The sequence below is a fragment of the Podarcis melisellensis genome (assembly GCF_964234715.1).
Source record: "Podarcis melisellensis genome assembly, chromosome: 13".
Taxonomy (NCBI): domain Eukaryota; kingdom Metazoa; phylum Chordata; class Lepidosauria; order Squamata; family Lacertidae; genus Podarcis; species Podarcis melisellensis.
In genome coordinates this window covers 9,743,843-9,888,021 of record NC_138545.1, presented here as the reverse complement: position 1 = coordinate 9,888,021, position 144,179 = coordinate 9,743,843, and the positions used below count along the sequence as shown (strand labels likewise).

Sequence of the window (144,179 nt, the reverse complement as noted above, 5' to 3'; positions counted from 1 at the left end):
TAATGCTAGTGGAATAATCCAGATGTTCAATTATTTCAGTCGTCGTACATAAAGTACTGACATTTGTAATCACTGGGCCTTTTCTTTGCAAATTGCTTGCCAATGGGGATTCCTTGGGTGTATTTCCTATCTCCTTCTCTTCTAAATATCTCATCTTTGTCCAATACTCCAGTGGTTCTATAGTTATCATTCTGTTGTGGCCATTGGGTCTATTATCAGTCTCTGCCTCCGGTTCTTTAATCTCTTTCAATGTCTGGCTCATAAGATCAAGCCTCTTGATAACTGTTTGTTGCTCTTCCTGAGGGAGATTCCTAAAGGAGCTGAGAAAATCCTCTTCCAAAGGATTTACAGAGTGCTCAGATTCCTGAAGATGATTGTCTAGAGGAATCGGCTGTTCCTTTTTGCTCACCTGGTTATTTTGATGTTGGGCATGATCCTGCGAATTCAACTCAGGCATGTCTGTTTCCTCCCCACCTGTCAAGTTTTTGGGATGTCATTACTTCCATTGGGGATCCAGGCTTTGGTTTTGTGGGCCCCTCTGAAGCACCAGTCCTCATCTTACATAAGGGTGCAACAGTAGAATTGCGAAATACCCGGGTTGGAAAAACTCCTCTGCTTGACAATCTGAATTTCAGCTTGTGAATCAGTGAGGGCAGTCTAGTAGAGGAAAAAGTTAACATAATTTTTTTGGATTTGATTTGTGGTATTCAAGAGTTCAGTCCTAACGAGGTCGATCTCTGTAAGTCCAATGCCAAGTAAGTCTGATAGATGTCGTTTGGAACGCTGGGCATCTTTACAGCTAGGAATGTGATCTGGCCTTCCACAAATTGTCATGCAAATCTTTTTTGGTTGGAAGATTAAATAAGAAGAGTTTGTTTTAAGAGCCTCTGCACGTTCTATGTTGAGCTTAGGGGTCTGCTCTTGTTGTCGCCAATTCCCTTTGGTACTATGGTGTTCTGTTGATGCCTGCTTGTTATTAACTCATAAACCGTGGACCTCTTTGGATAACTGGGTTATTTGAGAGGCAATACCTCTAATTTGTTGGAAGATATGCTCAACCGTTCTTGCAATTGGAGTTAATTGGGTGCTCTCCCTACTTGTTATTCCTTCCTCTCCGATTGGCAGAGGATCAACTTGCCCCACTGCAGGGTCCAGTTCCATGCTCTCACCTTGAATACTCTCCCCACACTCACAATCATCTTCAAGAGAAGATCATCATCATAGTTTTTTGTTGGAACTATAAAAGCAGATTTGTTAAAAAAAGTCCTCTATTTTAGATTGTTTGGGAACTGGTGAGAGAGCTACATCCTCTGGGTCCCTGTGGCGTTTACTAGCAGGCATAGCGTCGCCGTAGGGAGTAAACAAGGAGAGGTTTCCCCAACCAAAAAAGAGAGAAAAAATAGAAAGTGCTCAGTTTGTTCAATTTAAGAGCTTCTCTGTGTGGAGACTGCCAGGAGTTTCAGGAACAAAGTATAGAAGGGAGTTGGCGGTTAATAGCTAGCACCTGGTGGCCTGCCCAGAATGCGTCACAGAACTTGCCCAAGATGTTTCTCATTGCATAGACAAGAAGGTGCTGTTAGAATCTCAGTAGGTTGGTAAGTTTAAAAGTAGAGAAGTAAAAAAGGAAAAATTACTTCCCTGGGTGGCAGTCAATTCTAATTACAGTCCTGTTATCTGCGGAGCTCTGAAGCCTGCTTGCTAAGCCGTCGCCATCTTGGGTTCCTCCAATGGTGCATATGCTAGGCCAGGGGTCAGCAACGTTTTTCAGCCATGGGCCAGTCCACCATCCCTCAGACCATGTGGTGGGCCAGACTATATTTTTTAGGGGGGGGGGAATGAATGAATTCCTATGCCCCACAAATAACCCAGAGATGCATTTTAAATAAAAGCATACATTCTACTCATGTAAAAACACACTGATTCCCGGACCGTCCACGGGCCGGATTTAGAAGGCAATAGGGCCGCATCCGGCCCGCGGACCTTAGGTTGCCTACCCCTGTGCTAGGCTAATGCACAAGTCACTGAAACTAATATACACGGTTTAATTATATCAAGGGAAATTTCTGGCAGAAATACTTATCACTGGGTGAAATTTACACTAAAATGCGAATGAATTTTCATGAGGGCTTTTTTATATAAAAAAATCAATGCATAAATTGAGCTGAAAATGCATGGAAGTGAATGTAAAATTCAGAAAATGAGAAACTTAAAGAAATAAAAATTGATAGATGAAGTTATATATGTGTGTTTGTATTTGTGGTGCTACCACCAACAACTACTCAGGGCTCCCTCAGCCTTGCCACAGCAGCCTCAGCCCATCTCCATCCTGATGAGCAATGTGCCACTGATGCTCCTAGGATACCGCTGCCTTCTACTTCCTCATGAACCACCTCTAGAAAACTATACATGTCATGAAAGTGAAGAAATATTCATTTTATGTAACTAAACATAACACCTAGTGATAAATTCATGCGCTGTTTGCTAAAATGCATATCAGTATACATATGTTTCCTTGTGTACTTATGAGAAGTTGTGCTGAAACTTTATTTTTTATTTTTTTAAGGAGGAAAACAAGGAAATGGAGGCAGCCAATGCAACATTGATCACGGAGTTCATTCTATTGGGATTCCCTGAATTTCATGGAATGAGGACGCCATTTGTTGGGATTGTCCTTCTGCTGTACCTGCTGTCCATTTCAGGCAACTGTCTCATCATCTCAGTGGTCTTCATGGAACCCAAACTCCACACACCCATGTATTTCTTCCTCAGCAACTTCTCCTTGACTGAGCTCTGTAGCACCACAGCAGTAATACCCAAGATGCTGACTAATATCCTTTTGAACCAAAATACCATCTGCTTCGCGTGTTGCCTGATACAAGTTTTAGTTAGCTTCTCACTTGGAGCTATACAGTTAATCAACCTTGCCACCATGTCTTTTGATCGCTACACAGCCATATGCAAACCCTTTCTTTACAATGCAATGATGACTAATAGACTGTGTTTCCACCTGTCGTTAATGGCTTGGGTTGTAGGGTTTATAGCTAATTTTTCTCAATCCATAGTTTTGTGGACTTACCCGTTCTGTGGACAGAATGTCATTGATCATTGTTTCTGTGATATCGGACCTGTTTTGAAATTGGCTTGTGCTGACACAACTGTGATGGAGCTTGTAGGTCTCTTTTATGCTGCCATTATTATGTGGGGTTCCTTTTTCTTTTCACTTATCTCTTATGCCAGCATTATAAACACCATATTGCGGATTCCATCTGTTACTGGACGTTCAAAGGCATTTTCCACATGTTCCTCTCATCTCAGTATTGTTTGCCTATTCTATGGAGCAATGTTTTTCATGTACCTGCGGCCTTCGACCCAAAGTGACACCCAAATCAACAAAGTTGTGTTCCTTGTGACCATTGTTGCTTTGCCTCCCCTAAGCGCTTTCATCTTCACAATCCGGAACAGTGAATTCAAAACTGCTGCAAAAAGAGCAATGCTCAGAAGTTGCCACCTACCCTCTTCTGCTGTCATGAAATTAATCAAGATGGGGTCCGTGAAAAAATGTCCTCAACAACTTATTTAATGACTTTAGACTACTACTGAGAAGAATGGCATATTGTTAGGTGTTTCCATGGATAGTTCCAAAAAGCAGGTTTATCTACATATGGAAAGCCTGAAAATTGAGGACAAAGGCATCAATTACTGCACAGAAGAAAGTGAATTGGAACATTTACAAAAACCTGCAGTGAAACCAACAGGGGAGAGGTGTCTCTCGGTTTCAGTCAGAAAGAGAAGCTTGCAGACTCTTGACACTAAGCACAAACAAAACAAGTTTTTTTGTATATGGCATGTAAACTCCTGTGGAATAACCGATGGTATTCTTTGATAAAGTCTGGGCCTTTTGCACTCTAAACAGGTAGCAGTGGTCTCTCTGAACAACAGCACACATTCTGTGGCAATAAACCCAAATTATGCACCCAAATCCACACTAGAAAGGGTGCTGCCAGGTTTGATTTTAACGGTACTCTATTGTGCAAACACACTACTCAAACTAATATATGAAGCAAAACAGTCATACTTCAAAATTCGCATTTCTCTGAATTTTGCGATGTGGTTCTCCAATCAGTGTGAACTGAAATGCATATGTGAGGGTGAAGTGAGCATAAAAATTCATAAATTAGTGGATGGGAGGAGCCTTAAAATGGCATTCTGTTAAGGGACACTTTTTTTGGGGAAATGATATATTGGTCAAAACTGCATAGAAACATGAATCTATTAGGGAAAAGTCAGAGTAAAATACTGTTGAATTTGCATTAAAATGCTGCTGAAGTTACATTAGACTTTTTAAACAAAAGAAAAACCAGAAATTGCTACAGAAATGTGAGGAACTGAATTTAACATTAAAAAGAAGAAGAAGAAGAAGAAGAAGAAGAAGAAGAAGAAGAAGAAAGTATCTTCTTGTGAGACTTTTATGGGTGACCTGAGAGTTAGGTGAGAACGCAGAGGCTGAGAGGTAGCACATGTCAGAAGGAAAAAGAAATGGTGTTTATTTATATTTTAGTAACTTTCCATTAATGTAGCATTTTTATATGTAATTCTGTACTTTTGAAATATTTTGTTAAACTTGCAAGTTGTTGCTTAGAGAGATTTTAAATATATTATATTGTATAGAAATAAATAATCAAGTCACAATCAATCAAAGAAGCAGAGAGATTCTTGGCTGCAGCTAATATTGGCCGTCTGCTCAATATACCTTTGGGATCCATGTCTCTCCAAACATGTGACAGTGGCACAAACACATTACATTCTCAGCTGGGTATTACTGTGCTATAAACTCATCTGAGCAGCCCCCTACAATGTAAGCACAGAGAGAGAAAATGCTGTTGGTGGTGATCACGCTCCATGGTGTTGGGCAAAAGAGAAAATAGAGAGAGAAATATAATTTTGCCACAGCAAGAAGCTGAGAAGAGAGTTTCCTTTGCTGATATGTTAGGCCAGTCTATAATTTTGGTATGTGATTTTGTAAATGGAATCAAATGAAATGAGTATCATTATGTCAGACATTCCATGCTGCATCTATATTGTGTCCTCCCTGCAATCTGCAAGGTGCTGTTTCCCCTCTCCCAATCTTCTCTGTCTTTAAATTGGCCTTTGAAATTGGAGGGAGATGTGGGGCTGCTGTTCTTGTCATGATAACCCCACCTCCTGCATGTGTGCCTCTGGTTGCCGCTTATAATAACAACACTGATGGCTCCATGCAAATTACATCCTGGGGGGCTTTCATTAAAAAGAAGTTCACGGCAGAGAATGCAGAATTCAAGGTCTTTCATATAATTCAGGTCTTCTTCAGGTCCTGGGAGACGATTGATCATGGAACTGCAACCCTTGATGATTTTCCTTATGTTCTTCCCAACATGTAATGAAAAATCCTCTCCACACTCTTGTAGACAATCCATTGCTTTGCTGTGTCATTCCATGTCATTTCATGTTTCATTTTTCTTCTCCATATACAGACATTTCCTCACATATTACCCTTACTGAGTCTGGAGGTGGCGTGAAAAGACCAGGAGAGACATTGAGACTGACCTGTACGGTGTCTGGTTTTTCTTTAACAAGCTATGGAGTACAGTGGATCCGTCAACCTCCAGGAAAGGGACTGAAATGGGCTGGTGGTATCTGGAGTGGTGGAGGCACTTAGTATAGCAGTGCCCTCCAAAACCGGATCACCATCACAAGAGACACATCAAAAAACCAGGTGTTCCTACAACTGACTAGCGTGAAGCCTGAAGACTCTGCAATGTATTACTGTTCAAGATATACACTGTGAGCAAAATCTTCTCAGAGGCAGCACAAGAACTCTGTTTCCTGAAAGCAATATATAAGTTAATCATGGGTTTGTGGACAGCAACTGGAAGCAAGGCCATATTTCACCCTGTGTTTTCCCTCAACCACAAAAGCATAATATGATGCAACACAAATTCTCAGTTGGGTATTAATGTGCAATAAACTTATCTGAACAGCCTCCTACAATGGAAACATAGATAAAAAATGCTGTTGGTGGTGCTCACGTTCCATGACAATGGGCAATGGAGTACAAAGGCCTAATACCACCTGCAAGAGAAAATAGAGAGAGAAATCTAATTGTGCCACAGAAAGAAGCTGTCTAGAATATCCCTTTTAGATGGAGGTGACATTTTTAATGGATGAAGAAGACAACCTTTAAAATAATCTTATTTCTTTATATATTTTCCTGAATGCTTCCATTTTACTCCCACTTTTATATGATTTTGTTTATAAAAAAGTTTAAAAGAAATTATATTTCTTTTATTATGTATCTGTTTGTGTGTATTTAACCTTTGTCTCAAAATATGTATTTATATGTATGTTTTTACACATTTAAACCACTGAAGGAGATGAAATTATTGCATACCAAATTTGTGAAATGCACATTAAGTGAAAGTTGCTGATTAAAGATTGATTTCCTCAGGCACTGCTACTTAAATTCTCCTGGTTTTCTAGATCTGCAAATGGCGAGGGCTAGTATTTCTTTTGAAAGGCCTCATCATAGCTGCTTTCACTTTCTTTGCTTTTTTATTATTCAGCTGATTCAGCTGATCAAAGTGTTGCATACAGTAAAGCTACTGACAGGAGAAATGTGCAACCCTATAAATGTTTACAGTCACATATAACATATGAAAATATAGCTTCCTTTCCTGATTTGTTATACCCGTCTTTAATTTTGGAATGTGGTTTTGTAAATGGAATCAAAGGAAATGAGTATCATTCTGCAAGCGATTCCATACTGTGTCTATATTGTGTCCTCCCTGCAATCTGCAAGGTGCTGTTTCCCCTCTCCCAATCTTCTCTGTCTTTAAATTGGCTTTTGAAATTGCAGGGAGATGTGGGGCTGCTGTTCTTAGCATGATAACCACACCTACTGCATGTGTGCCTGTACTTGCCGCTTATAATAACAGCACTGATGCAACACCATGCAAATTACATCCTGGGGGGCCTTCAATAAAAAGAAGTCCTGTGCAGAGGATGCAGAGCTCAGGTCTTCTTCAGGTCCTGGGAGATCATGCCATTGATCATGGAACTGCAACCCTTGATGATTTTCCTAATGTTCTTCCCAGCATGTAAGAGAAAAATCCTCTCCCCACTCCTGTAGACAATCCATCACTTTGTTGTGTCATTCCATGTCATTTCATGTTTCATTTTGCTTCTCCATATACAGACATTTCCTCACAGATTACCCTTACTGAGTCTGGAGGTGGCGTGAAAAGACCAGGAGAGACAGTGCGACTGACCTGTACGGTGTCTGGTTTTTCTTTAACAAGCTATGGAGTACACTGGAGCCGTCAGCCACTCGGAAAGGGACTGGACTGGGCTGGAGCTATCGGGAGTGGTGGAAGCACTTACTATAGCAGTGCCCTCCAAAACCGGATCACCATCTCAAGAGACACCTCAAAAAACCAGGTGTTTCTGCAACTGACTAGCCTGAAACCTGAAGACTCTGCCATGTATTACTGTTCAAGGGACACAGTGAGCAAAGCATTCGCAGAGGGAGTACAAAAACTCTGCTTCCTGAAAGCAAGCTATAAGTCAATCATGGGTGGTGGGTAGCAGCTGGAAGCAAGGCCATGTTTCATCCTGTGTTTCCCCTCAACCACAAAACACAATAAGATGTGGCACAAATATTTAACAAAATTAATTCTCTACAAATACTGAAGTATCAGAAACATATTGGTCGGCAGAAATCTTCAAAGTATTTTCAAAATACGTCAAGAGTGAAAAAGAATCACAGCTAATCTTTGCCATCTGATCCATATACCTTTGGGATTCATTTCTCCCCAAACATGTGACAGTTGCACTGACACATTACACTCTCAGCTGGGTATTACAGTGGTATAAAGTCATCTGAACAGCCTCCTACAATGTAAGCACAGAGAAAAGATTACTGTTGGTGGGGCTCACGCTCCATGACTTTGGGCAATGGAGTCCAAAGGCCCAATACCACCTGCAAGAGAAAATAGAGAGAGAAATCTAATTTTGCCAAAGAAAGAAACCGTCTAGGATATCCCTTTTAGATGGAGGTGACATTTTTAATGGATAAAGAAAACAGCCCTTAAAATAACCTTATTTCTTTATATATTTTCCTGAATGCTTCCATTTCATTCCCACATTTATATGATTTTGTTTATAAAAAAGTTTAAAATTAATTATATTTCTTTTATTATGTATGTGTTTGCGTGTATTCAACCTTTGTCTCAAAATATATATTGAAATGTATGTTTTTACACATTTAAACCGTGGAAGCAGATGGAATTATTGCATAGCAAATTTGTGGAAAGGGTATTAAGCAAAAGTTGCTGATTAAAGATTGATTTCCTTAGGAACTGCTACTTATGTCCTCCTGGTTTTCTAGATCTTCAAATGGTTAGTGCTAGTATTTCTTTTTAAAGGTCTCATCATAGCTGATTTCAGTTGGTTTTTTTTATGCAACTAATGCAACTGATCAAAATGTTGCATACAGAAAAGCTACTGACAGGACAAATGAGCAACCCAATAAATGTTTGCAGTCACATATCACATGTGAAAAGACGGTTTCCTTTGCTGATGATACGTCTTTAATTTTGGATTGTGATTTTGTAGATGGAATCAAGGGAAATGAGTATCATTCTGCAGGCCATTCCATATTGCTCCTATATTGTGTGCTCCCTGCAATCTGTAAGGTGCCGTTTCCCCTCTCCCAATCTTCTCTGTTCTTAAATGGGCCTTTGAAATTGCAGGTAGATGTGGGGCTGCAGTTCTTGGCATGATAATCACACCTCCTGCATGTGTCCCTCTGCTTTCCGCCTATAATAACACCTGCTCAATATACCTTTGGGATTCATTTCTCTCCAAACATGTGATAGTTGCACTGACACATTACATTCTCAGCTGGGTATCACTGTGTGATAAGCTCGTCTGAACAGCCTCCTAATATGTAAACACAGATAAAAAATTGCTGTTGGTGGTGCTCAAACTGCATGATGCTGGCAGTAGAGAAAACCGAGAGAGAAATCTAATTCTGCCACAGAAAGAAGCTGTCTAGGATACCCCTATTAGATGGAGGTGATATTTCTTGTGGATGAAAAAGACAACCATTGAGAAAAATTTGTTTCTTTATATATTTTCCTGAATGCTTCCATTCCATCCCCACATTTATATGCATTTTTTGAAGAAAACCTAAAAATAAATTATATTTCTTTTATTGTATTGTGTGTGTCTACCTTTGTCTTAAAATATGTATGCTATTACATATTTAAACCACAGAAACAGTTGGAATTTGTTGCACAACAATTATGTGGAATGCAAAGTAACCAAAAGTTACTGATTGAAGAATGATTTCCACAGGCACTGCAACTTAAATTTTTGCTACCAATGTTCTCCTGGTTTTTGAGATCTGCAAATGGCAAGGGCTAGTATTTCTTTTGAAAACCCTCATCATAGCTGCTTTCAGTTTCCTTTGCTTTGTAAAAAAAAATTTCATTTTTTATATTATTATTCAACTAATGCTGCTAATCAATGTGTCGCATACAGTAAAGCTACCAAAAGGACAAAGGTGCAACCCTGCAAATGTTTACATTTCCTTAGGCACTGCTACTAAAATTCCCCAGGTTTTCTAGATCTGCAAATGGCGAGGGCTAGTGTTTCTTTTGAAAGGCCTCATCATAGTGAAGGGCCATTAGGATACCCCACCCCAACAGCCTTTTTGAGAAAGAAAAGGTCTACAAGGATAACAGGAATCGGGAGGCCTCTCAAACAGAGGGAGAGGCACAGAGGCCTCTCTAAGAAAGGGAGAGGCCAAGTATGCATGGTAGAGATAAAGAAGACCCAAAGGAAGGTCTGAGCCCACCGTTGCTATGGTAAGGGGCGATTCATGCTCGAGTATAATCAGGATATGCCCATATAAGGAAACAGAAACTTACGATTTCCCAGAAATCAGGTGTTTTACAAGAAATCAGGCGGTATTGTTGGATCAAGTGTATAAAAGGCTGGCGCACCTAGGACTGCGAGCTTATTGCGCTGCACCTTTGCTACACATATGTATTTCAAATAAAACCTGTTGTACCCTGCCTGGTCGTTTGCCTCTTTGTGTGACTCAGTGCTCCAGGAACCCAAAAGGTAGAAAGGGAAGAAGGCCCTTCAGTAGCTGCTTTCAGTTTCCTTGCTTTGTTAGAAATCATTTTTTTTATTATTATTCAACTAATGCAGCTAATCAAGATGTTGCATATAGTAAAGCTTCCAAAAGGACAAAGGTGCAACCCAGCAAATGTTTACAGTCACATATCACATGTGAAAAGACAGTTTCCTTTGTGGATATGTTATACCACTCTTTGATTTAGGAGTGTGGTTTTGTAAATGGAATCAAGGTAAAATGAGTATCATACTGCAAGCCATTCCATACCTCCTCTATATTGTGAGCTCCCTGCAATCTGCAAGGTGCTGTTTCCCCTCTCCCAATCCTCTCTGTCTTTAAATAGGCCTTTGAAATTGCATGGAAGATGTGGGGCGTCCGTTCTTGGCATGATAACCACACCTACTGCTTACTAATTACAATAACAGCACTGATGGCCCCATGCAAATTACATCCTGGGGGACCTTCATTAAAAAGCAGTCCTGTGCAAAGGATGCAGAATTCAAGGCCCTTCAAATAATCCAGGTCTTCTTCAGGTCCTGGGAGATGATGCCATTGATCATGGAATTGCAACGCTTCATGATTTTCCTGATGTTCTTCCCAGCATGTAAGTGTGAAATCCTCTCCCCACTCCTGTAGACAATCCACCGCTTTTCTGTGTCATTCCATGTCATTCCATGTTTCGTTTTGTCTCCTCATATACAGACATTTCCTCACAGATTACCCTTACTGAGTCTGGAGGTGGCGTGAAAAGACCAGGAGAGACATTGCGACTGACCTGTACGGTGTCTGGTTTTTCTTTAACAAGTGATGCAGTTCCATGGTCCCGTCAGTCAGCAGGAAAGGGACTGGAGTGGGCTGGAGTTATCTGGAGTGATGGAAGCACAAACTATAACAGTGCCCTCCAAAACCGGATCACCATCACTAGAGACACCTCAAAGAACCAGGTGTTCCTGCAACTGACTAGCCTGAAGCCTGAAGACTCTGCCATGTATTACTGTTCAAGATACACAGTGAGCAAAAAGTTCTCAGAAGCAGTACAAAAACTCAGCTTCCTGAAAGCAAGTTATAAGTCAATCATGGGTTTGTGGGCAGCAGCTGAATGCAAGGCCATATTTCATCCTGTGTTTTCCCTCAACCACAAAAGTACAATATAATGCCCCACACCAATTGTTCCTTAACAGAATCAACTCTCTACAAATGTTGAAGTTCAAACATGCAATCGTCAGCATGACTCTTCAGACAATATAACCAATATACCTTTGGGATTCATTTCTCTCCAAACATGTGACTGTTGCACAAAGACATTACATTCTCTTCTGGCTATTATTGTACTATAAACTCGTCTGAACAGCCTCCTAATATGTAAACACAGATAAAAATTTGCTGTTGGTGCTCACACTGCATGATGCTGGCAGTAGAGAAAACCGAGAGAGAAATCTAATTCTGCCACTGAAAGAAGCTGTCTAGGATACCCCTATTAGATGGAGGTGATATTTCTTGTGGATGAAAAAGACAACTGTTGAAAAAAACTTGTTCCTTTATATGTTTCCCTGAATGCTTCCATTGCATTCCCACATTTATATGCATTTTTTAAAGAAAACTTAAAAATAAATCATATTTCTTTTATTGTGTTGTGTGTGTGTGTATTCAACCTTTGTCTTAAAATATGTATGCTTTTACATATTTAAACTTCTGAAACAGATGGAATTTGTTGCACAGCAAATATGTGAAATGCACATTCACCAGAAGTTACCGATTAAAGAATAATTTCCGCAGGCACTGCAACTTAAGTTTTTGCTACTGCTACTGATTTTTCCCTGGTTTTTGAGATCTGCATATGGCGAGGGCTACTATTTCTTTTGAAAGGCCTCATCATAGCTGCTTTCAGTTTCTATGCTTTGTAAGAAATCTTTATTATTATTATTATTATTATTATTATTCACAAATGCAGGTAATCAAGGTGTTGCATACAGTAAAGCTACCAAAAGGACAAAGGTGCAACCCAGCAAATGTTTACTGTCACATATCACATGTGAAAAGACAGATTCTTTGTGGCTATGTTATACCAGTCTTTGATTTGGGAATGTGGTTTTGTAAATGGAATCAAAGGAAATGAGTATCTTTCTAGATGCCATTCCATACTGCATCTATATTGTCTGCTCCCTGCAATTGCAAGGTGCTGTTTCCCCTCCCCCAATTTTCTCTGTTCTTAAATGGGCCTTTATCCTGTATACCTGAAGGAGCGTCTGTACCCCCATTGTTCAGCCCGGATACTGATATCCAGCGCCGAGGACCTTCTGACGGTTTCCTCATTGTGAGTACAGTGGTACCTCGCAATACGAATGCCTCACAAGACTAAAAACTCGCTAGATGAAAGGGTTTTTTGTTTTTTGAGTTGCTTCGCAAGACGATTTTCCCTATGGGCTTGCTTCACAAGACGGAAACGTCTTGCAAGTTTGTTTCTTTTTTCTTAACACCGTTAATACAGTTGCGACTTGACTTCGAGGAGCAACTCATAGAACGCGGTGTGGTAGCCTTTTTTGAGGTTTTTAAAGACTTTGGTGATTTTTGAAGCTTTTCCAAAACTTTCCCGACACCGTGCTTCGCAAGACGAAAAGAATCGCAATACGACAAAACACGTGGAACGAATTAATTTCGTCTTGCGAGGCACCACTGTAGTGAGGTTACAGGGAACCAGACAGAGGGCCTTCTCGGTAGGGGCGCCCGCCCTGTGGAATGCCCTCCCTTCAGATGTGAAGGAAATAAGCAGCTATCCTATCTTTAAAAGACATCTGAAGGAAGCCCTGTTTAGGGAAGTTTTAAATATTTAATGCTGTATTGTTTTTAATCACTCTATTGGGAGCCCCTAATCCAGTAGTGATGTATGGAAGTGAAAGTTAGACCATAAAGAAGGCTGATCGCCGAAGAATTGATGCTTTTGAATTATGGTGCTGGAGGAGACTCTTGAGAGTCCCATGGACTGCAAGAAGATCAAACCTATCCATTCTTAAGGAAATCAGCCCTGAGTGCTCACTGGAAAGACAGATCGTGAAGCTGAGGCTCCAATACTTTGGCCACCTCATGAGAAGAGAAGATTCCCTGGAAAAGACCCTGATGTTGGGAAAGATGGAGGGCACAAGGAGAAGGGGATGGCAGAGATGGTTGGATAGTGTTCTCAAAGCTACCAGCATGAGTTTGACCAAACTGCAGGAGGCAGTGGAAGACAGAAGTGCCTGGCGTGCTCTTGTCCATGGGGTCACGAAGAGTTGGACATGACTAAAGGACTAAACAACGACAACATTGGGAGCCCCTCAGAGTAGCTGGGGAAACTCAGCCAGATGGGTGGGGTATAAATAAATTATTATTAGTAGTAGTAGTAGTAGTAGTATTAGCAGCAGAATTATGGTGCTGGAGGAGACTCTTGAGAGTCCTATGGACTGCAAGAAGATCAAACCTATCCATTCTTAAGGAAATCAGCCCTGAGTGCTCACTGGAAGGACAGATCGTGAAGCTGAGGCTCCAGTACTTTGGCCACCTCATGAGAAGAGAAGACTCCCTGGAGAAGACCCTGATGTTGGGAAAGATGGAAGGCACAAGGAGAAGGGGGCGACAGAGGACGAGATGGTTGGATAGTGTTTTCGAGGTTACCAGCATGAGTTTGACCAAACTGCGGGAGGCAGTGGAGGACAGAGGTGCTTGGCGTGCTCTGGTCCATGGGGTCTGGTGCATGGTAACCCCACCTACTGCATGTGTGCCTCTGCTTGCCACTTATAATAACAGCACTGATGGCACCATGCAAATTACATCCTGGGGCCTTCATTAAAAAGAGGTCCTCTGTAGACAATGCAGAATTCAAGGTCGTTCATATAAGTCAGGTCTTCTTCAGGTCCTAGGAGATGATGCCATTGAACATGGAATTGCAACGCTTCATGATTTTCCTGATGTTCTTCCCAGTATGTAAGTGAAAAATCCTCTCCCCACTCTTGGAGACAATCCATTGCTTTGCTGGATTTCATGTTTCATGTTTCATTTTGTCTCTCCATATACAGACATTTCCTCACAGATTACCCTTACTGAGTCTGGAGGTGGCGTGAAAAGACCAGGAGAGACATTGCGACTGACCTGTGCGGTGTCTGGATTTTCTGTATCAAGCTATGGAGTACACTGGATCCGTCAGCCACTCGGAAAGGGACTGGAATGGGCTGGAGTTATTTGGAGTGGTGGAAGCACTAACTATAACAGTGGCCTCCAAAATCGGATCACCATCACAAGAGACACCTCAAAGAACCAGGTGTTCCTGCAACTGAGTGGCCTGAAGCCTGAAGACTCTGCCATGTATTACTGTTCAAGGCACACAGTGAGCAAAGCATTCGCAGAGGCAGTACAAAAACTCAGTTTCCTGAAAGCAAGATAAAAGTCAATCATGGGTTTGTGGGCAGCAGCTGTGAGCAATGCCATGCTCCATCCTGTGTTGCCCCTCAACCACAATACACAGTATGATGTCACACAAATGGTTCTCTAACAAATTAATTCTCTACAAATGTCGAAGTTCAAACATATTGGTCACCACAGCTCTTCAAAGTGTTTTCAAACTATGTCAAGAGTGAAAAGGAAACACAGCTAGAACTAATCTTGTCCATCTGCTCAATACACCTTTGGGATTCATTTCTCTCCAAACATGTGACAGTTACACAGGCACATTACATTCCCAGCTGGGTATGACAGTGCTATAAAGTCATCTGAACAGCCTCCTACAATGTAAGCACAGAGAAAAGATTACTGTTGGTGGTGCTCATGCTCCATGACTTTGGGCAATGGAGTCCAAAGGCCTAATACCGCCTGCAAGAGAAAATAGAGAGAGAAATTTAATTTTGCCAAAGAAAGAAACTGTCTAGGATATCCCTTTTAGATGGAGGTGACACTTTTAAAGGATGAAGAACACAACCTTTAAAATAACCTTATTTCCTTATATATTTTCCTGAATGCTTCCATTTTATTTCCACATTTATATGACTTTGATTATAAAAATGTTTAAAATTAATTATATTTCTTTTATTATGTGTGTGTTTGTGTGTATTCAACCTTTGTCTCAAAATACGTATTTAAATGTATGTTTTTGCACATTTAAACTGCTGAAGCAGATGGAGTTATTGCATGGCAAATTCTGAAATGCACATTAACTGAAAGTTGCCGTTTAAAGATTGATTTCCTCAGGCACTGCTACTTATGTTCTCCTGGTTTTCTACATCTGCAAATGGTGTGGGCTAGCATTTCTTTGTAAAAGTCTCATTATAGCTGATTTCAGTTTCCTTTGTTGTTGTTTTTATTATTCAACTAATGCAATGTTGAACCCTAACCCTAACCGTAATAAAAGTTTTGCGTACAGTAAAGCTACCAAAAGGACAAAGCTGCAACCCAGAATTGTTTATAGTCACATATCACATGTGAAAGAACAGTTTTTTTGCTGATTTGTTTTAATTTTGGAATGTGGTTTTGTAAATGGAATAAAAGGAAATGAGTATCATTCTGCAAGCCATTCCATATTAAATCTATATTGTTTGCTCTGTGAATTGTGCAAGGTGCTGTTTCCCCTCTCCCAATCCTCCCTGTCTTTAAATGGGTCTTTGAAATTGGAGGGAGATGTGGGGCTGCTGTTCTTAGCATGATAACCTCACCTACTGCATGTATGCCTCTGCTTTCCACTTATAATAAGTGATGGTCCCATGCAAATTACACCCTGGGGGGCCTTCATTAAAACGAAGTCCTCTGCGGGGGATGCAGAATTCAAGGTCCTTCATGTAACTCAGGTCTTCTTCAGGTCCTGGGAGATGATGTCATTCATCATGGAAATGCAACCCTTGATGATTTTCCTGATGTTCTTCCCAGCATGTAAGAGAAAAATCCTCTCCCCACTCCTGTAGACAATCCATTGCTTTGCTGTGTCATTCCATTCCATTTTATGTTTCATTTTATCTCTCCATATACAGACATTTCCTCACAGATTACCCTTACTGAGTCTGGAGGTGGTGTGAAAAGACCAGGAGACACATTGCGACTTACCTGTATGGTGTCTGGGTTTTCTTTAACAAGTGATGGAGTACACTGGATCCGTGAGCCTCCAGGAAAGTTATTATTTTGGGTTGGAGGTATCTGGAGTGGTGGAAACACTTACTATAGCAGTGCCCTCCAAAACCGGATCACCATCACTAGAGACACCTCAAAAAACCAGGTGTTCCTGCAACTGACTAGCCTGAAACCTGAAGACTCTGCAATGTATTCCTGTTCAAGGACCACAGTGAGCAAAACGTTTTCAAAAACTCTGTTTCCTGAAAGCAAGATATAATTCAATCTTTTGGTTTGTGGGCTGCAGCTGGAAGCAAGGCCATATTTCACCCTGTGTTTCCCCTTAACCACAAAAGCACAATATGATGCCACACACCAATTGTTCCAAAACAGAAACAATTTTCTACAAATGTTGAATTTCAAACACAGAATGGTCAGCACAACTCTTCAAAGTGTTTTCAAACTATGTCAACAGTGGAAAGGAATCAGAGCTAGAGCTAATCTTGGCCAACTGATCAATATACCTTTGGGATTCATTTCTCTCCAAACTTGAGATAGTTGCACTGACACATTACATTCTCAGCTGGGTATCACTGTGTGATAAGCTCATCTGAACAGCCTCCTAATATGTAAACAGAGAGAAAAATTTGCTGTTGGTGGTGCTCACACTGCATGATGCTGGCAGTAGAGAAAACCGAGAGAGAAATCTAATTCTGCCACAGGAAGAAGCTGTCTAGGATATCCCGTTTAGATGGGGGTGATATTTCTTCTGGATGAAAAATACAATCATTGGAGAAAAAAAACTAGTTTCTTTATATATTTCCCTGAAAGCTTCCATTTCATTCCCACATTTTATACATTTTTAAAGAAAACTTAAAAATAAATTATATTTTGTGTGTGTGTGTGTGTGTGTGTGTGTATTCAACCTTTGTCTTAAAATATGTATGCTTTTACATATTTAAACCACTGAAACAGATGGAATTTGTTGCACAGCAAATATCTCAAATGCACATTAACCAAAAGTTACTGATTAAAGAATGATTTCCACAGGCACTGGAACTTAAGTTTTTGTTACAAATGTTCTCCTGATTTTCGAGATATGCAAATGGTGAGGGCCAGTATTTATTTTCAAAAGCCTCATCATAGCTGCTTTTAGTTTCGTTTGCTTTGTAAGAAATCATTTTTTATTATTATTAATCAACTAATGCGGCCAAGCAAGGTGTTGCATACAGTAAAGCTACCAAAAGGACAAAATGCAACCCAGCAAATGTTTACAGTCACATATCACATGTGAAAGAACAGTTTTCTTTGCTCATGATATGTCTTTAATTTTGGAATATGGTTTTGTTAATGGAATCAAAGGAAATGAGTATCATTCTGCAAGACTTTCCATATTGCATTTATATTGTGTACTCCATGAAATCTGCAAAGTGCTGCTTCCCCTCTCCCAATCTTCTCTGTCTTTAAAGGGGCCTGTGAAATTGCTAGGAAGATGTGGGGCTGCTGTTCTTGGCATCACAACCACACCTCCTGCATGTGTGCATCTGCTTGCCACTTATAATAACAACACTGATGGCCCCATGCAAATCAGGTCCTGGGGGACCTTCATTAAAAAGAACTCCTGTGCAGAGGATGCAGAATTCAAGGTCCTTCATGTAATTCAGGTCTTCTTCAGGCCCTGGGAGATGATGCCATTGAACATGGAACTGCAACCCCTGATGATTTTCCTGATGTTCTTCCCAGCATGTAAGAGAAAAATCATCTCCCCACTCTTGTAGACAATCCATTGCTTTGCTGTGTCATTCCATTCCATTTCATGTTTCATTTTGTCTCTCCATATACAGATATTTCCTCACAGGCTACCCTTACTCAGTCTGGAGGTGGCGTGAAAAGACCAGGAGAGACATTGCAACTGACCTGTACGGTGTCTGGGTTTTCGTTAACAAGCTATGGAGTACACTGTATCCGTCAGCCTCCAGGAAAGGGATTGTTGTGGGTTGGAGGTATCTGGGGTGGTGGAAGCACTTACTATAGCAGTGCCCTCCAAAACCGGATCACCATCACAAGAGACACCTCAAAAAACCAGGTGTTCATGCAACTGACTAGCCTGAAGCCTGAAGACTCTGCCATGTATTACTGTTCAAGATATACACTGTGAGCAAAACGTTCTTAGAGGCAGTACAAAAACTTTACTTCCTGAAAGCAAGATATAAGTCAATCATGGGTTTGCTGGCTGCAGCTGGAAGCAAGGCCATATTACACCCTGTGTTTCCCCTCAACCACAAAGCACAATATGATGCCCCACACCAAATGTTCCTTAACAGAATTAATTCTCTACAAATGTTGAACTTCAAACATAGACTGGTCAGCCCAACTTTTTAAAGGGTTTTCAAACTATGTCAAGCATGAAAAGCAATGGCAGCTAGGTCCTAATCTTTTGTTTTATTTTGTTCAACCAAGCTACATGCTTACTCTGTACAGTGGTACCTTGGGTTACAAACACTTTGAGTTACAGACTCCGCTAACCCAGAAGTAGTACCTCAGGTTAAGAACTTTACCTCAGGATGAGAACAGAAATTGTGTGCGAGCAGCACGTTGTCACTGGGAGGCCCCATTAGCTTAAGTGGTACCTCAAGTTAAGAACGGTTTCAGGTTAAGAACAGACCTCGGGAACGTATTAAGTTCATAACCAGAGGTACAACTGTACCACCACCTCAAGCACACAAATTTGGATGGGGCAAATAGACATGTTAGGTCAGCCGCAGATTTCTCCGGGTCAGATTGCAACATCTCCAATGAACTGGACCAGGTCCCTAATCAGATAAGGGGGGCATTGCATGGCCAGACCCTCAAGCCGGGCCCCCCATTAGGATAAATAAATTCACACAGACATGGATATATTTTTTAAAGGTTTTTGGGCAAAATGTGGGACACAACTTTATTGATTACAGGAATGAGAGTGGTATTGGCTTAGGAATTGGCAAGACTATATCTGACTCCTGTCCCCTTTGCAGGAAATCTGTAAGGGTAAACCACCCAAAGGGAAATTGCTTTGGGGGAACCTGCCTGCATCTCCCCTGGTGTTCCCAGAGGCCTGGCATGGCCCTCACCCTTCAAGCGGACTTTGGAAAGGAACCAGGCCCTGGATTCCTTTAACGGAATACCCTTGAAACTGGAGGAGCAGGTGATGGCCGACCTCACCTCCCCCATTCACAATAAGCCAATGCCTAATCGCCAAACCTTACAAAGTTATGACTATTGATAAGAGGTAGGCAAAAACCAAGTGTCCTATGCCAATTTGCCAATTTTTCAGTTTACTCTCACATATCACGTAGGAAAAGACAGATTCTTTGTGGATATGTTATACCAGTCTTTGATTTTGGAATGTGGTTTTGTAAATGGAATCAAGGTAAATGAGCATCATTCTAGAAGCCATTCCATAATGCTTCTATATTGTGCGCTCCATGAAATCTGCAAGATGCTGCTTTGCCTCTCCCAATATTCTCTGTCTTTAAACGGGCCTTTGAAATTGGAGGGAGATGTGGGGCTGGTGTTCTTGGCATGATAACCCCACCTCCTGCATGTGTGCCTCTGGTTGCCGCTTATAATAACAGCACTGATGGTCCCATGCAAATTACATCCTGGGGGGCCTTCATTAAAAAGAAGTCCTCTGCAGACAATGCAGAATTCAAGGTCCTTCATATGATTCAGTTCTTCTTCAGGGCCTGGGAGATGATGCCATTGAACATGGAACTGCAACCCTTGATGATTTTCCTAATGTTATTCCCAGCATGTAAGAGACAAATCCTCTCCCCACTCTTCCATTGCTTTGCTGTGTCATTCCATGTCATTCCATGTTTCATTTTGTCTTTTCATATACAGACATTTCCTCACAGATTACCCTTACTGAGTCTGGAGGTGGCGTGAAAAGACCAGGAGACACATTGCAACTGACCTGTACAGTGTCTGGGTTTTCGTTAACAAGCTACGTAGTACACTGGATCTGTCAGCCTCCAGGAAAGGGATTGTTGTGGGTTGGAGGTATCTGGGGTGATGGAAGCACTAACTATAACTATAACAGTGGCCTCCAAAACCGGATCACCATCACAAGAGACACCTCAAAAAACCAGGTGTTCCTGCGACTAACTAGCCTGAAGCCTGAAGATTCTGCAATGTATTACTGTTCAAGGGACACAGTGAGCAAAATGTTCTAAGGGGCAATACAAAAACTCAGCTTCCTGAAAACAAAATACAAGTCATTCAGTATGTTTGCTTGCAGCAGCTGGGTGCAATGCCGTCTATAATCTGCTCTGTCAAAAGCAAATACATGATGTTATTCCAGGCAGCATTCTGTGCTCAAAAGATATCTTTGTTTACAAATGTTGAACTGCAAAAATAGAATTGCCAGCACACCTCTTCCATGTGTTTTCAAAATCCATCTGTTGAAGAGTTACAACTGCTGCTGCTTAGTAAAGAAAAATGTCAATGTCGATAATGTCAAATCCTTTCCTGTCTGGGATTGGCAGGACACTGACAAGTGTGCACCAGGGGTTGGGGATCTGATTCAGGAAAGGAGGGCAGTAGTTTGTGGGAACCTGTACCAGCCAGAAGGAAAAAGTCTTAGGCAGAGGAAGCTTCAGAGCTTTAGGATGGAGCACAGGATTGGTTGGAAGAAGAAGGGGAAGGTGGGGTCAGGAAAGTGAAGGGCCAGGTGCCAGAAGCATAATGTGGGGAGGGGGGGCAGGGGTCCATTGCGTTGGGCCACACATTCGTGGCAGAGTTCCCTGTTCTGCCCTGCCTAGCTCCAGCAGTGAAAGTGAATCTGAAAAGCGAAGAGCACCAATATTTTAATGGTTACGATTCAGTGGACCCCATTCATAACTTACCAAACGTTAGGTCTCGTTTATGCTTAGGGAAGAGTGAAGGTTTGGAACTCACTTTAAAGGGCATATTTTAAATGTCTAACAGCTTATATTTACATACTTTGTAAATATGTTTTGTGACTCTAAATCTTTGTTGGTGTACTTGCCCCAAACTTGTATCCTGGCATCCAGTCATTCTCCTTTTTATATACCTATTTTTCCTTGCACCAACATGTTTTTCCCCCTTAATAAATGATACAGAAAATGAAAATAAAACAAACAAACAAATACTGATACAAAATCAAACAAAAGAAAAACATATACATTGCAGATATAAACCCTACATACCCCCGTGACTTCCCTCCACCATGACTCGACTTCCTTTAGTTCAAATTTAAATACAGTCATTTTATTCTTTGGATAATACATCTCTTATAACCATTTCTAATTATTATTCTCGCTTATGCTTTACATACTTAGTCCATGCATATCAACATATTATTTTTAGAGCAATGTTTTTCCATATACTCCTTGAAACATTGCCTTTCGAGTCTTAATTTTTTATTTTTCTGGTGCCTTACGGGTGCTGATAAATTAGTCAATTCCATAAATTCGCTTAATTTACATATCCAGTTTTCTTTTCTGGGTATTGTCTCACCTTTCCATTTACTGGTGAGAACTATTCTGGCGGGTGCAGTGGCGTATAGAAATATTGTTTTCTTTTTCTGTGGGATAGGTAAAGGTAAAGGGACCCCTTCACTCTGGGTTTAACCACACTTACGGTTTGCCCCGCTTTTTCCATACACAGGTCTGCACTTTAAAGGTAAAGGTAAAGGGACCCCTGACCATTAGGTCCAGTCGTGGCCGACTCTGGGGTTGTGGCGCTCATCTTGCTTTACTGACCAAGGGAGCCGGTGTATAGCTTCCTAGCTTCCGGGTCATGTGGCCAGCATGACTAAGCCGCTTCTGGCGAACCAGAGCAGCGCACAGAAACACTGTTTTCCTTCCCGCCGGAGCGGTACCTATTTATCTACTTGCATTTGATGTGCTTTTGAACTGCTAGGGTGGCAGGAGCTGGGACTGAGCAACGGGAGCTCACCCTGTCACGGGGATTCGAACCACCGACCTTCTGATCGGCAAGCCCTAGGCTCTGTGGTTTAACCTACAGCGCCACCCGTGTCTCTTTTTCTGTGGGATATCCTTCCCTAATAAACCTAGTAAATACGCCTCTGCTTTCTTTTCTATGGTGATTTTAAGCATCTCATTTAACTCTTCCTGTATAATACCCCATAAATTCTTGATCTTCTCACAGTTCAGCCAAACATGAATCATTGTCCCTTCCACTTTATCGCAGTTCCAACACAGATTGGACTTTAATTTATAAATCTTTGCAAGTTTTGATGGTGTCATATACTACCTAAAGAAAATTTTCATAAAGTTCTCTTTAATGGTATAGCAGGTGGTAAATATGATATCCTTGCACCAACACTTTATACCATGTAAGAATAAGGCACATCTCCATTGATTTAAGTGATTTAATGGTCTTTCTTTGTTATTTCTAAAGGTACAATTCCTCTCTTGTTCTTATCCTATGGTGATGATCTGAGGTTGCTATCACACCTACTGCTTAAGTCCTCATTTGTACCTTTGCTCATATTTGCAGCACAGGTGACATTATGCAAATGATTTCCTGGTTTCTTCCTCATTAAAAGGAAGCCACATGTAGAGGGTGCAGTATTTGATGTTTGTGACATAATTTAAATCTACTTCGAGTTTATGAGAGTGTTTCCATCTGTTAAAATGATGCACTCAAACCTTCTGATAAGCTTCCTATTGATCTACCCTGCATGTGAGAACACCTTCCTTTTCCTCTTCAAGTGGGCCATCTGACATTTTCCTCTGTAACACATTTCCTATTTTTATTCTTCTCATCTTTCCTTCTGTTGCAGATATTTCACCCCAGAATGCAATCACAGAGACTGGTGATGGCTTTAAAAGGCCAGGAGACACTCTGCAATTGACGTGTACAGTGTCTGGATTCTCTCTAACAAGCTACAACATGCACTGGATCCGTCAGCCCCTGGGAAAGGGCCTGGAGTGGACTGGAGGTATCTGGAGCAGTGGGAGCACTCACTATAATAGTGCACTCAAAAACCGCATCACCATCACAAGAGACACCTCAAAAGGCCAGGTGTCCCTGCAACTGAATAGCTTGAAGCCTGAAGATTCTGCCCGGTATTGCTGTGTAGGATGCACAGTGAGGGAAACTTTCTAAGACGCAGTACAAAAACATGACCTAGTTCTTCATGGGTTTGTGAACAACATCTGGAAAGAAGCTCATTTATCATCCCATCTGTTTCCTCAGTAACAAATCCATTGCTCACAGAGAATCACAAGCATTATATTCCATCATGCATCTCCCATCACATGATCAAAGGACAAGTGTGTCCCTCCAGAGTTCTCTATTCATCCCTTGGGATTCTACCCAGACCACTCCCCTCCCCCCACCCTTTCTCTAGAAAATGTACCTCACCACCCCACTTCATGCCCTCTTTGTTTGAGAGAGAGCTCAGTTCCTAACTCAGTGGGGAAGTGAAAGGATAAGTCTTCCTTTAGGAACATAGGGAGCTTCCAAGGGTGGCAAGGGCAACCCAGTCAGATGTGATGGGTACAAATACTAAGTTGTTGTTGTTGTACTGAATTGGACTGTTTTGGTCCACCTGGTTCAGTTTTCCATACAGCAGCATTTACCAAGCTTGTTTTCCGACATGTTGTTGGACTAGAACACCATTGTTTCTGACCACTGGCCATGCTGACCAGGAATTATGAGAGATAATATCTGGGGTGCAAGGTTGGGAAAGACTGCACTATACTCGCTACCAATGCCTCCCCAGGTTTTTAGACTGGGGTCTCCCCCAGCCCTCGCTGAAAGTGCTAAGGGTGGAACATGGAACCTTCTGCATGCAAAGCACCCTATTACCAGATTCAGCATTGGGAATTTTTTTCCTCCAAAAAACAAAAAAAACTACATTTTGATAAATAAAATATTCAGCTTTAAAAAGAACCAATTTCTGTTTGTGGGTATGAAATTCTATGGGCTTTTTGCAGCTCCATAGAAATTCCTAATGACACAAAGGCATAGCTAGAGAGCGGGGCAGAGGGGCAGCGGGGCACACTGGGTGCCACACCACTTACCACAGGGCCTGGCCTGCTGCCTGCCTGAGCCACGTATCTCTCCTGGGAGTGACGCAGTGGCTCGGGCAGCTGCAGGCTCCACACTGTCCAAAGCATCAGTGTGGGGCATTCACTTGCCCATTGCCTCCCCCTCAGTTGTAGGGCAGCTGAGGGGGAGGCAGAGGGTGTACTGCATGCAAGCTCCGTGCTGCCCAAAATGGCACCGTGGGGCTTGCATCTGCCTGTTGCCTTGCCCTCAACTGCCTTGCAGCTGAGGAGGAGGTGGCAGGCGGACTCCATGAAGGCTCCATGCAACATGCTGTCCCCTCAGAGTTCCCTATCATGCCCTGCCTGGCTCCGGCAGTGAGGACTGGGTGAGTGTGAAGGGTGAAGAGCACCCTCTGTGTTCCACCCCTTCTCTTCACCCCGTTTGCCTTTCCTGTGAGTGTCTACCCAGCGGTGTCAGTGGCAAAGGCTGGAAGAGCGCACTCTGCCTCGGCCCAAGCTGCTGGTGAATGGCACTACTGTGATGGTTCAGAATGTATCTGGTTAAATTCCCCTGGTGTGTGTCACCTGCTTACGTCAGCTTACAGAAGCTGGGCGGAGACAGAAGCTTTTAGAAGCTAAGAAGGAGGAGTTTTTCCCTGTACTTTCACTTCTTCCCTCTGTGTATCTGTGAGGGAGACATGGCTGAAAGAAGCCCTGGACTTTGTTTGCTGTAATGTTTTAATAAAGAGCTGTAAATAGACGGAGCTGTCTATGTGTGCTTACAAGAAGCAAGACTGCTTTACACGCTGTGTTCAACTCTGCTAAAAAAAAGCCGTGACTGAAAGGAGAGACAGCAGGAGTTATTGCGCAGCCAGAGAGGAAGCCTGCCGGACCGCTGTAGGTGATTGATGCGGATCGTAAAGCTGTCTGACGTCGCGGCTCTATCGTTAAGGCAAGATCGATAGATATCCCCAGAGGTTATGGCATGTCAGAAAACGCTCGTAAAGCAGTCGGTGTGAGCTCCAGGAACGCTTTGAAGTCAGCGTGGGTGCCGGAGAGCAGATGATTCATTGCCTGCTTCCGAGAGACAGTGGGAGCTTCTGATACACAGAGAGCTGGAGCTGAAAAAAGCAGCTAAAAGCTGGGAGCTGAGACGCAGCTGAAATATCGTTTCTCCACGGAAGGGAAGGCCGGAGGAAGCTGGTACGGAGTAAGTACAGCTTGGGGCACCTTGGGAGAACGGGAGAAGATGGCTGAAAGCCAGAATATACCGCTGGAAAAGCTCACTCTAAAGAGTTGGGCAACGTGGTCCAGACAAATAAGGGGATGGTTCTTGGTTGAAGGCGTCTGGGAAGCAAGTCAATGGGAGCCAAAATCACCCCTTAGCCGGCCAGCAGCTGGAGCAGGTGAAGCAAGCTGTGGGGCTGTGTTGACTGAAAATAGCCAGAGGCTGCAAGAGCTAGAGATGCTCAGAGCATGCGTTGATGCATCACTGAGGCCTCATTTGGAGGGCGTAACGACAGCGTGGGCTGCCTGGAATTTGCTGAAGGGCTTGTGTGAGGCGTCAGCGAAAGGCCAGAGCCCTGGAGGAAGCCCTGGAGAGGCTGAAGGGTGCCCAGAAAGCCCAATGGGGGCTGGGACAGTGTTGGGGAGCTGTTGTAATGCTTCTACACGTCTGTGTGATGGACTGAGTCCTGGAGAGGCTGGACTGGCAGGCCCTGTTCCCGATGTCTTAGCCTCTAGGAGCGCTAGTGAGCAGATCGGGGGGGCGAAGAGTTCCAAAGGCGAGTTTAAAGAACTTTCCCTTTGTGCTGAAGCAGAGAGGAGCTTCAGGGGGGGCCAAGCTGGTGGAAGGCACCGTTCCAGAAGGAGGAAGGCCAGGCCAGCTGGGAGGAGCCCCGGGCAGTGTTTTTCCACTGGAGTTCAACGTCGGCGTGGCAGTTGCCCCCACCGGAGCAGAGAGCCGATGCAGGATGTTTGCAAGGACTTTTCCCATGGGAATCAGGGAGGTTTCCATGGCAACAGGCCTGGGAAGACAGGCAGGCGTGGAACTGAGCCAGGTGGTCGTGGTAAACAACAGGAAGAGTCTTATCAAGTTTCTGCGAGTATGGCAGTGTTTGAAGACGGCCAAGTGGAAAATTCCGTCAGCCTTGTTATAGACTCTGCTGCTAACCGCAACATGGTTCCAGAGACCCCTGCAGGCGGGATGTGGAATTGCACAGCAGTTCCGAAAGGACAAACTATTAAGTTCGCGAATGGACAGAAAACTAGAGTTCGCAAATGCACTAATGTCTTTCTTTCTATTTTACAGGAGACGGTGGATTTTTGTGTCGTTCCAGACGTTCATCACTGTTTGCTATCTGTGCCTTATTTGTTAAATAAGGGGTTCAAAGTTTGTTTTGAAAATGATGTCTGCACAATCTCCAAAGAGGGGAGGTTACTGGCCAAAGTGCGGAAGGGACAGAATGATCTTTTCATTCTTAAAACGTCTCTTGGGGGTGAGGGGAAGGTTGAGAAAGCACAAGCGTTGCGTGCTACAGTTCCCAACCAGCGTGCTACAATTCCCGCTCATAATGTTACATGTGCATGCGTATGGCATCAGAGAACAATTCATGGGTCGGTAGAGGACTTGCAGACTCTGCCCGAGGTTGCCACGGGGTGTAGGATTCAAAATTGTGGAAGTGCCATTAATTGTGACACTTGCAAGCAGGCAAAGGTGAGAGGGTGCAGTTACCCAAAGGTGGAACGTGTGGCCACTAAACCTTTTGAGTTGGTACACATAGATTTGGCTGGTCCTGTCAAGGAACCAAGTCTAGGGGGGGCCAGGTTTCTCCTAACTTTTTTGGATAATTTCTCGCAGAGTTCCTGGGCTCACGGTCTCAAATCCAGGGAGGATGCAGCACAGCTGATCAAGAGCTGGATTGAGGGGGTGGAACAGAGGTTCTCCACCAGGGTTCAAGAGATCATCAGTGACAGAAATGCTGAGTACACTGGTTCTGCGTTGCAGAAGTTCTTGCAGAAGAGAGGGATATGCCACACAGTTAATTCACCCCAGCAAGGGGGGGTGGCAGAGCTGAGGAGTGAGGCTCTGGTTAAGGCTGCACAGGTGATGCTGAAAGAAGCCAGGTTGCCTCCTGAGTTTTGGGTGGAGGCTACTAGGGCTGTGTCATTCACCTGGAATCGGGTCTACAACTCACTGGTAGGCGACACACCGTTTTCTTTGTTAAATGGCCGCAAACCCCAGGTTCACTTTCTGCGGACTTTTGGGACTCCTGCGCTTGTCGCTTTGCCTAAGGCTTTGCAAGGGCCAGATGGAGCCAAAGTCCAGAAAATGATCTTCTGTGGGTATGAGCCAGATGCCCGTGCATGGCGGTTTGCTTACCCATCAGGTGATCAGAGTAAGGTGCTGATCAGTAAACACGCTGAGTTCTTAGAGGAGGATGTAAAGTCAAAGACTCCTGTCAGGCGTGATGTTCTCTCAGATTGTCTCTCTGACCCAGAAGACAGTTCTGATGAGGCAGAGGAAGAAGAGGCTGAGGCTGCTGATGACGACCAGGTCACTGACCAAGGTCAAGAGCAGGGTGTGGCATCTCCACAAGCTGTTAAGGGACTGCCCAAAAGTGAACCTAGTTCTCCTGTGAGTGTAATGGAGAGGATTCGAAGACGCTTTAAGTCAGAGGGTGAGTTCCATGATGCAGAGGATACACCTGCTGATCAAAATGAGTCAGGGGGAACACCTGAGTTTGTGCCTAGGAGGTCCAGTCGCACAACGAAAGGTATCCCACCAGAGAGGTATCAGGCCACAGGTGCGTGGGTAAGTTTCGCACAGTGCGATTCTGAGAGTTGTGAGGTGGTTCCACAAATGCCAAACAGGTTTGCCAAGGGAGGGCGCAAGGCATTGGGGGAGGAATTGATCTCACAAGGTGTTACTGAAGATGTTGCACAGGTATCACGCAGGGACACAAGGGGGGGTGTGATGGTTCAGAATGTATCTGGTTAAATTCCCCTGGTGTGTGTCACCTGCTTACGTCAGCTTACAGAAGCTGGGCGGAGACAGAAGCTTTTAGAAGCTAAGAAGGAGGAGTTTTTCCCTGTACTTTCACTTCTTCCCTCTGTGTATCTGTGAGGGAGACATGGCTGAAAGAAGCCCTGTAATTTGTTTGCTGTAATGTTTTAATAAAGAGCTGTAAATAGACGGAGCTGTCTATGTGTGCTTACAAGAAGCAAGACTGCTTTACACGCTGTGTTCAACTCTGCTAAAAAAAAGCCGTGACTGAAAGGAGAGACAGCAGGAGTTATTGTGCAGCCAGAGAGGAAGCCTGCCGGACCGCTGTAGGTGATTGATGCGGATCGTAAAGCTGTCTGACGTTGCGGCTCTATCGATAAGGCAAGATCGATAGATATCCCCAGAACTACACCCCTGAGTAACAGAGAGGGCATCATGCAAACGATGTGGCCTTCATTATGCCTTTTAAATGGGGGCCATATGCAAAGAGTCTCATGGAGTACTTGATAAAGCCTCTTTCTGCTGTGGGTTCATCTTGTTTTTTACCCTTGGCCTTTTGAGTCATTCTTTTCCCAGAGAAGTCATTTAGAAAGACAGGACTGGAGGAAGACAGAGAAAAAGATGACTTTACTACACTTACTTTTCATTCTTTCAGCTTTGGGAGGTATGTTTCTTTGTACATTTTACAAGCAAAATATATTCTGGAGATTGGCAAATAGTTCCGGGATGTATTTGAGGATGAGGAATTGAACAGCTGCTCCTTGTCGCAATTTAAGCATTTATTTATTTTTAATCTGTTACTCTCCTGCTTTAATGCCCCCTTTTCAGGAGCCTATTCTCAGATGACTCTCACTCAGTCAGGTCTAGAAATCAAAAGGCCTGGAGACTCAGTAACGATCAAGTGCACTGTGAATGGCTTGAATGCTGCTATGGAAACTTTTTACATGGATTGGCTCAGGCAGGCACCTGGAAAGACATTCGAAGGGTTGTCTCGGTTCAGGATACCAGGAAAAGAAGCTCAGCCTTCTGCATTCCGAGGTCGGTTTACAGCCTACAAAGACATAAACAGCTTCTACCTGGAGATGAACAACCTGAGAGAAGAGGACACTGCCATGTATTACTGTACTAAAGACGGTGCACAGTGAGAGAAAACCCTTCTGGGCTCATGTCTAAAACCTTCTGTAGTGTAGCCACAGAAAAATATTGGCTGGTGGCGGCGCTCGTGTTCCATTTTCATGCGCAATTGAACACAAGGGTTAAGCAGTAGAAACCATAACCGGAAGAGATGGTAGAGAGAGAAATCTCCTTTTTCACAGGAAGCAGATGTCTGGGTTCTCCCTTTCCAATGGAGGAACTGTTTTAAGGCATGAAGAAGAGAATCCTTTCAAATAGAAAATTATTCAAATGCATATTTATACTTTTATTTTAATATTTATATACATTCTTATTTCCCACGCCCTCTAAATATTTATTTCATTATATTTAAAGCTCCGAGACACACATTAGTGTTAAAGCTATTGGATAGTTCAGTTCTAATCTGCAAATTAAGGCTAGACATGCAGATCATGATATTCATTTTGGGAATTTGCCATGGGTTTGGTCCAGTGAATGGGGATTTGAAGCTGATTGTGTCTCTACTGTATGTGTAGCATCCATATTATTTCCTCCTCACACAGGTGTAATCCTGTACACACACACCCAAATTAGGATTTCCCTGATCGGCAAATAACCAGATAAGGGAAGATAAATAAATAAACTTGTATATTAATTGTCCGAGGATGCACATTTGTGAGATTTCACCCCTCCCATATCCAAGAATCTCCTGATGAGTCTGGTGATTTTCCAGAGAGGAAGGGGCGGTGTTCTGCTCTCTACTTATTCTGCTCCAGCCTAACATCAAAGAGTCAGTCAGTCAGTCAGTCAGTGTGTCGGAGAGAGAGAGACTGAGTGTTAGAGATCGTGTGTATAGATAAGGTTGCTGCTAAGAGCAGCTGCAGACACTCAGTGCAGTGCAGCATTCATTTATGCTTAGACCTCATTTAGCTCTGTATATAGTTGTAGATAGAATAAAGAAGATATTCTACAGAGCTGCTCTCCGAGTCGTTTATACTCTGCTAGACTCTGCTAGACTCTGCTGTGCGACGACTGTCTTCTTGTGGAAGTGAATCCGGTGCTCAGAACTCTAAGCTGTGAGTCCACAGCACTTTGACCTGTTCCTGTCCAGAAGGTGGTCTCTGGAAGTGCTACCCAGCTCGCCTAGCCCAGTCGGGGCTGAAGTGCATGAGTCCAGTTGGTGGTACTGGCTCAAGGGCGATGCTGACAATTTGTGTATGTGTGTGTGTTTCTTACATATGTGGTGAAGTTTCCCTGGGTGCCATCCAACCTTATTTCCGTTCTGTTTGTGTCAGCCCAAAGCAAAGAATGAAACTGATTGTTGCTAAGGCAAATCTCCCCTCTTCCCCTTTAAAATAGTTCTTTTCATAGAATCACAGAATTGTAGATTTGAAAGTTACCCCAAGGGTCATCTAGTCCAACACCCTGCAATGCAGGAATTTAGAATAAAGCATCCATGACATGTGGCCATCCAACCTCTGCTTGAAAATTTCCAATAAAAAAGTCCAGCACCTTCCAAGGGAGTCCATCTCACTGTCAATCAACTCTTACAACCAGAAAGTTCTTCCTGATGCTTACTCAGAAGCTCCTTGTAACTTGAATCCATTGGTTTGGGCTACGCTCCAGAACAGGAGAGAACAAGCTTGTTCCATCTTCCGTGTGACAGCCTTTAGATCAGAGCTTTCCAAACTTTTCATGTTGGTGACACACTTTTTAGGCACGCATCATTTCACGACACAGTAATTCAGTTTTACTGGCAAACAAGAGGTTAAACTAACCCCTTTCCAGCCATGAGAGGAGGGCGGGATTATTATTTTTTTAAGTGCTACTACATTTCAGTGGCTGTTGCTCACAGGAGCCACAGAAACATCTGCTTGTGATAGCAACACATCAAACATCAGCATTCAAAAGAAGTTACTACACAGGAGAAGGGTAGTGATGTTGGATTGCTGTGTCCCCCCCCCCCCCATGGAAAGTACACTTGGAAGGTATGCCATTTCCCATGATAGATTATCCATGGAAACTATCAATAAGTTATGAAACATTATGTTTGGTGATTAAATGGCTTCTCAGAGCCATAATTTAAGGATTTTCTCTTACTCCTTCAGAGGCTTACGTTCATGTTATACTTACCCAGTCAAGTCTGAATATCAAAAGACCTGAAGAATCAGTCCTGCTCAAATTGACTGTGAATGGTTTTGAAATAATAAGCAATTATGATGCTTATTCTCCCACAATTCAAAGGTGATAATCTCCCCCAAGGACAGCTCCAGATTCTACCTGCAATGAGCACTCACACTTTACACTCTGGGTGCCCTTTGCAGGATTGGTGCTTCGGACCCCAGGGAACTTACTGGTTGTATGGGCTAGCCTCCTTCTGAGTGTTATTAGTCTCAGTTAGTCAATTTACACTGCTGGGAGGTGGGGCCAGTCGCATAAATAGGGGGTGGAGCCAGCAGTAGCCAGGCAGTCGGCTCAGGAGTTTCACCCACCCAACCCTCCCTTTGTTTAATGTTTCTTGTTTGTAAGTTAGCTTTTTTCTTCCTGTTTAGTGGTGCTGCTATGGTCTTTTGACTGGTTGTTGTTGAAGAACTGGGAAGAAATTTTCCTGCATTGGCAGGTTTTGTCTTCCCCATAGGAATTCGTCTAAACTTTGGCGGTTTAAGGCCTTGGGCAGAATCCTTTTGTATTTTCTTCCCTAAAATTAGGGGGGGTGAAGTGGTGACTCACCCCCCCCATGGCGACGATTCCAGGGTCCCCTCTTAAAGGGATTGTAATATGGGTGTCATTGGCCGTACACTGAAAGGTTGTCAATGAATTACCCTGTGGGGGGGATATGGTGTGGGCTGCCTGCATACACATGCATCTTGCAGAGCATGCCCATATCCCAATTACCCTGAGGAGTCCCAGTTTCCCCGGCTGGGGGGCTGGGGGGGATACATGCCCAATGCCTAAGCCAAGGTGTTCCTACATTTGAGAGTTTAATAAAGTTGTGGCCAAATTTTAATTCCATAACATGTCATCAGAGTCATTATTCATTTCTGGTGGTCCGTGGGGGCTGGGGTGGTTGCCGCCTGGTCACAGAAATAAACTGCAATGTATTTTTGTGCTGGAGACACACAGTGCTAGGACACCCACCTGTGTTCATGGAAGAAAACTTCCCAGGAAAGAATTGCCTGATGGTGGTGCTCATACTCCATGATGCTGGGCAATTGCTCACAATAGCCTAGTACAGTGGTACCTCTGGTTGCGAACGGGATCCATTCCGGAGGCCTGTTCACAACCTGAAAAGAACGCAACCCGCGTCTGCGTGTCTGCGCACGTGCGGGTCACAATTCGTTGCTTCTGCACATACGCGGGACGTCATTTTGCGCGTCTGCACATGCACAAGTTGCGAAACCCAGAAGTAACATGTTCCATTACTTCCAGGTCGCCGTGGGACGCAACCTGAAAACGCGCAACCTGAAGCAAACGTAAAATGAGGTATGACTGTAGTAGATACCACAATAGGAGGTAAGTTGAATCTTGCAGATCTCTAGGTTCTCCAATTTTGATTCAATTATCTGGGCCCCGAGCCACCAGAGAAAGTAGCCTGGTGCACAAGAAATGCCTGGATTGAGGCTTACCTAAAGCAATATGAAGTTTAAGGAGGAGGAGGGGGAGGAGGAGGAGGAGGAGGAGGAGGAGGAGGAGGAAGAAGAAGAAGAAGAAGAAGAAGAAGAAGAAGAAGAAGAAGAAGAAGAAGAAGAAGAAGAAGAAGTTGATGTGAAATAGTGTTGTGGGAGCTATGATATGGACTGAGAATTGTTAGGAATTACATAATCTTCTCAGTTTGACAGCTTCCTTTGTCCTCCCTGTTATGAGTTATGACCCCTGTCTCTGGGGCCACAATTCTTTGATTGCTAAGCCCTTCTTGGCGGAAAAAGTTGAAGTTTTTCATGGACCGGTGGTGTCTTATATAGCAGAGGATATGCAAATATTGATTCAGTCCATTCTTTAAAACTCCCTCCCTTGACTTTGATCTTGCAGAAATAACCATAGTTCCCTTGTAGCTACCAGTCCTCCTAAGGAGAATTTCTCTGCAAACCATCCAATAAAAATGATTAATTGGATCCATCTCCTCTTAACTCTTTCAGCTTTCAAAGGTAATTCCTCCCTTTGGTTGCAATGATATGACTTGGACTTGCTGAGAATGTATTCAGGGAGATTTGTAACTTTGTCCCTTTTCCTAGGTGTTTTGTCAGACATTTCTCTGGTAGAAAATGGAGGAGACCTGAAAAGGCCTGGAGATTCTCTTCGGCTTATTTGTACAACATCAGGCTTCAGTATAGCCAGCTACTGGATGAGCTGGGTCCGTCAGGCTCCAGGAAAGGGGCTTGAGTGGGTGTCCAGCGTTTCAGGAAGTACCACACATTATGGAGATTCTGTTAAAGGCAGATTCACAACTTCCATGGATATGTCCAATCAGTGGATTGATCTGCGTTTGACAGACCTGAAAGCTGAAGACACTGGAATGTATTACTGTGCGAGAGAACACAGTGGTGCAGAGTGAATCTGAGCTCTGAAAAATACCCATGGTGAAGCTGGCAAAGGGACAAGGTTCCCTGGAGGGTAATTTATGGATCAGTCATTGAGATCTTGTTTGGAAACTCAGCAAAACATCCTGTCATTATAGCGTTTGTAACACCCCTTTGGGACTTCTGATCTGCTTCAGTTTTGTTTGACCAATTTTTTTAAAAATCCTGCTTCTTGTCAAAAAACCTTCTGCAGTAGAAAGCAGAGTGTTCCGTGTATTCAGGCAACTAAGGACAATGACCTAGGAATAAAAACCACACACACACACACACAGAGTAAAAAGCACAGCAGAATGAGAGAATAAAAATTTTGCCACAAGAAGCAAATGTCTAGGATCTCCTATTTTGACAGAAAAGCTGCTACTGATGCAGGAAAAAGAAAACCACAAGAAATAACTATATGAAGAAATCTCTTACTAGTTCAGAGGACTTATTGCATGGTTTTACCCAGGGGTAGGAAACCTAAGGCCCGGGGGCTGGATGTGGCCCAATCGCCTTCTCAATCCGGCCCATGGACAGTCCAGGAATCAGCGTGTTTTTATATGAGTAGAATGTGTCCTTTTATTTAAAATGCATCTCTGGGTTATTTGTGGGGCATAGGGATACATTCTCCCCCCCCCAAAAAAAAATATAGTCCAGCCCACCACATGGTCTGAGGGATGGTGGACCAGCCCACAGGTGTAAAAGGTTGCTGACCCCTGGTTTTACCAGTAATCAGCGGGTGACGCTGTGGTCTAAACCACTGAGCCTCTTGGGCTTGCCAATTGGAAGGCCAGCAGTTCGAATCCCCACAATGGGGGTGAGCTCCCATTGCTCTGTCCCAGCTCCTGCCAACCTAGCAGTTTGAAAGCACACCACTGCAAGTAGATAAATAGGTACTGCTGCAGTGGGAAGGTAAACAGTGTTTCTGTGTGCTCTGGTTTCCATCACAGTGTTCCGTTGCCCCAGAAGTGGTTTAGTCATGCTGGGCACATGACCTGGTTCCCTCGGCCTGAAGCGAGATGAGCGCCACAACCCCATAGTCGCCTTTGACTGGACCTAACCATCTAGGGGTCCTTTACCTTTACCTTTCTAGTCAGATCCTGGAGGTTTCTCCTTTAATAGTGGCATTTGTGCTATCATGCAAATGATTCTTAGTTTGGGGCTTCATTAAAGGAAACAGAGCATGCAAAGCTTCTCACTAGAATACAGCTCCCCTTCAGGTCCTGTGAGTTATCGCCAACCATTCAAGTCATGGAATTAACACTCTTGACCATATCCCTAACGATCTTCCCAGCATGTAAGGAAATTCTGCAAGCAATTGATTCCCTGTATGGTCATCTTCTTCTTAAATCTTCCTTATTTTTTTCCCCTCCTGATACAGGTGTTTTATCCCAGGTTACCATTACAGAGTCTGGTGGTGGTGTCAAGAGACCAGGAGAGACTGTGCAACTGACCTGTACAGTGTCTGGATTTTCTGTAGTGAGCAGCATCATGGATTGGGCGCACTGGGCCCCTGGGAAAGGGCTGGTGTGGAGTGGACGAATCTAGACCGGTGGAAATGTGAACTATAACAGTCGTCTCCAGGACCGTATCACTATCACAAGAGACACCTCAAAAAACCAGGTGTTCCTGCAACTGCGTGGCCTGAAACTGGAAGATTCTGCCACGTATTACTGTACAAATAACACACTGAGAGAAAATGTCTCTCACAGCCCATGCAAAAACTACTCTTCTGGAAAACCAGTGATACGTGTATTTTTGTGCATTGCAGCTGGAAAGGGAACCCTCTTTATAGACATTTCATTTCCTTTTTTTTAATAAATATTTTATTAGGTTTTTAATAAACAAATTTCCACTTTCAAATACATACTTCCATGAATCCAATGGACTTCCCCCATCTCCCGAGCACTGCATTCCCTGTGTAACCAAAACCTCAGCAATTTGTTGACTTGTTTTATACATAACAATATATCTTCCATTTTATCGTGTTATCTGATGTAAACATTTCGATATAATTGCATTAATTTTTAATTTCCACACAATAAAAATATTTCGTTACCTCACTTCTGTCTTATAGTGTCTTATTTATCAATTCAGAAATTTGCCGATACTGAAGGTATACCTTCCTAGAAAGGAGCATTTTTTAACATTCATACAACTTATAATGCTTTTTCAAATAGTCCTTAAAATTTTTCCAAACTTCCTCCGTTTCTTCTTCTCCCGAGTCTCGAATTCTGCCAGTCATTTCAGCCAACTCCATATAGTCCATCAGCTGCGTCTGCCATTCTTCCAATGTGGGTAGATTTTGTGTCTTCCAGTGCTTTGCCAACAGAATCCTCGCTGCTGTAGTAGCGTCCATAAAGAAAGTTCTATCTTTCTTGACCATCCTCTGGTCTACCATGCCCAGAAGGAAGGCCTCCGGTTTCTTAGGTAAGGTGAATCTCAGCACCTTTTTTAGTTCATTATGTATCATTTCCCAGAAGGCCTTCACTTTCGGGCAGGTCCACCAGAGGTGTAAAAATGTCCCTTCCTCTTCCTTACATTTCCAACATTTATTATCGGACAGGTGATATATCTTTGTATAGACATTTCATTTCCTGAACCACTGGTGCATTCAATTCCACAGTATTCTTTTTGCAACAGCTTTGCTTTAAACACAGCAACCTTGAATTTCAGAAGTATGTTCCTATCAAAATTTGTAATCATCAATGATAATTTATGTACGTACATAATGACATTCTGCATAGCTGTCAGGTTTCGGGGGAATTCTATCCCTCCCAAAGTGGCAGCAAGAAGCAGAGAAAAACAAAGAAGAGTTCTTATCACTTAGTTTATTCACTAATCACAGCGGGAGACAAAATAATGCAGTTTCTCTCACACTAATGATGTTGTTCCAAGTAAAGTTGCACCCCCTACGTCCCTCCTATTCTACGTCATTCCTGCATTGGCTAATCTGAGCTTTCTGTCACAGAGATCCCTGTTCTACTACCCTCAATGCCCGTCTGGTTCTAGGAGAAGGGGGGATCTGGAAAGCTTTTTAATGTGTCAGCCAGCTGTTCTGGCTCTGCTGCTTCCCCTTGCTCCCCCCCCCTTCCATTATTTCCCAGCTCTGTCCTTCTTTCTCAGAATCATGACCTTCTGCAAACATCATTGTAAATCTATACTGTCTTCCTCTTCTCAGGAAGGTTCAGGAAGGGGTGGGATGGCATCCACCATTCCTCTTCAGTCCATTCCTTTACAATACCCATGAAGTTGCATGGATCTAAATTGTGCTGGCATATGTGTGTGTGTGCACGCGCAGTGGCGTAACGTGGGTTGTCAGCACCTGGGGCAAGGCAAGTAATTTGCACCCCCTAACCCATGGATTTGCGCCCCTAACCCTAACCCCCAGATGTTGCGCCCGGTGCGGCCAGCCCCCCTGCACCCCCCACGCTACACCACTGTGTGTGTGTGTGTGTGAGAGAGAGAGAGAGAGAGAGAGAGACAGACAGACAGACAGACAGACTCCAGCCCTCACAGTCCCCATGCTGATGATGAAAGTTGCAGTACAGTCTGAATAGTTGGTTAAAACATGGTGCTGATAATGCCAAGGTCGCAGGTTCAATCCCCTTATGGGACAGCTACATATTCATGCATTGCAGAGGGGTGGACTGGATGATTCTCAGGGTCCTTTCCAACTCTACAATTCTGCGATTCTATGAAAACATCTGGATGACACCTGGTTAGAGAAAGCTGCTTATATGTGTCCACACCAAAGACCTAGGAGTACACGTCAATACCAGATATTTTAATATTACCAAGACCATTCTATTCATAGTTCCTTGGAAAATTGTTGGGAATCTGATATGAGATAGACACACAGCAGAAATGTAGATGTAAATGTAAGGATCTATGACCAGTGAGAGATTGTTGAGGTATAGAATGAGCTGCTGAACCAATGGTTTCTTCTGAGCACCTCCACCAAATGAGTGAAATGGAAAACCTAAAGTGAGAGTACCCCCCTTTTGGTACCCCAGTTCTGGTGTCACCTTCCCAATGATTTGCATCATCTTTATGGTCATTTTTGGGACCAAGTGGAGCTTATTGCATACATCCAGACATTTTTTTAAAAAATATTTTATAACTTCATCTTCCCATTTGTGTTATGATTTTTAAAATTTAATTGGGAATATTTCAAGTTTTTAAAAATATACTAACATTTGGTTTTGTTTGTGTTTATTTGCACTATGCTTTGTGAGCTAACTCAGAGAACTCTTGTGATGTGGTGGTGGTGTATATGCAAGAAAAACACAAACAGGATCTGAAGATAACTTGCCTCAGACACAAGATGCTCTCTTACACTCCATCTGCGTTTTAGTCCAGAAATTTTCACATCTAGTGAAAATTATTGGGTGTTAAGATTTTGGGTCCATCTCTGAGCCCAAACTGCAACATAGGGTTGTTCTGAGGATATAACAGGGGAAAGAAGAACCCAGCATGCAACCTTGAGCTGTTTGGAGGAAACCTGAGGCATCATCATCATCAACAACAACAACAACATAATACCATAGAAGCCAAATATATACCGGTAATCAATTTGACTACTGATTTCTTCATTTAAATAAAATACATGAATATTCAATAGCTGTTTGGTAGAAGTGGGTGGTCCTGTGGGATGCTGTGGTAATCAAGCAGAAGTCAACACTAGGCATTATTATACTAATAATAATAATTTATTATTTGTAACCTGCTCATCTGGCTGGGTTTCCCCAAACATTCTGGGCGGCTTCCATGAAAGACAAAAAATACACTAAAATGTCACACATTAACAATTTCCCTGAACAGGGCTGCCTTCAGATGTCTTTCTGGTGCATTCAATCCCACAGTAGCCTTGCTTTAAATGCAGCAACCTTGAATTTCAGAAGTACCGGTATGTTCTTATCAAAATTTGTAATCATCAATGATAATTTATGTACGTACATAATGACATTCTGCATAGCTGTCAGGTTTCAGGGAATTATATCCCTCCCTTGGTGGCAGCAAGCAGCAGAGAAATACAATGAAGAGTTCTTACCATTTAGTTTATTCACTAATCACAGCGGGAGACAAAAGAATGCAGTTTCTCTCACACTAATGATGTTGTTCCAAGTAAAGTTGCACCCCCTACGTCCCTCCTATTCTACGTCATTCCTGCATTGGCTAATCTGAGCTTTCTGTCACAGAGATCTCTGTTCTACTACTCTCAATGCCCGTCTGGTTCTAGGAGAAGGGGGGATCTGGAATGCTTTCTAATGTGTCGGCCAGCTGTTCTGGCTCTGCTGCTTCCCCCTCCCCCCTTCCATTATCTCCCAGCTCTGTCCTTCTGTCTCAGAATCATGACCTTCTGCAAATCACCATTGTAAATCTATACTGTCCTCTTCTCGGGAAGGTTCAGAAGGGGTGAGGTGGCCTCCACCATTCCTCTTCAGTCCGGTCCCTGACAATAGCCATGAAGTTGTATGGATCTAAATTGTGTTGGCGTGTGTGTGTGTGTGTGTGTGTGTGAGAGAGAGAGAGAGAGAGAGAGAGAGAGAGAGAGAGAGAGAGAGAGAGAGAGAGAGAGAGATGGGCAGGCAGGCAGGCAGGCAGGCAGACATACAGACAGACTCCAGCCCCCACAGTCCCCATGCTGACAAGAGCTGATGAAAGTTGTAGTACAGTCTGGATAGTTGGTTAAAACCTGGTGTTGATAATGCCAAGGTTGCAGGTTCGGTCCCCTTATGGGACAGCTGCATATCCCTGCATTGCAGAGGGTTGGACTGGATGATTCTGAGGGTCCTTTCCAACTCTACAATTCTGGAATTCTATGAAAACATCTGGATGACACCTAGTTAGGGAAAGCTGCTTATATGTGTCCACACCAAAGACCTAAGAGTACACGTCAATACCAGATATTTTACTATTACCAAGACCATTCTATTCATAGTTACTTGGAAAATTGCTGGGAATCTAATATGTGATAGGCACACAGCAGAAATGTGGATCTTGCTAACAGTACCAGTCACCAGAAGGAAGTAGAGGACGTTCCAGATCTTTTACTGCTGTAGAAGTAGCAGTCTAAGGCTCAGCAAACAGCTTGAAAATATATTCCAGCTTGTAGGCTTTTCAGATACAGATATATACAGATAAAGTATGCATAGGGTTGCCAGATATCTGGAATTTCCCAGGTGTAGCCAGAAAACTGCATCCTCAAGCAGTGTCTGGGAATATCCGTACGTCTGGCAGCCCATGTCGGTTCTGCTGATTCCCATTGCACCATAGGAGCCAACTCATAGAGGCTGATGTCCCTTCACCCATAAAATGTTTTAGGAGGCCAGACTCCCTGAAGCTGATGGTCATGGCCATTCAAATGTTGTGTGTGCACCACATGATATGATTGATCATGTGGGCTGGGGCTTACCTCCAATATTTTATCCAAGTTGACAACCCTGCTATCTAACTAGCTAGAACTGCACTTTCTGGAGATGGATCAACATGACAAGGCACAGAAAACCAGAGGAGCCTGCTGGTGCGTTCCCTCAAGCATGAAAACATTGTCCCGTGCTATTGTGCAAGAGACCTGCTCTTAAGCGGGGTTGTGGTGCTCCAAGTCTGCTAAAAAAAACCACCCTCTCCCCCCCCCCCCCACAAAAAAGAGTGATGAGTCATTAACATCTGCGTATGCACAGGCATGTTGAATTCACCTCCCCTGTGAGAAGCACACAGCTGGTTTCTCTAGTCCCCTGTTAGCCTTTATGTTCAAGAATTCAGCATTGTGAGCATGGGGCAGCACAGTGGTTTTCCTCCACACAAAAACCCAGGAGGTCAAAGAACCATGGAAATCTGCAGCTTATAGCTATAGACCAATGCACTTTGGTAGGGTTATGACAAACTGGGAGGCTTTAAAATTCATGGAAGGTAAGGCTATCAATGTCTACACCTTGCAGTGGTTATGCTCTCCCCCTCCCTCTTAGAGGCAATAGGCTCCTGCATACCATTTGCTGGGAATCACAAGTAGAGAAAGGGCTATTTCACTCATGTCCTGCTTGTGAGGATCCCATAGATCTCAGTGGTTGCTCACTGGAAGACACAGTATTTTGATAAACCTCTGAAGCATGACAAGCCTCTTCTACTCAACAGTTCTTGTGGAGCTGGATAGATCTGTCTCATGGGTCAAAATCTGGTAGTTTCCCTCACCCATCACTGCTCCATTGCAATGAAGAACAGCTTCATTCCCAATTACGATACGATACAATATCTTTATTGTCATTGTCCAATACAGAGCACTGAAATTGAAAAATCTACATAAGACATTTAAAAACCCCTAAAAACTCTGAAACCACATTTTAAAATACAACATGCTATAGAGACCCCTTATACTGCGTTTAGAACCAGAATTGCATTTGGGTAGAAACTGTTTCTCAGGAGGCTAGTCCTGATCTTTATAACCCTATACCTTCTTCCAGAAGGCAGAAGCTGAAAGAGATCAATTAATTGTCCCTTGTGTGCATTTCTGATGGTTGAAGTTCATTTGGATATCCCACTTGGAAAACCTTAGCATTTTGGCCTTCTTTCCACTGCCTGCCACCCCTTTCACCTTAGCTATGCCTCATCCCACCCAGAATATGTAAAACTCATACACTCTCACTTCCTTTTAAAAGGCCAACTTTTCTCCTCCTCAGGAAAAAAGTAACAACACACAAAGATTTCCCGGAACCTGCTTCAGCTACCAGTAGGGTTCCTTGTTTCAGTGTTCACAATGTTCTGTCTATTGAGTTCCTTCATCTTCATAACTGGGCTTTCTTGTAAGTAATTTTTTCAGCAGATATTTTTGAGCAAGCAATTGCATTTTGGTAGCATTTATTTTAGCAAAATGCCAATCAAGAAAAATAATAATCTGATCCAGCCACAATATTTATTTACAAATTCAGCTAGTTAACCTATGTTCACCTCTACTCTTTTCAGGGGCCAGTTTGCAGGCTGTTCTCACCCAGTCGGGGCCAGAAGTAAAAGCGCCTGGAGAGTCTGTGTGGCTCACCTGTTCTATAACAAGTATATATCTTTATGGTGCTCACATGCACTGGCTCCGTCAGTCTCCAGGGAAAGGGCTGGAATGGTTGGCTGGAAGGGCTTATCAATCATCATCTCGATATACCTACTCTTCAACCATCAAAGGGCGTTCCACTGTCTCCAGGGTCAACTCCAGATTTCATCTTCAGATGAACCGCCTGAAACAAGAAGACACAGCCATATATTACTGTGCCAGCGAAAGACACAGTGTTGGAAACTGAACTTGAGCTCACACAAAAACCTTTTCCTATTAAACACAAAGACCACAGGTGGCACTGGAGAGCTTTCAGCTAGAATGATTGCACCAAACTGAACACAATACAATTCTCATAAAGTCTCTATACTGGTCCCTCGAGGGAAGAATAGGGGTTGCTGGTGCAACAAAACAAATATTAGGCAAAAGGAAAATGCTTTTCCAAAGCAGGGAACACACAGTGACACACATCACCCTAATCAACACCAGGAAAGCACATTCTTTGAATCCCTCCACAGTCTACCTAAGGCCCCAGTATTTCTTATCAATGATCCATCAAGGGATTCGTTTTTTGCTGGATTTCAGGACCTTGGCAGCACTACTGCTGCATAACTATTGTTATGACACCAGCATAAACTGAATCTGTCGACCCCCTGGAAAAGGGCTGGAGTGGATTGGAGAAATGAGGCAGAATGCAGACCATAACTATAACAACGGGCTCCAAAATAGGGTCACCATCACAAGGGTCTCTTCCAAAGGCCAGGTGTTTCTGGAATTAAGTAGCTTGAAGCCTGAAGACACTGCCATATATTACTGTGCAAGACTCACAGTCCAAGGGCTGAACAACATCCAGTTTAACAGAAAACCAGGCTTCAGTCCTGCATCTGTTTGTGTGTAACCACTGGAAACAACACTGCTTTTCTGCCTGTTCATTTCCTCTACTTTCAAATGCACAAATGACAGCATAACAGAATCCCGTGTTAAATAGCTACATGTAGGAAATTAATTCTGCAATACAGGGATCCTCAGAAATGACTTAGCATGGATCATAACATAGGAACACACAATGAGGTCTTATAGTCAGACCCACAGATCCATGTAACTTTGGATTGTCTACAGTAAGGATGATGAACTTGTGGACTTCCAGATGATGTTGCACTGTGACCTCCATCACCCATGTCTATTGCTTTAGCCTGCTGGGGCTTGTGGAAGTTGAAGTCCCAGGTCAACTGCAGGGCCACAGAATAAACGCTGACTGGCACCACATCTCCAAGGAGGGCTTTCCCCCATTTTTAATTGGAAGAGGCAGGAATTGATCCAGAGACCTGCTCCATGCAAATCATTGGCTGCACAACAGCCTGCACTTCCCTCCACTATTCCAGTAGCCCTTAAGCCTGGGAAAAGGGACATTGCATGGGCGCGGTGGGGTGGCACAAGAGGATAGGGAATTTAGAGGGATACTAAGCCCATTCATCTTAGTCACATGACCTGACAACCCAGCATAAATGAACCTGGGGAAAAGGTTGTGTAACTCAAACTCTGTTTTAAAGGCTTGTTTTCCCTCTGCCAGACTCTGCCAGTGTTGGTTCTTGAGTACAGTGGTACCTCAGGTTACATACGCTTCAGGTTACATACTCCGCTAAGCCAGAAATAGTGCTTCAGGTTAAGAACTTTGCTTCAGGTTGAGAACAGAAATCCTGCTCCGGCGGCATGGCAGCAGCAGGAGGCCCCATTAGCTAAAGTGGTGCCAGAGATCGGTATACAAGAACTGCATAGTGATAGAAATCCAGTCGGGATTCATATGGAATCAGTGGACGGGGAGGAAAAACAACCTTTTGTTACATAAGCTATACCAATGACTTCCTGATGGCGGCACTCGTGATCCATGGTAGTGGAGACTGAGGAACCCCACAGAACAGCAGGTACTTAGAAAATGATAGAAACCACAAAACCACAAGTAGAGGAGATACTAGAGAGAGAAATCTCCTTTAACCAGAGGAAGCAGGTGTCTAGGAACTGCTCTTTTGAAACAGATGAATACAGGATGCACAAATTTAATGTTTCACTTTCATCTGGCCCGCTCCTGCACCACCCAATCTTTTCATCTGCGGTTTGTCCTCTTTCTTTCTTTCTTTCTTTCTTTCTTTCTTTCTTTCTTTCTTTCTTTCTTTCTTTCTTTCTTTCACACTTTCGCACTTTCTTTTGAAGTTCTTTCAATTTCTAAGCTAGTCAGCCAAAAGAGATAGCCAATTTCAATTTTCGCTTAAAATTGAGAGAGTTTCTCTTCTTAGTCTCACAATCTAGCTCTCTAACTAAATATTCTTTCCATATACCCAAGGGTATATACCCATATACCCAGTTCATTGAAGTGGAAACTTGTCATCTTCTTCAAGTCCAACATACCTACTCTTTGAGTCACATGATCCAGGGACACTGCCTTTCTCTGAAATTAGACTGTCTGGCCACTTCACGCTTTTCACAGCAAAGTACAGAGAGGAATCTGCTTGGCCTGTTTTGTTAGATGGACTAACCCAATCCAACACTCTTGAAGTTCCTTGTGGATAGGGAGACAACCGTCAGTTAGATTATACATGTCTCCAGATTTTGCATTCTTCAAGTGCAAATGAAAAATAGTGTTTTACAGAAAAGATGAGTATAAAACTCATATTCTACTAGTGAATGTGTTGAAGAAAACTGAAGAAATGTGTATGTTGTGGGGGGAAAGTGTGCCCAAAATATATCCAAAACACAGTAGAACAGAATGGATGGGGTGAAATGGAATGGAATAGGGTGGATTGGACCCAGTGCTTTTTCTGGAGGGTTGCAGGGGTACACATACCCCTAAACATTTTGTGAATCTTTGGCCATTTGTCCATTTACTGTGTTTCTTTTCCCTGATTTCAACTATAAAATGGTGATTTTCTTGAGTGAAAATGAGAGTATCCCTAAACATTTTTTTTAAAGGAAAAAAAGCACTGATTGGACCTATGACCAGTGGGAGATTGTTGAGGTATAGAATGAGCTGCTGAACCACTAGTTTCTTCTGAGCACCTCCACCAAATGAGTGAAATGGAAAACCTAAAGTGAGAGTACCCCCCCCTTTTGGTACCCCAGTTATGGTGTCACCTTCCCAATGATTTGCATCACCTTTATGGTCTTTTTTGGGACCAAGTGAAGCTTATTGTATACATCCAGACATTTTTAAAAAAACATATTTTATAACTTCATCTTCCCATTTGTGTTATGATTTTTAAAATTTAATTGGGAATATTTCAAGTTTTTAAAAATATACTAACATTTGGTTTTGTTTGTGTTTATCTGCACTATGCTTTGTGAGCTAATTCAGAGAACACTTGTGATGCATTGGTGGTGGTGTACATGCAGGAAAAACACAAACAGGATCTGAAGATAACTTGCCTCAGACACAAGATGCTATTCTACACTCCATCTGCATTTTATATTTTACACAGGATCAAACCACTTTAAACTGTTGTGGCTACACCAGAGAATCCTGGGAACTGTAGTTTGTTAAGGGTGCTGAGAGTGGTGAGGCAACCCCTATTCCTCTCACAGACCAACAATACCCAGAGTTCCCTGGGGCAAAGACTTGATTGTTAAACCAGGAGGGAACTATCAGTTGAGCAATGAAATGCTGAGGCTGAGATCCAGTGAACCACATCTCTTTCATATCAGATGTTTCCAGACCCGCCCAAAATATGCAAAAATGAAAGCTTCCATTTCACCTTTAAAGGTTGACACCAGCCCCCTCAGACTGAATCAAATATCTGCTTCAGTAATCTTTTGAGTCCTCAACACTTCCATTATACTTTTTTAAAATGCTGTGGCTGTTAAATTTCCTCTTCTTTATAAGCAGGTTGCCATGTAAGTTATACATTTTAAAATCTTTATTGTATATACATAGGGGTGGGTGGGGAGCTACTTCTACAATGGGTCACTCTGTTAATCCAGACGAGAAACCTGTTTTTGTGCGTTTGCTTTAAATTGCACACAGTTAAGCAGCGTGTCTCTTTTCTCTGCAGGGGCCAGTTCACAGATTGTCCTCACTCAGTCAGGCCCAGAAATGAAAAAGCCTGGAGAATCTGTGAGGTTAACCTGTGCCACAAAAGGTTTTGCTCTTAGCAGTTATTGGATGCACTGGGTCCGGCAGTCTCCGGGGAAAGGGTTGGAATGGCTGGTTTACTATCTCAGCCCATCCAGCAACTACTACTCCCCAACCATCCAGGGGCGTTTCACTGCCTCCAAGGACAACACCAACCTTTATCTTCAAATGAACAGCCTGAAGCCAGAAGACACTGCCGTCTATTACTGTGCCAGACACACAGTGGTGGAAGTTGAATTCTAGCTCAGACAAAAACCTTTGTGTGTTAAATTAAAAGACTGCAGGTGGCACTGAAGAGCTTTCAGATCAAATGATTATACTGAATAAACCACAAGCAAATAAATACATATCAAGTCTCTCTACATTGGTTCCCCATCTATCCACAAAAGTGGCAGAAACTCCTTATCCTAGCCTCCAAAGCTCTTGGGATCAAATAAATCAATTGAGTTACCCTGGTTTTATTTTCCTGCTAGACAAGTCCTTATGGGAGTGCAAAGTGTTGTTGTTGTTGTTATTTTTAGAATTTATATACTGCCCGATACACCAAGGTCCGATGGCAGTTAAGTACATTTTGTCCCAAACAATAAATAATAAATTAATTCTATTATTTATTCTCAGAATAAATTCTCAGAATAAATTCCCATCGTGATACAACACACATCTGTCAATAGATTCTCCTCCCTGGAAGAGAGGGGAGTGGTTGTGGGCGGGAGCCCGAGCACTGCCCCTAGCAGGGGGCATTAGCCCCCTGCCTCCACCTTACCTGGCTGACGCCCACGCCCCTCGGCAGGCACCCAACCAGGTGCCTCAGAGGGGACGTGTTCAGCAGCCTTTTGCTGCGGCGCCAGCCTCTCCCCAGATGCTACAATCCACAACAACTGTTCCTGATGCTAGCGTGTAGATGGGAGGTCAAAGCTCACATTTGTGCAATAGCCGGGAAGAAAGCAACACCCCAAAAGTACTATTCCTGCCTATGTATAGTACTGAGCAGTTCTCCTTGCAACAATAAAATATACATTAAAAAAACCAATTGTAATAATAAGGCATTATGAAATGGTACAGTGTGTGTGTATGGGGGGGGGACAATATAAGAAGTTTGTAAGGCATTAGCTTCTCTGAGGCTTTAGAGATGGAACATCAACACTTTTAGCCAAAGGACTCACACAAATGGAAACCAAAACAACTTTTCATTGCAAAAGAGCACATTATAAACTACAGTGGTATCTCTGGTTACAAACCTAATTCATTCTGGAGATCCATTCTTAACCTGAAACCATTCTTAACCTGGGGTACCACTTAAGCTAATGGGGCCTCCCACTGCCGGGCACCGCCAGCATGCAATTTCTGTTCTCATCCTGGGGCAAAGTTCTTAACCCGAGGTACTACTTCCAGGTTAGAGGAGTCTGTAACACAAAGTGTTTGTAACCCGAGGTGTTTGTAACCTGAGGTACCACCATACTTAGGTACATGTTACTCCATATTTTAGAAGTCCCTTATTTTTCCATTTAGAAATATGAATACTATCATCACTGTTTTCATCATCTGTTTCTACCTACTGTCTTCCCTACAATTTTATTGCCTGACTCATTGGCATTTTAAAAAGCATATTCTATTATTATTCATGAGTTCTGTTGATCACTTTTCAACAAGCATTGACTGGCATAAAAAATCATAGGAGAGATCCTATAATATTGATAATATAAATAAAATATATAAATAATGTGTCCTTAATGTTGGGACAAAATACGACAGGCCAAAAGTTCTGCTTACAAAATGACAAAGGAAATGTGTATAGAAGTAAGTGGAAACAAAAGCATTAAGGACTGAGAAGCATTTCAACTGAAAAAGCTCCTATGGGAAATATTATATATAGAGGAGGATATGCAAATAATGGAACAGTCCACGCTTTAAACCTGAGCCGTCCTCTTGCTGTGAGTTCCAGCTGAGCTTGTGGAAATATCCTTGTACTGTTATACAGACACCAGCCTTCCATCCAAACAACCCAGTAGAAATGTTTCTGTGGATACATTTCATATTTAGCTTATTCATTTTCAAAGGTACTTAATCCCTTTGGTTGGAATGCAGTTGGTGTGATTTATCAGGAAGCCCTTATAATCCACATATATAAGGTTTGCAACTCAATCTGTCTCTCTTTCTAGGTGTCCATGCAGATTCTTTGGTGGAATCTGGTGGGGATGTGAAAAGACCTAGAGAGTCTCTTCGACTCACATGTACAACATCAGGATTCAACATAAACAGCTACTGGATGGAATGGGTCCATCAAGCTCCTGGAAAGGGACTCAAATGGCTCTCACGAATTAATGGGGGCACCACTTATTATGCAGACTCTGCTAAAGGACGGTTCACAATCTCCACGGACAGTTCCAAGAAGCTGATCTATCTACATATGACTGGTCTGAAAGCTGAAGATACCGGCATGTATTATTGTGCTAGAGAACACAGTGGTGGAAAGTGAATCTGAGTTTGCACACAAACCCATTTGGAGGATAGTATAAAGAGAATGAATCAGGTGGTTTTTAAGGGTTGAAAAAGCTGTTGGGATTTCCGCTGGGTGATCAAGCAAATCATATATTTTCCACAGATCTTGTAAAACTCAGAGGAACCTCTGATGGTGCTTCAGAGCAGATGTTGTTGACTCAAACCCTAGTCCAGATATTTTCCAGTGAAAACTATTGGGTGTTAAGATTTTGCACTGGGTGACCTTGAGTCCATCTCTGAGCCTAAACTACAACATAAGGTTGTTCTGAGGATGTAACAGGGGAAAGAAGAACCTTGCATGCAACCTTGAGCTGCTTGGAGGAAACCTGAGGCATCATCATCATCATCATCATCATCAACAACAACAACATAATACCATAAAGGTAAAGGTAAAGGTACCCCTGCCCGTACGGGCCAGTCTTGACAGACTCTAGGGTTGTGCGCCCATCTCACTCTAGAGGCCGGGGGCCAGCGCTGTCCGGAGACACTTCCAGGTCACGTGGCCAGTGTGACAAAGCTGCATCTGGCGAGCCAGAGCCACACACGGAAACACTGTTTACCTTCCCGCTAGTAAGCGGTCCCTATTTATCTACTTGCACCCGGGGGTGCTTTCGAACTGCTAAGTTGGCAGGCGCTGGGACTGAACGACGGGAGCGCACCCCGCCACAGGGATTCGAACTGCCGACCTGTGTCCCAACAGCGCCACCTGCGTCCCTATAATACCATATAAGCCAAATATATAATCAATTTGACTAATGATTTCTTCATTTAAATAAAATACATGAATATTCAATAGCTATTTGGTAGAAGTGGGTGGTCCTGTGGAATGCTGTGGTAATCAAGCAGAAGTCAACACTAGGCATTATAATACTACTAATAATAATTTATTATTTGTACCCCGCCCATCTGGCTGGGTTTCCCCAAACATTCTGGGCGGCTTCCATCAAAGACAAAAAATACACTAAAATGTTACACATTAACAACTTCCCTGAACAGGGCTGCCTTCAGATGTTTTCTGAATGTCAGGTAGTTGTTTATCTCTTTGACATCTGATGGGATGGCTTTCCACAGGGCAGGCACCGCTACCGAGAAGGCCCTCTGCCTGGTTCACTGTAGCTTTGCTTCTCACAATGAGGGAACCGCCAGAAGGCCCTCGGCGCTGGACCTCAGTGTCCGGGCAGAACGATGGGGGTGGAGACACTCCTTCAGGTATACTGGGCCAAGACCATTTAGGGCTTTAAAGGTCAACACCAACCCTTTGAGTAAATCTCCAGGACCGGATGCATTGACTTCTAGATACTACAGATCTTTGAAGGAATGGCGAGTGCAACCTTTGAAAGAAGTCTGCAACGAGATAATGCAGGGGAGAGTGGCACCAGAGTCGTGGAAGGAAGCATATATCACACTTGGACCGAAAATAGAGACTGAAAAGACTCAGCTCAAGAACTACCGTCCCATATCACTGCTTAATGTGGATTACAAAAATTTTGTAGACATTTTAGCTAAAAGACTAAAAAGAGTTTTAATGGAAGAGATACATAAGGCCCTCGGCGCTGGACCTCAGTGTCCGGGCAGAACGATGGGGGTGGAGATGCTCCTTCGGGTATACTGGGCCAAGACCATTTAGGGCTTTAAAGGTCAACACCAACCCTTTGAATTGTGCTCGGAAATGTACAGGGAGCCACTGTAGGTCTTTCAAGACCAGGATTATGTGGGCTCGGGGGCTGCCCCCAGTCACCAGTCTAGCTGCCGCATTCTGGATTAGTTGTAGTTTCCGGGTCACCTTCAATGGTCACCCACGTAGAGTGCATTGCAATCGAAGCGGGAGATAACTAGAGCATGCACCAATCTGGCGAGACAGTCTGCGGGAAGATAGGGTCTCAGCCTGCGTACCAGGTGGAGCTGGTAGACGGCTGCCCTTGATACAGAATTGACCTGCGCCTCTATGGACAGCTGTGAGTCCAAAATTACTTCCAGGCTGCGCACCTGATCCTTCAGGGGCACATTTACCCCATTCAGGATCAGGGAGTCCTCTACACCTACCCGCCCCCTGTCCCCCAAGAACAGTACTTCTGTCTTGTCAGGATTCAACCTCAATCCATTAGCCCCCATCCATCCTCCAACCGCCTCCAGGAACTCACACAGGACCTTCACCGCCTTCACTGGTTCTGATTTGAAGGAGAGGTAGAGCTGGGTATCATCAGCTTATTGATGGACACCCAGTCCAAACCCCCTGATGATCTCTCCCATCGGCTGCATGTAGATGTTGAACAGCATGGGGGAGAGAAAGGAACCCTGAGGCACCCCACAAGTGCCTGAACACTCATCCCCCACCACCACTTTCTGAACACGGCCCAGGAGGAAGGAGCAGAACCACTGTATAACAGTGTCTCCAGCTCCCAGCTCCTCTAGACAGTCCAGAAGGATGTTATGGTTGATGGTGTCAAAGGCCGCTGAGAGATCCAGCAAAATTAGGAAACAGCTCTCACCTTTGTCCCTAGCCCACCACAGATCATAAACCAGCATGACCAAGGAAGTTTCAGTCCCATGATGAGGCCTGAATCCCAATTGGAAGGGATCCAAATGGTCCGCATCCTCCAGGCGTGCCTGGAGTTGTTCAGCAACCACCCGCTCAGTCACCTTGCCCAAAAATAGAAGAATCAAAACTGGGCGATAGTTGGCCAGTTTGCAAAGGGGGGGATACTTTTTTCTCATAGGGGTGGTTGGGGCAATCTAGTCACCATGATGATGGAGACACTGCAACCTCACCACATGACTGAGTGGCCTTGTAAAACATTGAGAGGACAGAGAACATGTGGAGCCTCCTACACTTCTCTGAAAGAGGAAGAGCCAGATACTGTACCTATGGAGTCTGTAGGGCTGGGAGGCATAGATTTCCCTTCCAAATCATGAATCATCATTCATGAGAACCTCTATGTGCACAAGCAGTTGGGAATCATGCTATCCAGCCAAGCAGATCCTTGGCTCCTGGGCACTGCATATGTGTCCCTTGTAGTAAACGCATAGCCAGTTACTCTGCCAACATTGCTGTCTGAAACTTCAGTGGTTTTCTTCAGCTACAGTTCAAGGCACTTTGGCAGAGTTATGACATTATAATGAGCACAATTTGAATGGCTTTGAAGAGCATTAGATGAATTCATGTCAACAATCTATGCTGCTTATGGTGTCCCTCCAATATCAGAAACAGTATGGCTCTAAATACTAGTTGCTGGGATACACAAGTGGAATAGTGCTCCTGTTATCATCAGGTGTAGGTGATCTATGGGGAGAGGCAGGATCTCTGGTAGAAGACAAACCACACATATTACTATTGAATGCATTTAAGAGCACTGAGAGGTGTGTGTTTTATTGGGGGAGGGAGAGAGAGAAGTGTCCTCAAGATGTGTCCTAAATACATACAGCGGAACAGAATGGATGCAATAGATCACAATAGACTTATGATGCCATGTCAGTGAGACTGAAGTGAGATGGAATCAACTGTCCAATCACTAGTTTTTTCTCCAACAAATGAAGTGAAATGGATTACCAAAAGAAAGATGGCCATTTTCTGGTATTGATGCCCCAGTTAAGGAGTTGTCATCCCAATAATAGGCACCATATGCAACCAGATATTATAAATAACTTACATTTTATAACCTTAGCTTCTCAGATTTGCATTTCAAAGGGTGTTTTCATTTTAAAGTAAATTATCATCATTTTTTTCATACAATAATGATTTGCTTCGTTTGTGTTTATTTAAGGTGTGCTTTGTAAGCCAACTTAGAGGACTCATGCATTCAGGTTATGATGTAAATGGAGAGGAAAATAAACCATCTGCAGCAAAGTCACAACATGAATAAGCCAGGAATTGGAGACCAGTTCTCCTGGCCCAAGGCTCTTTCCTAGGTCCAGCAGGGTAAATTTCAACTGAACCAGAAAATACTGAAGTTGTGGTTCAGTTCAGTATAGCTCATCTCTTTTATATCAGATGTTTCCAGGCCCGCCCAAAATATGCAAAACTGAAAACTTTCCTTTCCTCTTTAAAGGTAAACACCAGATCCCTCAGATTAAATCAAGGCTCTGTGGATCTGCTTCAGTAATTTATTTAGGTCCTCAACTCTCCCATTATAATTTTTAAAATGTTGTGGCTGTTACATTTCATCATGATTATAAGCACGTTGCCATGTAAGTCAAATCTTTTGTATCTTAAGTAATCAAGTAATCAAAGTAATCAAATTTTATTAAACGGTCACAGACCAGATTGACTCGTACAGCTAGTCAGCGAAACATAACACCGGAAAAAACAAAGGACAATTTCAATACAAATTAGGCCATAACAACAATTTAAAATTGGACAACATGAATAAAATTAAGTATTTGCCTTCGCCGGCATGTTGACATTGCAAAGCTCTTGTTTTCTGCGCCTGATTGTGGCATCTGAATATAGACTGCATTTTTAATCAAGACTTATATTGGCTTATATCTTGATCAGGTTCCTAAATTAAATGGGCTTAGATTTTCAAAGGTTTCATGCCAGGCAGAAAAAAACCTTGGCAAGAGGTTTTCTCCTAAGACAAGAGGGCCCCATTGATGGGAAATTACATATGCTGCCCCAAGGCTGAAAAAACACTATTAAGAATGGGTAAATAGTAAAATAATACCAATGTGCCTCCCAGTAAAATGAGCCATATCTTCTTCCTAAGGTTGAAAGGCCAAGAGCAAATGGTTTTGAAAAACAACTGGCTGGAGAAGGGGGGGAGTGTAAACAGGGGAAGAGACTTTTTCTTCACTTTTTATTTTGAGGCTGTAAACTGTTCCTTCCTTTTACTTTGAGGAGATTTATCCTTCTAAAAAGCTATATATGATAATGTATGAAATATATTAGCTTAAATATATTGGCTTAAATGTAATTATGCAAAGGATTTAAGAAATGCTAGATTCATAGAGTCATATTGCAATAGGAGACCAGAGGGGCAAATGAGCCTAGCCCCCCTTGCCAGACAGGAGACGCCATCGAACACTTCTGATATATAGTTGTCAGGCATTTGTTTAAAAGACCCTCAAATGAAGGAGATCTTTCAATGTTGATGTGAACTCAAGATCCTTGACATCTGTTGAACATAAAAATGTAAGATTAAACATTTGTTTTAGAAGGCAATAGGGCAAGAGGTGAGCTGGTAATTAAGATTCCATGTAAGATATATTATTACTTATATGTCAAATATATAGCTCTTTGTCTCCCTTATAAGGATAGGAGGATATGGGTGTATCTTTTTGTGATTAGTTATAGCAATCAGCCAATAGGAAATCCAACCAGGCTGATTGAAAGAGGCAGCCCCAGGAGGAGCAAAGGGGGCTGGATTAAGGGAATATAAGTGCTGGCCATAATGGCAGGAGGCAGGCCAGAGCTTGGTAACCATATACCACTGAGCCTCTCATTTATTTGTCTGACAAATAAATTATTATTTAATTTCTCTGTTGCTGCGTTGAATATTTCATTCCAGCTAAGCGTTAACCACAAGCAGGGTGCTACATTTTATGGTGCCGTGACTCGGATAAGTGGTCTGCTGGAACGCAGCCCCTTCGCCCTATTGGACAGGGTACAAGAGAGAGGATCTCTAAACTGCTTCCCAGCGCGCACTGGTAAATTTTTCCAGGGGGAACGCAGAAGTCTCGTCTGTCTGATACCCTGTCCACTGACGGCGACGGACCGGGGGGGACCAGAGAAATAAACAGGCAACCAGCTAAGGGTAAGTGCACTAAGGGGTTTTGGCCCTCCAATTAATTGGGAGGAAGAGAAGTCCTGATCAAACTTCTGCGTCTCAGTAAAGGGGAACTGAGTACGCTAGGTGGCTGGGTACATCAGATGGTGATCTGGTGTAGGGCAAAGGGAAGATTGGGAGGTAGAGTGTGGTTGAAGTATCTAGTGCATTGCATGTGTGAGAAAGTACAATGTGTAGCTGACCTAAGTGTGGAGTGAGTACTACTTCGTTTCCCAGTAAGGCGTGTGTGTGAGTGACTGAGTGGATACTTCACAGGGCCATACAATGGGAGTTGGGGGTTCAAAGGGGGAAATACACCTCTTGAATGTATGTTAAATAATTTTAAGAAAGCCTTCTCAGGGGCATATGGAGTCAAAATGACGCCAGAGCGCTTGAGAACGTTATGTGAATTAGGGTAGCCAAAACAAAGTACTGGATGGCCATCCCAGGGAACCTTTGATATAAATTTAGTAAGCAAACTTTGGTTTAACATCACCAAAGAAACTGGAGGGTGCCCAGAACAATTTTCATATATAGATTCCTGGCTGAGCACATTAAAAAAAAAAAAAAAAAAAAAATCCTCCATGGATAAGGGAATGCAAAGTCCAACGATGCAAATTATTGGCTGTAAAAGCCGAAGCTAGGAAAGGAATCTTGCCAAATAAACTCAAACCCATTTTTGAGGGACCAGAGGAAGAGGTGCTTCCACCTCCCCCCTATGCTCCACATCGAAGGGAGCCTAATTCAAACCCTCCACCAGTTGTAACCCCAAGGCAAGAAACTGGAACGAATAATGGGAGTGGAGTCACAGAGCTTGATTCCTTGATAGATTATGATAAATATCTTCAGGAGGCATTGGAGTCCTATAATGAAGCCCAAGCAGAAGTGGTTATTCCACCTGTGAGTCCCAGTAGAACTCCATCTACAGTCTCTTTTAGTGGAACAACTGATTGCCTACCCCAAACCCCTGTACATCCAAGTCCTAGAGAATTATTACAGAAGTTACAGGGAGACCTTAATCGGTCAGCAAGCAATACAGCCAGGCGTATAAAGCTGCTAAAAGAACGCCTTGGGACAAATACCATCCCCTATGATTTGAGGCCCCTAGAGCAAAGTGAAGAAAAAGGTCACGTAGTAGCCCCTCTTAGAAGAGTATTTGATGCACTTGAGGAGCCTGTGCTGGTTAATGGGCAACCTGGACCACGGCCACCTCGAACTTCGACCCTGCAATGTATTCCATTCACAACTACAGATCTGATGAATTGGAAAACACCCCATCTTTCGCAGAAAAACCTCAGGCTATGATGGACTTGGTGACCTCAATAGTAATAGTCCTATTTGGACAGATTGTCGCCAGCTCCTGAATACTCTTTTCACCACTGAGGAAAGGAGAGACATAATTGAAAAGGCACAGATATATTTGCGTGAGCAGGCCAGAGTGGGAAATATTTATAATATTGACCATCATCTCCAGGACAACTTTCCCTTGGAAGATCCTAATTGGGATCCAAACAATGCAAATCACCTGGCCAGGCTTACTACCTACCGCCAGACGCTTGTGCAAGGCATCTGCAGGGCATGCCAGAAGCCCACTAATATGTCTAAAGCAGGGGTGTCAAACTCAAATTCATCGGGGGGCCGCATCAACAGTTTGGTCACCCTCAAAGGGTCGGTTGTATCTGTAGGACTATGTGTCCACTCTTTATTTGTATGGTGCATGTATGGGGACATATTTATACTACTGCTGGCATTATATCACTCCGTTTCTCCTCTCTTCTACAATGGGAATAACCATGGCCTACCTCCTAGGATTGTTGTGAGATCACATTAAGTGTGTGCAGTCGGGTACTGCTGCTGCAAGGCTGAAAACAAGAAACCAGCTCCCTAAAATACAAGCTGGCAATAGCCCATTATGTGGGTCAGAGGCGGCTCTGGTGCAAGTTCAGCTTTTCTGCGGAGCTCAGAGAGGCATTTGCCACCCTAACCCACCACGCTCCGTTGGCCCCAGTGTCTGTTGCGTGTGCCCCCGGGGGGGGGGATGATTGCCACGAGGCTTCCGGCAGGTGCTTCACCCAGGAGGGAGAGGGCCCAGCCTGCCTCCATCTCTTACGGCCCTGCACCCCAGGGACCAGGCCGGGCTGTGCCAAGCCTGCAAAGGAAAAGCACAGGCTGCTTTAATATCCCCATGTGCTTGCTGACCCATAACACTGTTTCGTGTTCGGTGCGCACCCACAAAAAGACTTAAGTTGTCACCTTTTGAGCTCCTGTATGGGAGGCCGCCCTCCTTTGTTCAGGATATTCCAACTGACCTCAAACAAATAGGAGACCATGTGACACAGGGACAAGTGCAATCTCTCCCGTGTTTTTGTCTCTCTCCCGTGTTTGTTTGTTTTTTTATCTTAACAGGTGGGCCCTCAAGCACACGCCGTGCAGCATTGCCAAGCCGATTCATCAGCTCCAGACTGGCATAGCATATGGGTGAAAGAGTGGAAACGTGATCCACTTGCACCTAAGTGGCGTGGACCTTACACCGTCCTGCTCTCTATTCTAACAGCGGTGAAGGTAGCTGAGGTGACCCCCTGGATTCATCACTCTCGTTTAAAGAAGTCTGAAGGCAGTTGGACATGCAAAGGTGACCCCTCTAATCCTTTAAAACTGACTCTCTCCAAAAACCCCTGTATCTAGCCCTACCGGGAGCGGGTTAGGTCACGGGCAACATTTGACGACCGGCCTGCTGCAGCCACAACCTGGAAGCTGGCTGACCTGCGCACGCCTGAAGCTTGAGGAGCGTCTAAACCAGCAATTGTGAACGGGAAGATTCTCTTATACAATTGATTGACTGCCCCCTTGTGGAACAATTATAAGTGATATTACACATTGGGGATCCTTGGGATATATGTTTCGGTCTTGGTGGTTCCCCATTTCTGTCACTGGGGGAATTATATTGGGGCTAATAATTATTTGCTATCACAATAAGGTAATCTTTTGTGGAAGGAATGCATATGCTAGACATCAACATGATTTTATTATTAATCCTGATCCCTTGGGAAGGGGAAGGGTCCATGAATCTGACCAAATTTGCTAAATATGGATTCCGCCATGACCACAATATGTGGGTAGGCTTAGCTGAGATGATAGCCAATGTTGCAAATAGGACTAATTGCCTTGTTTGCTCTCTTGGGCCAGATGATTCAGAGGGAGGTATGCCCTTATTACCAATACCATTAAGTGCCATTGGTATGGTAAGCGAAATGCCACACCAAACAGAAGTACAGAATTTCCCCGGTTGGAACTCAACTAAACCAATACGAGTTATACCTGTGCAAGGGGAAATCTGTGTGCATAAATCATCAGATGCAGCTGACCCTACCATGATAGGCTCTTCTCATTGCCACTATACTTGGGATTATATTAAGAATAGTCAAACCTGGGCAAACGGTACTACGTATCGAACTCGGAATACCTTGCCCTGTGCACCTCCTTTTATTTATGCATGGAAAGTGGTGTGGAACATAACTGTGACAGAAAAAGGCAATCTAACATACTGCACTGTGAACTCTCTACCTCTTTTGATATTTTCGCCTTCTGTACTCCAAGTACCAAAAACCTCAGACCCGATGGTTGTGGTGGATATGTGGAGAATGGGCATACAAGAAACTCCCTTCCAAATGGAGTGGGACTTGTTTCCTGGGATGGGTATTACCACCAATGTGGATTATGCCCACTAGTTCAGCTAAGCGAACACGAAGGAATGCTGATATTTCTCGTATAGCAGGAGGAAGTACCCAAAGTTGGAGCGGTACTGATGATTGGCCGCCAGAGCGCATTATAGCCTATTATGATCCTGCCTCCTGGAATCCTGGTGAGCTCATACAAGGGGCACGGGATCCTATTTATAAACTAAACAGAATAATTCGATTGCAAGCAGTAGTGGAACTTGTAACCAATGCAACGGCCCAGAGTTTGAGACTTATTGCACAACAGTTGGATGAAAGTAGAGCCGCCATTATGCAGCTGAAAATGGGAATGGATTATGTACTTGCCAGGCAGGGAGGCCTATGTGGAGTCTTGAACTTGACAGGGAATGCCTGTTGCTTTAACATTTCTGATAATGGTGAGGCAATCCGTGTGTTGGCTACAAAGATGGAGAATATAGCACATGTCCAAGTATAAACATGGGAAGGATGGGATATGGGATGGCTCACCAATTGGTTACCTAATGTTGTGGGACTCAAAGGGATATTATTGTCTTGCTTGTTTTTCTTGACGGTAGTAATAATGGTTTTATGTATGGTGCCATGTATCATCTCATGTTTTAGAAGTACAATTAGCAAGATGATTTCGAATGAAACTCTACCTCATATCATGGCCCTATACAGAGCTTTACCTCAGGAATATGATGATCAAGCTATCAAGGACGCTTGGTAAGCAAGGTCCTTGAGCTTGAAAGGGGGGAATGTGGCATCTGAATATAGACTGCATTTTTAATCAAGACTTATATTGGCTTATATCTTGATCAGGTTCCTAAATTAAATGGGCTTAGATTTTCAAAGGTTTCATGCCAGGCAGAAAAAAACCTTGGCAAGAGGTTTTCTCCTAAGACAAGAGGGCCCCATTGATGGGAAATTACATATGCTGCCCCAAGGCTGAAAAAACACTATTAAGAATGGGTAAATAGTAAAATAATACCAATGTGCCTCCCAGTAAAATGAGCCATATCTTCTTCCTAAGGTTGAAAGGCCAAGAGCAAATGGTTTTGAAAAACAACTGGCTGGAGAAGGGGGGGAGTGTAAACAGGGGAAGAGACTTTTTCTTCACTTTTTATTTTGAGGCTGTAAACTGTTCCTTCCTTTTACTTTGAGGAGATTTATCCTTCTAAAAAGCTATATATGATAATGTATGAAATATATTAGCTTAAATATATTGGCTTAAATGTAATTATGCAAAGGATTTAAGAAATGCTAGATTCATAGAGTCATATTGCAATAGGAGACCAGAGGGGCAAATGAGCCTAGCCCCCCTTGCCAGACAGGAGACGCCATCGAACACTTCTGATATATAGTTGTCAGGCATTTGTTTAAAAGACCCTCAAATGAAGGAGATCTTTCAATGTTGATGTGAACTCAAGATCCTTGACATCTGTTGAACATAAAAATGTAAGATTAAACATTTGTTTTAGAAGGCAATAGGGCAAGAGGTGAGCTGGTAATTAAGATTCCATGTAAGATATATTATTACTTATATGTCAAATATATAGCTCTTTGTCTCCCTTATAAGGATAGGAGGATATGGGTGTATCTTTTTGTGATTAGTTATAGCAATCAGCCAATAGGAAATCCAACCAGGCTGATTGAAAGAGGCAGCCCCAGGAGGAGCAAAGGGGGCTGGATTAAGGGAATATAAGTGCTGGCCATAATGGCAGGAGGCAGGCCAGAGCTTGGTAACCATATACCACTGAGCCTCTCATTTATTTGTCTGACAAATAAATTATTATTTAATTTCTCTGTTGCTGCGTTGAATATTTCATTCCAGCTAAGCGTTAACCACAAGCAGGGTGCTACATGATAGCGGCTGCACAGAATTTAGCAACATTGATCGTGATTACAGGAACCTTATCTTCTACCAAGGCTCTCATACATTGAAGTTCTGATTCATTTTTAAGCTTTCGTAGAACTGGGGCAATAAAGGTCAGGCGTAAATCCTCGTAATAGCTACAGTGCAGCAATACATGCAAACTTAATCTTAATTATCTTAATTATATGTACTAGTGGTGTGGGGAGTTATTTCCACTTTCGGTCACTGTTTCAATCCTGATGTGATACCTGTTTTTGTGTGTTTGCTTTAAACTGCACACAGTTAAGCAACGTGTCTCTTCTCTCTGCAGGGGCCAATTCACAGATTGTCCTCACTCAGTCAGGCCCAGAAATGAAAAAGCCTGGAGAATCTGTGAGGTTAACCTGTGCCACAAAAGGTTTTGATCTTAGCAGCTATGGCATGAACTGGGTCCGGCAGTCTCCAGGAAAAGGGTTGGAATGGCTGGTTTACTATTACACCCCATCCAGCAAATACTCCTCCCCAACCATCCAAGGGCGTTTCACTGCCTCCAAGGACAGCACCAACCTTTATCTTCAAATGAACAGCCTGAAGCCAGAAGACACTGCCGTCTATTACTGTGCCAGAGACACAGTGGTGGAAGTTGAATTCGAGCTCAGACAAAAACCTTTGTGTGTTAAATTAATAGACTGCAGGTGGCACTGAAGAGCTTTCAGTTCAAATGATTATACTGAATAAACCACAAGCAAATAAATACATATCAAGTCTCTCTACATTAGTTCCTGATCTATCCACAAAGGTGGCAGAAACTACTTATTCTAGTTCCCAAAGCTATTGGGATCAAATAAGTTAGCCTGGTTTTATTTCCCTGCTAGACAAGTTTTTGTGGGAATGCAAATTATTATTATTATCATTATTAACTGAATTTATATACTGCCCTATACCCAGAGGTCTCAGGGCGGTTAAGTACATTTTGTCCTAAAGAATAAATAATAATTTTATTTGCTATTTATTTGCAGAATAAATTGCCATAGTGATAGGACACACAAAATAAATATCATAATGCTACAATCCACAGCAACTGTTCCTGATGCTAGCGTGTAGATGAGACGTCAAAGCTCACATTTGTGCAATAGCTGGGAAGAAAACAACACCAAAAAATGCAGTTGCTGCCTATGTCTAATACTTATCAGTTCTCCTTGCAACAATAAAATATAGATTAAAACCTATTGTAATTATAAGATATCATAAAACTGTACAATGTTGAGGGGAACAACATAATAAGTCTGTAAGGCATTAGCTTCTCTGAACTTTTAAAGATGGAACATCACCAGTTTTAGCCAAGGGACAAACACAAAGAGGGATCTATGGGAGCACGACAGGTTTGGCCACAATGGCTGCAGAGCTTCTGGGACTCCACAGTAGGTGCCACAGCAATTATGTTAAATGGGAGGTGAGAGGTGGGAGTTGCAGGATTTTGGAGTAATGCAGGGTACCACTGAAATCTGAGAGGCCAAGATCTGCCACTGACTTGCCAACCTTTAAGAATATACAAGTATAAAACAAAATAACTTTTCATTGCAAAAGATCACATTATAAGCTACTTATGTACAAGTGACTCCATATTTTGGTAGTCTCTTATATTTCCATTTAGAAATATTAATACAATTATCACTGTTTTCATCATCTATTTCTACCTCCTGTCTTTCGTTTCCTTACAATTTTATTGCCTGATTCATTGGCATTTTAAAAAGGATATTCTATTTTAATTCGGGAGTTCTGTTGTTTGCATTGGCGGGCATAAAAAAAAAAATCAGAGGAGAGATCCTATAATATTGATAGCTCCTCTGGGAAATATTATATATAGAGGAGGATATGCAAATAATGGAACAGTCCATGCTTTAAACCTGAGCCATCCTCTTGCTGTGGGTTCCAGCTGAGCTTGTGGAAATATCCTCATCCTGTTAGACAGACACCAGCTTTCCAACCAAACAATCCAGTAGAAATGTTTCTGTGGCTACATTTCATATTTAGCTTCTTCATTTTCAAAGGTACTTAATCCCTTTGGTTGGAATGCAGTTGGTGTGATTTATCAGGAAGCCTTTATAATCCACATATGTAAGGTTTGCAACTCAAATCTCTCTCTCTTTCTAGGTGTCCATGCAGATTCTCTGGTGGAATCTGGTGGGGATGTAAAAAGACCTGGAGAGTCCCTTCGACTCACATGTACAACATCAGGATTCAACATAGACAGCTACTGGATGCACTGGGTCTATCAAGCTCCTGGAAAGGGACTCAAATGGCTCTCACGAATTAATGCGGGCAGAACAAATTATGCAGATTCTGCTAAAGGACGGTTCACAACCTCCACAGACAGTTCCAAGAAGCTGATCTATCTACATATGACTGGTCTGAAAGCTGAAGATACCGGCATGTATTATTGTGCTAGAGAACACAGTGGTGGAAAGTGAATCTGAGTTTGCACAAAAACCCATTTGGAGAATAGTATAAAGAGAAAGAATCAGCTGGCTTCTAAGGGTTGAAAAAGCTGTTGGGATTTCCGTTGGGTGATCAACCAAATCATATATTTTCCACAGATCTTGTAAAACTCAGAGGAACTTCTGATGGTGTTTCAGAGCAGATGTTGTTGACTCAAACCCTAGTCCAGATATTTTCCAGTGAAAATTATTGGGTGTTAAGATGTTGCACTGGGTGACCTTGAGTCCATCTCTGAGCCTAAACTACAACATAGGGTTGTTCTGAGGATGTAACAGGGGAAAGAAGAACCCTGCATGCAACCTTGAGCTGCTGGGAGGAAACCTGAGGCATCATTATCATCATCATCATCATCATCATCATCAACAACAACATAATACCATAGAAGCCAAATATATAATCAATTTGACTACTGATTTCTTCATTTAAATAAAATACATGAATATTCAATAGCTGTTTGGTAGAAGTGGGTGGTCCTGTGGGATGCGGTGGTAATCAAGCAGAAGTCAACACTAGGCATACCACTACTAATAATTTATTATTTGTAACCTGCCCATCTTGCTGGGTTTCCCCAAACATTCTGGGTGGCTTCCATCAAAGACAAAAAAAATACACTAAAATGTCACACATTAACAACTTCCCTGAACAGGGCTGCCTTCAGATGTCTTCTGAATGTCAGGTAGTTGTTTATCTCTTTGACATCTGATGGGAGGGCGTTCCACAGGACGGGCACCACTTCTGGCACCACCAGAAGACCCTCTGCCTGGTTCCCCACAATGGGGGTGAGCTCCCATTGCTCTGTCCCAGCTCCTGCCAACCTAGCAGTTCGAACGCACACCACTGCAAGTAGATAAATAGGTACTGCTGCAGTGGGAATGTAAATGGCGTTTCTGTGTGCTGTGCTTTCCATCACAGTCTTCCATTGCCCCAGAAGCGGTTTAGTCATGCTGGGCACATGACCCGGTTCCCTCGGCCTGAATCAAGATGAGCGCCACAACCCCATAGTCGCCTTTGACTGGACTTAACCATCTAGGGGTCCTTTACCTTTACCTTTCTAGTCAGAACCTGGAGGTTCTCCTTTATTAGTGGCATTTGTGCTATCATGCAAATGATTCTTAGTTTTGGGCTTCATTAAAGGAAACAGAGCATGCAAAGGTTTTCAGAAGAATACAGCTCCCCTTCAGGTCCTGTGAGTTATCGCCAACCATTCAAGTCATGGAATTAACACTCTTGACCATATCTCTAACGATCTTCCCAGCATGTAAGGAAATTCTGCAAGCAATTGATTCCCTGTATAGTCATCTTCTTCTTAAATCTTCCTTATTTTTTCCCCTCCTGATACAGGTGTTTTATCCCAGGTTACCATAACAGAGTCTGGTGGTGGTGTCAAGAGGCCAGGAGAGACTATGCAACTGACTTGTACAGTGTCTGGATTTTCTGTAGCAAGCAGTCTGATGGATTGGGCCCACTGGGCCCCTGGGAAAGGGCTAGTGTGGAGTGGACGAATCTGGTCCAATGGAAATGTGAACTATAACAGTGGTCTCCAGGACCGTATCACCATCACAAGAGACACCCCAAAAAACCAGGTGTTCCTGCAACTGCGTGGCCTGAAACTGGAAGATTCTGCCACGTACTACTGTGCAAGAGACACACTGAGAGAAAATGTCTCTCACAGGCTGTGCAAAAACTACTCTTCTGGAAAACCAGTGATACCTGTATTTCTGTGCACTGAAGCTGGAAAGGAAACCCTCTTTATAGACATTTCATTTCCTGAACCACTGGTGCATTCAATTCCACAGTATCCGTATTGCGATAGCCTTGCTTTAAACGCAGCAACCTTGAATTTCAGAAGTATGTTCCTATCAAAATTTGTAATCATCAATGATAATTTATGTATGTACATAATGACATTCTGCATAGCTGTCAGGTTTCGGGGAATTATATCCCTCCCTTGGGGGCAGCAAGAAGCAGAGAAAAACAATGAAGAGTTCTTACCACTTAGTTTATTCACTAATCACAGGGAGAGACAAAAGAATGCAGTTTCTCTCACACTAATGATGTTGTTCCAAGTAAAGTCGCACCCCCTACATCCCTCCTATTCTACGTCATTCCTGCATTGGCTAATCTGAGCTTTCTGTCACAAAGATCTCTGTTCTACTACCCTCAATGCCCGTCTGGTTCTAGGAGAAGGGGGGATCTGGAATGCTTTCTAATGTGTCGGCCAGCTGTTCTGGCTCTGCTGCTTCCCCTCCCCCCCTTCCATTATCTCCCAGCTCTGTCCTTCTGTCTCAGAATCATAACCTTCTGCAAATCACCATTGTAAATCTATACTGTCCTCCTCTTCTCGGGAAGGTTCAGAAGGGGTGAGGTGGCCTCCACCATTCCTCTTCAGTCTACTACTGGCAATAGCCATGAAGTTGCATGGATCTAAATTGTGTGTGTGTGTGTGTGTGTGTGTGTGTGTGAGAGAGAGAGAGAGAGAGAGATGGGCAGGCAGGCAGGCAGGCAGGCAGGCAGACATACAGACAGACTCCAGCCCCCACAGTCCCCATGCTGACGAGAGCTGATGAAATTTGTAGTACAGTCTGGATAGTTGGTTAAAACATGGTGCTGATAATGCCAAGGTTGCATGTTCAATCCCCTTATGGGACAGCTGCATATCCCTGCATTGCAGAGGGTTGGACTGGATGATTCTCAGGGTCCTTTCCAACTCTACAATTCTGTGATTCTATGAAAACATCTGGATGACACCTGGTTAGAGTAAGCTGCTTATATGTGTCCACACCAAAAACCTAGGAGTACACATCAATACCAGATATTTTAGTATTACCAAGACAATTCTATTCATAGTTACTTGGAAAATCACTGGGAATCTGATATGAGATAGACACACAGCAGAAATGTGGATCTTCCTAAAAGTACCAGTCACCACATGGAAGTAGAGGATGTTCCAGATCTTTTACTGCGGTAGAAGTAGTAGTCTCAGGCTCAGCAAACAGCTTGAAAATATATTCCAGCTTGGAGGCTTTTCAGATACAGATATATACAGATACAGTATGCATAGGGTTGCCATATGTCTGGAATTTCCCAGACATATCCGGAAAACTGCAGCCTCAAGCAGTGTCTGGGTGAAATGTCTGGGAAAATCCCTACGTCTGGCAGCCCATGTTATCAGTGTTGATTTTGCTGATTCCCATTGCACCATAGGAGCCAATTCCTAGGGGCTGATGTCCCTTCACCCCACTTCCATAAAATGTTTTAGGAGGCCAGACCCCCTGAAGTTGATGGGCATTGCCATTCAAATGTTGTGTGCGCACCACATGATATGATTGATCATGTGGGCTGGGGCTTACCTCCAATATTTCAGCCAAGTTGACACCCCTGCTATCTAACTAGCTAGAACCGCACTTTCTAGAGATGGATCAGCATGACAAGGCACATGACGAGGCAGAGAATACCAGAGGATCCTGCTAGTGTGTTCCCTCAAGCATGAAAACATTGTCCTGTGCTATTGTGCAAGCGACCTGCTCTTAAGTGGGGTGGTGGTGCTCCAAGTCTGCTAAAAAAAAAACACCCTCTCCCTCAAGTGATCAGCCATTAACATCTGTGTGTGCCCAAGCATGTTGAATTTGCCTCCCCTGTGAGAAGCACACAGCTGATTTCTCTAGTCCCCTGTTAGCCTTTATGTACGAGAATTCAGCATTGTGAACATGGGGCAGCACAGTGGTTTTCCTCCACACAAAAACCCAGGCGGTCAAAGAACCATGGAAAGCTGCAGCTGATAGCTATAGACAAATGCACTTTGGTAGGGTTATGACAACCTGGGAGGCTTTAAAATTCATGGAAGGTGAGGCTATCAATGTCTACACCTTACAGTGGTTATGCTCTCCCTGTCCCTCTAAGAGGCAATATGCCCCTGCATACCATTTGCTGGGAATCACAAGTAGAGAAAGGGCTATTTCACCCATGTCCTGCTTGTGAGGATCCCATAGATCTCAGTGGTTGGTCACTGGAAGACACAGTATTTTGATAAACCTCTGAAGCATGACAAGCCTCTTCTACTCAACAGTTCTTGTGGAGCTGGATAGATCTGTCTCATGGGTCAAAATCTGGTAGTTTCACTCACCCATCACTGCTCCATTGCAATGAAGAACCCCTTCATTCCTTTCACTTGAAGTTCCCAATTATGATATGATACCATATCTTTATTGTCATTGTCCCATACAGAACACTGAAATTGAAAAATCTACATAAGACATTTAAAACCCCCTAAAAACTCTGAAACCCCATTTTAAAATACAATATGCTATAGAGACTCCTTATACTGCGTTTAGAACCAGAATTGTATTTGGGGAGAAACTGTTTCTCAGGCGGCTAGTCCTAGTCTTTATAACCCTATACCTTCTTCCAGAAGGCAGAAGCTGAAAGAGATCAATTAATTGTCCCTTGTGTGCATTTCTGATGGTTGAAGTTCATTTGGATATCCCACTTGGAAAACCTTAGCATTTTGGCCTTCTCTCCACTGCCTGCCACCCTTTTCATCTTAGCTATGCCTCACCCCGCCCAGAATATGTAAAACTCATACACTCTCGCTTCCTTTCAAAAGGCCAACTTTTCTCCTCCTCAGGAAAAAAAGTAACAACACACAAAGATTTCCCGGAACCTGCTTCAGCCACCAGTAGGGTTCCTTGTTTCAGTGTTCACAATGTTCTGGCTATTGAGTTCCTTCATCTTCATAACTGGGCTTTCTTGTAAGTAAAATTTTCAGCAGATATTTTTATTTTATTTTAGCAAAATGCCAATCAAGAAAAATAATAATCTGATCCATCCACAATATTTATTTACAAATTCAGCTGGTTAACCTATGTTCGCCTCTACTCTCTTCAGGGGCCAGTTCGCAGATTGTTCTCACCCAGTCGGGGCCAGAAGTAAAAAAGCCTGGAGAGTCTGTGAGGCTCACCTGTTCTACAACAGGATTTGCTCTTAACAGTGCTCACATGCACTGGCTCCGTCAGTCTCCAGGGAAAGGGCTGGAATGGTTGGTTCATTATCAATCATCATCTAGCTATACCTACTCTGCAACCATCAAAGGGCGTTCCACTGTCTCCAAGGATAGCTCCAGATTTTATCTTCAGATGAACAGACTGAAGCAGGAAGACACAGCCATATATTACTGTGCCAGAGAAAGACACAGTGTTGGAAACTGAACTTGAGCTCACACAAAAACCTTTCCCTATTAAACACAAAGACCGCAGGTGGCACTGGAGAGCTTTCAGCTAGAATGATTGCACCAAACTGAACACAATACAATTCTCATAAAGTCTCTATACTGGTCCCTCGAGGGAAGAATAGGGGTTGCTGGTGCAACAAAACAAATCATAGCAAAAGGAAAATGCTTTTCCAAAGCAGGGAACACACAGTGACACACATCACCCTAATCAACACCAGGAAAGCACATTCTTTGAATCCCTCCACAGTCTACCTAAGGCCCCAGTATTTCTTATCAATGATCCATCAAGGGATTCGTTTTTTGCTGGATTTCAGGACCTTGGCAGCACTACTGCTGCATAACTATTGTTATGACACCAGCATAAACTGAATCTGTCGACCCCCTGGAAAAGGGCTGGAGTGGATTGGAGAAATGAGGCAGAATGCAGACCATAACTATAACAACGGGCTCCAAAATAGGGTCACCATCACAAGGGTCTCTTCCAAAGGCCAGGTGTTTCTGGAACTAAGTAGCTTGAAGCCTGAAGACGCTGCCATATATTACTGTGCAAGACCCACAGTGCAAGGGCTGAACAACATCCATTTTAACAGAAAACCAGGCTTCAGTCCTGCATCTGTTTGTGTGTAACCACTGGAAACAACACTGCTTTTCTGCCTGTTCATTTCCTCTACTTTCAAATGCATGAATGACATAACATAACAGAATCCTGTGTTAAATAGCTACAAGTAGGAAATTAATTCTGCAATACAGGGATCCTCAGAAATGACTTAGCATTGATCATAAAATAGGAACATACAATGAGGTCTTATAGTCAGACCCACAGACCTATGTAACTTGGGACTGTCTACAGTAAGGATGATGGACATGTGGACTTCCAGATGATGTTTGTTATGTACTGAGTTGAATAGGATCCAAACTGCAGCAGTCTGATTGGTCCTAGAACAATAGGATCCAAATTGCAGCAGTCTGATTGGTCCTAGAACAATAGGATTCAGAATGCAGCAGTCTGATTGGTCCTAGAACTATGCAGCAGTATGATTGGTTGGCAGGAACCACCCAATCATGCTCCAGATATAAGTGAATCCACAACCTGATTGGCTTACAGTAGAATTCCAGAATTAGCCAATCATGTGCAGCCCATTGTGTAAATAATGTATATAAAGCAGATACTTTGAGGGGACATTCATTCATTCCTCCTCACCACTAAAGAGCATAAAATCACTTTGCGACTCTGAGTATATTTCAATGTTGCACTGTGACCTCCATCACCCATGTCTATTGCTTCAGCCTGCTGGGGCTTGTGGAAGTTGAAGTCCCAGGTCAACTGCAGGGCCACAGAATCACCACTCTTGGTCAACGCTGGCTGGCAGCACATCTCCAAGGAGGGCTTTCCCCCATTTATAATTGGAAGAGGCAGGAATTGATCCAGAGACCCGCTCCATGCAAATCATTGGCTGCACAACAGCCTGCACTCCCCTCCACTATTCCAGTGGCCCTTAAGCCTGGAAAAAGGGGCATTGCATGGGCACGGTGGGGTGGCACAAGAGGATAGGGAATTTAGAGGGATACTAAGCCCATTCATCTCAGTCACATGACCTGACAACCCAGTATAAATGAACCTGGGGGAAAGGTTCATTAGTAAAACTCAAACTCTGTTTTAAAGGCTTGTTTTCCCTCTGCCAGACTCTGCCAGTGTTGGTTCTTGAGTACCGTGGTACCTCAGGTTACATACGCTTCAGGTTACATACGCTTCAGGCTACATACTCCACTAACCCAGAAATAGTGCTTCAGGTTAAGAACTTTGCTTCAGGTTGAGAGCAGAAATCATGCTCTGACGGCATGGCAGCAGCAGGAGGCCCCATTAGCTAAAGTGGTGCTTCAGGTTAAGAACAGTTTCAGGTTAAGTACGGACCTCCGGAACGAATTAAGTACTTAACCCAAGGTACCACTGTACTTTAATACAAGCAAGAATGATTTATGCTGTCCATGGAGAGAAATGGTGGTCAGTTTTCTCATCAAATGATCAGCCTGAAAGTAGAGAACATGACAGCTTATAATTGCACCCATTAATTAAGGCACAATATGTCAGGAACATGGGCCCCCAGGACCCGGCAACAGAGGCAACCTTGGTAAGTATGGAAGAGGCTGCCTCTGCAGATGAGGGAGAAGTGTTAAGTTTCAGAGGTGACAGTCCACAGCCCCTCCTTTCCAGGCAAGACATTGCCAGCTTGGATGAAGAGGGAAAGTTGGAAGGCGACCAAGACAAAGCAGATAGGCAAACAGATAAGATAGACTCAAAAACTCTGTCCACTGACAGTGCAGAAGCGCCAATCCAGGCTCTCAGTCCCCACTCCTGGTGATGGAAAAGATTCAAAGAATAACAGAAGAGGAGGGGTAGAAAGACGAGGTTCTTCCGTAGTTCCTGTTGTGGGCGGGGGTCTGATTCAGACTAAAGCACCTATTGCTGCTGAGAGGGAGTGCAAAGCTCTGCTCTGGGTGTTTGTTTCTGCAAATAAAACTATCTTGATCTGATGGGAGTCTTCTTACTGCTGGTCAGCCCACTCGTTGCCAGAGATACAAGAACTGCATAGTGATGAGAATCCAGTCAGGGTTTATATGGAATCAGTGGACAGGGAGGAAAAACAACATTTTGTTACATAAGCTATACCAATGACTTGCTGATGGTGGCGCTCGTGAGCCATGGTAGTGGGCACCAAGGAAAACCACAGAGCAGCAGGTACTTAGAAAATGATAGAAACCACAAAACCACAAGTAGAGGAGATACTAGAGAGAGAAATCTCCTTTAACCAGAGGAAGCAGGTGTCTAGGAACTGCTCTCCTGAATACAGGATGCACAAATTTAATGTTTCACATTCATCTGGCCCTCTCCTGCACCACCCAATCTTTTCATCTGCGGTTTGTCCTCTTTCTTTCTTTTTCTCCCTTTCATTTGAAGTTCTTTCAATTTCTAAGCTAGTCAGCCAAAAGAGATAGCCAATTTCCATTTTCACTTAAAATTGAGAGAGTTTCTCTTCTTAGTCTCACAGTCTAGCTCCCTAACTAAATATTGTTTCCATATACCCAAGGGATACAACAGTTCATTGAAGTGGAAACTTGTCTTCTTCTTCAAGTCTACTCTTTGAGTCACATGATCCAGGGACACTGCCTTTCTCTGAAATGAGATTAGACTGTCCCGTTTTCTGAGTGTCTGGCCACTTCACACTTTTCACAGCAAAGTACAGAGAGGAATCTGCTTGGCCTGTTTTGTTAGATGGACTAACCCAATCCAGCACTCTTGAGTTTCCTTGTGGATAGGGAGACAACCGTCAGTTGGATTATACATGTCTCCAGATTTCGCATTCTTCACATGCCCATGAAAATAGCATTTTACAGAAAAGATGAGTACAAAACGCATATTCTACTAGTGAAAGTGTTGAAGAAAACTGAAGAAATGTGTATGTTGTGGGGGGAAAGTGTGCCCAAAATATATCCAAAACACAGTAGAACAGAATGGATGGGGTGAAATGGAATGGAATAGGGATGATTGGACCCAGTGCTTTTTCTGGAGGGATGCAGGGGTACACATATCCCTAAGCATTTTGTGAATTTTTGTCCATTTACTGTGTTTCTTTTCCCTGATTTGAACTATAAAATGGTGATTTTCTTGAGTCAAAGAAAAAAAAAGCACTGATTGGACCTATGAACCAGGGAGAGATTGTTGAGGTATAGAATGAGCTGCTAAACCACTAGTTTCTTCTGAGCACCTCCACCAAATGAGTGAAATAGAAAACCTAAAGTGAGAGTACCCCCCTTTTGGTACCCCAGTTATGGTGTCACCATCCGAATGATTTGTATCATCTTTATGGTCTTTTTTGGGACCAAGTGAAGCTTATTGTATACATCCAGACATTTAAAAAAAACATATTTTATTTTTATTTATTTATTTTTATTTATTTTTATTATTTTTCACCACAAATTGAAAACAAGACAACACACATACAAAACGAAAACACATAAAAGAAAGAGGGGGGGGGAAAAGGACTTCCCTCCATCACGGTTCGAACTCTATTTTAACCTTATCTCCTTGCGGTTTCTTTTTTTCCATCTATCTCAATACCTCTCAGGTTTTATATTGTACCTACTGTAATTTTAATATTTCCTATGTTTTTTTCTATATATGTAAAGAATTTATTCCAATCACTAATAAATTTAACATTTTTCTGATGCCTGATCTTCTGTGTCATCCTTGCTAGCTCTATATACTCAAATAACTTGGATTGCCACTCTCTAATAGTTGGGATATTGGGGGTTTTCCAATTTTGCGCTAAGAGTAACCTGGCTGCTGCCGTTGCATATTGGAACCTGGTTTGGTCTTCTCGTCTTATCTCCTCCCCTACCATTCCTAAGAGAAAAGCTTCAGGTTTTTTAGGGAAATTGTATTTCAAAAATTTTTTTTAGTTCATCATAGATAAGTCCCCAAAACCTTTTCACTTCTCCACAGGCCCACCACATGTGGAAGAAGTGGCCCTCTTTTAATTTGCATTTCCAGCAGATTCCCCCCCCCCCGGTCTTATACATTTTTTCCAATTTCACAGGGGTTATATACCACCTGTACATCATTTTTTGTAAATTTTCTCGAAGTCCCACACATGCTGTAAATTTCATGTTCATATTTTATAACTTCACCTTCCCATTTGTGTTATGATTTTTAAAACTTAATTGGGAATATTTCAAGTTTTTAAAAATATACTAACATTTGGTTTTGTTTGTGTTTATCCGCACTTTGCTCTGTGAGCTAACTCAGAGAGAACTCTTGTAATGCGTTGGTGGTGTACATGCAAGAAAAACACAAACAGGGAGACTTCCGGTCGGCGCCAGCGTTAATGGCGGTCCTTGCTTCGAGCTCCGAAGCAGGACTGCTCCGTGAGTTCGGGTCTGACCCGCTACGGCGAGCGGGGGACCCCTAAAATCACAGGCGCTGAAGCCTGTGAGCAAGGAGATTCGGTGGGCACCTTTGCACCCCCCGGTATCGCGAAAGAGCCTTTTTAAAGGCTCCGGAGCGGCAGCGGGTGTGAGCGCGGTGCTGAGGATCGCAACCCAGCCCACGGAGCGAAGCCGCGTCGCCATTGACGGAGAGCGCCGATTCCTTCCTGAAACTACCGATTGGCAATAATACCCGTGAGTAAGATCGACAAATAAAGGGAACGGGACTTTAAAATTTAAGAAGATTAGGCTGGAAACGGGTCAGGCAAAAATTAAGGAAGTCAGCCTCCCGGAACTACATGTTTGACTGAGCAACGAAAGAAGTAAGCTGCATTTAAAGGGAACGTATTTATCTTTCTCAAATTCGTTAACCTGACATCGAAAGAGGACCTCCCCCCCCGGAGAGTGGGAGAGGGGGGGAAGAAAAATTGACTTAATTTTGTTTGGTTGAAGAGAGGAGTTTGGAAACGGAAATTTTCCGCTGTCAACACCTCTGGCCAGGCTGCCGGGGCAGCGAGCGCCTGGGAGTGAACTGTCAAACTAGATGTGATACAAAGTAAGATTTATCTGAAACAAAATAACGGGACTTTAGTGGACAAAAACTGTAACATTTAAAATCGCAACAAAGTAAGGGCTTTTACTTGGACTTTCACTTTTGGAACTTGGTATGGCTACTTCTCTCCCTGTTTCTTTGTTCCTGTACTGGATATAATGTACTCCCTCTAGAGGTCTAAAAGAGAGACTGTTACTGTACTGAGGCAGAAACAGTGGGATTTTCCACTTGCAGCTGTTCCTGTGGGAACGACCTTGAGATATGAGCGGCCCACTGGATGAAATATCAACAAGATCCAAAGCAAAGCAGGCTCAGGCTCAAAAGAAAAGAGGCTCCTTGTCAGGAGCATCAGCCGCACAGGAAAGAACAACAACAGTATCAATGGATTCTATGACACAGGCTTTACTCAGGATAAATGAATCTTTAGAAGCGCTTACCAAGCAATCTACAGAGAACTCTAAGAAACTGACAGAATTGACAACAAGATTGGATTTGAACACAACGACAATATCGTCTAATACAGATTCTATTAATCGTTTAATTCAGGAAAGTACAGAAACAAGGAGAATAGCTGAGAGCGCTAGGAGCACGGCCGAGGAAACTAAAGGGAAATTTGTTCCTATTGCAAAGAAGGTATATGAACATGATGCAGCCTTGGCCCTTATGGAATTGGAGAGGAAAGGCAAGAACTTGAAACTGAGACTGGTACCTGAAGAGGAAGAGGACAAGCTTGGGGAATTTCTTACAGACAAGTTCCAAGAATTCTGGAGTGATGAGTTGGAGGAAGAGGAAGAGGATTTCGCAATAACTACAGCCTTCCGGATTGGCAGAAAGCAAGGCAAGAAACCAAGGGATTGCTTAATTACCCTTAGATCCAAGGAAGAAAGAGACAAAATACTGAATCTACATTTCTGGAAGGCATTGGTTATTAAAAATTCCCAGATACAGATTTTTAAAGATATTCCCAGATATTTTTTGGAGGTGAGAACACAATTTAAAGACTTAGTTGACCTATTGAAACAAAATAACATTCAATTTAGGTGGGAATTCCCACAAGGGCTGTCTTTCAACTTCAAAGGGAAGAAAATTAAAATAAAAACAATTCAAGACAAAGAATACTTTTTGGAGAGAAACTTTGAGGACTTTCAGAAAGGAACCGTGAGAGAGAGGGAAATACTGGACATTGCAAACCTATCGTTTGGATTGAACCAAGCACCGACTGACAAGGAACAAGAACTTGGAGCAGTGGGTGGAAAAAATACCCAATAACAAAATGTCCCTGCAACTTCTGAGTTGGAACTGCAATGGTCTAAACCATCCCCGAAAAAGAGATCAAGTTTTTCATATATTAAAGAAAGAACAGTTAGACATAATCTGTTTGCAAGAAACCCATATTGCCAGGATACACAGGAAACGTCTGATAAATAAGAGATTAGGACTGGAATTTGTTTCCTCAGACAAAGTTAAGAAAAGAGGGGTGGTGATTTATGCCAAGGAAAAATGGGAACCAAAAATGATTTTTAAAGATGATGAAGGAAGATACCTGGCAGTAGAAATTCAAATTCAAGGGGAAAAGATTTTAATTGTTGGGGTTTATGCTCCTAATGAGGGGAAGGAAGAGTTCTTCAAGAAGTTGCATGAGACTTTAATGGACTTTATGGACTTTAAAATCATATTGATGGGCGACTTGAATGGAGTTGTCTCCACAAATATGGACAAAGCTCAAAGACAAGTAATATCCAAGGATGGGAGACTACCAAAGACTTTCTTTGAACTCACTGATACCATGGACTTGATTGACATTTGGAGAACAAGGAACCCTCTGGAAAGAGAGGGAACCTTCTTCTCTGAAGCAAAAATGACCTGGACTAGAATTGATCAAATTTGGATTTCTAGCAACCTGTCACCAAGAGTGAAAAAAACAGAAATCTGCACAAAAACCTGTTCCGACCACAATGCAGTTAAGATGGAAATGAAATTAACAACGGCTGGAACCTTTAGATGGAGAATGAATGACACCCTATTTAGAGATGAAGAAATTTATCAAAAGGCCCAAAAAATAGTGAAGGACTATTTTGAGATAAATTTGAGAACGGAGGTGGAGAAAAGAATAGTATGGGACGCAAGTAAGGCTGTGATGCGCGGTTTCCTAATCCAGCAGAATTCTATAAAGAGGAAAAAACAAAATGAGAGAAAGGAAAAGATTTTGAAACAGATAAAAGAAGGAGAGAAGAAATTGAGATCTAAACCAAAGTCTCAGGAGATTTTAAGAGAAATAAAATATTACCAGACACAATATATGGAATTGATGAATCAAGAGATAGAATGGAAAATTAAGCAAATGAGACAAAAGACTTTTGAATCAGCAGATAAATGTGGGAAACTGCTGTCATGGCAATTGAAAAAGAGACAAAAGTTAAATACTGTGACATCCTTGGAAATAGATGGGAAGCTTGTTAACAAACCGAACGAGATAAGTAACTGTTTTCAAAGCTTCTTTAAAAAATTGTATGCACAAGGGCCTGTAAATGAACAAGAATTGGAGGAATTTGTTAAAAAGTATGGACTACCAAAAATTACAGAACAAAATAAAAGGATTTTGAATGAAAAAATTACAGAACAGGAAATAGAGGGTACCATTCAGAATATGAAATTGGGGAAATCACCAGGACCAGACGGCTTAACTGCGAAATACTACAAAGCCCTCAAGGAATGGCTAATACAACCATTGAAGGAAGTATGCAACCAGATACTAGAGGGGAAAAAGGCTCCCGAATCGTGGAAAGAAGCATTCATCTCACTTATACCGAAGACAGAAACTGAGAAACATCAAGTTAAGAACTACCGCCCTATATCACTCCTGAATGTGGATTATAAAATTTTTGCAGACGTTTTAGCGAAAAGATTTAAGAGGGTACTGGCAGAGGAGATTCACAAGAATCAAACAGGCTTTCTCCCAGGGAGACACATGTCAGATAATGTGAGGAACATTATAGACATTTTGGAGTTGTTAGATGTGGACATTAATAGAAAGGTAGTTTTGATTTTTGTGGACGCGGAGAAAGCCTTTGACAACATTTCTTGGAAATTTATGAAGAAGAATCTCCACGGGATGGGGGTAGGCCAAGGGTTTGAAAACGGTATAGGTGCAATATATTCTGAACAAAGAGCTAAATTAATTGTGAATAATGTGGTAATGGATGAAATACCAATAGAGAAAGGTACACGACAGGGATGCCCTATATCCCCTTTACTGTTTATATCTGTCCTGGAGGTTTTACTAAACATGATTAGAAAGGACCAGCTGGTAAAAGGAATACAGGTCGGAACTAAACAATATAAGTTAAGGGCATTTGCAGATGATTTAGTGCTAACTTTGCAACAGCCAGAAGCTAGTACCAAAAGAGTTTTGGAATTAATGGAGATATTCGGCCAGGTCGCAGGATTTAAATTAAACAAACAGAAAACAAAGGTGCTGGAAAAAAATCTAACAAATGAGGAGAAAGATAGGTTTCAGAGTGAAACCGGGTTGGAAATAGCAAAAAAGGTTAAGTACTTGGGGGTAAATTTAACATCTAAAAATGTGAATTTATTTAAAGACAACTACGAAAAATGCTGGTCAGAAGTAAAGAAAGATCTAGATATATAGTCTAGGCTGAAACTTTCCTTGTTAGGCCGAATTGCTGTTATCAAGATGAATGTATTGCCAAGAATGTTATTTTTATTTCAGACGTTGCAGATTCTAGACAAAATGGACTGCTTCAAGAAGTGGCAGAAAGATATATCTAAATTTGTCTGGCAGGGCAAAAAGCCCAGAATAAAATTTAAGATTTTAACTGATGCAAAAGATAGAGGGGGCTTCGCCCTGCCAGACCTAAGACTTTATTATGAATCAGCAGCCTTTTGCTGGTTGAAGCAATGGCTACTTCTCGAAGATACAGACATTATTGATCTGGAAGGATATGACAATAGTTTTGGTTGGCATGCATATCTGTGGTATGACAAGGTAAAGGTCTATAAAAGCTTTAAGAACCATATTGTCAGGAAAGCATTGTATAATGTTTGGAATAGATATAAGGATCTACTGGAAAGTAAAACCCCTAGGTGGTTGTCACCAATGGAAGCGAAAGCAGTGAAAAAACTTAACATGGACTCTAATTGGCCTAAATATTGTGAAATTTTAGAATATGATGGTGAAAAATTGAAGCTTCAAAGTTTTGAGAAGCTAAAGCACAAAGTTCGAGATTGGCTACATTATCGTCAGATAAATGAGACATTTAAGCAGGACAGGAAACTTGGTTTTCAGAAGGAGAGGTCAAAGTTAGAAACAGAATTGTTAGAATCCAATACTAAGAATTTATCTAAAATGTATAATTTGCTGCTGAAATGGAACACACAGGATGAAATGGTGAAATCAGCTATGATTAAATGGGCACAGGACATTGGTCATGATATTATGTTTGTTGACTGGGAACAGTTATGGACCACCGGTATTAAATTTACGGCATGTAGTGCCTTGAAAGAGAACATAATGAAAATGATCTATAGGTGGTACATGACCCCAGTCAAACTTGCAAAGATCTACCATTTGCCCAATAACAAATGCTGGAAATGTAATGAGGCTGAAGGTACCTTTTATCATCTTTGGTGGACCTGCCCAAAGATTAAGGCCTACTGGGAAATGATCTATAATGAAATTAAGAAAGTCCTTAAGTGGACATTTGTAAAGAAACCGGAGGCTTTTCTCTTGGGCATGGTCGGCCAATTGGTACCAAAGAAGGATAAGACATTTTTTATGTACGCAACCACAGCAGCAAGAATCCTGTTGGCAAAGTATTGGAAGATGCAAGAATTACCTACTCTGGAAGAATGGCAGTCGAAGGTGACGGAATATATGGGACTGGCAGAGATGACCGGCAGAATCCGTGACCAGAGGAAAGAGACAGTGGAAGAGGACTGGAGGAAATTTAAAATATATCTTAAAAATTACTGTAAAATTGCGGACTGATAAGATGTCAAGGGGTAAGAAACAAAGAATTACAGCTGTAAATCTTAAACTTTAAGTAAATTTAAAAGGGACTTGATTAAAAATTGACTGATGAGTTGCTCGAAAAAATGGTAAAATAAGGATGTAGCGAAGGGAAGGTATGGGGAAGTCAAATTATTGTTGTATGTTTTTGATGTTTGTGTTTTGTTTTGTATTGTATTGTCTTTGATATGTGTAAAAACCAATAAAAATATTATAAAAAAAGAAAGAAAAACACAAACAGGATCTGAAGATAACTTGCCTCAGACACAAGATGCTATTCTACACTCCATCTGCATTTTATATTTTACACAGGATCAAACCACTTTAAACTGTTGTGGCTACACCAGAGAATCCTGGGAACTGTAGTTTGTTAAGGGTGCTGAGAGTGGTGAGGCAACCCCTATTCCTCTCACAGACCAACAATACCCAGAGTTCCCTGGGGCAAAGACTTGATTGTTAAACCAGGAGGGAACTATCAGTTGAGCAATGAAATGCTTAAGCTGAGATCCAGTGAACCACATCTCTTTCATATCAGATGTTTCCAGGCCCGCCCAAAATATGCAAAAACAGAAGCTTTCATTTCACCTTTAAAGGTTGACACCAGCCGCCTCAGACTGAATCAAATATCTGCTTCAGTAATTTCTTTGAGTCCTCAACACTTCCATTATACTTTTTTAAAATGCTGTGGCTGTTAAATCTCCTCTTCTTTATAAGCAGGTTGCCATGTAAGTTATACATTTTTAAATCTTTATTGTATATACATAGGGGTGGGTGGGCAGCTTCTTCTACAATGGGTCACTGTTAATCCAGATGAGAAACCTGTTTTTGTGTGTTTGCTTTTAATTGCACACAGTTAAGCAGCGTGTCTCTTCTCTCTGCAGGGGCCAGTTCACAGATTGTCCTCACTCAGCCAGGCCCGGAAATGAAAAAGCCTGGAGAATCTGTGAAGTTAACCTGTGCCACAAAAGGTTTTGTTCTTAGCGACTATTGGATGAACTGGGTCCGGCAGTCTCCGGGAAAAGGGCTGGAATGGCTGGTTTACTATTATTCATCATCCAGCAACTACTACTCCCCAACCATCCAAGGGCGTTTCACTGCCTCCAAGGACAGCACCAACTTTTATCTTCAAATGAACAGCCTGAAGCCAGAAGACACTGCCGTCTATTACTGTGCCAGAGACACAGTGGTGGAAACTGAACTCGAGCTCAGACAAAAAGCATTCCATGTTAAATTAAAAGACTGCAGGTGGCACTAAAGAGCTTTCAGTTCAAATGATTGTACTGAATAAGCCACAAGCAAATAAATACATATCAAGTCTCTCTACATTGGTTCCCCATCTACCCACAAAGGTGGCAGAAACTCCTTATCCTAGCCTCCAAAGCTCTTGGGATCAAATAAATCAATTGAGTTTTAAAACCCTGGTTTTATTTTCCTGCTAGACAAGTCCTTATGGGAGTGCAAAGCGTTGTTGTTGTTGCTGCTGTTTTTAGAATTTATATACTGCCCGATACACCAAGGTCCCAGGGCAGTTAAGTACATTTTGTCCCAAACAATAAATACTAAATTTATTTATTGTCTATTCTCAGAATAAATCCCCATAGTGATAAAACACACATCTGTCAATAGATATCACAATGCTACAATCCACAGCAACTGTTCCTGATGCCATCGTGTAGATGGGAGGTCAAAGCTCACATTTCTGCAGTAGCCAGGAAGAAAGCAACACCAAAAGAGTACTATTTTTGCCTATCTCTGATACTGATCAGTTCTCCTTGCAACAATAAAATATACATTAAAAAAACCAATTGTAATAATAAGGAAATATAAAACGGTACAGTGTGTGTGTGGGGGGGGGGACAATATAAGAAGTTTGTATGGCATTAGCTTCTCTGAAGCTTTAGAGATGGAACATCAACAGTTTTAGCCAAGGGAAAAACACAAAGAGAGATCCAGGGGAGCATGACAGGTTTTGCCACAATGGCTGCAGAGCTTCTGGCACACCAAGGCAGGGGCCACAGCAATGATGTCATATGGAAGGTGCCAGATTTTGGAGTAACACAGGGTACCACTGAAATTTGAGATGCCAAGGTCCGCCACTGACTTGCCAACCCTTAGGAATATACAAATGGAAACCAAAACAACTTTTCATTGCAAAAGAGCACATTATTAACTACAGTGGTATCACTGGTTATGAACTTAATTCATTCTAGAGGTCTGTTCTTAACCTGAAACCATCCATTCCTAACCTGAGGTACCACTTAAGCTAATGGGGCCTCCTGCTGCCATGGCGTCACCAGTGCATAATTTCTGTTCTCATCCTGGGGCAAAGTTCTTAACCTGAGGTACTACTTCCGCTTTAGCGGATTTTGTAGCCCAAAGTTTTTGTAACCCAAGGTGTTTGTAACCCGAGGTACCACTGTACTTAGGTACGTGTTACTCCATATTTTAGAAGTCCCTTATTGTTCCATTTAAAAATATGAATACTATCATCACTGTTTTCATCATCTATTTCTACCTCCTGTCTTTTGTTTCCTTACAATTTTATTGTTTGATTCATTGGCATTTTAAAAAGGATATTCTAGTATAATTCAGGAGTTCTTTGTTTGCATTGGCAGGAATAAAAAAAAAATCAGAGGAGAGATCCTATAATATTGATAGTATAGAATAAATTATATAAATAATTTGTCCTTAATGTTGGGTCAAAATATGTCAGACCAAAAGTTCTGCTTGCAAAATCACAAAGGCAATGTGTATAGAGGCAAATGGAAACAAAAGCATTAAGGACTGAGAAGCATTTCAACTGAAAAATCTCCTTGGGAAATATTATATATAGAGGAGGATATGCAAATAATGGAACAGTCCACGCTTTAAACCTGAGCTGTCCTCTTGCTGTGGGTTCCAGCTGAGCTTGTGGAAATATCCTCATCCTGTTAGACAGACACCAGCTTTCCATCCAAACAATCCAGTAGAAATGATTCTGTGGATACATTTCATATTTAGCTTCTTCATTTTCAAAGGTACTTAATCCCTTTGGTTGGAATGCAGTTGGTGTGATTTATCAGGAATTCTTTATAATCCACATATGTAAGGTTTGCAACTCAAATCTCTCTCTCTTTCTAGGTGTCCATGCAGATTCTCTGGTTGAATCTGGTGGGGATGTGAAAAGACCTGGAGAGTCCCTTCGACTCACATGTACAACATCAGGATTCAACATAGACAGCTACTGGATGCACTGGATTCATCAAGCTCCTGGAAAGGGACTCAAATGGCTCTCACGAATTAATGGGGGCAGCACAAATTATGCAGATTCTGCTAAAGGACGGTTCACAACCTCCACAAACAGTTCCAAGAAGCTGATCTATCTACATATGACTGGTGTGAAAGCTGAAGATACCGGCATGTATTATTGTGCTAGAGAACACAGTGGTGGGAAGTGAATCTGAGCTTACACAAAAACCCATTTGGAGTATAAAGAAAAAGAATGTGGTGGCTTCTAAGTGTTGTAAAAGCTGTTTGGAATTCCTTTTGGGTGATCAAGCAAATCATTTTTTTGCCACAGATATTGTAAATTTCTGATGATGTTTCAGAGCAGATGTTGTTGACTCAAACACTAGTTCAGAAATTTTCACATCCAGTGTATTGTGGGTGTTAAGATTTTTCACTGGGTGACCTTGAGTCAGTCTCAGCCTAAACTGCCACTTAGGGTTCTTTGGGGGATATAAAAGTGTAAGAAATAACCCGGCATGCAACTTTGGAAAAACTTCCGGGTTGGCGCCTCCGGTAATGGCGGAATTCCTCTGATCGGGAGGAATTAGCCTCGTGGAAATTCGGGTCTGGCCACCACGGCGAAGGCGGAGACCCACTACAAATCACAGGCGGGTGAAGCCTGTGAACGTGGGATTCAGCTGGCACCTTTTGCGCCTCCCCTACTCACGGGGAAACCCAGTTTCGGGGATCTGGAGCGACGTGGGGTGAGTGGCACGGTGCTTCAAATTGACTGCTTCTTCCATGGAGCGAAGCCGCATAGCTGTTGCCGGAGAGCACTGACCTTTTCCTGTGGACAATTTGATCTTAAAGCAACTACCCGTGAGTAGAGTGGCGAATTGGATTTTTAAACGTCTTAATTTGGTGTCAAAACGGGGGAGGTCCAAAACAGGAAGTCCACCTTCCCCTTCTGTAAATAGACTGAAGCAATGAGGATGCAAGCTGAAGCCGTGGGGAAGCCCATTCATTGTAAAAGGACTAAATTTCCATCAGTAAAAAATACAAAACCCCCTTGGTGGCAGGAGAAGAGGGGGGGGGGAGCTTTGGACTGAATATACCTGGAGGATAGAGCGAACAGAATTAAAATACCACTGCTCCGATCCTGGAAACGGGCTGCCAGCAGGACTGACGTGCTTTAGAATGCTCATTGACTGTGATTAGAACGTTCACTGACAGCTAGTTAAATAAGAGAAATATATTGTTTCCATTGTCTCTGTCTGCATTTAAAAAGGAGTAAAAGTAACTGAAAATTGAAACTAACTTTATTGAACTGTGTTTAAAAGGACCAATACAAATAGAAACTGTTTCCCTCTAGAGGAAGCCATTGAAACTGTTACAAGAGCTGAGCTGGGGGAATTTCCAGCTGCAAGATAAAAAGCTGTGAGACTCTGGGATTGACCTTGAATTGGTTAAGAATGTTGACCGAAGATGCCTTAGTAGCTGCATTAAGTAAGATAAATGACTCACTAGAACTGCTCAACAAGAAGGTCGATGTGGTAACTACCAAAATCAATAATTTGGGACAAAAAGTGAACATCAATACAGAAACTATTCAGAAATTGATACAGGAATCCACTTTGACATGGCAAACTGCGGAGAAGGCTAGGGAGAAAGTTGCTGCCGTTGAACCTAAAGTAACACAATTGGAGAGAGAGAGAGCCCCAGCCTTACAGATGCAATTTGATGACCATAAGTTGATGCCTTCTATGATTGAATTTAAAGAAAATCAGATTTTGAGGATCAGAGCCCTACCTGAACTGGAGAAGGAAAGTTTGATAGATCCCTTCACACAGGAATTTGCTGATTTTTGGGACCTGGACTTGGGTCAAGAAGAGATTAAAATTGTGAGGGCCTTCAGACTTGGAGAAATCTTGAAAGACGTCCTGAAATATTTTTTGGATCTCAGTTTTAACTACGGAGACTTGGTTCCCCTGTTGAGAAGGAATAAAATCATCTCTAGGTGGGAGCTTCCCCAAGATCTACTCTTCAGTCTCAAAGGAAGGAAAACAAAAATAAGATCAGCAGAAGACAAAGTAAAGTGCATGTATAAATACGAAGAAGACTCGCAGAAGGGACTGGGACTTGGAAAAGAGTTAAGAGCCTCGGACAGAAGATCACCAGGTTGATGGAATATATGGAATTGGCGGAAATGACTGGCAGAATCCGAAACCAGGGAGAAGAGACGGTGGAAGAAGATTGGAAAAAATTTAAAGATTATCTATAGAAATATTGTAAAATTAATGAGTGTTAGAAAAATGTTGGAATGAAGTTATACGGCTTTAGTAGAAATGTTATAAGGAATTAAGTACAAATAGATTATTGGAGTATTAAAGGGAAAATAAGGTTAAAATATGTAAGATAATTATATGACAGAAAATAAAGGAAGATGGAAAGGAATTGCTGAAACAATAGAAGTGGAATACAAAAAGGGAGGTGTGAGGAGGTCGTTGAAACAAGTGAATGTAAGATATGATATTGAAACGGTATAATGTGTGTTTTAAATTGTTTTTGCTTTGTTTTGTTTAGTTTATTGTGTTAATGTTGTGTTGTGTATTGTTTATAGATTGTATTGTATTGTTTTTCTTTTTCCTCTTCTCTTCTCTTTTCTTTCCTTTTTTTCTTTTTTGTAATGTTTAAAAGCAATAAATATTATTCTTATTTTTTAAAAAAGGAAAAAACTTGTGGCATCATCATCATCATCAACAACAACATTTTACTGCAGAAGCCAGATACATAATAAATTTGATGAGAGAATAAAAATATAAATTTGCCACAAGAAGCAGATGTCTAGGATCTCCTATTTTGACAGAAAAGCTGCTACTGATGAGGGAAGAAGAAAACCACAAGAAATAATTACCGTATTTTTCGCCCTATAGGATGCACTTTTCCCCCTCCAAAAATGAAGGGGAAATGTGTGTGCGTCCTATGGAGCGAATGCAGGCTTTCGCTGAAGCCTGGAGAGCGAGAGGGGTCGGTGCGCACCGACCCCTCTCGCTCTCCAGGCTTCAGGCAGCTCTGCGCAACCCTTGGGAGACCGGCGCCACTTCGCGCCTGCCTCCCGATGGCTGCGCAGAGCTGCCTGCATTCCGAAGCCTGGGGAGACCTGCGTGATTTACCGCTGGCCTCCCTGGGCTTGCGGATAGCAGGCTGTTCTCGGGGCTGGGATTGGGGAAAGCTCGGGCTTCCCCCGCGCCAGCCTCACACCTGGGGGAAAATATTTTTTTCTTTATTCCCCCCCCCCAAAAAAAAACCAACTAGGTGCGTCCTATGGGGCGGTGCGCCTTATAGGGTGAAGAATATGGTACATGAAGAAATCTCTTACTAGTTCAGAGGACTTTTTGCATGGTTTTACCCAGGGGTAGGAAACCTAAGGTCCGGGGGCCGGATGTGGCCCAATCGCCTTCTCAATCCGGCCCATGGATGGTCCAGGAATCAGTGTGTTTTTATATGAGTAGAATGTGTCCTTTTATTTAAAATGCATCTCTGGGTTATTTGTGGGGCATAGGAATTCATTCACCGTCCACCGTCCACATGGTCTGAGGGACAGTGGACCATGGCTGAAGAAGGTTGCTGACCCCTGGTTTTATCAATAACCCTATTCTATTGTGTACCCACATTCAATTGTGTGTGCTTGTTTCCAAAGACAGAGTAGTTCAGAGTCCTGGATTCCGGCCAGGATCGTATGATGTCCTATCTCTGCTAATACATCTGTACATTGCAGGGCAGATGCAGGAGGAGATGTGGAATTGATGTTTTTGGTGCCTCATAGATGTGGGTGACACCAGGACGCAGGTGGCGCTGTGGGTTAAAGCCTCAGCGCCTAGGACTTGCCGATCGAAAGGTCGGCGGTTCGAATCCCTGCGGCGGGGTGCGCTCCCGCTGCTCGGTCCCAGCGCCTGCCAACCTAGCAGTTCGAAAGCACCTCCGGGTGCAAGTAGATAAATAGGGACCGCTTACCAGCGGGAAGGTAAACGGCGTTTCCGTGTGCAGCTCTGGCTCGCCAGAGCAGTGATGTCACGCTGGCCACGTGACCCGGAAGTGTCTCCGGACAGCGCTGGCCCCTGGCCTCTTAAGTGAGATGGGCGCACAACCCCAGAGTCTGGCAAGACTGGCCCGTACGGGCAGGGGTACCTTTACCTTTACCTTTTTAGATGTGGGTGATGCTGTGGTCTAAACCACTGAGCCTCTTGGGCTTGTCGATTGGAAGGCCAGCAGTTTGAATCCCCACAATGGGGGTGAGCTCCCATTGCTCTGCCCCAGCTCCTGCCAACCTAGCAGTTCGAAAGCACACCACTGCAAGTAGATAAATAGGTACTGCTGCATCGGAAAGGTAAACAGTGTTTCTGTGTGCTCTGGTTTCCATCACAGTGTTCCGTTACCCCAGACGCGGTTTAGTCATGCTGGGCACATGATTCGGCTCCCTCAGCCTGAGGCGAGATGAGCACCACAATCCCAGAGTCCCCTTTGACTGGACTTAACCATCCAGAGGTCCTTTAACTTTACCTTTCTAGTCAGATCCTGGAGGTTTCTCCTTCAATAGTGGCATTTGTGCCATCATGCAAATGATTCTTAGTTTTGGACTTCATTAAAGGAAACAGAGCATGCAAAGCTTCTCAGTAGAATACAGCTCCCCTTCAGGTCCTGTGAGTTATCGCCAACCATTCAAGTCATGGAATTAACACTCTTGACCATATCCCTAACGATCTTCCCAGCATGTAAGGAAATTCTGCAAGCAATTGATTCCCTGTATGGTCATCTTCTTCTTAAATCTTCCTTATTTTTTCCCCCTCCTGATACAGGTGTTTTATCCCAGGTTACCATTACAGAGTCTGGTGGTGGTGTCAAGAGACCAGGAGAGACTGTGCAACTGACCTGTACAGTGTCTGGATTTTCTGTAGTGAGCAGCATCATGGATTTGGCGCACTGGGCCCCTGGGAAAGGGCTGGTGTGGAGTGGACGAATCTGGACCGGTAGAAATGTGAACTATAACAGTGGTCTCCAGGACCGTATCACTATCACAAGAGACACCTCAAAAAACCAGGTGTTCCTGCAACTGCGTGGCCTGAAACTGGAAGATTCTGCCACGTATTACTGTACAAATAACACACTGAGAGAAAATGTCTCTCACAGGCCGTGCAAAAACTACTCTTCTGGAAAACCAGTGATACGTGTATTTTTGTGCACTGCAGCTGGAAATGTCTCTTTAGACATTTCATTTCCTGAACCACTGGTGCATTCAATTCCACAGTATCCTTATTGCAATAGTCTTGCTTTAAACGCAGCAAACTTGAATTTCCGAAGTATGTTCCTATCAAAATTTGTAATCGTCAATGATAATTGATGTACGTACGTAATGACATTCTGCATAGCTGTCAGGTTTCGTGGAATTCTATCCCTCCCAAAGTGGCAGCAAGAAGCAGAGAAAAACAAAGAAGAGTTCTTACCACTTAGTTTATTCACTAATCCCAGCGGGAGACAAAAGAATGCAGTTTCTCTCTCACTAATGATGTTGTTCCAAGTAAAGTTGCACCCCCTACGTCCTCCTATTCTACATCATCCCTTTCTAATGTGTCGGCCAGCTGTTCTGGCTCTGCTGCTTGCCCCTCCCCCCTTCCATTATCTCCCAGCTCTGTCCTTCTGTCTCAGAATCATGACCTTATGCAAATCACCATTGTAAATCTATACTGTCCTTCTCTTCTCTGGAAGGTTCAGGAGGGTGAGGTGGCCTCTACCATTCCTCTTCAGTCCAGTCCCTGACAATAGCCATGAAGTTGCATGGATCGAAATTGTGTTGGCATGTGTGTGTGTGTGTGTGTGAGAGAGAGAGAGAGAGAGAGAGACAGACAGACAGACAGACAGACAGACAGACACCAGCCCCCACAGTCCCCATGCTGACGAGAGCTGATGAAAGTTGTAGAACAGTCTAGATAGGTGGTTAAAAATGGTGTTGATAATGCCAAGGTCGCACTTTCAATCCCCTGCATTGCAGAGGGTTGGACTGGATGATTCTCAGGGTCCATTCCAACGCTAAAATTCTGCAATTCTATGAAAACATCTGGATGACACCTGGTTAGAGAAAGCTGCTTATATGTGTCCACACCAAACACCTAGGAGTACAAGTCAATAGCAGATATTTTAGAATTACCAAGACAATTCTAGTCATAGTGTGGTGTAGTGGTTAAGAGAGGTAGTCTCATAATCTGGTGAACCGGGTTTGCTTCCTCACTCCTCCACATGCAGCTGCTGGGTGACCTTGGGCCAGTCACACTTGTTTGAAGTCTCTCAGCCCCACTCACCTCACAGAGTGTTTGTTGTGGGGGAGGAAGGGAAAGGAGAATGTTAGCCGCTTTGAGAGAGACTCCTTCGGGTAGTGATAAAGTGGGATATCAAATCCAGACTCTTCTTCTTCTTTGAATCCCTCCACAGTCTACCTACGGCCCGAGTATTTCTAATCAATGATCCATCAAGGGATTCATTTTTTTTCTGGATTTTGGGACCTTGGCAGCACCACTGCTCCATAACTATTGTTATGACACCAGCATAAACTGAATCCGTCAACCCCCTGGAAAAGGGCTGGAGAAATGAGGCATAATGCAGACCGTAACTATAACAACAGGCTCCAAAATAGGGTCACCATCACAAGGGTCTCTTCCAAAGGCCAGGTGTTTCTGGAACTAAGTAGTCTGAAGCCTGAAGGCACTGCCATATATTACTGTGCAAGACTCACAGTGCAAGGGCTGAGCAACATCCAGTTTAACAGAAAACCAGGCTTCAGTCCTGCATCTGTTTGTGTGTAACCACTGGAAACAACACTGCTTTTCTGCCTGTTCATTTCCTCTACTTTCAAATGCATGAATGACATAACATAACAGAATCCTGTGTTAAATAGCTACAAGTAGGAAATTAATTCTGCAATACAGGGATCCTCAGAAATGACTTAGCATGGACCATAACATAGGAACACACAATGAGGTCTTATAGTCAGACCCACAGATCCATGTAATTTGGGGTTGTCTACAGTAAGATTGATGAACTTGTGGACTTCCAGATGATGTTGCACTGTGACCTCCATCACCCATGTCTATTGCTTCAGCCTGCTGGGGCTTGTGGAAGTTGAAGTCCCAGGTCAACTGCAGAACCACAGAATCACCACGCTTGGTCAACGCTGGCTGGCACCACATCTCCAAGGAGGGCTTTCCCCCATTTTGAATTGGAAGAGGCAGGAATTGATCCAGAGACCTGCTCCATGCAAATCATTGGCTGCACAACAGCCTGCACTCCCCTCCACTATTCCAGTGGCCCATAAGCCTGGAAAAAGGGGCATTGGATGGGCACGGTGGGGTGGCACAAGAGGATAGGGAATTTAGAGGGATACTAAGCCCATTCATCTCAGTCACATGACCTGACAACCCAGCATAAATGAACCTGGGGAAGAGGTTGTGTAACTCAAACTGTCTTAAAGGCTTGTTTTCCCTCTGCCAGACTCTGCCAGTGTTGGTTCTTGAGTACAGTGGTACCTCAGGTTACATACAATTCAGGTTACATACTCGCTAACCCAGAAATAGTGCTTCAGGTTGAGAACTTTGCTTCAGGTTGAGAACAGAAATCGTGTTCCGGTGGCGCGGCGGCAGCAGGAGGCCCCATTAGCTAACGTGGTGCTTCAGGTAAAGAACAGTTTCAGGTTAAGAATGGACCTCCGGAACGAATTAAGTACTTAACCCAAGGTACCACTGTACTTTAATGCAAGCAGGAATGATTTATGCTGTCCATGGAGAAAAATGGTGGTCAGTTTTTCTCATCAAATGATCAGCCTGAAAGTAGAGAACATGACAGCTTATAATTGTACCCATTAATTAAGGCACAATATGTCAGGAACATGGGCCCCCAGGACCCGGCAGCGGAAACAACCTTGGTAAGTATGGAAGAGGCTTCCTCTGCAGATGAGGGAGAAGTGTTAAGTTTCATAGGTGACAGTCCACAGCCCCTCCTTTCCAGGCCAGACACTGCTAGCTCGGATGAAGAGGGAAAGTTGGAAGGGGGCCAAGGCAAAGCCGAGATTCAAACAAATAAGATAGACTCAAAAACTCTGTCCACTGACAGTGCGGAAGGGCCAATCCAGGCTCTCAGTCCTCACTCCTGGTGATGGAAAAGACTCCAAGTAGAATGGAAGAGGAGGGGTAGAAAGACGAGGTTCTTCCGTAGTTCCTGTTGTGGGCGGGGGTCTGATTCAGACTAGAGCACCAATCATTGCTGAGAGGGAGTGCGAAGCTCTGCTCTGGATGTTTGTTTCTGCAAATAAAACTATCTTGATCTGACGGGAGTCTTCTTACTGCTGGTCAGCCCACTCGTTGCCAGAGATAAAAGAACTGCATAGTGATGGGAATCCATTCGGGGTTTATATGGAATCAGTGGACAGGAAGGAAAAACAACCTTTTGTTACATAAGCTATAACAATGACTTGCTGATGGCAGCGTTCGTGATCCATGGTAGTGGAGACTGTGGAAAACCACAGAGCAGCAGGTACTTAGAAAATGATAGAAACCACAAAACCACAAGTAGAGGAGATACTAGAGAGAGAAATCTCCTTTAACCAGAGGAAGCAGGTGTCTAGGAACTGCTCTTTTGAAACAGATGAATACAGGATGCACAAATTTAATGTTTCACATTCATCTGGCCCTCTCCTGCACCACCCAATCTTTTCATTTACGGTTTGTCCTCTTTCTTTCTTTCTTTCTTTCTTTCTTTCTTTCTTTCTTTCTTTCTCATCTGTGGTTTGTCTTCTTCTTTCCTCCCTTCCTCCCTTCCTCCCTTCCTCCCTTCCTCCCTTCCTCCCTTTCTTTTGAAGTTCTTTCTAAGCTATTCAGCCAAAAAAGATAGCCAATTTCAATTTTCACTTAAAATTGAGAGATTTTCTTTTCTTGGTCTCACAATCTAGCTCCCTAACTAAATATTGTTTCCATATACCCAAGGGATACAACAGTTCACTGAAGTGGAAACCTGTCTTCTTCTTCAAGTCCAACATACCTACTCTTTGAGTCACATGATCCAGGGACACTGCCTTTCTCTGAAATGAGATTAGACTGTCCCGTTTTCTGAGTGTCTGGCCACTTCACACTTTTCACAGCAAACTACAGAGAGGAATCTGCTTGGCCTGATTTGTTAGATGGACTAACCCAATCCAGCACTCTTGAGGTTTCTCTTGGAACTTTGAAGTGTCAGGCATAGCTCTAATGGCTTTAGCCCAAACGTAGCAGAGTTTTCCTGCACAGTGAAGAAGCTAGTTGCGGTGGAAATGACTAGTCAGCTAGACTCAGAATAACTATTTACAGGATTTATTAAAAGGAAAAAGAAACCAGCAGAGTTTCTGCATACAAAACAAAGCAAAATAAATCCTTTCTTTCTCTCTCTCTCTCTCTTAACCATACACAGCACTCCTACACCTAACACACCCTCACCACAAACTGTGCTAGCATTCCTAGATAACAGAGTTGAGTGCTGGTCGTTAACCAATCAGAGTAAGTAGTTTCTAGGTCAAGCAGACCTTGGCTTTCTGCCAAGAGTAAATTGACACTGCCTTGAGTTAATTGTGTGAAGCCAGAATCTGTAAGTTTTCATGAGAATCAATTAACAGAAACTGAACAGTTTCTTGCGGATAGGGAGACAACCGTCAGTTAGATTATACATGTCTCCATATTTTGCATTCTTCAAGTGCAAATGAAAAATAGTGTTTTACAGAAAAGATGAGTATAAAACTCATATTCTACTAGTGAATGTGTTGAAGAAAACTAAAGAAATGTATGTGCTGTGGGGGGAAAGTGTGCCCCAAATATATCCAAAACACAGTAGAACAGAATGGATGGGGTGAAATGGAATGGAATAGGGATGATTGGACCCAGTGCTTTTTCTGGAGGGATGCAGGAGTACGCATACCCCTAAGCATTTTGTGAATCTTTGTCCATTTACTGTGTTTCTTTCCCCTGATTTGAACTATAAAATGGTGATTTTCTTGAGTGAAAATGAGAGCATCCCTAAACATTTTTTTTAGAAAAAAAAGCACTGATTGGACCTATGAACCAGGGAGAGATTGTTGAGGCATAGAATGAGCTGCTGAACCACTAGTTTCTTCTGAGCACCTCCACCAAATGAGTGAAATGGAAAACCTAAAGTGAGAGTACCCCCCCTTTTGGTACCCCAGTTATGGTGTCACCTTCCCAATGATTTGCATCACCTTTATGGTCTTTTTTGGGACCAAGTGAAGCTTATTGTATACATCCAGACATTTTTTAAAAAACATATTTTATAACTTCATCTTCCCATTTGTGTTATGATTTTTAAAATTTAATTGGGAATATTTCAAGTTTTTAAAAATATACTAACATTTGGTTTTGTTTGTGTTTATCTGCACGATGCTTTGTGAGCTAACTCAGAGAACTCTTGTGATGCGGTGGTGGTATACATGCAAGAAAAACACAAAGAGGATCTGAAGATAACTTGCCTCAGACACAAGATGCTATCCTACACTCCATCTGTGTTTTATATTTTACACAGGATCAAACCACTTTAAACTGTTGTGGCTACACCAGAGAATCCTGGGAACTGTAGTTTGTTAAGGGTGCTGAGAGTGGTGAGGCAACCCCTATTCCTCTCACAGACCAACAATACCCAGAGTTCCCTGGGGGGGGGCTTGATTGTTAAATCAGGAGGGAACTATCAGTTGAGCAATGAAATGCTTAAGCTGAGATCCAGTGAACCACATCTCTTTCATATCAGATGTTTCCAGACCCGCCCAAAATATGCAAAAATGAAAGCTTCCATTTCACCTTTAAAGGTTGACACCAGCCCCCACAGACTGAATCAAATATCTGCTTCAGTAATTTTTTGAGTCCTCAACACTTCCATTATACTTTTTTAAAATGCTGTGGCTGTTAAATTTCCTTTTCTTTATAAGCAGGTTGCCATGTAAGTTATACATTTTTAAATCTTTATTGTATATTAAGGTGGGTGGGGAGCTACTTCTAAAATGGGTCACTCTGTTAATCCAGATGAGAAACCTGTTTTTGTGCATTTGCTTTAAATTGCACACAGTTAAGCAGTGTGTCTCTTTTCTCTGCAGGGGCCAGTTCACAGATTGTCCTCACTCAGTCAGGCCCAGAAATGAAAAAGCCTGGAGAATCTGTGAGGTTAACCTGTGCCACAAAAGGTTTTGTTCTTAGCGGCTATTGGATGAACTGGGTCCGGCAATCTCCAGGGAAAGGGCTGGAATGGCTGGTTTACTATCTCAACCCATCCAACAGTTACTATTCTGCAACCATCCAAGGGCGTTTCACTGCCTCCAAGGACAGCACCAACCTTTATCTTCAAATGAACAGCCTGAAGCCAGAAGACACTGCCATCTATTACTGTGCAAGAGACACAGTGGTGGAAAATGAATTCAAGCTCAGACAAAAACCTTTGTTTATTAAATTAAAAAAACTGCAGGTGGCACTGAAGAGCTTTCAGTTCAAATGAATGTGCTGAATAAACCACAAGCAAATAAATACATATCAAGTCTCTCTACATTAGTTCCCGATCTATCCACAAAGGTGGCAGAAACTCCTTTATCCTAGCCTCCAAAGTTATTGGGATCAAATAAATCAATTGAGTTACCCTGGTTTTATTTTCCAGCTAGACAAGTCCTTATTGGAGTGCAAAGCGTTGTTCTTGTTGTTGCTGTTTTTAGAATTTATATACTGCCCGATACACCAAGGTCCCAGGGCAGTTAAGTACATTTTGTCCCAAACAATAAATAATAAATTTATTTACTGTCTATTCTCAGAATAAATTCCCATAGTGATACAACACACATCTGTCAATAGATACCATAATGCTACAATCCACAGCAACTGTTCCTGATGCTGTCGTATAGATGGGAGGTCAAAGCTCACATTTGTGCAGTAGCCGGGAAGAAAGCAACACCAAAAAAGTACTATTTCTGCCTGTGTCTAATACTGATCAGTTCTCCTTGCAACAATAAAATATACATTAAAAACCTATTGTAATTATAAAACATCACAAAACTTTACAGTGGGGGTGGGGGTGGGGACAACATCAGAAGTCTGTAAGGCATTAGCTTCTCTGAACTTTTAAAGATGGAACATCACCAGTTTTAGCCAAGGGACAAACACAAAGAGAGATCCAGGGGAGCACGACAGGCTTGGCCACAAAGGCTGCAGAGCTTCTGGGACTCCACAGCAGGTGCCACAGCAATGTTGTCAAATGGAAGGTGCCAGAGTAACACAGGGTACCACTGAAATTGGAGATGCCAAGGTCTGCAACTGACTTGCCAACCCTTAAGAATATACAAATGGAAACCAAAATAACTTTTCATTGCAAAAGAGCACATTATAATCTACAGTGGTATCTCTGGTTACGAACTTAATTCATTTTGGAGGTCCGTTCTTAACCTGAGGCACCACTTAAGCTAATGGGGCCTCCCGCTGCTGTGGCGCTGCCAGCGCGCAATTTCTGTTCTCATCCTGGGGCAAAGTTCTTAACCCAAGGTACTACTTCCGGGTTAGCGGAGTCTGTAACCCAAATTGTTTGTAACCCGAGGTGTTTGTAACCCGAGGTACCACTGTACTTAGGTACATGTTACTCCACATTTTAGAAGTCCCTTATTTTTCCATTTAGAAATATGAATACTATCATCACTGTTTTCATTATCTATTTCTACCTCTTGTCTTTCGTTTTCTTACAATTTTATTGCCTGATTCATTGGCATTTTAAAAAGGATATTCTATTATAATTCAGGACTTCTGTTGCTTACTTTTCAGCAAGCATTGACTGGCATAAAAAATCAGATGAGAGATCCTATAATATTGATAATATAAAATAAAATATATAAATAATGTGTCCTTAATGTTGCGGCAAAATACGTCAGACCCAAAGTTCTGCTTACAAAATCACAAAGGCAATGTGTATAGAGGCAAATAGAAACAAAAGCATTAAGGACTGAGAAGCATTTCAACAGAAAAAACTCCTCTGGGAAATATTATATATAGAGGAGGATATGCAAATAATGGAACAGTCCACACTTTAAACGTGAGCCGTCCTCTTGCTGTGGGTTCCAGCTGAGCTTGTGGAAATATCCTCATCCTGTTAGACAGACACCAGCTTTCCATCCAAACAATCCAGTAGAAATGTTTCTGTGGATACATTTCATATTTAGCTTCTTCATTTTCAAAGGTACTTAATCCCTTTGGTTGGAATGCAGTTGGTGTGATTTATCAGGAAGCCTTTATAATCCACATATGTAAAATTTGCAACTCAATCTCTCTCTCTTTCTAGGTGTCCATGCAGATTCTCTGGTGGAATCTGGTGGGGATGTGAAAAGACCTGGAGAGTCCCTTCGACTCACATGTACAACATCAGGATTCAACATAGACAGCTACTGGATGCACTGGGTCCATCAAGCTCCTGGAAAGGGACTCAAATGGCTCTCAGCAATTAATCGGGCCAGCACAGCTTATGCAGATTCTGCTAAAGGACGGTTCACAACCTCCACAGACAGTTCCAAGAAGCTGATCTATCTACATATGACTGGTCTGAAAGCTGAAGATACCGGCATGTATTATTGTACCAGAGATCACAGTGGTGGAAAGTGAATCTGAGTTTGCACAAAAACCCTTTTAGAGGATAGTATAAAGAGAAAGAGTCAGGTGGCTTCTAAGGGTTGAAAAGCTGTTGGGATTTCCGTTGGGTGATCAAGCAAATCATATATTTTCCACAGATCTTGTAAAACTCAGAGGAATTTCTGATGGTGTTTCAGAGCAGATGTTGTTGACTCAAACCCTAGTCCAGAAATTTTCAGATCAAGTGAAAACGATTGGGTGTTAAGATTTTGCACTGGGTGACCTTGGGTCCATCTCTGAGCCTAAAATGCAACATAGGGTTGTTCTGAGGATATAACAGGGGAAAGAAGAACCCAGCATGCAACCTTGAGCTGTTGGGAGGAAACCTGAGGCATCATCATCATCATCACCACCATCATCATCAACCACCACCACGACCACCACAACAACATAATACCATAGAAGCCAAATATATAATCAATTTGACTACTGATTTCTTCATTTAAATAAAATACATGGATATTCAATAGCTGTTTGGTAGAAGTGGGTGGTCCTGTGGGATGCTGTGGTAATCAAGCAGAAGTCAACACTAGACATTATAATACTACTAATAATAATTTATTATTTATACCCCGCCCATCTGGCTGGGTTTCCCCAAATATTCTGGGTGGCTTCCATCAAAGACAAAAAATACACTAAAATGTCACACATTAACAACTTCCCTGAACAGGGCTGCCTTCAGATGTCTTCTGAATGTCAGGTAGTTGTTTATCTCTTTGACATCTGATGGGAGGGTGTTCCACAGTGCGGGCGCCACTACCGAGAAGGCCCTCTGCCTGGTTCCCTGTAGCTTTGCTTCTCACAATGAGGGAACCGCCAGAAGGCCCTCGGCGCTGGACCTCAGTGTCCGGGCAGAACGATGGGGGTGCAGACGCTCCTTCAGGTATACTGGGCCAAGACCGTTTAGGGCTTTAAAGGTCAACACCAACACTTTGAATTGTGCTCGGAAATGTACTGGGAGCCAATGTAGGTCTTTCAAGACCAGTATTATGTGGTCTCGGTGGCCACCCCCAGTCACCAGTCTAGCTGCCGCATTCTGGATTAGTTGTAGTTTCCGGGTCACCTTCAAAGGTAGTCCCACGTATAGCACCTTGCAGTCCAAGCGGGAGATAACTAGAGCATGCACCACTCTGGCGAGACAGTTCACGGGCAGGTAGGGTGTCAGCCTGCATACCAGGTAGAGCTGGTAGACGGCTGCCCTGGATACAGAATTGACCTGCGCCTCAATGGACAGCTGTGAGTCCAAAATTACTTCCAGGCTGCAGACCTGATCCTTCAGGAGCACAGTTACCCCATTCTGGATCAGAGTGTTCTCCACACCTGCCCGCCCCTGTCCCCAAAGAACAGTACTTCTGTCTTGTCAGGATTCAACCTCAATCCATTAGCCACCATCCATCCTCCAACCGCCTTCAGACACTCACACAGGACCTTCACCGCCTTCACTGGTTCTGATTTGAAAGAGAGGTAGAGCTGGGTATCATCAGCATATTGATGGACACCCAGTCCAAACCCCCTGATGATCTCTCCCAGTGGCTGCATGTAGATGTTAATAAGCATGGGGGAGAGGATGGAACCCTGAGGCACCCCACAAGTGCCTGAACACTCATTCCCCACCACCACTTTCTGAACACAGCCCAGGAGGAAGGAGCGGAACCACTGTATAACAGTACCCCCAGCTCCCAGCCCCTCTAGAAGGTCTAGAAGGATGTTATGGTCGATTATATCAAAGGCCGCTGAGAGATCCAGCAGAACTAGGAAACAGCTTCCACCTTTGTCCCTAGCCCACTGGAGATCATCAACCAAGGTGACCAAGGCAGTTTCAGTCCCATGATAAGGCCTGAATCCCAATTGGAAGGGATCTAAATGGTTCGCATCCTCCAGGCATGCCTGGAGTTGTTCAGCAACCACCCGCTCAGTCACCTTGCCCAAAAATAGAAGATTTGAAACTGGGCGATAGCTGGCCAGTAGGCAAAGGGGGGAGGATACTTTTGTCTCATAGGGGTGGTTGGGGGTAATCTAGTCACCATGATGATGGAGACACTGCCACTTCACCACATGACTGAGTGGCCTTGTTAAACTTTGAGAGGACAGAGAACATGTGGAGCCTCCTACACTCCTCTGAAAGAGGAGGAGCCAGATACTGTACTTATGGAGTCTGTAGGGCTGGGAGGCATAAATTCCCTTCCAAATCATAAATCATCACTCATGAGAACCTCTATGTGCACAAGCTGTTGGGAATCATGCTATCGGTCATCCAGCCAAGCAGATCCCAGGCTCCTGTGCACTGCATATGTGTCCCTTGTAGTAAACACATAGCCAGTTACTCTGCCAGCATTGATGTCTGAGACTTCAGTAGTTTTCTTCAGCTACAGTCCAAGGCACTTTGGCAGAGTTATGACATTAGAATGAGCACAATTCGGGTGGCTTTGAAGAGCATTAGATGAATTCATGTGAACAATCTATGGTGCCTATGGTGTCCCTCCAGTATCAGATACAGTATTGCTCTAAATACTAGTTTCTGGGATACACAAGTGGAATAGTGCTCCTGTGTCATCAGGTGTAGGTGATCTATGGGGAGGGGCAGGATCTCTGGTAGAAGACAAACCACACATATTGCTATTGAATGCATTTAAGAGCACTGAGAGGTGTGTGTTTTATTGGGGGGGGGAGAGAGAAGTGTCCTCAAAATGTGTCCTAAATAAATACAGTGGAACAGAATGGATGCAATAGATCACAATAGACTTATGGTGCAGTGTCAGGGAGACTGAAGTGAAATGGAATGAACTGTCCAATCACTAGTTTGTTCTCCAACAAATGAAGTGAAATGGATTACCAAAAAGGAGATAGCCTATTTCTAGCACTGGTGCCCCAGTTATTGTGTTGCCATCCCAATAATAGGCACCATATGCAACCAGATATTATATATATCTTACATTTTATACCCTTAGCTTCTCAGATTTGCATTTCAAAGGGTGTTTTCATTTTAAAGTAAATTGCAATCATTTTTACATATAATAATGATGTGCTTCCTTTGTGTTTATTTATGGTGTGCTTTGTAAACCAACTTAGAGGACTCATGAATTGAGGTGATGATGAAAATGGAGGAGAAAATAAACAATCTGCAGCAAATTCACAAAATGAAAAAGCCAGGATTTGGAGAAAGGTTCTCTCCTAGGTCCAGCAGGGGAAATTTCAACTGAACCATGAAATACTGAAGTGGAGGACCAGTACGGCTCATCTATTTTATATCAGATGTTTCCAGGCCCGCCCAACATATGCAAAATCGCAAGCTTTCATTTCATCTTTAAAGGTAAACACCATATCCCTCAGACTGAATCAAGGCTCCGTGGATCTGCTTCAGTAATTTATTTAGGTCCTCAACTCTCCCATTATAATTTTTAAAATGTTGTGGCTGTTACATTTCATCATGATTATAAGCACGTTGCCATGTAAGTCAAATCTTTTGTATCTTAATTATATGTACTAGTGGTGTGGGGAGTTATTTCCACTTTCAGTCACTGTTTCAATCCTGTTGTAATACCTGTTTTTGTGTGTTTGCTTTAAAATGCACACAGTTAAACAGCTTTTCTCTTCTCTCTGCAGGGGCCAATTCACAGATTGTCCTCACTCAGTCAGGCCCAGAAATGAAAAAGCCTGGAGAATCTGTGAGGTTAACCTGTGCCACAAAAGGTTTTGATCTTAGCAGCTATGGCATGAACTGGGTCCGGCAGTCTCCAGGAAAAGGGTTGGAATGGCTGGTTTACTATTACACCCCATCCAGCAAATACTCCTCCCCAACCATCCAAGGGCGTTTCACTGCCTCCAAGGACAGCACCAACCTTTATCTTCAAATGAACAGCCTGAAGTCAGAAGACACAGCCGTCTATTACTGTGCCAGAGACACAGTGCTGGAAGTTGAATTCGAGCTAAGACAAAAACCTTTGTGTGTTAAATTAAAAGACTGCAGGTGGCACTGAAGAGCTTTCAGTTCAAATGATTGTGCTGAATAAACCACAAGCAAATAAATACATATCAAGTCTCTCTACATTAGTTCCCGATCTATCCACAAAGGTGGCAGAAACTACTTATCCTAGTTCCCAAAGCTATTGGGATCAAATAAGTCAGCCTGGTTTTATTTCCCTGCTAGACAAGTTCTTGTGGGAATGCAAATTATTATTATTATCATTATTAACAGAATTTATATATTGCCCTATACCCACAGGTCTCAGGGCGGTTAAGTACATTTTGTCCTAAAGAATAAATAATAATTTTATTTGTTATTTATTTGCAGAATAAATTCCCATAGTGATAGGACACACAAAATAGATATCATAATGCTACAATCCACAGCAACTGTTCCTGATGCTAGCGTGTAAATGAGATGTAAAAGCTCACATTTGTGCAATAGCTGGGAAGAAAACAACACAAAAAAATGCAATTCCTGCCTATGTCTAATACTGATCAGTTCTCCTTGCAACAATAAAATATACATTAGAAGAAGAAGAAGAAGAAGAGTTTGGATTTGATATCCCGCCTTTCACTCCCCTTCAGGAGTCTCAAAGCGGCTAACATTCTCCTTTCCCTTCCTCCCCCACAACAAACACTCTGTGAGGTGAGTGGGGCTGAGAGACTTCAAGGAAGTGTGACTGGCCCAAGGTCACCCAGCAGCTGCATGTGGAGGAGCGAAGACTCGAACCCGGTTCCCCAGATTACAAGACTACTGCTCTTAACCACTACACCACACTGGCTCATTAAAACCTATTGTAATTATAAGATATGATAAAACTGTACAGTGTTGAGGGGAACAACATAAAAAGTCTGTAAGGCATTAGCTTCTCTGAACTTTAAAAGATGGAACATCATCAGTTTTAGCCAAGGGACAAACACAAAGAGGGATCTATGGGAGCACGACAGCTTCTGGGACTCCACAGTAGGTGCCACAGCAATTATGTTTAATGGGAGGTGAGAGGTGGGGGTTGCAGGATTATGGAGTAACACAGGGTACCACTGAAATCTGAGAGGCCAAGATCCGCCACTGACTTGCCAGCCTTTAAGAATATACAAGTATAAACCAAAATAACTTTTCATTGCAAAAGATCACATTATAAACTACTTATGTACATGTGACTCCGTTTTTTGGTAGTCTTTTATATTTCCATTTAGAAATATTAATACTATTATCACTGTTTTCATCATCTATTTCTACCTCCTGTCTTTCATTTCCTTACAATTTTATTGCCTGATTCATTGGCATTTTAAAAAGGATATTCTATTTTAATTCAGGAGTTCTGTTGTTTGCATTGGCGGGCATAAAAAAAAATTCAGAGGACAGATCCTATAATATTGATAGTATAGAATAAAATATATAAATAATGTGTCCTTAATGTTGGGGCAAAATACATCAGACCGAAAGTTCTGCTTACAAAATCACAAAGGCAATGTGCATAGAGGCAAATGGAAACAAAAGCATTAAGGACTGAGAAGCATTTCAACTGAAAAAGCTCCTCTGGGAAATATTATATATAGAGGAGGATATGCAAATAATGGAACAGTCCACGCTTTAAACCTGAGCCGTCCTCTTGCTGTGGGTTCCAGCTGAGCTTGTGGAAATATCCTCATCCTGTTAGACAGACGCCAGCTTTCCATCCAAACAATCCAGTAGAAATGTTTCTGTGGATACATTTCATATTTAGCTTCTTCATTTTCAAAGGTACTTAATCCCTTTGGTTGGAATGCAGTTGGTGTGATTTATCAGGAAGCCTTTATAATCCATATGTAAAGTTTGCAACTCAATCTGTCTCTCTTTCTAGGTGTCCATGCAGATATTTCTCTGGTGGAATCTGGAGGGGATGTGAAAAGACCTGGAGAGTCCCTTCGACTCACATGTACAACATCAGGATTCAACATAGACAGCTACTGGATGCACTGGGTCCATCAAGCTCCTGGAAAGGGACTCAAATGGCTCTCACGAATTAATGGGGGCAGCACAAATTATGCGGATTCTGCTAAAGGACGGTTCACAATCTCCACAGACAGTTCCAAGAAGCTGATCTATCTACATATGACTGGTCTGAAAGCTGAAGATACCGGCATGTATTATTGTGCTAGAGAACACAGTGGTGGAAAGTGAATCTGAGTTTGCACAAAAACCCATTTGGAGGATAGTATAAAGAGAAAGAATCAGGTGGCTTTTAAGGGTTGAAAAAGCTGTTGGGATTTCCGTTGGGTGATCAAGCAAATCATATATTTTTCACAGATCTTGTAAAACTCAGAGAAACTTCTGATGGTGTTTCAGAACAGATGTTGTTGACTCAAATCCTAGTCCAGAAATTTTCACATCGAGTGAAAATTATTGGGTGTTAAGATTTTGGGTCCATCTCTGAGCCCAAACTGCAACATAGGGTTGTTCTGAGGATATAACAGGGGAAAGAAGAATCCAGCATGCAACCTTGAGCTGTTTGGAGGATACCTGAGGCATCATCATCATCATCATCAACAACAACAACATAATACCATAGAAGCCAAATATATAAACAATTTGACTACTGATTTCCTCATTTAAATAAAATACATGAATATTCAATAGCTGTTTGGTAGAAGTGGGTGGTCCTGTGGGATGCTGTGGTAATCAAGCAGAAGTCAACACTAGACATTATAATACTACTAACAATAATTTATTATTTATACCCCGCCCCCAGTCCAAACCCCCTGATGATCTCTCCCAGTGGCTGCATGTAGATGTTAAAAAGCATGGGGGAGAGGATGGAACCCTGAGGCACCCCACAAGTGCCTGAACACTCATTCCCCACCACCACTTTCTGAACACGGCCCAGGCGGAAGGAGTGGAACCACTGTATAACAGGACCCCCAGCTCCCAGCCCCTCTAGACGGTCCAGAAGGATGTTATGGTCGATTGTATCAAAGGCCGCTGAGAGATCCAGCAGAACTAGGAAACAGCTTCCACCTTTGTCCCTAGCCCACTGGAGATCAACCAAGGTGACCAAGACAGTTTCAGCCCCATGGTAAGGAGTGAATCCCAATTGGAAGGGATCCAAATGGTTCGCATCCTCCAGGCGTGCCTGGAGTTGTTCAGCAACCACCCGCTCAGTCACATTGCCCAAAAATAGAAGATTTGAAACTGGGCGATAGTTGGCCTGTTTGCAAAGGGGGGAGGATACTTTTGTCTCATAGGGGTGGTTGGGGGTAATCTAGTCACCGTGATGATGGAGACACTGCCACTTCACCACATGACTGAGTGGCCTTGTAAAACATTGAGAGGACAGAGAACATGTGGAGCCTCCTACACTCCTCTGAAAGAGGAGGAGCCAGATACTGTACGTATGGAGTCTGTTGGGTTGGGAGGCATAAATTCCCTTCCAAATCATGAATTATCACTCATGAGAACCTCTATGTGCACAAGCTGTTGGGAATCATGCTATCGATCATCCAGCCAAGCAGATCCCTGGCTCCTGTGCACTTCATATGTGTCCCTTGTAGTAAACACATAGCCAGTTACTCTGCCAGCACTGATGTCTGAGACTTCAGTGGTTTTCTTCAGCTACAGTCCAAGGCACTTTGGCAGAGTTATGACATTATAATGAGCACAATTTGGATGGCTTTGAATAGTATTAGATGAATTCATGTGAACAATCTATGCTGCCTATGGTGTCCCTCCAGTATCAGAAACAGTATTGCTCTAAATACTAGTTGCTGGGATACACAAGTGGAATAGTGCTCCTGTGTCATCAGGTGTAGGTGATCTGTGGGGAGGGGCAGGATCTCTGGTAGAAGACAAACCACACATATTACTATTGAATGCATTTAAGAGCACTGAGAGGTGTGTGTTTTATTGGGGGAGGGAGAGAGAAGTGTCCTCAAAATGTGTCCTAAATACATACAGCGGAACAGAATGGATGCAATAGATCACAATAGACTTATGATGCCATGTCAGTTAGACTGAAGTGAGATGGAATCAACTGTCCAATCACTAGTTTTTTCTCCACCAAATGAAGTGAAATGGATTACCAAAAGAAAGATGGCCATTTTCTGGTATTGATGCCCCAGTTAAGGAGTTGCCATCCCAATAATAGGCACCATATGCAACCAGATATTATAAATACATTTTGTAACCTTAGCTTCTCAGATTTGCATTTCAAAGGGTGTTTTCATTTTCAAGTAAATTGCCATCATTTTTTTACATATAATAATGATTTGCTTCCTTTGTGTTTATTTATGGTGTGCTTTGTAAGCCAACTTAGAGGACTCAAGCAGTGAGGTGATGATGAAAATGGAGGGGGAAATAACCCATCTGCAGCAAAGTCACAAAATGAACAAGGCAGGATTTGGAGACAGGTTCTATCCTAGATCCAGCAGGGGGAATTTCAACTAAAACCAGAAAATACTGAAGTTGAGGACCAGTACAGCTCATCTCTTTTATATCAGATGTTTCCAGGCCCACCCAAAATATACAAAACAAAAAGCTTCCCTTTCATCTTTAAAGGTAAACACCAGATCCCTCAGACTGAATCAAGGCTCCGTGGATCTGCTTCAGTAATTTATTTAGGTCCTCAACTCTCCCATTATAGTTTTTAAAATGTTGTGGCTGTTACATTTCATCATGATTATAAGCATGTTGCCATGTAAGTCAAATCTTTTGTATCTTAATTATATGTACTAGTGGTGTGGGGAGTTATTTCCACTTTCGGTCACTGTTTCAATCCTGATGTGATACCTGTTTTTGTGTGTTTGCTTTAAATTGCACACAGTTAAGCAGCGTGTCTCTTCTCTCTGCAGGGGCCAGTTCACAGATTGTCCTCACTAAGTCAGGCCCAGAAATGAAAAAGCCTGGAGAATCTGTGAGGTTAACCTGTGCCACAAAAGGTTTTGCTCTTAGCAGCTCTTGGATGAACTGGGTCCGGCAGTCTCCGGGGAAAGGGTTGGAATGGCTGGTTTACTATCACAGCCCATCCAACAGTTACTATTCCGCAACCATCCAAGAGCGTTTCACTGCCTCCAAGGACAGCACCAACCTTTATCTTCAAATGAACAGCCTGAAGCCAGAAGACACTGCCATCTATTACTGTGCCAGAGACACAGTGGTGGAAGTTGAATTCGGGCTCAGACAAAAACATTTGTGTGTTAAATTAAAAGACTGCAGGTGGCACTGAAGAGCTTTCAGTTCAAATGATTATGCTGTATAAACCACAAGCAAATAAATACATATCAAGTCTTTCTACATTAGTTCCCGATCTATCGACAAAGGTGGCAGAAACTCCTTATCCTAGCTTCCAAAGCTCTTGGGATCAAATAAGTTACCCTGGTTTTATTTCCCTGCTAGACAAGTTTTTGTGGGAATGCAAATTATTATTGTTATCATTATTAACTGAATTTATATACTGCCCTATACCCACAGGTCTCAGGACGGTTAAGTACATTTTGTCCTAAAGAATAAATAATAATTTTATTTGCTATTTATTTTCAGAATAAATTCCCATAGTGATAGGACACACAAAATAGATATCATAATGCTACAATCCACAGCAACTGTTCCTGATGCTAGCGTGTAAATGAGACGTCAAAGCTCACATTTGTGCAATAGCTGGGAAGAAAACAACACAAAAAAATGCAGTTCCTGCCTATGTCTAATACTTATCAGTTCTCCTTGCAACAATAAAATATAGATTAAAACCTATTGTAATTATAAGATATCATAAAATTGTACAACATAATAAGTCTGTAAGGCATTAGCTTCGCTGAACTTTTAAAGATGGAACATCACCAGTTTTAGCCAAGGGACAAACACAAAGAGGGATCCATGGGAGCACGACAGGTTTGGCCACAAAGGCTGCAGAGCTTCTAGGTCTCCACAGCAGGTGCCACAGCAATTATGTTAAATTGGAGGTGAGAGGTGGGAGTTTCAGGATTTTGGAGTAACACAGGGTACCACTGAAATCTGAGAGGCCAAGATCCGCCACTGACTTGCCAACCTTTAACAATATACAAGTATAAACCAAAATAAATTTCATTGCAAAAGATCACATTATAAACTACTTATGTACATGTGACTCCATATTTTGGTAGTCTCTTATATTTCCATTTAGAAATATAAATACTATTATCACTGTTTTCATCATCTATTTCTACCTCCTGTCTTTCGTTTTCTTACTATTTTATTGCCTGATTCATTGGCATTTTAAAAAGGATATTATATTATAATTCAGGAGTTCTGTTGTTTGAATTGGTGGGCATAAAAATAAATGAAGAGAGATCCTATAATATTGATAATATAAAATAAAATATATAAAAAATGTGTCCTTAATGTTGGGGCAAAATATGTCAGACCAAAAGTTCTGCTTACAAAATCACAAAGGCAATGTGTATAGAGGCAAATGGAAACAAAAGCATTAAGGACTGAGAAGCATTTCAACTGAAAAAGCTCCTATGGGAAATATTATATATAGAGGAGGATATGCAAATAATGGAACAGTCCACGCTTTAAACCTGAGCCGTCCTCTTGCTGTGGGTTCCAGCTGAGCTTGTGGAAATATCCTCATAGTGTTAGACAGACATCAGCTTTCCATCCAAACAATCCAGTAGAAATGATTCTGTGGATACATTTCATATTTAACTTCTTCATTTTCAAAGGTATTTAATCCCTTTGGTTGGAATGCAGTTGGTGTGATTTATCAGGAAGCCTTTATAATCTATATGTAAAGTTTGCAACTCAATCTCTATCTCTCTTTCCAGGTGTCCATGCAGATATTTCTCTGGTGGAATCTGGAGGGGATGTGAAAAGACCTGGAGAGTCCCTTCGACTCACATGTGCAACATCAGGATTCAACATAGACAGCTACTGGATGCACTGGGTCCATCAAGCTCCTGGAAAGGGACTCAAATGGCTCTCAGGAATTAATGGGGGCAGCACATATTATGCAGATTCTGCTAAAGGATGGTTCACAATCTTCACAGACAGTTCCAAGAAGCTGATCTATCTACATATGACTAGTCTGAAAGCTGAAGATACCGGCATGTATTATTGTGCTAGAGATCACAGTGGTGGAAAGTGAATCTGAGTTTACACAAAAACCCAATTGGAGGATAGTATAAAGAGAAAGAATCAAGTGGCTTCTATGGGTTGAAAAAGTTGTCAGGATTTCCGCTGGGTGATCAAGCAAATCATATATTTTCCACAGATCTTGTAAAACTCAGAGGAACTTCTGATGGTGTTTCAGAGCAGATGTTGTTGACTCAAACCCTAGTCCAGAAATTGTCACATCAAGTGAAAACTATTTGGTGTTAAGATTTTGCACTGGGTGACCTTGGGTCCATCTCTGAGCCCAAACTGCAACATAGGGTTGTTCTGAGGATATAACAGGGGAAAGAAAAACCCAGCATGCAACCTTGAGCTGTTTGGAGGAAATTTGAGCATCATCATCAACAACAACAACAACAACATAATACCATAGAAGCGAAATATATAATTAATTTGATTACTGATTTCTTCATTTAAATAAAATAAAATAACACAAAAACTCATTTGGAGTATAAAGAGAAAGAATGTGGTGGCTTCTAAGGGTTGTAATAGCTGTTTGGAATTCCTTTTGGGTGATCAAGCAAATAATATATTTGCCACAGATCTTGTAAATTTCTGAGGATGTTTCATAGCAGATGTTGTTGACTCAAACAACACATTCAGTGTACTGTGGGTGTTAAGATTTTTCACTCGGTGACCTTGAGTCAGTCTCAGCCTAAACTGCCACATAGGGTTGTTTTGAGGATATAAAAGTTTAAGAAACAACCCTGCATGCAACCTTGGAAGAAATTTGTGCCATCGTCATCATCATCATTATCATCATCAACATCATTTTACTGCAGAAGCCAGATATATAATAAATTTGACTACTGATTTCTTCATAAAATAAAATATTCAATAGCTATATGTTAGAAGTGGGTGGTCCTATAGGATGCTGTGGTAATCTAAACAGAAGTCAACACTTGGCATTATGCAATGGGGGAAATCATAATGTTGGTTCATAGGGGTGGTTGGTGGTGATCTAGTCTCCTTGGTGATGGAGACACAGCCACTTTACTACATGACTGAGTGCCCTGGCAAAACATTGGGAGGATAGAGAACATGTGGAGCTTCCTACACTTCTCTGAAAGAGGAGCAGCAAGATATTGTACTTATGGGCTGGGAGGCAGAAAATTCCCTTCCAAATCACTAGTCGTCAGTCATGAAAATCTCTATGTGAATAAACAATTGGGAATCTTGCTATCAGCCATCCAGCCAAGCACACCCTTGCTCCTGTACACTTCATATGTGCCCCTTGTTGTAAACACATAGCCGGTTACTCTGCCAACATTTATGTCTGAGAATTCAGTGGTTTTCTTCAGCTACAGTCCAATGCACTTTGGCAGAGTTATGACATCAGGGTGAGCACAATTTTGGTGGTTTTCAAGGAGCATTAGATGAATTCATTTCAACAATCTATGCTGCCTATGGTGTCCCTCCAGTATCAGAAACAGTATGGCTCTAAATACTAGTTACTGGGATGCAGAAGAGAAATAGGGCTCCTGCGTTGTCAGTTGTAGGTGATCTATGGGGAGGGGCAGGATCTCTGGTAGGGGAGAAACCACACATTTTGCACTTTAATGCATTTAAGAGCACTGAGAAGTGCATGCTTTATTGGGGATGGAGTGTTCACAAAATGTGCCCTAAATACACACAGTAGAACAGAATGATGGGGTGAATCAGGATGCAATAGACACAATTCCCACACAGACAGAGACACAAATAGTTGATTAAAATAAACAAGGGCTCCATTCATTTCACATAAACTTCCCCAGGAAATTTTCCAGTAACTTAAACGTCATGTTTAAACCATACTGATGGTTGAGGATAATTTGGAATTCCCACTTTGGGCTCCTTTGCTTTTATTGCTTCACTCCACTCCCTGCACTGATGAGAGTCTCCCTTTTTGTCTAAGTTCTGCCCACCCCTGCCCAGCATATGCAAAAATCATACACTCTCATTTGCTTTTAAATGGCTAACTTTCCTCCTCCTCTGGAGAAATGAAAGATTTCCTTGAGCCTGCTTCAACAATCAGTGGGGTTCCTCATCTCTCTGTTCACAATGTTCTGGCTATTGAATTCCCTCCTCTTCATAACTGGGATTGCTTGTAAGTAATTCTTCAAAAGTTATTTTTGAACAAATCATTATATTTTGGAAGCATTCAATCCAGTGAAGTGCCCTGCATGGAAACATCTGCTCTATATTTATTTATAAATCCACTTAATGTGCCTCCTCTCTTTTCAGGGGCCAGTTCAGAGATTGTTCTCACTCAGTCAGGCCCAGAATTGAAAAAGCCTGGAGAATCCGTGAGACTCACCTGTTCCACAGCTGGATTTGATCTTAGCAGCGCTCACACGCACTGGCTCCGTCAGTCTCCAGGGAAAGGGCTGGAATGGCTGATATACTATTACTCTTCAACTGGTATCAATTATTACTCCCCAACCATTCAAGGGCGGTTCACTGCCTCCAAGGATAGCTCCAACTTATATCTGCACATGAACAATCTGAAGCAAGAAGACACAGCCACGTATTACTGCGCCAGAGGCTCACAGTGATGAAAAGCTAGTCTTGGGTCTGGCAAAAACCATTCCATTATGTAACTCAGGAAAGAGAAATCCTGTAGGGGGCATACACATTCGACAACACAAGTATTAAGAAAATCGCAGCAATGAGATGAAACCACAATGTGAAGAGTTTGTGAAGAAGGAAGTTTCATTTCCCAAAGGAAGCAGGTGTCTAGGATTTCTCCTCTAAATGTGGAAATATGTGAAGTTCTTAGGTCATATGAGGTTTCCAATAAAGTGAAGCAGATCTAGGGAAAAGAAGCATAGAAATGATCATCAATCAATCACCGTCTCTTGTGAAAATATTTATATTGTTATAAGTTTTTGGGGGGCATATCCCCCACAGTTCTTAAATTTAATAAATTCTTGGATTTTGTTGTTTAGTCATTTAGTCGTGTCCGACTCTTTGTGACCCCATGGACCAGAGCATGCCAGGCACTCCTGTCTTCCACTGCCTCCCGCAGTTTGGTCAAACTCATGCTGGAAGCTTCGAGAACACTGTCCAACCATCTCTGTCGTCCCCTTATCCTTGTGCCCTCCATCTTTCCCAACATCAGGGTCTTTTCCAGGGAGTCTTCTCTTCTCATGAGGTGGCCAAAGTATTGGAGCCTCAGCTTCACAAAGTATTGGAGCCTCAGCTTCTGTCCTTCCAGTGAGCACCCAGGGCTGATTTCCTTGAGAAAGGATATGTTTGATCTTCTTGCAGTCCATGAGACTCTCAAGAGTCTCCTCCAGCACCATAATTCAAAAGCATCAATTCTTCGGCGATCAGCCTTCTTTATGGTCCAGGTCTCACTTCCATACATCACTACAGGGAAAACCATAGCTTTGACTATACGGGCCTTTGTTGGCAAGGTGATGTCTCTGCTTTTTAAGATGCTGTCTAGGTTTGTCATTGCTTTTCTCCCCAGAAGCAGGTGTCTTTTAATTTTGTGACTGCTGGACTGCTGTCACCATCTGCAGTGATCATGGAGCCCAAGAAAGTAAAATCTCTCACTGCCTCCATTTCTTCCCCTTCTATTTGCCAGGAGGTGATGGGACCAGTGGTCATGATCTTTGGTTTTCTGTTTGTTTGTTTTTTGATGTTGAGCTTCAGACCATATTTTGCGCTCTCCTCTTTCACCCTCATTAAAAGGTTCTTTAATTTCTTCCTCGCTTTCTACCATCAAGGTTGTGTCATCTGCATATCTGAGGTTGTTGATATTTCTTCTGGCAATCTTAATTCCAGCTGGGATTCATCCAGCCCAGCCTTTTGCATGATGAATTCTGCATTTTAGTTAAATAAGCAGGGAGACAATATACAGCCTTGCCATACTCCTTTCCCAATTAGCAGAGTGCTAAACTATAGGTAAGATCCATTTTCTGGGATTAGGAATCCATGGTGTGGGCTACTTCCTAAATATAAGTAAACATTCCAATATTTTATCTAAAGACCCGTTGCTCAGTCACAAAAGCTAGCACCTTCCCCGAACATTTGAAAAGGGAAAATACAAGCCTTCATCACATGTTCGTACATTTTTCACAGTAACCTAAAAATACAGTTCACACACAATTATAAACCATTTTATGTAATATTAAATAATTTCAGCATTTTTATGGTCATGAAAGTGCAGGTGAATTTTAATGTGAAGTTTTAACTGACGTAGAAATATGGTGAACTGAATGGGAAAAGGAGCAACTGGGGTAAACTGAAATTGACAGATGAATCCATGTCAAAGTAGGCTGTCTACCTATCTGCTATGGAGGCTGTTTGCCCCTTTGACCCACCAGTGCAGCTAGAGAACCATCTGCAAAAGGACATTATTTAGAGTGAACTGAAATGGCTTCAGGACAGAAGGTAGTAATCACTTTCACATACACAAGGACAGGAAACCAATATTTGGGGGAGGGGATTTGCAATGACTTTCACAAAGGTTTGCTGCTAAACCTGCCTAACAACTCTGCCCCTTGGCTCACAGTAGGGTGTCCGAAGGGAATGCTGCCCTTGACTTTAAAAAATGTTCCTCACACTAGACTGGACCAATGCTATTCTAAATAACTGCATTTCTCAATGAAAGTTTGAGTGCCTTAAGTATTACATTGTAATTTCTGTTCACTCCCAAAGCCAGAGAAACTCTGGACAAGAAGGCATCAAGTCACATGCCTGTTTCCAGAAAACATGATGGGCAAACACAGGTAGGAAAGGTGGGATTCTGACATTCATTCTTAGCCACTCCATTATTGCATCTTCTTTCAGCCTTCAGTTCTCTTTTATGAGAGGCACCCAGGACAACATGCAAATGGGTTTCTGGTACGGCCTTCTTTAAAGAGGGCGTGCAGGTCAAAGATACCAAATTCAAGGTCTTCAGCAGCATCCAGATCTTCTTCTGGTCCTGCAACCATCCAAGTCATGGAGTGGAATCTTTTGATTGGTTTCCTAATGATATTCCCTGCATGTAAGATAGTTTCCCATTTCCTCTTAAGAAGGGGTTATTCGTGTGTAATATCATCGTTTTTCTTATTTATTTTTGTCTTCTTCAATTCTTTTCTGATAAATGCAGACGGTTCCTCACAGATTACCCTCACACAGTCCGGCAATGGGCTGAAAAGACCTGGAGAGACTCTGCAGCTGACCTGCACAGTGTCTGGATTTTCTCTAACAAGCAATAGTGTGCACTGGGTCCGTCAGCCTCCTGGAAAAGGGCTGGAGTGGACTGGACGAATGGGGTATGATGGAAGCAATAACTATAACTCTGCTTTCCAAAACCGGATCACCATCACAAGGGACATCTCAAAAAGCCAGGTGTCCCTGGAACTGAGGGCCCTAAAGCCTGAAGACTCTGCCATGTACTATTGTGCAAGAAACACAGTGAGACAACCCAACTCCAGGGCTGCACAAAAACCACCCCAACTGAGAACCAGGCTTCAGTGTTGCATATACTTGAAATAGCCCTGTTTTTTCCTGCCTGTTCATTTCCTCTGCTTTCAAATTCATTAATGACAAAAGAGTGCTCTGTTCTGAAAAGCAAACAATGGGAAAATAACCTTTAAAAAAAGCCTTAGAATGTCTCATATCACAGGAGCAAAGAAAGATGCTGTATACGAAGTCCATTTAGCATTAGGAAATTTGTGGCCCTGTTCCTGAAGTATAACTTTCATCTGATCTCATTACTCTGTGAACACAGTCAAGTGTCACTACTGCAACTTTTATCTTCAGTGAGAGGCACTCTAGGTGGGGCTTCAGAGAAAAAATGCTGTTGAGTTTTTATTTGAGTGTCTTTGAGTGTTAAACATAGGAGAAGGGTCAGAGGAGCTAACAGCAGAATAAATAGCAAGGACGCGGGTGGCACTGTGGGTTAAACCACAGAGCCTAGGACTTGCTGATCAGAAGGTTGGTGGTTCGAATCCCCGCAACGGGGTGAGCTCCCATTGCTTGATCCCTGCTTCTGTCAACCTAGCAGTTCGAAAGCACGTCAAAGTGCAGGTAGATAAATAGGTAGCGCTCCGGCGGGAAGGTAAACGGTGTTTCCGTGCGCTGCTGTGGTTCACCAGAAGCGGCTTAGTCATGCTGGCCACATGACCCGGAAGCTGTCTGCGGACAAATGCCGGTTCCCTCAGCCCATAGAGCAAGATAAGCGCCGCAACCCCAGAGTCGGTCACGACTGGACCTAATGGTCAGGCGTACCTTTACCTTTACCTTTTTATGCTTCACAAACTTGGGACACGGGTGGCACTGTGGTCTAAACCACAGAGCCTAGGGCTTGCCAATCAGAAGGTCAGAGGTTCGAATCCCTGCAATGGGGTGAGCGCTCGTTGCTCGGTTCCTGCTCCTGCTCGAAAGCACATCAAAGAGCAAGTAGATAAATAGGTACCACTCTGGCAGGAAGGTAAACGGCATTTCCGTGTGCTGCTCTGGTTCGCCACATGACCTGGAAGCTGTACGCTGGCCCCCTCGGCCAATAAAGTGAGATGAGCACGCAACCCCAGAGTATTCCGTGACTGGACCTAAAGGTCAGGGGCCCTTTACCTTTACCTATGCTTCACATAGTGTTGCCATATTTCTAGATGTTGTTGAGTTTATTCATCCTTCTAGCCGAGAGAGAGAGAGAGAGAGAGAGAGAGAGAGAACACAGTTTAATAGCAGAATTGCAGTTGTTCCAATAAACTGCAAAGAAAAGCTCATGAAAATGAGATTCCCCCTGTCCATTTATGCAGAAGGGGGTGCTGTCTGAGGCTCATTTGATATACAATTTATTTGCACTCTAATATTAGAAGTGGCATGCCTCTGAAAATGAGTTGAATCAAAATAATAGGAGAGTTTTATTGCATTCTGGTCCTGCTTACAGGAGTCCCCAGTTCCTTCTGTCCCAAAATTAAAAGGATTAGGAAGGAGGAGATGGGGAAGACCTTCTGTCTGCCATCCCAGAAAGTGGCTGACAGCCAGAGGAATTCAATCCTGACTTAAATAAACAAAAAGTCTGATCTGGTAGAAGGGTGATTCCTCTATTCCCGAGTTCATCCCTGAAATACTTCCTGCGGTGGTGAGCCCTGTGGTTAACACTGTGGACTTTGAAGCCACACATCTTGAGTTCAGATCTTGATGGAACCTGTAGCTTCCATGAGTGATAACAGGGGGTGTTCCAGAGACAGAGAATGTGTTTTGCATGCAGGAAATTCCAGGTTCAACTCATTAAAAGGGACAGATAGCAAGTGACAGAAAAGACTGCTGGCAAATTACTACCAGTGAGAACATCCCAGGATCCACTCTGTGATGAAATTGTACCTTGGGGCTATTCCAGACATACATAGCGGATTTCCCATGGTTTGCCTTGAATGGTTGATGTTTAAATAAATAAATGGCCAGCCTGAGAGGAGTAAGATCTGGGCTATGGTGTGGGAGGAGGACAGCTTTAATCCTTTGCTCCAGTAAGGAACCTCCATGCCTAGTATCCACAATGGAAGAAAGCAGTGGCTCTTCTTCACCCACAAGCCAAGGGCAACTCAACACTTTAAAAGATGGCTTCAACTTCAATCAGCAAATAATTAGCCCCAAAGTGGAGAACAAAGTGGAGTTTAATGTTGCAACCATTAATTGCTGCACCAGTGATGCACTGTGATGGCAATGCAGCCAGGACTCCTAAAGAACCAGCAAAAGAAGAAAAAACCTTCTGCTTTGTAAGTTAAGCCAATGACTTGCTGCTGGTGGTGCTCTTGTTCCATGGTGGTGGGAACTGAGGAAAACTGCAGAACCACAGGTGTCTTGAAACTCAGAAAAACCACAAAGCCACAGGTAGGAGAGATACTAGAGAGGGACATCCCCTTTCACCAGAGGAAGCAGGTGTCTAGGAACTGCTCTTTCGAAGTAAATGAATGTAGATTGTGAATCTTTCATCTGGCCCTCTCCTGAACCATGTTATTTCTTCATCTAAGGATTGTTTTCTTCCTTCCTTCCTTCCTTCCTTCCTTCCTTCCTTCCTTCCTTCCTTCCTTCCTTCCTTCCTTCTCACATTTCTTCCATTCCTGAGCTGTTTTTTAGTCAAAAGAGACTATAAGTGCCCATTTGAAATTTTCTGTGAGACCTAAGGAGACAATCTTGCTCCCTAAATAAATATGATTTTCATATACCCAGGGGATATAATATTCCCTTGAATTGTGATAACTTTAATGTGCTATGCTAACTGAACCTACTCTTTAAGTTATACGGATCTGGGATATTACTGTTGGAATTCTGGCCCAGCTCAGAGGTATGTGCCTATCTGTTCAGGCACCGGCTGAATTCCTTAGACCTCCCTCCGGCGACTCCCGGCAGGAATAAACATACTCGAGGTCCGTTCCGGCGATTTTCCTCAGGCTGTGAGGAAAACACACCAACTGCTCCTCTCTCCCCTTTGGTGTCCCCAGGGAGGGGAAAGAAGCAGACAGAAATCTATTTACATCTTTTATTCCTGTCTTTTACTTCAGTACAGAGAAAACATGTCTGCACTCATCAGCAGTTAGAATAAACTCCTCACTCCACCCATGTACATCCTGTACAGGTCATGTGACAAACCCACTGAGCTAACATCCGGTGCTCAGTACAGAATGGACTGCCCCTTTGTTCCCATGGCAACAGTCACAAACTTCCTGTTTGGCTTTCCAGCCACAAGCAGCAGACTTGGCTGCTATAGCCTTTGCTTGCTGCCGCATTGCTGCTTTAGAATAACATACTCCCCCTAAAGTATCAATGCGTGCTGCGAGCAAAGCGTCATCCAGAGAAGAAAACAAACAGTTGTTATACTTATAACATTCCCCTGTTGTTTCAGTTCCACCCTTGGAACTACCCGCCACTGGTTTTACCAATGTACCTCTCTGGTTGTGTGACTTCCAAGGAATGAGTGCTTCTGCATTACCTTGGTTAGTAACTCTCTGTTGTGCCTTTGTCTCTGACTCAGACACAGCTTCAATCTGACCTTGGTCGTTTACAACAGCAACACATAAGTTAGGAAACTCTTGTGAATACCTCTTGGGTGGTACACCCTTCGTTGCTCTCTCAGACCTACGTAAGAGGTGCTGCTCTTCTCTACTTTCTGGTTCAGCCTTTGGACTCTCTGGAGAACCAGTACTAAGCTTAATCAGTGGTTCATCCTCCTCTTCTGAGGGTCTAGTCATTATGTGAGATTTCCTCTCAATGACCGTGACAACTGAGCTGTCTGAGCTATCGCTGTCATCATCAGTACTACTGAACTCAATAAGATCAAACTCATCATCATCATCAGAATCATCATCAACTCCTGTGGGAAATGTGTGAACAGTCACTCTCTCCTGTTCAGGAGCACTCTCTAGAAATTTTGTGAGAATCACCTTTCCAGATTCTGACAAAATTACTCTGTAGAGACCCTTTTCATAACCCACAAAAATGCCTCTGGCATTCTTTACTCCACCTGGAGTTTCTGTTCTCACATGAGACCCAAAAACCTTGAAATGGGCAACAGAAGGTTTTCTGTGGAACAGTTTCTCAAAAGGAGAACTTCCCAACTCTTTTGAAAACTTTCTCAACCACGTGTAACAGAATGACATTAGCGATTCAGCCCAGTACTCATGTGGCAAACGTGAACTTAGCAATTGCGCATGCATTCCCTTTTGCAATTCTTTGTTCACTCTACTACAGACACATTTGTTCCAAGCTTCTTCGGAACTAGCAACTTTGTGTCTTATTCCTTTCTTCTTCAGGAACCTCTGGAACTCCTGTAAAAGAAAAATTTGCTTCTCATCTGTGCAAAGACAATCTATGTCAGCATCATGCATATTTTTAACCTTGTCACAAAACTCTTTAAACCTTTCTAAGGCTTCTTTCGGTCTCTCCAAAAGATAAAGCCAGACAAAACCTGTAAAAGAATCAACACATATTAGGTAATACTTTGCATTGCCTCTAGATGGTGCTAAAGGACCAATCACATCAGCATACACCCGCTGAAATGCTCTGTTGACCCTCGAGGTCACCTGCTTGGTGTTCTTCTTGGCTACACCTGTAAAAGAGATCATGTTAGAATCACAAGAATTACAATTCATGTAATCACTTTGATCAAAAGTCAGCAAATACAGTCCATCTTTCTCTTTGGCAGAAAGATACAGCTCTCCATCTTTGTAGATCTCGCATTTCTGATCATCATAGGACAGTTTTAGTCCCTTCTTGGCGATATGCGAAACGCTGAGCAGATTGTACTTCAACTCTGGAACCAAATAAACATTGCTTATAGTCAAGTTCAGACTTTTAAGATACACAGTCCCAATTCCGGTCGCTTCCAGCTCTTGACCGTTGGCTAGTTGCACCGCGAAGCTTTGCTTCTCAAACGTAGAAAATAGTCCTCTGTGTCCTGTCATGTGAACCGTCGCGCCCGTGTCTAGACAAAGAAGTTCCCCGCTTCTGGCGTGGCTTTTAGTGACATCAAAGCTTTTGCAGTCTTTGCCTTTGGCTTGGTGTGACCTTTGTCTGACGCTTCAGACTTTGTGGAGCTCGCCTTGGCTCCTCTGTTCTTACGTGGCTTCTTACAGTACCGCTGAAGATGCCCAGTCTGGTCACAATTGTAGCATCGGACAACGTTGAAAGCTTCAGCGCTTTCTCCAGTAGCAACAGCAGTAGGGGCGTTAGAACTCCGTTCTTGGCTCCCCCTGTCCTTGACTTCCAGGGCGGCAAGTCTGTCATGTTCATTCAACACGACGGCAAAGACCCTCTCCGAAGTCAAATCCGCTGCTGGGAGAGACCCCAGCTGACTGGCAACTGTTTTGTAAGTCCGATTCAGGCTGTTGATCACCATGAAGCAAAACACTTCCTCCTGCAGACGGAAGTTACGTTCCACCATCTGTTGACGCAGAAATTTCATTTCCGTCAGGTGCGCTTGAACATCTCCATCAGGCGCAAGCCTCAGGTTGGTCAGCTTCTCAAAATACAGCAACGCTGAAGAACCTGCATCTCTCTGATGTGTCCTTCTCAGCGTGTCCCAAACATGTTCCGCGTGGTCTAAATCTTGTATGTGGATCAACTGCGAATCTGACACGCACAGACGTATAGCAGTTCTGGCCTTCACATCCTGTGACTCCCAAGCACGCGTTGGTGCTGCTGGAATGGGATTTTCAATCACCTCAAACAGTCTCTGATTCTGCAGCAGGGCCTTCATCTTGATAGACCAAGATGCATAATTGTCACTGGTCAGGAGGTCTGGAGTAGGCAGGCCTCCCCCCTTCTTGGCATCCATCTTGAGTCCTTGCATTGACTCTCAAACACAAGCCTCTAAAATCCAATAGCTGGCTTGTTTACACTCTGTGCACCTGGCAGCTCTCAACGCTGGCTGCGTTGGAAATTTCCAAGAGCTCTTCAGACTCTGAAGACAAAACATTCCATTTTAACTTTCACTTCTCCTCTCTGAGGCATGGCCTTCGTTGCTAAGCAACAGCATTCCTTTTCCTTGGACAGGAAAAACCACAGGAATGTTTGGAATGCGGTTTCTCTTTTGACTGGAGCTGTTTTACCCAAACGCTGCTCCCCGTGAAGCAGAGAATAACTCAATCTGCTTTCACTCTTCTAAGCCCGAAAATCTCATACCTGGGCTCCGTTGCTTTGGCTGTCTTTCCTTCTGGTCAGCTTCTGGCTGCAGAGGATCAGCTTGCTCACCTCAGGCTTCCATGGAGGCCACTTCTTGATGCAGAGGTCGATGAAAACAGCAACCGGCGTCTGCTACCACTGTTGGAATTCTGGCCCAGCTCAGAGGTATGTGCCTATCTGTTCAGGCACCGGCTGAATTCCTTAGACCTCCCTCCGGCGACTCCCGGCAGGAATAAACATACTCGAGGTCCGTTCCGGCGATTTTCCTCAGGCTGTGAGGAAAACACACCAACTGCTCCTCTCTCCCCTTTGGTGTCCCCAGGGAGGGGAAAGAAGCAGACAGAAATCTATTTACATCTTTTATTCCTGTCTTTTACTTCAGTACAGAGAAAACATGTCTGCACTCATCAGCAGTTAGAATAAACTCCTCACTCCACCCATGTACATCCTGTACAGGTCATGTGACAAACCCACTGAGCTAACATCCGGTGCTCAGTACAGAATGGACTGCCCCTTTGTTCCCATGGCAACAGTCACAAACTTCCTGTTTGGCTTTCCAGCCACAAGCAGCAGACTTGGCTGCTATAGCCTTTGCTTGCTGCCGCATTGCTGCTTTAGAATAACAATTACCTTCCTCCTAAACAATATATGGATGTGATACTTTCTGGGTCTCTGGCTAATTCGCATTTTACTCTTAAGCCACGAACTGGGGAGGATTTATTTCAGTCTACTTTTTTGCTAGAACACTGGTACTTGGTACTTGCTTATGGATTGGAATCAAATTTTCAGATCTGAGAAGTGTGTGTTTTATTGTGGAGGTGTGCGTGCCCAAATTGTGTTCTTAATATGTACAGTGGAACAGAATGGATGGGGTGAATTGGGATACAATAGAACACAATAGATTTAAGATGCAGTGTCAGTGAGATTGAAGTGAGAAGGAATCAGCTGCTCAAACCACTAGTTTGTTCTCCAACAAATGTAATGAAATGATTAACCAAAAGAAAGATGGCCTTTTTCTGGTATTGATGTCCCAGTTATGGAGTTGCCATCCCAATAATTGGCACCATAGGCAACCAGATATTATAAATAATTTACATTTTATAACCTTAACTTCTCAGATTTGCATTTCAATGGGTGTTTTCATTTTAAATGAAATTGCTATCAATTTTTTACTTATAATAATGATTTGCTTTCTTTGTGTTTATTTATGGTGTGCTTTGTGAGCCAAGTCAGGACTCAAGCAGTGAGGTGATGATGTAAATTGAGGGGGAAATAAACCATCTGCAGCAAAGTCACAACATGAATAAGCCAGGATTTGGAGACCAGTCCAGTACAGCTCATCTCTTTTATATCAGATGTTTCCAGTCCCACCCAAAATATGCAAAACTGAAAACTTTCCTATCCTCTTTAAAGGGAAACACCAGATCTTTCAGACGGATTCAAAGCTCAGGAGATCTGCTTCTGTAATTTCTTTGGGTCCTCAATTCTCCAATTATAAATTTTAAAATGTTGTGGATCTTACATTTCATCATGATTATAAGCACATTACCATGTAAGTCAATTGTTTTGTATCTTTATAATATGTACTAGAGGTGTGGGGGATTATTTCCACATTGGGTCACTCTTGACATCCTTGTTTTTGTGTGTTTGCTTTTAATTGCACACAGTTAAGCAGTGTGTCTCTTCTCTCTGCAGGGGCCAGCTCACAGATTGTCCTCACTCAGTCAGGCCCAGAAATGAAAAAGCCTGGAGAATCTGTGAGGTTAACCTGTGCCACAAGAGGTTTTGCTCTTAGCAGCAATACCATGAACTGGATCCGGCAGTCTCCAGGAAAAGGGCTGGAATGGCTGCTTTACTATTATTCATCATCCAACAATAAGTACTCCCCAACCATCCAAGGGCGTTTCACTGCCTCCAAGGACAGCACCAACTTTTATCTTCAAATGAACAGCCTGAAGCAAGAAGACACTGCCGTCTATTACTGTGCCAGAGACACAGTGGTGGAAACTGAATTCGGGCTCAGACAAAAACCTTTGTGTGTTAAATTAAAAGACTGCAGGTGGCACTGAAGAGCTTTCAGTTCAAATGACTGTACTGAATAAACCACAAGTAAATACATACTTTTGCAGTCTCTCTACATTGGTTCCCCATCCAACCCCAAAGGCGGCAGAAACCCCTTATCCTGGCCCCCAAACGCATTATCCTAACTTCCATGCCCTCGGAGCAAAGAAATCAGTAGGGTTCTCCCAGTTTCAGTGGCCTCCTAGCAAGCCCTTGTGGACATGCAAAGTGCATTCTCATTCCACAGCATAAATAATGGTTTCATTTCTGTATCTTCACAGAATTTATTCCCATAGGGATACAACCTGCCAGGGTTGGCCCATCTAGGAGGCAAAGGTGAGGTCACTGCCTCTGTATGTTGGATCAACTGGAATGCATCCTTGCAGGAATGAATCCTTCAAGGAATGCATCACCTGCTGTTGCCGCCACAGTGGCATCTGTGGTTGAGACAGACTCCTTGTTGACTGGATCTGTCTCTTCCTTGGCAGCCTGCCACTACGGTCCCTCCAACATGACTATCGCCTCTACAGTGGCCTCCTGGTGAATAGGAGGCACTGCTGGTCTCCCACCCCTTGGGAGGAAATGGCAGCTGCTACTCTCTGGAGTCTCCAGGGTCTGCACCCACCCTTCCCCCTCCACATTGAGCTTTGAATCCCACTTCATCTATTGGATAAGGTTCATTTGATTTCTCCATCCTGGCATTGTCAGGCAAGGAATGTCCAGAGTAAGGAATTAACTATTTATTGTCAAATGTCCATGTACAAGTTAGGAAAAGGCATGTGAGGAAGGTGTCCTGGGAACAGTCCTAAAGGCTAGATGGAGAGGTTTCAAGGGCCACATTTGCCCCTGAGCCTGCAGTTCCTCACTCCTGGCCTAGAGGCAGCAGACACTATTAATAGCAAGATTGACACTTCCGGGTCGGCGCCATCGCCGAATGGCGGGCTCCCTCCGAGCTCCGGAGGGAGCCTGCTCGGCAGGGGCTGGGTCCTACCGCACCGGCGATGCGGGGACCCTCAAAAACCACGGCCAGAGTGAGGCCGTGGACATGGAGACTCGGCTGGCACCGTTAGCGCCCTCCCGGCTCGTGAAGGAGCCTTTTTAAAGGCTACGGATCGGGCGCCGGGGAGAAGCGTGGTGCTTTGAGTTCTCTGCTATCCCTGCCGAGCGCAGCCGCATGCCATCCGGCGGAGAGCGCTGACTTCTTCTATTGAAAATTTGGACCTAAAAGAAGAACCCGTGAGTAATTGGATTATGGATTAAAAAAGAGGGATAAATTTTTAAAATCTGGAGCGAACGGGGGAGGTGGAAAAAAGGAAGTCAGCCTACCCCTTAATTGTAGAAGAGCCAAAACAAAGGACTTAACGACTAAGATCGAGCGTATCTCTATCTTCATGAATTAGCAACTTTGCGAGGGAAAATTATAAGACTGTGCTGGAGGAGAAAAGTGGAATTTGTATTAAAAAAACAACCCCCCCCCCGGAATCCCTGGAGTGATCCGCGAAACTACCTGGGGAAGAGCATCGGGAGTTTTGGCAGCTGTCAAAGGCTGTCAAAACGGAAGAATAAAGCAGGGACTTTGCTTTGAGGACTTTGCCGGTTACATTTGTTTTAAATTGTATACAAATTGTTTCAAATAAGGATTTACAAACTATTTGGACTAATGGATTTGATCTGGAAGGGAACTTAGTTACTGCGATCCACCTAGAGGAGCTGAGCGACATTGCATGTGTTTTTCTTAGGAAACCTGAACAGTTGTAACTTTTAATCTCTTGGGAACTGCAGAAATGGAACATTGTTTTGTCTACAGAGGGCTACAAACTACAGGAAACAATGGATTCTTTAGTTGGAAAACGAAAGGGACATGACATAATGTTTTGCTTCTGAATAACAAGCCTCTGCAGAAAATAAGAAGGTCATGGAAAAAGAACATTTTTGCGGGAAAACAGGGAAACAGAAGGAGGAGAGAGAATGACAAGAATATGGAAACATCATGAACTGGACAGAATTGGGAACATTTGGGACATCCAGATTTGACAAGCTTATGGAAATTAAATGGGAGTTTTTTACTCCTGGATATAAAAATCTGGATAGAAAAAATGGGCCCCTTTTTGAGACAGACTCCTTCCAAGATTGGACATTTGTAATTAAATATGACTGGCAAACTACTAGAGGGATATGGATTAAGCGGGTAGGAACTTCAGGAAGACATTAGGATGAAGGGATAGAAGGAACACAACAGAGAAAGGGGGGAGGGAAATTTGGAATCCAAAGGTTGTAAAATTATTTTTTTATCTTTATATCTTTTTTTCTTTTTTTATAAAATTTTGAAAGGGGGAACTCGTGGAAGGGAAAAAATCGATCTTAGGGGATGGGAATTTGGAAAAATTGGGTTATTGATGTTAAGTGAGTCATGGGATAAAAACTTGTTGAATTTAATTGCTTATTCGGAAGATTTGGAACGCAATTGGGGGCGGGAAGGGGAAGTCCTGGCTTTGGTTTTGGAAGAAAGTGTATGAATTGGATCTAATTTGTTTTTAATTTGGAAAATCTTAATAAAAATTATATTAAAAAAAAAAAAATATTAATAGCAAGATTGGCAAGATCACATTACATTAAACTTACCCATTCCAGTGAATTTGCATAAAAACATAGAGCCAGTGTATCAGTAACAATAACGCTATTTAAAGTACAGTGGTGCCTCGCAAGACGAAATTAATTCGTTCTGCGAGTTTCTTCGTCTTGCGGATTTTTCGTCTTGCGAAGCATGGATGCACCCTGGTATTAACGGTTTTAAGAAAAAGGAAACAAACTCACAAGAAGCAAGCCCATAGGGAAATTCGTTTTGCGAAGCAACTCAAAAAACGAAAAACTCTTTTGTCTTGCGAGTTTTTTGTCTTACAAGGCATTCGTCTTGCGGGGTACCACTGTATATGTTGCAATTGTACCTAATTTTTAAGCTGTTGGTTCAGGGAGCCATGGAAACTGTATGTCCAGTGACATTTCCTCCTACATCTTTTTTTACAAAGCAATTCTTTGGATGATTCAGTGGTGTGGGGAGGAGGTTTGCATTTTTCAAGTCTCTTATAAGAGTAGTACTCATAGCATAATGCAAATGATTGTATAGTGTGGCCTGTTTGATGCAACTCAAGGTTCTTCCAGTGATAGGAGTTAATACCATCTATCAGAATCATAAAACTGAAGCTCTTGATAAGTATCTTAATGAGCATCCCTGCATGTAAGTAAGGGTTAATTTCTTCCTTTGTGCAGATGGCAATCTTGATGATGTGCTACCTATTACTCATATGCATTTTTTACTGTCTATATGTTCTTTCCTGTCATGCAGGTATCTCACTACAGTCTTATGCAGCAGCAGGTGGTGGAATGAAACAAACTGGAGAGACTCTACAGCTAACCTGTACAGTGTATGGATTTTCTGCAGACAGCTTTGGTGTACATTGGATCAGTCAGTCACCAAGGAAGGGATGGAAGTGGGTTGGACTCATCCAGGGAAATGGGAAGACATATTATAACAACACTTTCCAAAACTGGATCAGCATCACAAGAGACATTGCCAGAAATCAAGTGCTCTTGCAACTCAACTCCCTGAAGGCTGCCATGTATTGTTGTTCGAGAGATGCACCCACACTGAGCAAATTCATCTAAGAGGCAATACAAAATCTACCCTCCAGAAAATGAGGGGTCAGCCTTGCATGGTTTTTTTGTGTGCACCAGCCCCAAACAGGATCCTCTTTCAGCTTCTCCATTTTTCAAACCACTCATGGAATACACAATGCAACATTCCTGCTGTTCTTTTGCTATTCTTTTGAATAAAGATTCTCCAAATATATCACACAGAGTATCCTCATGTTATCCCAAGTGGTAGAGCATCCTGTGGGAAGAGAAGTGGATCTGGCTGATGGGCCAGACCTAGAAGTGACAAGGTCCTGCAGGCCACATAGCAAAACACAATCCATCCAGACAAAGACACTCAATGCAGATGTGAAGCAAGGCCTGGGAGGGGCATGGCCCAAGGAGAGGGTGTGGTGGCATGGGAAGAGTGCATGGGACAAAGAAGCTTGGCATGCCATATTTGACCCTTGGACCTGAGGTTCCCCATCTCTATCCAAGAGCTTGGCTTCCCAAGGTCCAAACCTCTCCACTGCCCCCCTTCACACCTGCGCCAGGAGCAACAGACTAAAGTGGAATTAGTGTATACATTGAGAGAACCTCTTCATCAAGAAATGGGAACCAGAACAAGGTCCTGTGCCTATTGACCTGCTTGTATGTCATCTTTCCAGGGGTCATGTGTAAAGATCCATCCCATATCTTTTTCCTGTTTCTTCCATTTCAGGCATCTTGGTCTGTGTTGGACTGACCAGGTTAAATTTACCTGAAAGCTATTCAAGCCAGATATAGAGATAGATTATTCCAGTGCAGACCTAATGTGCTTTTATTCCAAGTAAATTTAAACCTAAACCTGATTTTCAATCATATACATGGAAATAATCATTACTGCCCTATGCCATCTCATGGAAACAGCAAGCGATGGCCAATCATCTCTCCTCAATCATGAAAAGTGGAGAGGCTGTGTTGCTCTTTTATCCTGAGCTTTATGTAAATGTGGACTAGCTTCCTCTATAAATCAGTCACACACCTTCTCTGCCTATAAGAGATACATGTATAGAGATTCACAACCCTGTTAGCCAAGTTTCTTCTTAATTTGCTTCAAAACATCACCGGGGAGAAATGCTTCTGTGGATTTATTTTGTTTTATTTTCAGCAGCCATCAGAGGTAATTATCCAGGTGCAGTTAGCATGCAAAATATCAGTATGCTCTAGGGGCTAATGCAGGGACAGGGAACCTGTGACCCATCAGATGTCATTTGTCTGCTGCAACTCCCATAATTCTGACTTTCCTGACTGGGGGTGATGGGAGTCCAACAACGACTAGAGGGCTACAGGTTCAGATATTATTAATCTGAAGCAGAATTTATAACATCTCTTTCTTTCTAGATGTCCAATCACAGATTCAACTGGAAGAATCTGGAGGGGACGTAAAAAGACCAGGAGAGTCCCTCCGTCTCATCTGCCAAACTTCTGGGTTCACCTTCAGCAGCTACGACATGAACTGGGTGCGACAGGCTCCTGGAAAGGGATTGGAATGGATTGCCTATATTGCTACCACTACTACACACTATGCTGACTCAGTTAAGGGTCAATTTACTATCTCCAGGGACAATTCCATCAGCACACTCTACTTGCAGATGAGTGGTTTGAAGGTGGAAGATTCAGGCTTGTACTACTGTGCTAGAGACACAGTGACTGAAAAGCTAGCAGTCAGTGGACAAAATCTTCAGTCTTCTTGATTGTACTTTTTCTGTTCATGGAAAGGGGGAAGTAGACACACAGCAAAAACAGGAGGCAAACCACAAACAAATGCATAAAGCACAGATGTATGTAGCCCAGCAGAGTTCAGCTGGAGAATATATAATATTGTGGGATGTCATCACCATCTAATTTCTAAAAAGAGGGATGAAGATTCGAACCTCATTGGAAGACAGATGTGGAAAACATCCACAGAATAACAATTTGAACTGTGGGATAGATGTCAGTGTGTTCCATGTTGTCCTGCATTTCCCATGAAGAGACAACAAAAATATAAGAAGAGCTCAGCTGATGGATCAGGCCAAGGTTAAAAAGTCCAGAATCCTTCTGCTCCCAAAACAGTCAAGAGAAATGTAACAGTTTGTGATTTTGAAATTATTAGTTGGCACTGTGTATTCATAAGGTGATTCAGGTCAGTTTGTGACAGATGTCTCAGACTTTGTCAACATTTCCCTCCCCCCCTTTTTTTAAGGGAGATTCCCTTATTCCGAATAGGATTCCTCGCAAGAAAAGGGAAAAGTTGACAGCTGTGATTCAGGGATGAAGGTGGCAGGAAGAGAGACTGGCTGTATGACCTAACAATAATCTTACTCAATGTAGATCCTATGAAGTTAATGGACATGCCTAACTTGGGCTTATTCATTTCCATGAGTCTACTCTAAGCAGGAATATTACCAGTGCATATATATATATATATATATATATATATATATATATATATATTTGCTTTCGTAGATTTTCACGGGTACAGGAATGCAGGTTTTGGTGTCCTCGGGTGTCTTCCCGTGTAAAAGTTGGGGTGTCTAGGCGACGTTTCGACGAGGTCTCACTCGTCATCTTCAGGCTGGTGCTTTCGGCTTCTTGTTACTGGAACAAACACTGAGATCCTGCTCTGTTCCAGTAACAAGAAGCCGAAAGCACCAGCCTGAAGATGACGAGTGAGACCTCGTCGAAACGTCGCCTAGACACCCCAACTTTTACACGGGAAGACACCCGAGGACACCAAAACCTGCATATATATATATATATATATATATAATGTTTCTTGTTCATATTGAAATACTGCCCTTCAATGAGGCCAAACTTAGATTCACAATACGTTTAGGGGTCTGCATACCCCTGTGTACCCCTCCTCCCAAAAAAGCACTGACTATTACCATTAATCACATGACTCGGTAGATGTCTTCAACTGACTTACAAAAATTAAAAGCACAAAACATTGCATAAAATTGGGGATGGGGGAGAACTCAAAAGCACTGGCTTGCTGATGCTGCCCGATTCTTTTGAGAAAACTACTAGTATCTCTCAAACCCTTGGGAGGGGTGTTTCTTTTAAACCGGCATCTTGGGCATGATGAAAATCACATGCAAATCCACTGCATTAATAAATTTCCTTTTAAGTACCTAAACACTCCATATTTTTTACAGTTGGCTGTAGACTAACAATCACCACATCAGAGGAAACTGTTTCTCTTATTACACACCATGAAGCTCCCCTTTCTTTTTCTTTCCTTATTAACAGCTCCACTGTGTGAGTATCTACCAGGTAAATGTGAAGAATGAAATGTACTGGAATTGAATGTCGGTCATTAACAAAAATCCCTTGCCATTGACTTTAGATGTTCACTCCAGTGTTCAGCTCATGGAATCTGGGCCAAGAACAGCAAAGCCTGGAGGATCCTTCAGGCTAACCTGCACTATTAGTGGTGATTCTGTTAGCAGCAACTTGTGGGATTGGATCCGCCAATCTCCAGGGAAAGGACTGGAATGGCTTGGAGAAATAGATTGGGATCGCTCTAAATGGCGAATAGACTATGCCCCATCTCTTCAAGGACGGATCACACTCTCTGCAGATGCCTCCAGCAATGAGTATTACCTTGAACTGAGGTCCCTGACAGCTGCAGACACAGCCACATATTACTGTGCCCGAAGACCACAGTGAGACAAAGCAAAGGAGAACTGTACAAAAAGAGGAAGGCGTTTGCTGCAGACTTTTTGCTTTTCATTTTTTAAAAGCAATCCATCATCTTTAGACTATTTCTGTGATGAATGACCCTCTTTGAAAAGTGCAGTCTAGATTGGAAGGTTCAGAAACTCAAGCGAGACCAATTTCCATAAAAATACACAATAAACTTTATTAAAAACAAAGCTCTGTAAAAGGAAAAGCTTCGAACAATTACACAAATTAAGAGGCTAAAAAATAACGAAGCTATCTTATCTACCTAGCCTACAGGAACACTTAGGCATAAATCTTAGCAGGCTGAGCAACAAAGCAAAATACCCTCTAAAGTCTGAACAGGTGCTGACCGTCCATGTTAAGATTTCTGTATGCTCACCCCAACCAAGGTTTTAAGAAAACACTGACTATGGCTGTTCACCGCTTCCACCCAATGAAATCAGCACCTTCTCCAATTACGTGTCTTTGATTAGTATCTGACACTGGCCCTGAGGCCTTAATAAGAGGCATCTGTGTTTAGGCTCAGTATTCCAGGAATCCTAACAAATTCTCATACGACTTGCACACTAATCTTAAAGGGACTATATCACCACAATTTCACACATGAATATTGAGAACATACCACAACAGACCCTCTCATTTGTTAACATTGGCAGAGGTGGCCATTTTGGTAGCTTCCCAATTTTTGTTTTTATTTTTTGCGGGGAGGGATGGCCTGGGAGATGGTATTCTTTGTGGCATCCCCTAAACTGTGAACATTGTGCCTTCCTCACTATACATTTAAAGCAATACGATCCCACCTTTAGCATTCATAGCTTCCCACAAATAAGTCTGGGAACTGTAGTTTGCTGAAGATGCTGAGAGTTGTTTGGAGAGCCTAACTTATTTCAGAACTGCAATTTCCATAGTTCCCTAGGAAGAGGGATTGATGGTTAAACAATTCTGGGGATTGCTGGACTACAGCTCCCATTATCCCTGGCAATTGACTATGCTGGCTGGGAGTGATGATAATTGTAGTCTAAAAACATGGGGGGGGGCACCATACTGGCTTCCCCTAATTGCAAGTATGTGCTAGACCCTATACTTTCACCTTCGACAACCAAATGTCCACTCCCCACCCCCACGATATTCAGAAGGGTTTTCAAATGCCTATGGACTCCCAGCATGGGGGTAAATTAAGGTGGATGAAACATTTCGATTGGACCTAATATCATGTATATGAAGTGTAATTGTGAGAAATTCACACCAAAATGCCAACAATATTTAATGAGAACCTGTTTAATAGAAGAAGAAGAAGAAGAAGAAGAAGAAGAAGAAGAAGAAGAAGAAGAAGAAGAAGAAGAGGAAGAAGAAGAAACAAAGGTAGTAATAATACCAATTAATGTTTGGAAAAATGAGAACCTGAGAGAAATAGATGGATTTGTTAATCCCTAAGAGGCATTAGGTACCATTAGCTACCCCTCCCAGTTCAGTGTCATCTGAAAATTTCATTAGTATCCCCTCAGTTCCTCTTTCCAAGTCTTTTTTGAAGATGTTGAAAAATAATGGGCCCAGGACACACCATACTTGCAAGGAAATTGCAACGTTATAATAAGCAAGCCATGCATTTTTTTATTGGTTTAAACATCTTTCAAGAAACATGTCACTTCTCCTGCCAAAAGGTCAAACATAAAAAGGTCAAAACGTTGAAAAAGTGCAGACATAATTTAACAGGATATCTTGATATACATCTTGAGCACCTAAAATTATAATTCAGAGGAGACTCTTGAATGTGAAAGGCCATAAATCAGTGATAGAGTACAGCCCTTGTATTCAGATGGTGCCCAGTTCCCAGCTCAGCATCTCTATGTAGGGCTGGGACCCCTACCTAAAATCCAGATAGCTGCTGACATTTACTGTATACAGTACTCAGGTAGATGGACGAATGGTCTGATTCCTAATAAGGCAGATTCTTATAAAGCTGAATGTGTCTGCCCTATGGAGAAATATGCAAATAGTGGTAGCAGACACTTCTATAAATCAGCCTTGTTCCAGTCAAACAACACTAGGTGGATCAACCTTCATCTCCCCATTTCAGGAAAATATCAAGAAATCACTTTTATAATATCTCCCAAACGCTTAAAAATAATGACACTTTGGCTTCATTTGATGATTCTCATTACAACATGGGAAGGTATTTTCCTCCTTTTTAAATCTGGAAAAAAAATTGTTTTCCTTGGCTGTAATTATAAACAATATCTTACATATTGATCTTTACGATGAATGAAGCAATTTAATTTATCTGATCCTAACTGCTGCTGTTTTCATTTTTCACATTTCCTTTGCAGGTTTATATTCACAAAGTGTTGTGCTGACACAACTGGGTTCAGAACTGAAGAGACCTGGAGAGTCTGTCAGACTGAAATGCGGCACCAGTGGGTTTGCCCTGAATGACTGGTATATGAGCTGGATAAGGCAGAAACCAGGGAAGGGACTGGAATGGCTGGTGAGCTACTGGAAACCTTCAGCAACCAATTACTATTTGCCTGCCATCCAAGGACGCTTCACCGCCTCCAAGGACAGCTCCAATTTTTATCTGCAAATGAACAACCTGACTCCTGAAGACACTGCTATGTATTACTGTGCAAGAGACACAGTGGGAGAAGATACATATGTGATCGTTCAAAAACTCTTGTAGTGAAGCAACTCTAGAAGACATTGTCTGGTGGGGGAGCTCAAGAGGCTCTGTCATCAGAATTGAGGGGATTTTTTGTCTTTTCACCAATAAATAACACTGAGATTCTTTTTCTCCCATTCCCCATATGGGATAACACAGGAAGCAGATGGCCTACGAATTTCACCAGAGCATGACATAATATGAATGAAGAGATGCTTTTGTTTTTTTGGCACTGTCCTCTATCTGAAGATTAAAGAAAGTTAAGGTGGTGGTGGTTGAAAAAAGAGATTGTGCTGCTGGTTTTTAACACCCACACAGAGCAGAGTATAACTCTCAAAGTGCGTCTTAATAATGATTGTCAGTGGCAAAATATTATTATATGTCAGGTGTACTTAAAATGTATCATTAAGCGTGTTCTCCTTCACAATGAGAGCACGTGTTGCGGTTGGGAAATACAGGCCACCCTGCTGTTACTGGGCAGTTGGAAAAGCCAAACCCGTAAAGGGTTAATTTGGTTACTGGGGAGTTTTGCATGTTGCCAATTCTGGAGGAGGATCAGAGGCTATAAATACAGGTCGCCTATCGTGAGGGCGTCCTCTTGGCCTCTGTACCGGATCACGGAGCAGTTCGCGTCTGGAGACGGTTGTATACTAGGCCGGCAAAAAAAAAAAAAAAAATTAAACCTCTATTTTATTGCCCTTTAGGCCCCTCCTTCCCTCGCCTTCCGTTTGCCCTTCGTATCCCTCCTTCTCCTTGCCTTCCTTTTTTCTCTGTCCGAATACCCATTTATTTTATTTCTGAATTCTAATTTTCTTCTACCCCATATTTATTTCTCGGGCAGGGCTGAGGGTGGGGACCCCCCCAGCCCCGGGAGGCGTTGCCTCCCGGTCTCCCCGGGCCCGGGCCTGTTCGGCCTGAGGCCCTGGCGGCGGAATTAACGGAGGAGAGGTTTGCAGCCTCGGCTGTGAGAGCGCCCAGTTCCCCCGTTGGCCTCGCGGCTGCAGCCGCGGAGTTCTGCCGCCCCCCCCCACGCCAGACACGCAGCGGTGTTCACTTACCTGGGGACTCCCTGCGGCTCCCGGCGTAATCGTTAGGCTGCGGCTTCGGTAAAGGGGCCGTTGCCGCCATCCCGCTCCTTCCCGGTGCACTGGCCTGAGTCTATTTAGAGAGGACGCGCCTCCTCTGTATTTCGTTATCGGGAGCCTCGGAGCGTTGTTGCTGCGCGCCTCTTGGGCGGCGCGCGGCGGCTGCACGACCCCCGATCCCTCCGGCGCGGTCTGCACCTTCCCGCAGTGGAAATATAATAAAACTGCTGCGCAATAGGCGGAGGCCCTCCATTTTGTCGGGTGCGGTGCAGAGGGGTGGGTGCCTGCCTGTACTTGATTGATGCCTGCTCCCTCTTGTGGCCAGTTACAGTCATTGCGCCTGGGCTGCGCTTGGGCTCCCCCAGTGGCTAAGTTGGTACTGCGCCTTATTCACTTTGGTTGCTTGCTTAACCCAGCTATTGGGCCTGTGCAGCAGGGGGCCCCCTGCTGGCGGGCCTGAGTAAATACAGTGATAAGTCAGATAAGTGCTTGTGCAATTCATTCTTGTTTGTTGATTAGTTTCTCTTAATTTATTTTTAAGTTGATTTTATTTTATTTATTTAATTTTATTTAACTCTAATTTTATTTAATTTCATTTTAATTTTATTTTTAATTTAATTTTATTTTAATTTTTAATTTTTAATTTTTAATTTTTAATTTTATTTTATTTATCTTATTTTAATTTATTATTATTATTATTATTTTAATTTTAATTTATCGAATATAAGACTAGACGAGGCACTGATTGAATCTGGTACCCGTTTATTGTTTGCACGATATTGGTGGAGCTTATTAATTTGTTTTGTTTCCAATTAGCAGGTATGGCTCCAAAGAAAGCTGCTGTCCGCCCGGGTCCAGCCACCGCCTCAAAGCGGCCTATTAGAGGCCCATCCCAGGCACTCCGCTCACCCACTCCGGCTCAACCGGTTGGGCGGGTTCAATCCTTGGTGGCGAGTATGGCCGGCGACCCAGCAGCCCTATCCCGCTTCGCGACTGAAATGGATGGTTTTCTTCAACACTGCTCCACCCAGTCATCAGCTACTGGAAGGCGCCATCCGTCTGTGATGGCGTCATCTCCGGCATCACCGGCATCTAGTGAAGATAGGAGAGAAGGGTCATCATCGGGGGGTTTGGTGGTGAACCCCCTGTTAGCCCAGTCCCCTGACTCACCTGCAGCTCAGGGCCGGTCACGGAGGTCCGCAGGTTCCACCAGGAGGGCCTTGGGGAGACGTGGTCCTTCGGCAGCTTCTGTTCGCCGACGTGCTACCCCTCAGCTTCCCGCTGAGGCGGCATCGGGTTCTGGCCTCTCACGTGTCGTCTCTCCGCAGTCTTTTCCAGTCCCATCCCCGCTGAATCCTGATTCCGAGTCTTCCATTAAAGACAGTATGCCAGTTCCTGCCAGGAAGTCCTCTGGGGGAAAGCGTCGCCACAAACGGTCATCTCGGAAGCGTGCGAAGCGGAGGAAGGACGACTCTTCTTCCTCTCTTTCGGCCCCGCCTCCTGAAGAGCAAGAGAAAGGAAGTTCGTCAACCAAAAGACGTTCGGGGGCCTCTGCGGTGGGTAGGACTTTCGAGCATTGGCTCGATTCTTTTCAGGTCTTTGCTGGCATAGTTATGGCAGCTTACCCGCGTAGGTCCCTTCACTTGTTAGTTTATCTATCCATTGTGCGCTCCGCATTTACCAAGGCTGGGGAAAAAGCCGCGATCAAATACGATGAGAATTTTAGTCGTCGCGCAGCTAAGATTCCTTCTGCACGCTGGGATCGCAAAGATCTCGATGTGTGGACTACTTACGTAGCTCCACTTATTGACAAAAAGGTGCCGGATCAGCAGAAGTCGAGTATCTCAGCTTTTAGACCTGGCCGTCGTCTGCCATGTTGGGATTTTAACAGGGCCTCATGTCAGCGTCCAACCTGTAGATTTGCGCACACTTGTGAAAAATGCAATGGATTGCATCCTGCTTCCTCTTGCTTTGGTGGGCGGCGGCCCTTTCGTGGAGGAAGGGGGGGTTCCCAGCAACCCCCCAAGTCAGTCCCCCCACCCCCTCAACCTCAGGAACAGCAAAATAAGGTACTGACTTCTTTGGCCCAGACTCCCGTTCGTTTGCCGGCCCTCCAAAGGTGGCTCCGGTATTACCCAGATAGGGAGGCTGCACGTTACCTGAGCGATGGTTTTTCTGTTGGTTTTCGGATTCCGGTAGTCATGCCTCCCATGGCACGGAATTCGTCTAATCAGAAATCAGTTCGTGAATTGCCCGAAATTGCGCGTAAAAAGATTACAAAAGAGGTGGCTATGCACCGGATGGCTGGTCCTTTTCGTGCCCCTCCATTCTCTAATTTGCATGTATCCCCATTGGGTATCGTGCCAAAGAAAGCCCCTGGTGAATTTCGCTTGATTCATAATTTATCACATCCTAGGGGTACTTCAGTTAACGATGTGATTCCTCCGGAGCTTTGCTCAGTAAAGTATGCCTCCCTTGATCACGCGATCAAGATGATTCGGAAATTTGGACAGGCTGCTTTATTGGCAAAATGTGATATAGAGTCGGCATTTCGTTTGCTGCCGATTCATCCGGAGGACTTCTGGCTGCTTGGTTTCCAGTTTGAGGGAAAATATTATTTTGACAAAGCCATGCCTATGGGCTGTTCGATAGCGTGTGCCGCTTTCGAATCTTTCAGCACCTTTTTGGAGTGGGCCCTCAAGATGAAAACTGGGCTGGGCGGGGTTACTCATTATTTGGATGATTTTTTATTGGCTTCAGATCGTAATACTGACAATTGCTTGGTGTTGTTGCGCGCATTAGCTGACCTTACTGAGGAATTGGGGGTCCCATTAGCGGCGGAAAAGACTGAGGGTCCTTCGACTCAGCTTACTTACCTGGGTATCCTTTTGGATACGGTGTCCCAAACTTCCAGCTTGCCAAGGGTTAAGCTGGTTGCTTTGAAGAAGGTTATAGAAGAATTGCTCCCTTTAAAAAAGGTGTCCCTACTTCAACTACAATCGCTGTTAGGCCACTTGAATTTCGCGTGTAGAGTGGTGGCCCCTGGTCGCCCCTTTTGTTCACGTTTGGCTCGCCTCACGGTGGGTTTGAAGGCCCCACATCATCGGGTTCACCTATCTAGGGAGGTGAAGGCTGATCTCAGTATCTGGCTTGAATTTTTGGAGGAGTTCAATGGGGTATCGTTATGGCAAGACACGTTGAACTTGCATAATGATTTTCAGGTGCATTCGGATGCTGCAGGGTCCCAAGGTTTTGGTCTATATTGGATGGGTAGGTGGTGTGCCATGCGCTGGCCTCCTGATTGGCACGGAGCAGCCATTACGCGGGACCTAACTTTTCTTGAGTTCTTTCCCATTGCAGTGGCAGTGCACTTATGGGTCGAAGAGTTCAGGGACCGACGTGTCTGCTTCTGGACCGATAACCAGGCGGTGGTGAATGTGCTGGCCAAGCTGTCGTCCCGCTCTCCTAGGGTGTCGGCCCTTTTGCGGGCTTTTGTTTTACATTGTTTACACCATAACATAGTGTTTTCCGCTCGTTTCGTTCCTGGGGTGTCTAACGAAATTGCTGATGCTCTGTCCCGTTTTCAGATGGAGCGGTTCAGACTTCTGGTTCCAGAGGCTCGGAAACGTCCGGAATATTTCCCGGATCATCTCTGGAGCCTTGGCAGGAGCTAGTTTTTCAGGGAGTAACGGCTTCTATTTCCCCTTCTACTCTCAGGTCTTACACTAAAGCTTGGACTGATTTTTTGTCCTTTACGCATCAGTCAGCCAGGGAGCAAAGGTTGGCTTCGCCCTCTACTTCTCAGGTGCTAAGATATTTGGTGCACCTGTTTCAGTTGGGGCGTGCAGCTAAGACGTTAAGGATTCAGGCAGCTGCCATTGCCTTTTTCTGTAAATCTTATTTCGACAAAGACCCTTGCGCGAAGTTTGTTGTGCGTAAGGCCCTCGAGGGGTGGGGTAGGCTCTGTCCTTCCCAGCCAGCTACACGGCACCCTATTTCATATGATTTGCTGTGCAAGATGCGCAAAGAGTTGCGGAAGGTTTGCTGGTCCAGGTATGAGGCTCGCCTTTTTTCCGCAGCCTTTTCTATCGCATTCTTCGGGGCTCTAAGGGTTGTTGAGCTCGTATGGGAGGCGCACAAACATGGTCATTCTAGGGGATTATTGCTTCGGGATGTACAGTTATCCCCGGCTGAGCTGAGGCTCATGATTAGGAACTCAAAAACGGATCAGAGGGGAAGGGGAGCCCTTATTCGTCTCCCTGCCACAGGGGAGACGGGACCGTGTACGGTCAAAGATATTAGGAGGTACTTGGCCGTCCGTACTCCGGGGGACGGTCCACTGTTGAAGCACGAAAATGGGTCGCCATTATCTAGGCGCCAGTTTGCAATGGTGATGCGGAAGGCCATTGTGGCTTGTGGTGATTCTGATAGTGGGTTTGCCCCACATTCTTTTAGGATTGGGGCTGCCACGACGGCAGCGCATTGAGGCCTGTCTGCCGGCAGAATAAAGAATTTGGGTCGCTGGAAGTCGGATGCGTTTAGAGGCTATGTTCGCTAACATGATATTTTATATTTACTTGTTCATCCCAGGTTTAGCAGCTGTACGCATCTGGATGGTGGGGCACAGTATCGTACATTGGGCCGGCATCGGAGCCAGGCAATTCGGATTGGGACCAGGTCTCGGCCTTCCTCCTCACGTGCACGTATCTTGGCTGTCCAGAAGGGGAATGTCCTGGGCAGAGTTTCTGCCGCTGATTCGGAGGCAGTTGGGCGTGGAAGGGCCGCCCGCGGCCATCGTGGTGCAGCTGGGTGAGAACGACCTGGTTTCCAAGGACTGTGCTTCGTTGCGTACTGCAATACTGGGTGACCTTGAGGTGCTGCGAGCATTGGTGCCGGCAACAAAAATTTTCTGGTCGAAGTTTTTGCAAAGACGCAGTTGGAGAGGCAGTCGTTGCCCAACTGCCATCGAAAGGGCCAGAAAGCGTATTAATTCTGCGGTCTCAAAAAAGGTTTTTGAGCTGGGAGGTGACGTGATTTCACATCCCGAGATTCTTGCTAAGGATGAATCTTTTTTCAGGGATGATGGGGTGCACCTTTCTGCCTTAGGGAATAAGGTGTGGCTGGGTGCAGTGGTGGCTAAGCTGAGGTCTTGGCTGGATTCGTGAGTGGTTTGGCGGTGAGCGTAGGGCTCCATTGGCGGTTAGGCATTGGTTAAAATTGGTTGGTGGAGGGGTAAGTGCCTACCCCTCCAATGGTGGTGCGGAAAGGGAATTCCGTTAAAGGAATCCAGGGGCTTGCCATTCTTTTCGTCCTTGTCCCCGGAGTCGGACTTGGGCCGTGCAAGCCCCACAGGAACATGAGGGTGAGAGGTGTGGGACTGTTACCCAGCTTCACTTTCTCACCCAATACTTGTTTCCCACGCTGGCTTCCGCTGGAATCCGGAAGACCAGCTCTGTCCCTGGGCAAGGACAGATAGTCATAACCAATGCCTAAGCAACCACTCACGTATTTGTATTTTAATAAAGTTGTGGCCAAAATCATGCCAAAAACCTTAAACAAAAATAATGTGTGAAGTGTGAGTTTTTTGGTGAGGGTGGCATTGTAGGACTCAACACGCAATAAGCCTAGAAGGTCACTGGAACAACCTGGTCAGAGTCAAAGAAGGTATGAAGTGTGAGTGGATCTCTAAGGCAGAAGGCAGAGGCATATTAATTACTGCACAACCAAAACTCATCACCTAATGAGGGCAATTGACTTTGTGATTTTAAGTACACAAGTACATAAGAATGTATCATCTTTACATATCCCCCATCAAACTTAGCCTATTATATTTCAGTGCTTTCACTATACAACCAGATACATTCATTCATTCAGCAGCAACAAAGATTGTGTGTAGTTTTTTCTCCTTCTTCTGTCTCCAACCTTATATTTCACATCCAAATCATAACATGTACCAATCAAATACCTCGTCCTGTCAAAGTAACACAAAGTCAATTGCTTGGTTACTATGGACATCACACAAACAGAAATCAGAATCTCTACTGGCCTACACTTTGAGTACCCAGATTATGACTCTGAGGCAACCCTTAGTTTGTGTATTTATGTTGGGGGATATGCAAATAGAACTGATGTTCACCTCTATAAACGGCATTGTTCTTTCTGCCCTGCATTTAACCCACAAGGCTCCTGTTTCAAGAGGACGATCAGAAGAAATTGCCTTTCGAGTTACCTTTCAAATACAAAAAGAAAATGCAATTTTGGCTCCTTTTGATGTCTATTGTTGCTGTGTGGGAAGCTATTTTGCCCAGTAAGTTTTCTTATTATCATTATGGTGATTTTATTTATTTATTTCATAGCATTTGTATACCCATTGATTGTAAAAGACCTCAAAGTAGATTAAGATGATTCCCTCCTCTCAATCTCCTTTCCAGAGGTCTGTTCCCAGGTTGTTCTGACTCAAGTGGGTTCAGAATTGAAAAGGCCTGGAGAATCAGTCAGAATGCAATGTGCTACAAGTGGATTTGTTTTGACTGACTATGGGATGAATTGGATAAGGCAGAAACCAGGGAAGGGACTGCAGTGGCTGGTGTATTACTGGAAACCTTCAGAAACCAATTACTATTTGCCTGCAATCCAAGGACGCTTCACCGCCTCCAAGGACAGCTCCAATTTTTATCTGCAGATGAACAATCTGACTCCTGAAGACACTGCTGTGTATTACTGTGCAAGAGACACAGTGGAAGAAAGGGTACCAGCTATCATTCAAGAACCCTTGTGATGAAACTACTCTGGAAGGCATTGTCTGGTGAGGGAGCTCAAGAGACACTGTTGTCAGAACAGAGGGGCCTTTTTAGCTTTTCACCCAGAAATAATACAGAGTTTCTTCTTCTTCCATCTCCCGCATGGACAGGAAGCAGATGGCCTATGAACTTCATCAGAGCAGAACATGGTAGTAATGAGGATATGGTTCTGTTTTGCCATAGGAAAACCACCATCCTCACAACACAACCTTTTTTATTCGACCGTCAGTCAGAAAAAAGTACATTTGTCAATTTTTAAAAGTACATTTGTCAATACCACCATTCTCTATTTATCCCAAGATATAATGAAGCTTATTTAAAGAAAAAAAAGTTGCAGTGGTGGTTTTTAATAGCCTCAAAGAGCAGACCAAACATCACAAATTGCACTTTAAGGATAACCGAAAGGTGACAAACTATTAATCTATTGCACAAATCCACCATATCTCTAACAATGAGCCTAGAAGGTCAGTGAATCAAGTAACTGGGGTGAAGTTATTCAAGTTGTCTGAAGCGTACTAGAGGGAAATCAAGCTCCACAAAGATAATTCTATAACTCAATAAGAAGGCTTCTCTTGTCCAGATTGCTCCTCAGCTGTCCCATATTATATTATATGCAGCAACAAAAGTTACTTTAAAAAAAGAGAGGGTGGGGTGGATCTCCTGACTTCTAATTGGAATTTAGCCCACCTTAGGGATGTGTGAGGCCTCTAATAGAATCCTAGAGCTAGGCTTTGAGAAGGAAGCATGGGAGCCCTGTCAGAGCCCTCAGACCTCATCCCCAACGCTTCTGCCGCTACCCCAGGAGCTACGTCAAGTTCCCTACCCTGCCTGGGGCCACCAAAAAAAGACTTCCAGACCACCACACATTGGACCACCATGTTCTAGTAAGTCATAAGCTCCTAAAGTCTATGCCTAATACATCTAATATTATTATAGAATGTATTATATCATTTAATACTTTCTTCTTATTAGTTGTTCCCTGCTGTTCAGTTCAGGCCTTACCACAATGATGTAGCATTTAGGGGAAAAGATGCAACGCAGCAAACCAGAACTGGAAGCCAGGATGGGAAAGATCTCTACAGCCACCGGTGTGAGAGAGCCAGTGTGGTGTAGTGGTTAAGAGCAGTGGACTCGTAATCTGGTGGACCGGGTTTGATTCCCTGCTCCTCCACATGCAGCTGCTGGGTAACCTTGGGCTAGTCACACTTCTCTGAAGTCTCTCAGCCTCACTCACCTCGCAGGGTGTTTGTTGTGGGGGAGGAAGGGAAAGGAGATTGTTAGCGACTTTGAGACTCCTTAGGGTAGTGATAAAGCAGGATATCAAATCCAAACTCTTCTTCTTCTCTTCTATTTTGCTTGGGTGCTCAGGTAGGCTGGAACAAAGGAGATACACACGGTGCAAAATCACACATGCTGAAGGTGATGAACTTGGCTTCATTAAAACTGTCTGGTAACTTGCGGTTCAAGAATGTCATAATGTAGCTGGCAGTGGTCAAAAGGCCTAAGTACCTGAGGACACAGTAAAACATGGCAATGGACCCTTCATAACATTGTACAATGATTTCTTCAGTTACAAACTGCATAACTAAGCTTTTCTGCTCCCTAAAGTGTTGATGGCCAGTTAAAATGAAATCAATTGACTACAGGATGAGTTGGATAAGGCAGAAATCAGGGAAAGTACTGCAGCAGCTGGTGTGGTACTGGAAATCTTAACAAACCTATGTCCATGCCATCCAAGGATGCTTACAACCTCCAAGGACAGCTCCAGTTTTTGTCTACAAATGAACAATCTGATTGCCAAGGACACTGTTATGTATCACTGTGCATGAGACACAGCTGTCATTCATAAACCCTTGTGATAAAGCAAGGAGAGATCAAGAGTGTTGTCAGGTCAGAACTGATGGGGGAATGCAGAGGTTCTTCTTCTTCTATTACTGGAATAAAATAGTTTATGAACTTTATTAGGGCATAACATGCTGGTAATCAAGAGGTAGTTCTGTTTTCCCCCAAGAAAACTACCTGATTTATCGCATGGTAAAACCATTGCCTTGACTAGGGAAACCAAATCTGTGGTGATCAAGAAATGCAGACCACATTTCCTTAAAAGTAGAACTGAGCCTTATATTTTCACCTCAGAAGTATGAAAAGGTAGAGTTCATTTCTCGGCATTTCTCGGCAAACCTCTGGAATGATTCTTAGGTTTCTTTGAGCAAGTTTATGAGAGTATTTAGGAAAACTGTACTTTTAAGGCAATTGTCTTGCTGCCACCATAAAGCTCTTGTCACATGCCCCTTCCAGCAACTCCACTTACCGTAATGCTATTACGCACACAAAAAGATGCACATACCCATTTAATATGAACCTCCAAAGGGGGGAAACATTTCCTGCTGCAGACTTTAGGCTATCATGAGGTGAAAGGCAATGGCTAATGTTTCTGGTGGAGGACCTAATAAGCCAGTTCCCATTCCTCCCCTTCTCCCTTATAACTATAAATGATTTAAGAGAGATTAAGCAATAAACACGTTTCCAAGTTTTTAAATAATGAAAGAAGGAAGGCTTGTTTTCAAAATGGAGATTTAATAAAGTTAAGAAAGAACAGAGGAAAAAGCAGAACAAATGAGCACAAGCAAGCTAGTAAATAAATAAATAAATTAATTAATAATAATAATAATTTATTTATACCCTGTCCATTTGATTGGGTTTGCCCAGAGTGCCACTCTGGGCAACTCCCAATCAAATATTAAAAACACAATAAAGCATTAAACATTAAAACTTCCCTAAACAGGGCTACCTTCAGATGGCTTTTAAAAGTAGGATAGTTGCTTATTTCCTTGACATCTGATGGGAGGGCGTTCCACAGGGCAGGTGCCACTACCGAAAATGCCCTCTGCCTGGTTCCCTGTAACCTTGCAGCCCTTTTTAAATTTGAAGGTGACTATCATATCTCCTCTTAGTCTCCTCTTGTCCAGGCTAAACATACCCAGCTCCTTCAACCATTTCTCATAATACTTGGCTTCTAGACCCTTGATCATCCTAGTTGCCTCCTCTACACATTTTCCAGCTTGTCAATATCCTTCTTAAATTGTGACACCTAGAACGGGACACAGTATTATAGGTGTGGTTTGACCAATGAAGAATAGACTGGTGCTATTACTACCCTTGAACAGGACACTAGATTTCTGTTGATGCAGCTTAGAATAGCATTTTTTTTTTCTTTTTTTGCTGCTGCATCTCACTGTAGTCACATGTTTAGTTTGTGTTTGCAACAAGTCATACTGTGAATGATGGCATTGCAAGAGAATTTAATATAGGTTTTAACAGAATGCCTATAATTAGTGTCACAGTAAAGAATGTACTCCTGAACACTATCTACATAACAATATAACCCACATAAAGTACAGATATTCATTACAGTGGTACCACGGGTTACAGACGCTTCAGGTTACAGACTCTGCTAACCTAAATAGTACCTTGGGTTAAGAACTTTGCTTCAGCATGAGAACAGAAATTGTGCAGCGGTGGCACAGCAGCAGTGGGAGGCCCCATTAGCTAAAGTGGTACCTCAGGTTAAGAACAGTTTCTGGTTAAGAATGGACCTCCAGAACGAATTAAGTTCTTAACCCGAGGTACTACTGTATTATTTTCTGCTTATCTGCTCCCTGCAGTTCAGTTCAGGTTTCAAGAGGATGATGTAGCATTTAGGAAGGAAGATACAAGCCAGTACGCCAGCACTGGAAGCCAAGATGGAGAAGACCTCCACAGCCACCATGTGTTTCCCTCTTGTGCTTAGGTAGGTTGGAACAAAGGAGACCCACACACTGCAAAATGCCAACATGCTGAATGTTATGAATTTAGCTTCATTAAAAATATCGGGTAACTTGCGGACAAGGAATGCCTCAATGAAGCTGGCAATGGCCAAAAGACCTAAGTAGCCCAGGACACAGTAAAACATGGCAACAAGCCCTTCATTACATTGCACTATAATTTCTTCAGTTACTGAATACATGTCTAAATGGGGGAACGGGGGAGAGGTTGATAACCACACAGCACAAATGCCTACTGGAATAAGGGAGCAGGAAAGGACAATGGAAAAAGCCAATCTTCTCCCCAGCCATTTCTTCATTCTAGAGCCAGGCTTTGAGGCCACAAATGCTAGAGAAACAATGGTAGTTTTTGCCAGAATGCATGAAACAACCACTGAGAAGATAATGCCAAATGTTGGTTGTCGGAGAAGGCAGATCGTTTTCCCAGGCTGGCCAATGAATAACAAAGAAGAGAGGAAGCAGAGCAGGAGGGAGATGAGGAGAGTGTAGGTAAGTTCCCGGTTGTTGGCTTTGACTATGGGGGTGTCTCTGTGCTTAATAAAAGTTCCTAGAATCAAGGCCGTGATCAGAGAAAAAGAAATTGCAAGTGAGGCTAAAGTGATCCCTATGGGTTCTTCATATGAGAGAAAGCTTTTGACTTTGAGGATGCAGCCATTTTTATTCTTGTTTGGATATTGATGTTCTGGGCATCTGAAGCAGTCATCCATATCTGAAAAATAGAACAAGGGGTGTGGGAGAGAGAGAGAGAGATCCGACTTCAATGTATATTCATCGACTACAGCTAATTATATAATGGCAAAATGACATGATATACCAGTTTGGTTTGAAATCTTCCCATCTGGGCATGGGCTGCAATCATAGCAGCAAAACTTTTCTCCTTCCTTTTTCTTCTTCTGGTGACCAGGCTGGCAGTAATCATTACACATAGAAAGAGGAAGCACCTATCCATAGACAGGAAAATGTTTATGCTGTGTGGCATTGGAAGAAGAAAAAGCTTGTCTAGCCCAGTAGCATTTCTGGTAGCTCATGAAGAAATAGTATTCCTTTATCATCAGCACAGAATGCTTTCCAGAACTTGTGATTCACCAGAAAACCATCTTAGCTGCTAGTAATAATAATTTAAAAAATAATTTTACTATTTATAAAAACACAATAAAACAGCTTATCCACATTTGCATTTCCTCCACGCTTTGAAGAAATGTCCTGTGCTTTAGGGCTCTGCAACATAGTGCTCCCTCATGAAAACCAATTCTTTAAGGCTGAATGAAAGCGAATGATTCAGCTTTAAAGAGTGGATTTTCACAGGGAAAGTTGTGGGGGTGGGGAGACGACAGCTTGGACACAGAGAACTGAAGTGCAGATTTCTTCCTCGAAAGAGCAGGGCTAAGAACTGAGTCCTCATGCATTAACATCCCAAAGGATATCCCTCACAAAAAACAGCAGAATCCATACCTGGTTAAAATGACTGTGCCACACAATCATATGCTCATTAATGGTGAATTTGCTTTCTTCTAGATCATTGGGATCCACCTTTCCAACTCTCACTTTCTGGAAGGAGTTGTTGGGGAATAGGACCAGGTTCGTTATATCAAACCCACCTCTCGTTTCCCTTTTATTATTAAAGGACACAGCTTCATTTGCTGAGTTGTTAAATGAAATGTCTCTGAGAAACTGGTGGAGCTAGTTGGGAGGGAAAACAGAGCAAGTAACAGTAGGTGCAACATGGCTGTGGGAATTTTAGACTCATATATTAGACTCACCACCTGTTCATTACCCAGCTGAGAGTACACCTTTTAAATTAAACACGGAGCAAAGAGAATTACAGGAAGCTTTGGCAGGTCCAGTTAGGGACCTTGTTTCTTAACTATTGTGATAGGACTGCCTTTCCAACCAGTTGCTCTGTAGAACTAGTTAGAAAATGCCAGAGGCATTTCAGACTCAAATTCTCTAATTGGGACAAACATGGAATACCACCACTTTTCACCACAGCTGGACCTTCCGTTAGTTGACTTGAGTCATATTCCCTAGGCAGTGGATTGAGGGAAAGGGAGATTTAGCACACTTACCACTAGTTGTTTCTATTATGTTTTGTATGTATATACAAAGATTCATGTTTGAAATAAGATTCGCAAAGCAATTGTGTACATTACAGTGAGCATAGGGTTCTGGATGAGATGGGATTTTGGTCCGATCTAAGGTAAAGGGACCCCTGACCATTAGGTCCAGTCTTGACCGACTCTGAGGTTGCGGCGCTCATCTCGCTTTATTGGCCGTACAGCTTCCGGGTCATGTGGCCAGCATGACTAAGCCACTTCTGGCGAACCAGAGCAGCGCACGGAAACACCGTTTACCTTCCCACTGGAGCGGTACCTATTTATCTACTTGCACTTTGACATGCTTTCGAACTGCTCGGTTGGCAGGAGCTGGGACCGAGCAACGGGAGCTCACCCCATCACAGGGATTCGAATCGCCGATCTTCTGATTGGCATGTCCTGGTCTCTGGTTTAACCCACAGCACCACCCACATCCCTTGGTCCGATCTACAAGTCCTCTTATGTTCATATGTTGTTAAGATAG

General features: G+C 43.1%; 1 protein-coding gene and 1 long non-coding RNA gene across 2 annotated transcripts; both read left to right on the top strand.

Moving 5' to 3' along the window:
* Positions 1–2,578: 2,578 nt before the first annotated feature.
* LOC309356166 (olfactory receptor 6X1-like) lies at positions 2,579–3,580 on the top strand (the record flags this gene model as incomplete). Its single annotated transcript, XM_081887341.1, has 1 exon — positions 2,579–3,580. The coding sequence occupies one exon, from the start codon at positions 2,579–2,581 to the stop codon at positions 3,578–3,580; it is 1,002 nt and encodes a 333-aa protein (XP_081743467.1).
* A 48,800-nt stretch (positions 3,581–52,380) lies between these two features.
* LOC309354877 lies at positions 52,381–92,877 on the top strand. Its single transcript, XR_014162378.1, has 3 exons — positions 52,381–52,518; positions 52,649–52,787; positions 92,586–92,877. It is a non-coding gene; the product is annotated as an uncharacterized lncRNA (long non-coding RNA).
* The last annotated feature ends 51,302 nt before the right edge of the window (positions 92,878–144,179 follow it).